Here is a 144,179-nt window from a genome sequence, read left to right as displayed (position 1 = left end):
AGTGTCACTTCGTGTTACCTCATTGTCCAGTTTCAGCATCATTTGCCTTCACAAATTTGATGGTATAATTTGAGCCGGAGGCAAAGTTTCTTACGTTATAGGGTGAACAATCAGCACTATTGCTTCTAAAAACTAGGCTACATTCCACCTCTGATTTACCAAAAGCAAGCACACCACATTTCACTGTAGACCAAAGCTAAGGGAGCAGCAATTTGGACAGAATAGATACAACCGAGAGAGTTTCCTGGTCCGAAACCTTGGTAAGGGTATGGTAGCTGTCTTCCTTTGGTCAACCTTACATCTATCCGAATCTGGATATAGCTTATTGGCCGTACCTTTGGAGCCGTTGCGCAGTTTCACTTCCACTAGAGTCGAAATGGAAGACGTTCGTAAGGGAATTACAAGTTTGGAAAGTGCTATAACACCCCTGAACCCCTTAAATGTTCTGAAAGACACTTAAATGGAGATAAAGGGTTGGTTCCCCCCTTCCTCACGCTTCGTGGCATCGAATCTAGCAGAATGTCGATTTCCTCTTGAGGTATTGTGCCCCTAGCAACCAGTAATTAGTTCTGCAGAACTTGCAGCGTGCGGAGGACATGTCCGATGGACGATATATCGTTAGATCTGGGTGGCTATGGCAAGAGAGTAACATTATCCTGTGGCTCTTCCAACTGCTGAAGAAATGGAAAAATGATTTTCTCGTCATCCACATAATCTCTGGGCGTTGATATGACCTCGGATAAGTTAAGGCACCCCATACCATAATCCCCACAGTTTGGTGCACATGACAATTCGACTTTGTCACGTCCTCCCGTCTCCGTCTGATCATTCCCACATAGCAGACCTATATACATTGCATATACCATGTACATTCCACGTGGGCTATTGTATATCCATAGAATGTGGAAAAGTATGTCGCAAATGTCCGATGTATGTGCATGGGATACCTATAAGTTTGGCAGACTTCACATAATACATAGTCAGGAATTTTCTTTCGAAATTGGTTTCTAGTCTATAACTTTTGATTGAGAAGTCTGATCGAAAAAGTACGAATTGATTTGGATTCTACGCACCCAAATTATTAAGAAAAAGTGTTTTCGTACTTCCGGGACTAAAGTAAGAACTTCACTCCTTTATGACAAGTACTGAAGTGTCACTTTTTGTCCCGCCGGGATTAAATTTAGACGAAAATCCCGGAAGGATGAAATTACTAACAAGGCAATTTCAGTAGGTTGTTCCACATTTTGTATGCCGCACTACTTCTTAAACGCATCGTACTGCTGCTCGTATAGTTTTTTGGATTTTGGTGGTATCAATTCTTTACCTACTTTGGCCGCTTTTTATCAATATCAAATAGACCTTTGTCACCCACCACCAAAATTATGAGACTAGCAATGACAGTTTCCAAATTATTTTTGTTACCATGGCATAGGGATTGTCATACCAACGCAACGTTCCTATGGTAACTTGTTAAGCAGCGATTTTTTGAAAAAACGCGTTCTCTAACTCCATACATATTTAAGTGTTTCGGTTTCGGAAGTACGAAAAATATCGTATATACCTTGCGACTGAAGTAGTGGTCTTAATCCCTCAGGTAAATTATAAACTTTACCTTCGGGATTAAAAGTTACTACTTCAGTCCCGCGGTATATAATATACTATTTTCTACAACTGTCAAAAAAACCTGTCATATTCTGACGAATTTCGAAGCGCGAAGTACTAGATTTTTAAACGGTTAATTAATAAGTAAGGTTGCCCTTGACAACGTGCGCGAAATCGTCAACAGTGAAAAAAAGTATTTCGCGCACGTGACAAAGTTGAACTTAAACAGTAAATTTAATTAACAATCGGTTCAGTTGTAGAAAAAATATTGTATATAACGCTAACGCGAAGTTATTTCGCGCATTTGACTGATATTTTAACTCGGCTTCGCCTCGTCAAAATACCTTCAGTCTCAATGCGCGAAATTGAACTTCGCGCTCTTGTTATATAAATAACTATTTTGTTGTATTTGAAGTTGGCGCTCAACGTACGTTATTGCGGTTGGCTAATGCTAGAAAGAGATTGGGGTAGTACGTTAAACGTTCATTTCAAAGGCCTGGATCTTTCGCGAAAAAATACATTGCCGTTTCCCTATGGTGCGTTCTACCTGGTACACACTGTATAAGTAGATACCTATGTATTAATGCAGGAGCTGCAATGGAAGGTTACAATCTTACAACATCAAAACGAAAGTTTGGAACAAGTTTCTTCGAGGCGGTCATAAGTTATGATTTTCTTTTTTGAGTAATGAAGTAAGAAAGTTGGAAATTAGGGTAGGATAACGTCAGCACAATCCTGAATTGGCACTCTAATTTGTTACCTGCATCGCCAATTGTACTCATTTTGCACTAGATTGTGCGCCAATCTCCAAATTTTGTGCGCTTCTCGTCCAACTTAATAGGAAGGTTGTACTTAGGGTATATAACACCATGATTCTCGTATCCACATGACACTAAAACCATAGTTTTGTGCTGATTTGTGTGCCAATACTCAGGTTTTCTGCGCCTTATGTTTCTGAGAAATTTAAAATTTCTACAAGCGGTGCTAACTCAACGTAGCATCCCTCATAATCGAAATGGCTGTGACCTTAGACCATATAGTACATGGACTGCTAATTGTAACGAAAATATGGTCAAGGACATCGCCTGGGTATGTGAGTTTCAGGCTAAACGAGTCTGTCCGAAGTTGTCCGATTAGACACGATTTGAGACTGTCAACCTATAAATTAACAAACGTCAATTAATTAATAGTCTATTATATATGCCAAAAAAGCAAACCTATCCATATTTGTGGACGTATAAAAGATAATCAAGAGTATTTAAAGCTTCCCGTACTACGCGGTTACTATAAAAGCTACTCTTTACGCGATCAGAGGTGTTCATACGACTTTAGTTTACCCTGAGATTCACATACCTATACGACTACAGTGCCCTCTATTCGTGACCACCCATTTTGTATTGAAAGCATAGGGCTAATAGCAGTCCATGTACTATATGGTCTAAGGCTGTGACCTATATGTCAATGTTTTGTGTCTATGCTGTCTTCTGCCGTTTTTCCGACCAAATTTGTGAAAAAGTGAAAACACTTCGCTCTACCACTGAATTTAATCAAAGAAATCCTGACATTAACTCAAAGACAGACACAATAAAAACATTGAACAAAAACATTTTTTATTCAATGATAAAATGTAGTCGTTCTTTGAAACTGCGTAGTACCACAGATGCAGAATTTGTTATTACGCAATTCAATTGATATTTAAGGTGTGATCTGGTGATTGAAAAACAAAAGTTGCATGGATTTCCGGTTAAACCGGAAGGAATGCCGGAAGTTTGAATATTCGATCAGATCGATGGTAACGTCACATGTAAAATTATATTTAACAAATTTTTCGTATCTCGCCAGATAAAAGAGATATTGAGGTGACCCTCTTATCTGAAACGCACTGTATAAGTGTATACTTACTTAGATATATTTATAATGAAATTGGGTGGGCTGTAAAAACCTATCTCAAAATGTATAAATTCCTTTGGGTTGTAATAAAAATATTTTAAAAGCCACAACTAGCTGGTAACTGGGTATAGGTACGTTAAAGTTTTCGACTCGATATTCTCTTGAGATTTACCTTCTTGACAAGAACATCTAGAAAGTTCGAAAGCAACATGCTGTCACACGTCACCCCATTTCACCGATCGTATTGAAAATAATAAACATTTAAAGGTTTTGTAATATTTTAAGTATTATGTACAGGTAGGTAGTTTTTTATCTATTGCGTAATGCCATTTCAAGTAGGTTGTCACTGTTTCTCTTTTGTATTAGGTGCGTATATTGTTCCACAGAAAATTTCATTTTCCAAACTCATATTCTCATATAGGTACACTACCTTATTAACAAGTAGAATCCCAAACCAAATCAACGCATTATTATTTCCTTCTCCTGTGTTAGAAAATGTCTAACTATAGCTTATAATTATAGCACGATTTTGTCGTCATTTAATAAAAGTAAATAATAAGCTAATGCGAAAACTTATGACACATTTTTATTCATTTTTTAGGACGTTTTAGTTTAAGCAATCTATCACTCACGCATACGGTATAGGTAACCACAAAATTTTACATTAGTATGAAAATTAAAATGTCCGTAATGCCATTGACGAATAACTTGTATCATCTTCGTATTATAGAACCATAAATCAAAATGACAGCCATTTTGTTGTTGACTTTGAACTAATTTAATTTAATTTCCAAATAAATAAGTATACAGTGCCTTTTGCCCTAGACGTAGGTATAATACACTTTTCGTGCAAATGGATATAGTTTTTAGGTTCAGTATTTTTTAGATCAGAGTTGGACTGGGTTACTGAGTCAACTGGGTCACCTGGGTCACTAAATTAAAGTGGGTCACTGGGTCACGTCATACTCTTTTCAGTTAGACCCAGTGACCCAGTTTGACCCAGTGACCCAGTTTGACCCAGTGACCCAACTTGACCCAGTTTGACCCAGTGACCCAGTTTGACCCAGCGACCCAATTTCACCCGGGGACCCAATTCGACCCAGTCACCTAGTTTGATCGAATAACGCAGTTAAGTCAGTGCCCTCGGTTCAAGTGTACAGATTATGAAATAAATGAAATGCTGGTTTGTTGAAAATAATACTCGATTGCTTGACAACTGCCATTTCTGTGATGTTTGCTTTAATACTGCCGTAAAAAACTTTCAATGTCCCGAATTGTATTAGAATAATGTTATTTCTTTGCTTCAGGGCTTACCAGTTTGCTTACAGGTGTTCATTCACATTTAATTTTTTTCTACTAGTTAGCTTAATCCAAATAAATCTTTTCTCTAAATACTTTCATTGACTACTTGACTACAAACTATAAACAAATGCATTTTATTTTTTTAGGTATTAGTTCTCTTGAATGAAATTGGGCTAAGTGCTTGTTGCCGAATATTATTGAGGAAGTTTTTTTTAAATTAAAAGTTACTTGAAATTGTTTTGGATGATACCTAACAATAATTTAATTACTGGGCCACCGGGTCAAGACGGGTCACTGAGTAAAGCTGGGTCAAGATGGGTCACTGGGTCAAGCTGGATCACCGGGTCAAACTGGGTCACCGGGTCAAGCTGGGTCACTGGGTCAAACTGGGTCACTGGGTCAAGCTGGGTCACCGGGTCAAGCTGGGTAACCGGGTCAACTGGGTCACCGGGTCACTGGGTCACCGGGTCACTGGGTCAGTAAACTAACTGGGTCACCGGGTCACTGGGTCACTCTATGCTTGACCCAGTCCAACTCTGTTTACCCAGTCCAACTCTGTTTTAGATGTATTCACAATGTGCCTAAACTTCATCAGCGTGTCCATCCGTCGGCTAGATACAGATCACATAGAAAACTGCATTTTAGTTTAATACTTGTTAACACAAGTTTTTAGCGCATTTCCACAAAAATAAAAAAAAAATGCGCTATTGTGGCCACTTTGTCCGTCCGTTCGTCCGTCCGTCCGTCCGTCCGTCCGCTAACTTTGCGACGCTACTAGTTTTTTATCTTAAGAGCTATTGTTCTACTTTTTTCGCTGTTTGGTTCGTTATGGTGTCGAGTCTTGTACCAAGGAAGGAATTTTTTCTGTACCGCTTACAAAAAAGTTATTGTAAAATTGTAAAAAAACAAAAAAACCGTTTTTTACATGTTCCATAATTTTACACTTTTGCCGTTTATTAACGATCCTAGAGATCGTTTATAATTTTGCATTGCTATCTGTCCCCTGCCGGTTGGTCTCTCCGTCTGTTCCTTTGTCTGTCTGTCCATCTATCTGTCCGTGTGAACGATAACTTTGTTTAGAAATGTTCGATCGCTTTTACATTTCCGTTAGTTATGAACTGAATTGCATGAAATTCAATATGGGCATAGATTTAGCCATATAATACGCAATGCCAAAAGTTGGATCGAATCGATTTAAAATTCACAGTGCCCTTTTCGCATCTCGACCATTTATAAACCGAATTGCAAACTTTTTTACTTATAAAAGTAATTGAATGAAATTTGATACATAGGCNTTTTACCCAAAATTGTCCTGAAACCTTCATTTTCATGCCTACTTTCTGTCAGGAAATTTTAGTTTCCATGGCGGAGGCAGAGCAGACTACCTACGTTTCCTGCCGCTTGTCACTTTACTGGCCGCACCTGTCACCTTACCGCCCGAAATTGAAATTGAAATTTTATATTAAAATATGATTTCGGATAAAATTAAAAAAATTTTAAAAAACTCGTCAGTAAATTGACATTTTTATCCTATACAAGGAGAAACTTACATTTTCTCGCCTGTGTGAGGACGCGAAAGAAGACAATTGCAGGCATGGAGCGAGAAAATTTAATTTTGCCGGCTAGGCGAGAAAAAAAATACGCCTTATGTAAGCTAGATGGCGCGGTTGTAATAAAATTTGACGGAAGTTATTTCTTTTTAATTAAATAAGAAACAAAAAATCGTTAACACTGATTTAATAATTAAATTTACCCTGTGTTCACTTTATTTTACTGAATTCAAGAATTCATTTAATTACCGCGTGCCTACCTATCCATGTTTCCTGAATTAGGTAGAACACTTTCCCAATATCACGTGACCAATTCAAACGTTTCAAACTTAAGTCATAATCTCCCATTTACTTTCAATAACGAGGATCTGTGCCAACACGTTTAACACCGAGATGTACTTTACACTGTAAGTAGAACACCGCTTATCCGCAATAAGTAGCATTTTAACATACGAAACTACCCCGAATTTAAAATGTGTTCAGTGTGACTGCAATTAATGAATAAATCTATTCATAATACACGTTTTTTTAACATACAAGATCATCAAGGATTTAAAGTGTGCCCATTGCGCTTTCGTCACCAAGCATAAATCCAGTCTTAAAAGTTAAAAGCATCTAACGTTTGACAAGACATGCATCCTGCCAAGGATTTAAAATGTAACCGGTGTGATTTTGTCCCTGAAAATATAGTCAATTTTAAAACACATTTGTTAATACACAAGACCAGTAATAATTTCAAATGCGCCTGGTATTAATTACAACCCCTTAAATCCCGTTACTTTCTAAGGAAATAATCACGCGCCAGTGAAATGCCGGGAATGTCAACTCTACTCTTGCATCTCTGTTGCACCGTGACTCCCTTCAGTGAGCTCCGCACCGTGACTCCCTTCGGTGAGCTCCGCACTGTGCAACCGCAAGCGCGCTAGAATTTGAATTTGCGTTGAACTGTATTATAAGGGAAAGGGGTAAATCTACGAGTAAAAAATATACTCGTGGGCCCACTTAGATTGCACCGTTTCGTAAATTTTTTTTCGCGTAGTCAGCAGGAAACGTGGAAATAAACAAAACAAACGCGTGCACGTTGACGCGTTAAAGCAAATCCAAATTCATGCGCTTGCGATCCGACGTTGTTGAGGGATTAATTTTAAATGTAAGTGTATAGGATAAAAAATATTGTGTGCACCACGGCACGAAAGTTGTTTTCCGGGCCTCAGGAAGTGGCCAGCCTCGGCTTCGCCTCGCCTGGCCATATCTTCCTTCGCCCCGGAAAACGACCACTTTCCCGCCTTGGTACACAAAGTACTATTTTAACCCAGGTGTCGAGTGGGCGCTTAAAGGGCTGTGTCTAGGGGAGAAAATGTTCCTAAATTGTTTCCCGAGAGCTTCATTTTTACATGCGACGACCAATTTTCCAAACTCAAAGTTTTTTCTTAACATAGGGAATAGTCAGGACTGGCGTAAAAGTAAAATCCATTCTAATAGTGGTATACGGTGGGGCATGCGGGGTCGTTCTGTTGAAATATATATTCCTGTTCTGAAATCCGATATTATTCCATGTGTGGTAAAACGGGTGGTAAACGTGTCTTTTTAAACGTCTAAATATTTGTTGGTATTACAATTCCGTCATTAAAATAAAATTTTCCTATTCCCTATGTAGGGTGTCGAAATTTAGATAGTTACCTTGATCGATAAAAAGTCATTTGCGGTGGAATTTCGGTAACAGTAGTTGTCTAGTATCTCGAATGATAGTTTCAAATCAGAAGGACGGTGCAGCTACAGATAAAGTGAAATTTGGCGTCTAAAGTTTTCCGTAAAATTACTGGCCGGAGAAACCGAGAAAAGACTGAGAAACTCAAAACCAAAAATCAAAACTCCAGCCAAAACCAACTAGACTCATGGCACGTGATAAATAAAACACAAGAAATGGGATTACAATTAAAAACAATCAAATTCTCTCTTTTAATAACACGAGATATCCCTAGGGTCTTTATTGATAACAAGGAAGGGAAAAGGGCTATTGAAAACCTTCCAGGATATCTACATTGTACAAGAATGTATATCAGCAAATGAGTACACTTGTTCACTCATTTCTTTTCTAAATTGCATGTAACAGTGTTACATTATAATAGGTCCTCAACCTGCACGACAACATTGGAGAATTTTATCTGCTTCAGGAATTTTGTTTCCTTCGTAATTCTAATTTTACCCCGATATTTAAAATATTGTGCCAATACAATTCTATATAAAATTCTATTTAAAGTAACCAAGGCGTCCAGGTCCAGGTAGCAAAATACCTCACTAACCCAAAGGGATTACAATTTCTTATTTGCTCTTTGACTTGAAAAAGATGAGTCCACTCAACATCTACTAATACAATCTGATCGACAATAATGCCTAAAAGTTATTAAATGGTTGAACATATTAAATCAAACATTTCCTTCTTCGTTTGCTATAGGTCCCTATATACCGAAATATGTTCCGTTCTTGTGATTTGGGCTAAGATATCATAGAAAAAAGTTACTAAAATTCAATGGATTGTTAAAATTAAGTCTTTAACTGATCACTTTCACAACTAATACTAGTTTCGCTTTATAATAGTCTTGACATAACCGTTTTGAAAATTTAAAATCTTGTTTGGTAACGAGATGATATTTTTATACCTAAATGGAACAAGCTTCAAATACCTACTGAAGAGAAAAATCCCAACTAGTCAAACTTCCTCCAGTTAAGTTCTATTAAAGCATACAGGAAATATGAAAATGATTTTCTAATTGAAATTGACAACAACGTACCGTAATAAATTAGGGGTTCCTTCTTTTTACACTTAACCTACTGTTGGAAAATATAAAGTGGTAACGTAGAAATTTTATTTAGAAACATCCTGTAGTAAGTTCCTCCATTAGATGTCGCCTGTTATAGTTCCCGTCTTTTGAAATTAAATCTCTTTTCAATCTCCCACCTGTTTGTGCTTCTCCTTATCCCTCTAAAAGTGTGATTGTCGAGACTTCCATAGATTAAGCCTTTACCTCACAGGGACCATAAACCAGAACCAGAACTTAATTCCTGTACCTCTTACCCACCAGCAACCAGGACCAGATTCCATACGAAGCATTATTACATCCCCTAGTAGAACACCCGAATTCTTTTTAAGTAATTTATTTCCGTTTTGTTTTGATTCACCGAGAGCATTTTATTTTAATTCTTTAATTTCTCGTCAGTTCAAAAAACAATTGTTTAACCTTTTATTTTACTCTTTAATTTGATTTCGTGTTACTGTTGATTATTCCTGTTCGTATTGTCTTTTATCTTTCAATCTGTTCATTCATCATTTCACTATACTTAGTAAGTAGTTATTCTAAAATAATTTTGTTTTCTTTCGCTGTTTTGCTCTGTGCAAATATTCTTTGTTTTGTCATGGTGTAGATGGAAGAGCAGCGTTTTGCTGAATCTATGCCATGAGGTTCTAAAAAAAATTTTTTTTTTTTCTTAGGAGGGGAAATGCATTTACGCACAAAGTGTGGGGCTCCCCCGAATATTGGGTATACCCACTAAAACCCCTCCTTAGGCGTCAGCTGCTGAGGCTATTGGCCTTTATTACGAGGTAAGTTAAAAATATTAGACTTTATTAAGGAGTCCTATTTCTTTAAAGAAGATTAGCGTATTTCTACACTTTTCACTTGTTAAGTTTGCCTCTACTGTTGCACAAACGTCGAGTCGCCTTCTTTGTTGTTCGTAGCGTGGGCACTGACACATTATGTGTTCTAACGACAGATCAACTTCACAGTTTTCACACTGGGGTCGGTTAGAGTTAGAAAGTAAATATTCATGTGTGATAGCAGTGTGTCCCAGTCGCAATCTGTATATCCTCACCAGGTCAATTCTTGTCGCACTTATTAAAAACATTGGTGCTAAATTCGGTTTAACCTTTCTCAGAGCAGTTTCTGAGTTTGCCCATTGTCTTTCCCAGTACTCCCACATTCTCCGTTTCACAAGGGTCTGGCGTGCTGTCTTTGACAGATGTAAGACCTCCCGGTCTGACAAATCAAGTTCTGCTATCGCTTCCCTGATGCCCAAAGGTCTGCACCTATCAAGACGCCCCCTTCTTACATTTTCAACAAATTCCTGGTGGTTCGGATGTTCCCTATTTATTAGAATTTTGTAGTAATAGTTAACCATCAGCTGCTTACGGCGAAAAGGAAGTGGTAGTATATTAGCCTCAACGTGTAGGGAATTAGTGGGGCTAGTTCGGAAGGCACCTAGGGCGTACCGTATGGCAAGATTTTGAATTCTGTCTAGTTTGCCTAACGTTGTATCACAGCATGTAGAATACGCGTACGACCCGTAGTCTATTCGTGACAATATCAGGGCTTTATATACGTCTTTTTTTTTGGAATAAATATGATTATTATTATTATTATATAAAAATCAGTTAAGGCACGATATATGAATAATTGTTGTATAATCTTTTTTTTGTAATTATTAATCTTAAATTGCACCTTTTTGTCACAATGATTGCACTCCACTAACCTCACTGCGTCAATTACTTTGTTTTTTAATATTTCTATGTAAATTTGCAACAATGATCGGCACCTACCGATAAGTAATAACTTGGTAGGACCGCATTATGTAGATATCTACAATAATAAATGAAATGAAATGAAATGAAATTATTATTATTATAATTTCCCAGACCTCTTAATTAGAGAGCTAGTTTTAGTTTACCGTCTTATTCGCCTGTGATACTGGTGTCGTGAAACTCCGGTAGCCTTGATTATAATCTGTACTTGTGATCTATAATTACAGCTAATTAACCGCCCGTTCAACCTCAACGCCACGTTCCGGTTCCGGAAATAAAACTACGAGAAAAAAATGTGCGTTTTGACGCCAGTCAATTCAACGGCGACAACCCGCGGCGGTGTCTCCAGAACCAGCACCGGCTCTGTTTCACGAAGGGATGCATCACATTGGGTACGTTCAGCCGACGCAAATGTTGACTAACACCGTAACGTGGTTGTAGCAAACGTCAAGATATGCCTGAATGGTTCTGTTAACACATGTTAGATTACGTCAAATTTGTGGTGCCAATTATTACCAACTGTTGATTTCCACCAGAAGTCATCATTCAGTGTTCAGGTAAGACGTCTCAACATACTCAACAGTTGTGTCGGCTGAACGTACCCATTTATAAAATTTGTTCTAATTTTTTACACTACTTAATATGATATAATTACAAATTATTGAAATCTAACAATTACAAAAATAAACAGAAATTGCATTACTTCTAATTTGTCTAATTACCTCGATGTTGCGTCGACCTCCATAGAGTTCATCTGGTTGAAAATCCCCCAGATCAGGGTTCGTATTGGTTGTTGTACCTGATAATGGAGTATCTTTTTGGTATATGTAGGGTAAATTTAGTTTAGTATTATTTCGGTCACAAAAACAATTTGATTTGCCGTCGCTAACGTCTATGTGCAAATGTACCCCACGTGAAGCCCACACAAAAATACAAATTCACCGAGTAATGAATGATAATGATAATGATAATGATAATGATAATGATAATTATAATGAATTGGTATAATTAACCAATGCTATCACAACTCGGGGTCGCCATTAAACCTATACTCGAGATCACCAATAGCATGAAGTGGTACGAAAATTTCCGTGGCCTTAATACAACCCAAACATTTTTTGAAGAAACTTGACGGAAATGATAAAATCATCAAATCTTATATGAACAAAATCTAATTGAATTTTCGTTCACGAACAATCGAAAAAGTGCTTAACTAAAATACGGTAACGGGCTTCCGTTACAATGGTCAGCACTGAACTAAAGAACGTGCCGCAATTGTGGAAGTGGGAAATCCATCAGAAAGTACAAAATATAGGTATAGGAACAACATTTTGTCATCCTAAATAGCTTCCCAGGGTCAGGGTCATCTTGAACTTTTGGCTATGGTATTAGTTACACTATTTACAGCTTGTGTGCCTATGTACAAAATTTAAAATAAATTCTGCTATTTTGTATTTAAAACGGGAAAGAATAAACAAAGCAGTTGCATTTAAATTTAATCGCTTGATAATAATTAGTTAATCTGTTAACGCAACAGGATCATCAATTAAATTAGCATGCAATCAACGTCCAAGAGCAGTGATTTAGCAACCGAGCTTGTAACTCGTTGAGTGATAAGTTATATTAATTTGACTGTAACATCATGACTGATTAATGAAATAATGAAGCTGTATGAACTTCGAATACTCGCCATCTAAAATATTCCACCATGAACGGTAGGTACCAACAATACTAAAACCCACAGAATGGGGTAACAATTCTAACGCAAATTTATTTACAACTGAGATTATAATCCCGTATCGCTTTGGAAGAGTGGCTTCCGGTGTTAATCTGCATGAAGTGTTGTCGTCTACGTCACGCTATGCTTACTTACTCCCGATGGCGGTTCTGCACGTTGTTTGCTTGGGGGTTCCCACCAATCAATCACTTGCGCCGTCAGTCCCATTAGCACGCTCACATACATTATAAGTCCCCATACTACCCCCTACACGCAGCTTCACATCTTTTCGTGCTCGTATACCTACCTAAAGCCTAAATCAAGCTTATTAATTTATCTTACTTCGCATGTAAATCTCCACTAAAATTAGCATCTTCAAAGGTATTGATAACGTCAATCGTACAAGCGGTGATTTGTTAAAGCCTAACGTGAACTGACAGAGGCACGTCATGTACACACGAACGAAGTTGCAGTAGGTAACTTGCGAATTTAGGTACATCGTTTGATTACCGGCATGTGGTAAACTCAATTTGATTTATACATGTGGCAGCTCGAATATGATGTAAAGGCAATAACCTTAGGTCAGTAATTTTTCGCCTATTTTACCAAGGATCAACATGTACTTATAATTAAACCGATGAAATACAGAATTTATTTCTAAACCCGATTTTTGCTCTGCCAAGTGACCAAGGTTTTGGCAGAATTGCTGGGACTTTTTAAGGCGAGTAACTTTAGCCATTTTCCATGTGTTGGTCAGTAGATACCTTCTACTCGAAATAGACTATTTGTTTACAAGGGAAAAAGTTCGCATACAGTGGGGAAAATATGCTAAAAATGTCTAATTCAAGTACCCATTGCAAAAACAAAACGAATCTTTAATTTAGCTTCAACTGATTTCATTTGTACGTTTGGTACTATGCGATCAAAAAAGAGTTGCTGTCGAGTGACCTTTGGAATTTTTGTTTACATGGGAAATCATATTTAACTTGAACTTCCAAAGGCGACTCGACGTTAATCCTTTTTTGATCGCCCGTTATAAGGTAGCCAAGACAGTTTTCATTTTTACCTTTCTGGGTCCTTTGGTACTTGAAAAAAATGCAATTTTGAGATTATTGCTAAACTCATTGTTGTAACAGTTCTTCAAAATACATAATCCGTGTATTATTTAAATTTTTTGCTCCTTGGGTTTTGCTATTCATAGAGTAGGCACGTGTATATTCGAGGTTGTGAAAATGGAAATCTGTATAGCACAATTTTTTGCTTAATTTTTGATCCTTTACTTGTGTTAATTTTGTGCTAGTTTTTTTGGTGCATTATACACTTGTTGGAATATCCATAATTTCCATTGCCAACCTCGAAGAATCTAGAGGGTAGGTATCTAAAAATGTATGGTATCTCAAAAGTATCAAAATAGATAATTCATTAGGGATCTTTGAAGAACCGCTGAGATTCTGTGAAAAACCTCTGAGAGAATCTGTTGAGAATCGATTTTATCTATACTTTCAGGGTCATTCTTAACGAGCGTCAGTTAAAATGATATGAAGAACCTTTGAAAATGAAACTAAACTGATAAGATTTAAGGGTTTTGGCACATGATGAATTGAACTAAAGTATTTTCAAGATGAAGCCACTTCCGCAAATACCAGAAGTAACCATCAAGTTTGTTATTTTAAATAGGGACCCCCTATTTTTTCTACATTTTCGGATTCTACGTCGAATTTGGAGTACAACGATACCCTTTGCTCCAAGTGCTTAGTCGATATTCAAGTTTTATGTTAAAAATTGAATTAGCAGGGGTAATTTTAAAAATTTATTATTCGAAAACGGTGAGAGATATTGCAACACAGTTTTCACTGCTTTATTAAGCAAAGATCGACTTTTCTTATGGTATGCGTAACTGCCTAAAAAAGTGAGACTACGTCACTTTTTCCAAGCTCTCAACTATTAAATTTTTAAATATCCGTTACACCATTTTTTCAAATGGCGCCCCTTGCTCCTCGGCAAGTAGTTCGCTCTTGCTCAGGAGTGTGCTGATTTTGGTCTTTCCTTGGCCAAACGATGCTGAAATGGTATCGCAACCAGTAAACGCGTGGGTGAATAGTACGGTCCCTGCACACATAAAAATAATTTCTTCGTTCAAGAAATTGGATAATCTAGGAAATATTTATTTATTTCAAAACTGTGTGCTCTTAATACAAGAATATCTTGTAAAAATTTAGAATTCTAACAGCTTAAAATAAGAAAATTATAATTTTGTACTATATGCTAAATTGAAAAATATATTCTTAAAAGAATATATCAAGTATTTGTGATAAAAACATTATTGTTTCAATCAAAACGAGTTGAATTTTCAGTTTCATGTAAAATATTTCATTAAAGTAAGTTAAATATGGTTGGGTTTGAAACAATTAAATACTCAAACCAAACAATCTGATTGTAAATAAAGTGTGTCTGATCAAGTTAAATCCGTATACTTCTTTCAAAACATGGTTTCTTCTATTAAGAGTTTGTTTTTATTTCGGTAAAATGCAATTCGGCCATTTATACATGCAACTGCAACTCGAATGACGCCATTAGCGCCCATTTACCATTAGGTAGCTATAAGCACGCGGTGTGTCCGGTCCTTTGTTTTAGTTTATCACATTATTATGGAAAGATTTATTGAGCAATGAGAGTGTGTGGACCTATTGTGCAAACGTTTGATAGTATATTAAGTATGGAGAACGGTAAGGGGATTTTTACCGTTCGAAGACAATTTGTTTGGAGGAGGAGCGAAGCGACGACTCCAATTATTGTCTGAGAACGGTAACCCTTAACGTTCGACGTGCTTATAACATTTTTTGCGCGATCGAAATTAACATTATCCAACCAATATAAATATGCACTAAGAAATTAACGAGCAGAATAAATCGAAATAATCGAAGTGGTATGGTGTACATCACTAGGTAACCAGTTTAAATGTCAAAAATTGAAATTAATAATTTTCATAAAAAATGTGCATGTGTCTGATGTAGTTTACTAGCTTTGCACTTCCTTTATGACTTTATGAGCGTCTTGCTATAGGAAACAACAGCACAAATTGTACGTTTAATGTACCTAACAATAATTAAGATTAAATGTAATGTAAGACTGTTGATTTTTAAAAAGCGTCGGTAAGTATTTTGCTGTTCTGGTTTTAGATCGGTAAGTAATTTGGGCGTCGTCGTAATCATAGCAACTGGTAAATTCTACGTACTGTCATTGGAAAACACCCATGGTAAATAGTCAGAAATGACCGATCGCGCAAAAAGGTAAGTTAGTTATATATTAGCAAGATTTTTTCAAATATGAATATCCGATCATAAAATACAGCATTGAAAAGTAATTTTGCAGGCAATGATATAGACATCACGAATTTGTATGACTTAACCGTCGAGACAATAACGGAATTAATTCCTAGTGTTGGAAAGAGGATCAAATTTTCCAAACATTTTTTCAATTCTTTAAACGGAGTTAGTACCTTACCTGACTTAATATTATGTACTTTAAAATTTCGTAATAAAGATGTGTAATTAAGTTAATTGTTTTAAGGGATGTGGTAGTACAGCATCAGCAGATAGTTTAAGTTTTACAACTAATAGCTGTGATTTCCCGGCAAATGTTAGTACCATTACAGAGAAAAATATAATTGAGACAGCTGTTGAGGAGTAAACGTAAGGAGATTTTTTAATTACCTACATTTAAGCAGAGTATGGCAAAATGCATTGAAAATAAAAAAAATTAAATTAAATTGACCAAAACATCACTTCCTCATACATTATCCAAATATAATTTTAAAAATTGGTCGCCCAAAATTAAATTTCTACAATTAGATATGAAGCAAAGCATCGCGATTTTAAGTCCACTATTTTGAGATGTCGAAGAAATATTCCTTACACTTTATCCATGAGTTAAGATTTTGTCATAGGTTAATATCTTGTAAAGGTCTGGTTGATACCATTGAAATTGGTCACTATACAGATGAATACATACAGTTGAACGGATTTGATACTGTTACATTTATTACAATTAATAGTATTAGATACCAAGTCAATCCAATATTACTTTACGAATGTGAAAACGATGTGCCTAAATTTTGTGAAATTACCCAAGTCTTAATTAATGACGATAAGTGTTGTAAATTCTTGTGTAGATTATTACGTACACATTCATTTAGCACGCATTACAGGGCATACACAGTTAATTACACAAATGAGCATAAACTCATTCCTTTAGAAGAACTTTTTTTCAAATATTCCTGCAACATTATTTCATGATATAGGGGAAGATGTTGATCAAAGGGATACTAACGAGTATTTCTTAAATATATATATGTAAGATATAATATACATGTATAATTTTTAAGAATATTACCCCATTATGTTGTTTTATGTTTATGTTTTATATATAATAAAAAAATTATTCAAAACACTTTGTTTCTATATTATAATCACCCTTAATCAGTAGCAAAATAAAAATTTATTTTTAAGAATTATCTTTGTTTAGGGGAGAGCAGTATAATTTTTCCTTCAAGAATATTACTATTTTGCTTTAATAATATTTTACTTCTTCTAAGAATTAGATATTTTTCATTCAGGAATAAAGTTGTTTGTTTTCAGTAAATACTTTTTGAATTTTAAGAAAATTGATATTTGTATTAAACTCAGGTAGTCTTTAATAAAGAATGTGATTTTCTTAAGTTGAATAATTGGTATATTTATTTCAAGTAATTTTAATTTTTTATTTAAACTTTTGATGCTTTTGAATTAACCTTTTTATATTTTTAATTCTAATATAACGCTTATCTTGTATCAAGATTATGAGCGTTTTAAAACAATATTTACTTTTATTTATTTCCAAAGTTCTCATTTATTTAAAACAAAGTATTATTGTTTGAACAGAACATTCACTATCAAGAAAATACTATATTAAATTGAAAACAATTGTTTGTTTGCTTATATACAAAAATAAGATTTGTTTAAATGGAAATTCTTTTGAAAATAAATTTTTATGTGTGTGGTGATCGGTGGGAGTCCTGGTGCTTGTAGGAGGTCGTAGAGTAGTGGTTTAGGTCCTAACAATATATAAAAAATCAGAACGACCGGACCTATTGCAAGCACGGATGCGCATCTTGATTGGACTATAGCTCTGAATCGCCAAAAGCAGAGATGGGGAGATTTTGGGGCAAGTGTGTCAAAATCTCTTTTCCGGCTAAACGGTTGAACCGATTTAAACCAAATTTGCTACACATATTTTTAGACATAAAAGGGTAGAATCGCGCATGCGCAGGTGGGGCGGGTGGTACCTGTGCTAGCCACAGCGAATTTCTTGAAATACTTTTTTGTTATTATATATTCCAGTTCGAACGTCCGTCGGGTCAGCTAGTAAATAATAATATTGAAGAATGAATAAAAATAATTGGTAATCGATTTCTTTTACACTAGACAGGGTAAACTGAAAGCATAATATAACACAAAAAGTATATCCCAAAATGTGCGTAAAGTTCTAATCTAAAAATTTTAATAACTCCAGGACCATAAGAACCCACGACAAGCAATAGCACAACATTTATTCATATCCAGGTATCAATTACGTTCCACAAACATTGCTATATTTCAGGTTTCGGAGTCCGCATTTTTGTTTCCCAAAAAATAGGGTGTAGATAGTTTTCGTATTTTATGTATTCCTTTATTATGTAATTTTTCTACTCGACAGTATACTCCTTTTCAAAAGCAAGAATATTTTTGTAGTACTTGAGAGGAAATATCCTTTAATCTTTATATTTTGTATGGAGATCTATTACACTTACTTTTATTGAGTCTAAAAACCTCTATACCGATACGAACTTCAAAACGAAGGAATATGGGAATGTTTTACTGTCGATTTTACCTTTCCCCAAAAGTATTTTCAAAAATTGACTATGGACACACCATAAAGCAAGGATATATGCATTTGTTTTGTAACCAACTGTTAGTTCGGGAAATTGATTTCGATCAATTATCTGTAACCGCAAAACATGCGAAGCGAAAAGGGAAAGAGGAAATGCGCGGTTCTTTTTGGCCTTACGAGAGAGCACTGTGAACTAATGAAACGTACATCGTTTAAATGGTACATGTAATTATTATTCGTGCTACTCATTTTATGAATGGACTACTTTTATTAAACAATGATATTATTACCGTTACAGAAATGTTGACACCAGAAAAATAAAAATAAAACAATTAAAATGTGTACGGTGCATCACCATGGCTAAATGCCGCTATCGTATGGAAGCTTGAAGAACTTGAGAGGTTCCACCCTGTATATGTACCCTACGATGATACACACATTTTTTTAAGCTGTCAATGCGGCAACATCTTGGTTTGAACTTTCGTACAGAGAGCATCGTGTAGCTTATTTTGTTGTTCACTGTGTTATTTATTTAATGCAGGGAGTAATCGTTTCATTTCTTTATAAGTTATTTGTATTTTACAATATTTTATATACTGCTGTGTTTATTTCGTCTGGCAGAAGGAAAATTTGGAAATCTTAATTAAGATCGATTAAGATGGACAAGAGCGGTCTCCTTTTTATGTAATTAACTTTCATAATTAAATTATTAATTTGTCGTTTGTCTATGTGACGGCACGGAAATTATTGTCATACGAGAAAGCAGTCAAGGTTGTTTTTGTTTACATTTTATTTTTATTTAACGTAGAATTTCCGGGAAATTTGTTTGCTTTTATCTGTTATCATTTTATCAATTGTAAATGCTTAATTTATTTGACAGGTGGATGTGATTTATCGCCTTTTCTGTGTAGTTAAAAGAGATGAATTTTTATTTTTCCTAGTATTTTAGTCTGATAAGAATTTGTTTAGTAAAATTATTCGACATCTATTATTTTGGTCTTTTAACGTAAGTTGAGGGCATATTTTCTGTTGTCAACTGTATATGATTGGTTGTTATAATTTTGATTTTCGGAAGAAGGGTTTTCGCCTTAAATAGGAAGTCGACAAGGAAAGAGGAGCCTTTTGCCACGTTCAGAGCGGAACTATGTTCCGTTTAACAATGGCTTTATGCCAAAGGTCCATTTTAATTATTCAAAATTTTGCAGTTCAGTTTGGAGTTTAAAGGTATTTGTTTTGATCCAATCTATCTGTTAAGTGTTAGAAGTTAACAGGTTAACTGAGATCAGAGTCGAATCTCTCCTTTGTACTGGGGAGAACTAAAAGTAAAGAGCTAGCTAGGGTTTTGTTTGGTGTTTGTGTACGGTCTTTCTGTCCTACGGACTAGTGCACACAGCAATACATATTTTTTTATAATCGTCCATCCTTGTTTTTGAAATTGAAATGCATTTTTTAAAATGGTCTTCTTTCACGAATTGCATTCATTTGCAGGTTGTGATACAGATCCATTGCCGTATGCCGTAGCAAAAGTGTATAAAACTGTGTACTTCTCTCGTTCATCTGAACTTTGAACTCGAGTTGAAAAACTCCACTTTCTTCTCTAGTTGTGCAAATACTATTTTCTGAAACTACTTTAGAAACAACTACAAATGTGATTGTCCTCTCTAGTGAAGAAGTAAAAAACAATTGCTGCATTAATCTTAATCGTGAAATTTATATTGAAACATACCTAGATTCCTATGGGCAAACTTCATTATTGCGTACGATAATTTTTCAATTTTGATTAAAGATTCAGAAAAAAGTATACAGAGTGGCCCAACGAGGAGTATACAGAGGGCTTTTAGGGTATTAAGTTTAGAAATTTCGAAAAATCCTCGAACACGTCAATTTTGTATTCGAGGGGGACAACTTTTGGAGTACAAATCACGAACCCAAGTCTTCACCCCTCTACGTAAGGAGCTTAACCCCTAAAATTTTAAATGAAATTCTATGGCAAATGGCACATTATTTGAAAGCCAATTTAATCGTGATTACTAATCTGCTTTGCTTTTTAAATTCTATTGATTCGTTTCGGAGATATTCGCATTTGAAATGGTTTTTTCTAAAAAAACCAAAACAAATGCGATCTAAGTCACCTTGTATTAAAAAAGGTTTAAATTGTGCAAAAAAGAACAAATAACTTTAAACAGACAAGATTTATTTCAATAAATGCTCGAATTGCCTTCCGCCTGCTTCCATGCAATAATAAAGATTTGCTTCAAAATGCTGCCGTACATGTTGCATGATTTCAGGGGTAATCGCTCGAAATTGTTGAGTTATTCGAGAAGGGAAGTGATAACAGATGGCGCTACCACAAAACAAAATGGGCGGTGTAAACGGGGTTAAATTGTGTTTTGTATGTATCGTGATATACCCCTTTCATATCCAGTGAAACACTGAGGCACACAACAATAATTCTTGCTCTTATTTTTTTTTTAAGAGGACGAATTTAACGTACATTCAGCCATAATGCTTATTATTTATCCCGTTTAGGTTAGTTACATATTTCTCCGCCACGTGTCGCGTCGATCTCTCCCCTTCTCGAATACCATAGTGTATTCTATTCTTACACTATGGTTATACGTGCTCGCAAGCCTTGTAATGTTCCGGGCGGAGTAGCATAAACTTTATTCTTTAAATATCCCCGCAAGAAGCAATCTAAAGGACTTAAATCAGGGGAAAAAACCATTTCAAATGCGAATATCTCCGAAACGAATCAATGGAATTTAAAAAGCAAAGCAGATTAGTAATCACGATTAAATTGGCTTTCAAATAATGTGCCATTTGCCATAGGATTCCATTTAAAATTTTAGGGGCCGTGATTTGTATTCCAAAAGTTGTCCCCCTCGAATACAAAATTGACGTGTTCGAGGATTTTTCGAAATTTATAAATTTAATACCCTAAAAGCTCTCTGTATACTTCTCGTTGGGCCACTCTGTATGTAAAACTTGAGAAGAAAGTGGAATTTTTCAACTAGAGTTCAAAGTTTGACACATGGGCGTCACAAGTTGTACAAGAACTTGAAATTCCAAAGGCCGGCTTTAGTTTGAAGGCTCTGTAGACAAAATAATAGTGAACATATTATAACATCAGAAATACAAATAAGTGGAGTCCCAGGTTTGATCCCTGAACAATAGAAGACGGTTGTGTAAACATGACGTACCTATAATCAACATCGTCAGGGATTCACTGAATCCAGAACTACTAGTCCAGTCATTTAACGCAAAAAAATAAGGCCAACCTCGGAATGAGAGAATAAGCTGTAAACTTCTGTAAACCTTTATTTTGTCATTCTGAAAGTTGTCTCAAAAGTTACATAAAATCTCGTGACCGCCTCTTAAGATATTCAAGGTCAAATAAGGTATCAAAAATCGTTCATTTGAAAGGGCATAGTTCATGGATTCCGTGCATACCGAAATTTTTTGTTTTGCGCATACGCAGTGTCAACAATTTGGTTTAACGCATGTGCAATGCTAACTTTTTTATCTATGAAAATATTTAAATGAAACTTTATGACTTTATATTTTATAATGACTTTTTAAACTTGTTAAATATAGTACGTAAAGGCTGAATAAAAACATTACTGCAATCTTTCACAAGGAATGACGGAATTTCAATATTGCCAGTGGGCTCCTTTTTTCAGCTTTCTAAGGCGTTTTTAATCATTTCCATTGTGATTAAGGGTAGATGAATGCAAGGAAGATTCTTTGACTTCATGTGTAGGGAGTATACGTATGGGAAGGTCGACGATATACCTGAGACCCTGAGACAATATGTTCTAACCAGCTCCTGTGAACTGGTAAGGGTTATGTGGTATCTGCTTACTCTCTACTTAAATATGAAATATAAGCGAAACTACATTGACCGTTCGATACGGTTATATTTTCCAAAATTCTGACAGTTTATTTTTCCATAACTACGTTAGAGACGAGCACCATTTAAGTTCTACATTAAACTAATATAGACGTTTATCTATTTTAAGTTTCAGGGTAGCATGAAACTTGATTGACAAAGTGTGTATTATTGTAGAATTTCTACACTAAAATCTATTTATTTATGGCTAATAAAGGATCTCGATTCAAACGGCATCTTTTCTTAAAACGGAGGTCGGCCATGGAATGAAATGAAATTAATTTGAAGAGGGATTTGACGAATAAATAGGAAAAGTGTCAGAATGCCTTGGATTTCCGTGTTCTATTAAGATGACATGCGTTTCTGTTCATGTACAAGCTGTCGCTTGTCTTTAGATGTGATTAATAACTGTTCTAATGGAAGTCGATGTTGAAATTATTTGATTTTAACCGATACATTCTAATCAGATGGCTAATACTGACATATTTCTAATACCGAGAATAAATATTTCTTGATGTTATTGAAACATCTTACGGAGAAAATATGACGTTACCATCCTAGACAGGTCGGCGGGTCGTGCGCTTACACTACAATTTTAGATTTTGATTAAATAAAGCTAATAATGACACAAACGTCAGTAGTCGGAGGGTGGGTGCTATACTGATGGGTGGCAGGGGGTGGCATGAAGTAGCCGGCTCTGACAAGCCATGATGGATCGGGCCGAGGCCACTGCTTGCTAAAACCTCACCACTTAGACTGTGACAATATTTCCGTCACCTAAAATCTGTGTATTTTAATAAAAAAAATCGTATGTCGCTATTTTGGTTGGATATGAAGTAAAACCCTCAAGATTGAGGACAAAACAGTCGATTAAAGTATAACTTGTAACAAATACTGAATTAAATAAAAATAACTGATGGTTAAATAAGTACAGAGCTTAAAGGTCACAAGTAGTTTTTCATTTAAAAGTTCGTATTTATCGGAAAATAGTGCTATGAAAGTACAGCAAAAACTTTCACATTCTATCATCGTGCCGAATTATCCGAATAGAAGTACGCTGTTTTTTTTCAATGGCTCAGTAGCGAATACCGCCTGAAATCCAGATAACAATACATGTTGCCTCGCTCTAGATCTGACTGACGTCTATGTTAACAGTGACATGTAAGGGAGGAAATTCAACTTACTTCTAAAATAACCTTCTATAAACAGAATTCTTTATCGCGCTTTATTTCATTTAATTCTTTAGGTGGATGCACAAAAACCGTTGTATATACGCCGACCACAACTCATTAATGAGAAATAGAAAAATATTTCATTACACAGTTTACTTCAAATTACCAATAAAATATCGTTCAGCCCGATTATAGAGAAATGTTTAAAATACTCGTACGTAAACCACAGATCTAAATTATTACAATCATTATTGTGATCATAAGTTGTAAATTACGTGGTTTGCGATTATAATCAGAATCACTTGTTCGGTTACATATACTTATTTAGTTTGTGGTGAGAACGCTAATCTGGTGGTACGCACTTTCATATACTTTAGGGGTTCCTTTACAGATCAAATGAAGATAACCTGGGTTGAGGTAAATTTTTCATCTGTGGTGGAGATGGGAATTTCCTCAGATCAGTTTCGAGCATTCTCATTGTACCTACTAATTTTACTTGAATGTAACACCCTGTATATGTTTTTAAATTTTTGAGTACGCAATATAGAGCTAGGTACATAATTTTATTCAGATTTCTAAACGCCAAAAATCTTTTTTTGGCGAAAAAACATGAGGGGATCTTCGAGGGGATAATATACAGGGTGTTTCGAAATGCGCACACGGACTATGGGATGGTGTTATACGACAAAAACTGAACAAAAAGTTCCTCTACCAGTTTTCCATCAGACCGGTATTTTTCGAGCTACCGCGGTTTTAAAAATCTCCGCCCCCCTACGCTGCGCTACTGGTTAAACTTAATAATAACACATTTTTAAAAACAAAAGAAGGTTCAAAATAAACTATAATTATGACGAGTACGTAATTACAACAGTTGTTCAAAATGTCCGCCGTCTGCTAGTAAACAAGCTTCAGCACGTCGAAAAAAAAAAGTGCCGGTGTGATCAAAAACTGATCTGAACTTATTCAGTTTTCGTTGTATTGCTAAACACCATTCCACAGTCCGTGTGCGCGAATTTTGAAACACCCTGTATGACAAAAATAACAATAACAAAGTATTTACTTTAATGAAAAATCTCTCCACAAGTTAATCAATAATCCTTGCTACTTTCTAAGGAAATTTTTGAATAAATGTAAGGATTTGTTCCAATTTACAACAAAATTGTCAGTTCAAAGTGAAAATAATGAGTCTCATTTACCTGATGCATCATCAATTTTTTGTTCTTTGTACCGAAACCGTGTGTTTGACTTACTTCTCAAGGAAATTAAATCATAAGTAACAAATTGTAATATAGCTGACAGGATCAATCCCAATCTAAAATAGAGAAGAAAATTGCTTGGCATCGCGTACGCAAAATTTGACACAAATAAATTAAACAAATATAGCAAACGATCTCCTGGGTATGTCTATAGGATGTGCAAAACCAAATTTTAAACCTGATTTTAGTTTTACTTTTATTTAAAGAGTATGTGTATGAAATTTCATTTAATTGCTTCCATGAATAAGAAAGTTGGCACTGCACATCCAACACAAAACCAAATTTGGAAAATGGCGCTACATTTGCTTTTATTCCAAGTGGCTATGTATCAAATTTCATTTGAATGCCTCTATAAATAAGAAAGTTGGCACTGCGCATGCGCAAATCCAAATTTTGAAACTGGCGTTAAATTTGATTTTATTCCAAGTGGCTATGTATCAAAAAATAAGAAATTCGGTCTGTAAATGGTCGAGATGCGCAAAGGGCACTGTGAATGCTGATCGATTAGGCTCAACTTACACGCATCACCCTGAAAGTTAGTAAGAGCTGTTAATGTTATGTCCAGAAGTAGTATTTTAAACATTATTCACCTCCTCTTGCAATATTGTTATACAGGGTGATTTATACAAAACTTCCATTTTTTAAGTAGAAGCCCTAATTATTATTGCAAATTTCATTTCCTTGGTCAAGTTTAGTGTGACACTATGATATCTAAAATGAATCGTTTAGCTGCAATTCGTCTTTTTTTCAAAAAGTAGATCCAGTAAAAATTTAATATCGCTGTTATCATAAAGCTTAGAAGGCCGTGCAGTGTTATCTACTAATCATGAAACAGTAGACATTTCGAGTGACGGCACGTCAGTTATTTTTCGCCATATTTAGGAAACGTTCAATAGGGTAAATTTTGTTTTTTTTTATGTTATATATTTAGGCATAACACCAGAATCGTTTTTATCCATTTCACCAACTGTATGCTAATAAGTGAGATCTTCGTCTAATATTTGACCTGAAAAAGTCCGATAGAATATCACATACAATCTCGTTTATTCGAAGAAGCATGAGAATAACTGTAGAGCCCAGTTGCTCTTGCTCAGTAGATATATGTACAAGTACATATACCTACACGTTGTGATGTATTTTTTGCGATTACAGTGGTACGTCGAGTCGTAAATTTGCATTAAAAGCAAAGAAAAAAAACTTTTAAATTTTAATAACGATACTATAATAACTGGTGAAACTGAAAGGTGTTTCTGTATTAAAATTAATGAAAACTTGTCTGAGGAATATAATGACGGAAAAGAGATTGACGACGTAACGGACACGCACGACTCGGCTCTGCGCAACTCGGCACCCGAATACTCTTTTTTCGGACGACTCAGCTCAGCCATAACTCGGCTTCAGGGCTACTCGGCACCTGCACTAGTCGGCTCTGGGATTACTCGGCTCGGCCTTGTTTGATACTTTTTCATTTCTCTGATTTTTAAAAATCCTTTAAACTTTTTGCCAATATGACTAATCAAGAAGACGCAAAGAAACAGTGTAGTAATACACTACCATTCTTCTGAACTTCGTTCTTTTGGTTTAACTGTGTTTTTAAAAGTCTTTTTTTAATTTAGTTTATTTTATTTATGTTATTTTATATTTGTTCCGTTATTCCAATAAATGACGATTATTATTATTATTAACTACTAGGTTTTTTTACTGCATCAAATGTAGGATTTTGATACCCTTCTAACAATACAAGCATGTCGGTACTTACCTTTCACATATTTTTTTTGTAATTCAACAATTTCTGCTATGGACAATTCTCACATATATTTATAGGTGCGGCACCATTAACTCTGTATCGATTTTACTTTTTTGTATTTACACTTACTCATTTTAAGAGAACTTTATTTAGGGAAAACTATAATTTCGCTAGTAGTAATTGTTATTTACTTTTTTTTAATAGTATAAACTTCATTTCAATGCCGCAACTCGCACAATGCACATTACTTTTAACTTTAAGCATAGTATAAAATTATACCAAGATAAAAAGAATTATTATATGATACTTTTTGTCGTGTAGATAACTTAATTTCCTAATGATAATTTTAAATTAATTTTTATTTTGTTTATGATTTTAAACAGTACTAATTCTTTCGGCAATCATTCTTATCTCGGTCAGTTTTAAATAGCCACCTTTGTAGGCTACAGTGAGATGGAAATACTCTGATTTATATGAACAAAAAAAATGTAATATTAAATGCTGGAATGGAATTAAAACTATTCACAAGATAAGTATAATTACCTATTTTAATAATACCTACAAGGAGTATTTGCCGCCAGGAAGTAGGTACACGTTAGAATAGATGGCATCAATTAGTTAATAATAAAATAGATGAATTATTAACTAATTGGTGCCGAAATCTAGTAGACTACTATTCTAACGTATAGTTATTTTAAAATAGCCGCACCATGGGATTCGCACCTTGTCGTGGTAGTGAGGCTTAGTAGTCACTATTTTCAGTGACCAAGCTTAGTATCCTAGACACTACGATTTTTACCCAAAACAGTTTAAATGCGTGAGGTACCAAATCCAGTTAATCGGATGCCGTATCATTCAAATGCTTCATGGAGTAAAGAAATTCCAAAGAATTCTCAACGATTGCTTATTATACCTACGTAATATAGGCATAGATCAAAATTCAAAGGATAGTCTTTGCTCGGTCTTTGCTATAAACTCAAGTGATCGTTTGCCTATTTATATCAGCGTGAGTACAAAAGGCGCCTCGCCGCACTTAAGTGCGCGACAGCCTTTATGATTATAATTTTCTTGCACATTAAAAACGAAATTTTGAAAAATTTTAAAACGACGTGCTACTATACACAAATTTGCTAGTTCATAGCATAGAGATAGACTAAACTTCATAGTTATTCTGCTACAATATATTACGCGACTGGGTATTACGGCCAGGTGGAATTCAGTAAAGTATTAGTATAATGACGGGGGGGGGGGGGGGGAGCTCTACGGTGCACACAAAAATATTTTTTGCATCATTTTAAAGTACTTATTGCTTTCTCGAAAATCAATTAGAATATAGTTTTTTTTTAATTGCAGCTGATAATTAAAAATAACAAAATATACATAATCCAAACGAGGCGCGTCGCCTATAATTGTGTTCCAGCACTTTCAAAATACGACAAAAAATGATAAATTCATTGGAAAACACTTAAATAAAAACAGAATTTTTTAATGAACAACCTAACATCAACCCAATGAGAGAACGTGTTAATAATTTATTAATAGTGCAAGAAACTAAATACAGCACATACTTATAAATTCCCAATGGTCATGATGATGGCATGGTACACATGACATCACAGGGAACATATTTCCATTGAATTTATAACTATTTATAGTTATAAATTCAATGATATTTCTACCGCACAAGCTACTATCTCTGCGTAGCTGTATTTAAGCTGCCATCTATGATAAGAAGTGGTGTAACGGGTGTATAGCACGAGTTCTACGTATGGTTAAATCATACAATATGTACTGTTGAAGGTAGATGGAACTACAATACGCCTGAAAAGGTTGCAGAAGCCCTTATTTCCTTCTTTTATGTAATTTTATTTATTGCCCCAGTAATATCGATTATCCGCTTTTAAGGAGTGATACCATTGCATAATAAATCTGTCAATGGTGTAATGCAATGTATGTACCTATAGTCTATACTTATAGAGGTGCATTTGATGCTGTAGTAACTTTGAATATACCTAATATTCAAAGGTAATAATAAAAGTCAATATGCGGTACGAATACAACGACGTATAATGCAAGCGTACCTAAGTGATGAGTTTAAAAGTATCACCATTGAATAATAAAATTATTCAATGATTACACGTTTGTTTGAAAAGTCCCGAGTTACTACCCTCAACAGCTGATAAACGTTTTTATATTACGTACAGGAATGGACTTTCATACCTATTTCAGTAAACTTTATCTGATAGATAAGCTCCTTTGTTTCCATAGAAATTAACTGGCAGATAAATTTATGCGGAAGATGAATGATTAGCCGTTATGCCGTTTTTGTGGAAAGGTTTCTGACACATAGCGAAATAGAAATCCTCATGTCTGCCAGTAATATCTCGTGGCTTAAGACTGACAGGGGCGGTCAACTATGTCAAATTTTAATCAAAATTCCGGCTTTCCGACTATATTTACCTATGGATGGCGCCTTCATTTTGAACCCGGGTTGAAGGTATAGTATTGTAGTTGGCAGTAGAAAAACGGCAAAATACGGCTTGTAACATTTTCAAGTTCAGCAGTGGCTGGAGAAATGACTCCCTCCAGAATAACGAAGTGAAAAAAGAGGTGACGAAGGAAACCTTCGCCCAGTAAGGAACACCGCTAGCCCCATTGTCGGAAGAGGGTACTCACAAAGGGCGATTGCAGGGCCGTTTTTAAGTTTTTCGGGGTCCTGGGCCATTCGTTCGTGGAGGCCCCCCTTACCCTCGATAAAAATATTTTTAAACAAAAACAGGTATTTTACAGATTTATTTACTTTACAAGTTATGCAGGTTAGACAGGTTTTTTTCGGACCTTTATAGTAACGCAAAGTTTTCGATGACATTGTTAAAATCAATTTCTTGGAGAATATCATTTTCAATACTCATCAGGGATAAATGTTTTAATCTCATCTGGCACACGGCACAATGTTTGCATTTTGTGACGAAAATGACCGGACTTTTATTTTATTGAACCATAAAGTCAATGTCTTACCCATGGGTAAAACCTCAGTGTAATACCCAGTTTAGGCTTTTTATCACTTATTAGGACTTTTGAACTTTCTAAATGGTAACCTTATACTATACACGATCTGCAGGATTTTAGAATTTCCGGTATCCCTTACTCTAAGCATTAATTTTGTTTAAATCTGCATTTACTTTAAGGCGGCAGATTTTGCACTAAAATTTTTTCATTCGCACAAACTTTTGGGGGCCCCTCAGGACTTCGGGGCCCTGGGCCCGGGCACTGGGCGATTGAGACGGCTGCAAGGAATATATCCATTGGCGATGTCAAAACAAAAACTATTTCGGTTTAAAAAAAAATGCGCTTTATCTGCACAAGAGTTGTGCACAATTTATACTTCTTTAGATCCTCTTTAGGTTTATGATAAATATCATTGTACGTACACGTACAACATTTCTTAATGTTTCATTTAATTACTTAACGTTTTCAACCTTTCTGGCCGTGAACAGTTAAGCATTGCCTTTCGGCATCCATATTTGATACTTACACATTCCTTGGTGCAACCATTGAATTTATAAATTCAAGGGTGCAATGACAAAAAATGTTTGCCGTATAACCTCTAGGGTTACTGGTTCTTCTGTAATAATTGGCACCAGGAAGGAATGCTTAATGTTTCCACCTCCAGTCTTGTGGATGGAGGTAATTTCCAAGTCATTGCTGCACTTGGTGGCTGGTGCGCTAGAAATTCCGCTTAGCTGCGTTGGTGCGATGGAGCTGATATGAAGCTTCGTGTTTGCCACTGACCTCGTAAATGACCGGAAGCGGTATAGCCTGAGGGAGGTCTGTTTTGATGGCGCCGCATACCATTTAAGGAAGCATAGCTTCCCAGGCCGTCGTGAGTTGAGGTGGGGTTGTAAAAGACAACTACCGCATCTGATTTCAGATACAGTTTTGAAAAGCCCACCTTGCTTCTCCTGAATGTTGCAGATGTTGTGTCGTAGCCGGTGGATGGATGTAGGTAAGAACAGGATGTGTCCAAATCCAAGGTGCTGCATCAACGATTACATGAGTTGCACACTTTCTGAGTACATTTGTCCAAAGTTAATAAGTGCATTAAATACTGCCTATTAAGATTACATTTGCCGTCTTATGATTAGTTATGAATGATCTTTGTATAAACTGAACTCTGGGAACTGCATCAACACATAGAAATACCAGGAATTACTAATTTTTACGCTATGATTTATGAATATCATCATGGAATAAGACTTACCTATGCAATCACACACAGTAGAGTTTCCACCCGTTCCTTTACAAAGAAAAAGGTTCATTTATTAGGTACGTATTTCAAACATTTTACGAGCATTTTGTTCGTGATAGTGCAATTAATTATTATCTTTGTATCTATATTCAAAGCTTTTTTTGAATGAATAACTTCACACTATATCACTATTTTTATTTTTAGGAAAACGGTCTCTACAATCGCATACAACGCTTACTCAATTTGGAAACTTTTTTGGGAAATCGAATCCTATATTTAAATGCAGTAACCTGTAACTAAAGTGTATTACTTACTGTCAACATAGAGTTTATAGACCTCTAACATCTGCCGAAATAATTGACTTCAATAATTTTCGTTAGATGGCGTTTGCCGTCGTTTGCCAAATTTTAGATTCAATAATTATTACCTATAGCATTACTTATTTCTCGAACATCCTTGAATAAAAACCGAGAACGTTAAAACCTTTAAAATTTGGAATTTAATTAAAATGAGTACATTTTCACCGGATCGCGTAAAAAAAGACTACTAATCTTGAAAATTTTTTTTCTGTCAAGCTAGCACAATTTATATCGTTATTCGTTGCTTTCTAGTTACGCAATCTTTACGCCACAAATTTCGTCGGCATGTTTACACTTTTACAGAAAATATTTCCTGTACGCTGCTTAATGTAAAACTTTTATCAGTAATCAGCTGACAAGGCGCCTTTAAGGGGTGTAGAAGGGACCAAAAGTGTGTTTGGGATGACTCACTCAACGTGCAGGGTAATTCATCACTGTCAGCCACCTTATTTCCAATATACCATTTTATGATTCTACTATGTATATTTTCCCGTTCGATCTGAACATTTCGATTTAGTATATTCCCAAAGTGTAATTGAAAGAAAGTTTTAATTAATTTTTTTTCTGAACGGAAACCATCTGAATGGGGAAATAGGTTAAAAAAACGCAAAATGTTAAAGATGTATATTTGCTAGAATAGCAATAATTGTGTTGCGTTGCTAACTGTACATTTTTTTAAATTAAATTTACCTTCGACTCAAAAGTATATACATCAACAGTAAATGTCTACTTAAAATTTACTAATTGTACATGCATTTACATTTATGATTACCTTCTGCTTAGTCGTGCAAGAAAATGTAACAGAAACGTAGTTTCAAAATTTAGTATATACATTCATGTGTCCATCAAACTGAACTAGTTTCGGTATGTACTCTTATGTACTTGTGGCTATGGTAAGTAGATAATATGCAGCGTCTTAAAAACTTGTAGTGTGAAAAATGGACACAGGATTAGTATACAAAGTAGCTGAACAGCGTTTTAACGAAGCTTAATTAGTAATTAATACTAATTTTAACGCGAACTTAACCAATTAGCCTTTATGTACTGTACATGGTTCAAAAATTGACGAAAGTTCAACAAAATAAATACTACATGGGTAGGAAGAACAGAAACAACTTTTTTGATGCAACCGATCAGGTAATTTCCATAAAATTTTATTTGTAGGAAAAGTTCTTGTATTTAGAGTTCTAAAAACTTCGATTAGTATGGCACGCCCTTTTAATACTATAATGTTATACGTTCATTTAACCATCTATAAATTGTTCTACCATCATATATGCTGTAACTGTTTTTCTGAATCATGTAAAGGATAAGGATTAAATTAGTGTAATTTGTTTTTTTTTGTCAAATATTATATTTTTGTAATTATAGAAGGCGAACTTGTTAAACATTTTGATATTAAACCGGCATTCCATAGAGTTTGAGAGTAGATTCAATAAATTAAAGCTACGGAGACGATCCTCCTATAAAACTATAAACACGATTTAATAATATAATAATAGTAGTAACAACATATAATAAAAAAATACGCATCAACAGATATTAAGTAAAAACTAAGTCGTCCATTGCACTGAATCAAATTTGATAATACTCAGGAGTAAAATCGTTAGCTAAATTACTTAAAAAATTAAAGTCCGACGAACTATTACTGTTTTCTCCGGTCGGAGGTACGTGGGTTTGGGGTGCTTCACCCGAATAGAATTGGTGAAACGAATTGTACGTGTCACTAGAATCAGTTTGAACACTTGCTGGAGGTGTCATAACCGCCGCGGTAAGGGAGGTCGCTACTGCCGCGTTGGAAAACGGCTCTGTGGGAATGTACGACGAGGACTCCGTGTGAGGAGCCAAGTGAGTGTTGTTGTACGTGTTGTTTTCGTAGTAATTAATTTTACTGGCGTATTCCGTTTGATTGTGGATCTTATGCATGCCTTGCATGTTCTCTCCCGGATAATAATTTGAGTCGTGTGCATGATTCATATGTCCAGAGTTTCCAATATTATTCGACGATTCGTTAGGGTATATTCCCGATGTGGGGTACGTATAGTGGTTGTAGCCGACGTGCTCGGCTTGGTAACCGTGGGAATAACCACTTTGATTGGCGACGTTGTGCTGAAAATTTTCGTTTGGTGCAAGATGTCTTTTGTTGTATCCGTAATAGTTCTGTTGGTTAGCATACGCGGATTGGTAGGAATGCCTACTCCGCCCTTGGTTTCTAAGGGATAACTCTTCCTTTGATTCCTCATGCGTCAAAGGGTTTGAATGAACTTGATTTCTGAAGTATGAGTGATTTTCACCAACTACCACCTGGTCGGGATTGTACATCTCACTAGACGCATAACCATGATGGTACTGCTGATGAGATTTTGACCTGCTGTCATTTCTGTACTCGACCTGAGTATTAAGCTGGTACTGGGTTGTGTAGTTATTCATTTGAGCACCAGCACCTCGTGCTGCAAATGGAGGTATAGAGTTAGCTACATTTTGAATTGTAACGGTTGCCGATGCTATTGCTGTGGCAGTAGTAGGTGAAGATCGTTGTAAATGTGGATATATGGAACTATTGTTAATTGGGCCAATTCCCAATCCGGAAGTATTTACTGTTGGAGGGTTCAGTGGAGGTACGCACTTGGATACAATTTTATTTGTTGTAATCGCATCGGATACATTTCCGATTGCGTTGGAATCCTTGTGATTGACGCTTGGCGACATTTTAGGAATGCCCACCTTTCGATCATGACCCACCGGAGAGTTTCGAAGATTTTCCGTCTTAATTGTAATAGACCCCGTATTGGATGGCTTTTTTGATATTCGAGGAGAACTACGAGAATTTATATCTTCGTTCGATTGGGAGTCCTCTTCACTATTGATTTTATCAAAAGATCCGGAACTAGCTATACTACTAGCTCCGTTACTATTATTATTACTAAAACTTGTGTTATTATTTGTTGCGCTAGGAGTATTATTATTGTTTCCTCTGGATGAATTTAAGTCAGGCATTTCATCGTGAGGACCGCAAACACCCGCCGGTGGCATTTCGCATCCCTGACAACTTTTTTTAGACATTTCGTCGCATAAGAGTTTATCAGAAGACATTTTTCCACTTTTTGCACCATCACTAGAAATGGAATCCTTGTCGTCTCCGTCGTCGTTTTGCTTACTTAACGTTTGCCTCTTGTGCTTCATTCGTCGATTTTGAAACCAGACCTTCACCTAAAAATTATAACGTCTATACTTCTTTCGCGACTAAATTGCGTGTTTTACCTGTCTTTCCGTAAGATCCAATGAAGCGGCTATTTCTATTCTTCTAGGTCTGCACAAGTATTTATTGAAATGGAACTCCTTTTCTAGTTCAAGCAGCTGTGTGTTAGTGTACGCCGTCCGCAATCGGCGAGGTAATCCATTTTCTGTAAAAAAATTAAATAAATTAGCTGTAAGCCGTTCGAGTAATATCTATAAAGTAGTTAATGTGCCACGTTTTATATTATGTAAATTTTCTGTGAATTCAGACATCAATGTTTCACATATAGAATTTCCGATAAATAGTGTTTGCTAACAAATAACACAACATCGACCGAGTGTTTTCTAAATCGAGTTATATTTCGTTATTTGACAAATGGAATCGTGGATTTTCTCATATCTGTCCAGTCACCCAGCTTGGCTATGATTTTGATATGAAAGTTAAGGAGATATGAAAGCGGGAAGGTTTATCCAGAAAGAATGATGCATTATAGAAGAAATACTTATATAGCATAGAATATACAATGAGCGTTTACGAAATTCTTTCATCCCAAATGTTGCTTTGAAAAATGTAATATCGATATTAACATTTTTTGACAATATTAGATTTACTTACATTGTTACATTAATACATTTTATTAAAAAAAAGAGCTTCTTTTTATCAATACAAGACACGCATCACGCTTTGTTCCTTTTCATTGGAAATTTATATAGAAAACGATTATATCGCAAACTTATATAGGTATGAAAGATTTTATGTTGAGCCATCGCATTTTACCATATGATATTTACGTTGACTTGGTAACTGTTAGATACTGATATGAAAGAAATTGTGATTCAGAGAAAAGTTTTGCTAGAGTTTGGATTTTCTCCCATTCAATGATTTTTGAGGCAATGAACAAGAATTTGAAGCTTGTAGGCAAACATTAAAAAGTATAAAAAATGAAAGTAGACAACATTCCCTACATTTTTCATATAGGTTTGATCTTTTTTTGGAAGAGAGTAGAGCAGAATTGAAATATTGAAAAATGTACAGGGTTCTGCATTTAAAAAACTGAAATTTTGGTCTGCCACGCCTTTATAACCCCAAATATTGTATTTTTCCCCTGATAAGCGACCGTTTCCAGACTTACCGGCCACCCTGTATACTTGATTACAATCTTTACAAGATATTTGGTACGTATATTCTCGATTTATGCTTCATATTTACGCGGTCTTCAGGATTACCTAAAAGTTTTTGTGTGTTACCATCTGAAGTATACTTTGTAAATGTACCTTGAAAAATATTTTGGATAACCCTCTAGAGTCTAGTCAATATATGAACGATAATTAGGAAATTTAATATATCTAACGAAAAATTGCATAATTTTTTTTGCTGGTTAAAGACAACCCCCATTACTTTTTAGATTTGAAGGCCATATCGTTTTGCGCATGTGCAGAGGTAACTTTCTTATTTAGAGAATATAGACGGATCTCCTTGAAATTTTTACAGTAGCACGTTTTAATAAAGGCAAATCGTTCGAATATATTTTAACATGTGAAAAGCCGCGTGCGTGCATGTGCAGAAATAACTCTTATTTGTGGACAGATTGTGGACTAACATTTTATCAGTAGCACCTTTCAATCAAAGCTAATCGATCCATTATATTAAACATGTGAAAAATGCGTGGGCGCATTCCCAGAACGCAGAAGTAACTTATTTGTGGACTGTTCTTTCTCAAATTTTAACAGAAAAACCTAGAATAAAAGCAAATCGATGGATTATATTGAACATGTCAAAAGTGGCGTGCGCACTAGTAAGTCATGTTTTTCCCAATACAATACCTCCCAACCAAGTTATTTTAAAAAACTGTTCGACAATTTTGTTCCTTAGGTGCAGTTGCGTAACTAGGTAGGTGCCAAAGGTGCCGCGGCACCGCGCTCTGAATGGGGGAGGGCGCGCCGGAGGCGCTGAAGCACCGAGGGCACTAAGTCGGGATGGGCAGTACGTGGTGTACCGTATAGGCCAGTCATAAAAGACAAGAACGGCAGTTAAATTCTAATACTTTGCTAAAGTCGACTACAGGGTGCACTGAAATATAATTAAAACTAAATTTACGCTCCTTTAAGATGAACCGAACATTGTTAAAAAGTAAAAAAAATTATCAAAGTCTTTGTGTGAGATGTAAGGGATTTCAGCGCATTTTGTGTGGCAGATCAGTACCAGTAACCACAATCAATAAGATTTTGCCGGGGGCCCCATATTACCTTTGTCGGTACCCACCTCCGACATCCCGTTCGCCCGGAATTCGCGTTTGAAGTTTTGACTCCACCGTTAGTAAGATCTTGTCGAGAGCTACCACACACCCGCTTCCGACGCCCCCACAGACGGCGGATGTATACACAGTTTGAATCAAAACACTTGTACCACGCTATCTTAAGTGCCTCAATATGAATGGCGACTGTGTTGAAAATAGCCTAAGAGTGTAGCTTCCAAATGTATATAATAAAAGTTGTTTATTACACTTTCTTAATTTTTTATTTCAAAACGTCTGTTACTTTCTGGATGGCCCTAGTAGTACAAAGTTACAGCGGTAGGAAAAGGCTACAGATTTAAAATAATAATGGGTTCGGGGATAGAATAGGCCCACTCTCGCCCTAGAGATCGTAAAAGGCGATCAATGGGCACTAAAGGTGACCAGTCCAACCACCTTTAGTATTTACCTACCCACTTTACTTTCCAACTTCCACGCCCATTTTCCCTACTTTCCTACATTATACACAACACGCAGGTGGATATTTGCTTACGCGAATATCTTGAAGAGTGACGCCTTCACGTGTTCCTAGTCACCCCATATTCTTATGAAAATGGAGTTTAAACAAAGCCTCGGAAAAATGCCGCTACCTGAGGAGCGTCAGGGCACGTCTGGAGCTATCGCTGGGCGTTGCAGCATGCGAGCCGATAGTGACGAGTTGGTGAACAGGCGGCCGCTCGTCGGGATACCCGAAACCTCTACAGCCGAAAGAAGACTACGAAGAGGACAACGACCACCTGAAGAGGACCGCCATGAAGAGACCTTTGTGCCTGCTTCTCAACCGCTTGTGGATGGGACCAGCGCAAAGGATACCTCCAAAAGACGTATGAAATGGGACGAAGGGATGAATCGCTTCATTTTCGGTACGTATCTGGAGATCACGAAGATGGAAACGGACAGGACAGCATACAGAGGTAAACTATATCACGCGTTCATTACACAATACCCACATTTAGCACACTTAACAGAACAACGCATTGCAGACCAACGTAGAGTTATTATTAAAAATACACTCCTTACATTAGACACACAGGAACAAATCAGGCACGAAATTGAAGCACTACTCAACACAAACAACACACTCATCGTACAAGATAATACACCCGTTCTAAACAACTCTGAAATACAGACATTTGCGACACCCCAGCAATCGATAGATACAAATAATCACATAAACCAAACACTCACATTCCTTCAAAAAGAATTTGACAATGCATTGTTAGAATTCTCAAACACTGACCCAACACAAAGAGCACGAATACCTAAACAAAGTCACACTACAAAATTACGCACACTCTCAAAAACACTAAATGATCACATTTTACCAAATTACATTAACGATAACACAAGCTTACATCAACTACACTTTGTTGTGTATTGCGGTGCGGTTGCAGTTTATAGATGTAACGGTTCAAGAATAACAACAAACAAAGAACACCACACAACAAAAAAACGCTCACCCCCGGCTTGGGAAAAACGCCTGATTAATCGCATCGATGACATCAGACGTGACTTGGGTCGAATTACACAATACATACAAGGAACTCGTTCTTCAAAATTAACACGACAAGTACAACACATAACTACAAAACTAAACAATCACACCACACGAGAACAAAATACAAACTATAACGAACATAGAGATACACTCACACAAAAACTATCTATATACACAAACCGTTTAAAACGCTATAGGGAAACTGCAGACAGAAAGTGCCATAACACACAATTTAAACATAACGAAAAACTATTTTACAGATCACTAACACAAAACAGCACTAATGAAAAACTCATTCCGCCATCTCTACACTCACTTCAGCAATACTGGTCTGACTTATGGACCAAAGACATTAAACACAATCCACACGCCCCGTGGATTACCACAGAAACCACACGCACTGAATACATTACTTCTATGAATAACACAAACATCACTACAACAGACATCATTCAAACAAATATTAATCACTTACATAACTGGAAAAGTCCAGGCATTGATAACATTCACAACTTTTGGTGGAAATATTTTACCTACACTCACTCTTACCTTGCGCAACAATTTACCGAACTTCTTAATTCACCAGATCGCACTCCTGCATTCTTTACACAAGGTATCACTTACATGCTCCCAAAAGACAACAATACACAAGACCCATCTAAATATAGACCAATTACATGCCTTCCTACAATATACAAAATCCTTACATCATGCATTACCAACAAAATATACCAACACTGTACTGATAACAACATTTTATACGAAGAACAAAAAGGGTGTACCAAGTGTTCCAGAGGCTGTAAAGAGCAACTCATTATAGACTCTGTAATACTTGAACAATCCAGACATAACAAACGAAACATACACACTGCATACATTGATTACAAAAAAGCATTCGATTCAGTACCACACTCTTGGTTACAACAAGTACTCTCAATATACAAAGTCAGCAACAATATTACACAATTCCTCAATTACATAATGTCATGTTGGAACACTACGTTAACACTTACACTAAACGACACAAAACTTATTACTGACCCAATACAAATTAAAAGAGGAATTTTTCAAGGCGATTCTTTAAGTCCGCTCTGGTTTTGTCTTGCTCTTAATCCACTTTCACATTTGTTAAACACTACTAACTTTGGGTACAATATTAAACACAACCACGAAATACATCACAACATTACACACCTGTTTTACATGGACGATCTGAAATTATACTCTTCCACAAGCATAAAACTTAATCACCTTCTACACATTACCGAAACATTCTCACGTGACATACAAATGGACTTTGGAATTGATAAATGTAAAACACAACACATCACAGCTGGTAAAAGACAACTTTTAGATTATGAGCTAGAACAGGGTAATTTAATAAATTCCATGGACGAGAATGAAACTTATAAGTATCTTGGTTTTCAGCAAAATACACATATTAAACATACGAGTATAAAACAAACACTTATCACACAATACCTACAAAGAGTACGCAGTATACTTAAAACAAAATTACACGGTAGAAATACAATCAAAGCTATTAACACTTATGCCATACCAGTGCTTACATACTCTTTCGGGATTATACGTTGGACAAATACAGATTTAGAACAAATACAGAGAAACACACGTACACTATTAACAAAACACCATATACATCACCCTCACTCCTCCACTATACGACTTTACCTTCCTCGTTCGGAAGGAGGTAGAGGACTTACAGATATAAAACTATTACACCAAACACAAATACACAATTTGCGACAATACTTTTATAACAAAACAGATACTTCAGTCCTACACAAAACAGTAACATATGCAGACAAATCTTACACGCCACTTAACCTACACGAAACTAATATACTCCCACCTCCATCCAAACTTACATACATCACAAATAACATACAGACATGGAACCAAAAGCCGTTGCATGGACGATTTCCACAAGAGGTTAGTCAAGATTGTGTTGATTCTATAGCAACGCACACTTGGTTGTCTGAATGTGATATCTTCCCGGAGACTGAGGGTTTCATGTTAGCAATACAAGACCAGGTCATTAATACACGCAACTATAAAAAACACATACATAAAGACAAAACAGTGACAAACGATTCTTGTCGACTCTGTTCACAAACATCAGAAACAATCCAACATATAATATCGGCATGCACACGACTTGCACAAACTGAATACAAACATCGACACGATCAGGTAGCTAAAATCATACATCAAAAATTAGCACTGAAACACAATCTCATAACAGATACGACACCATACTACAAATACACGCCACAGATCATACTTGAAAACAACACACACAAATTATATTGGGACAGGACACTACTCACAGACAAAACTATCCACAATAATAGACCAGATATTACACTTATAGATAAAACGCAAAAATCCATTTGTATTATAGACATTGCCATACCCAACACTAACAACTTAACTAAAACACATGCAGAAAAACACCGCAAATACACCGATATAGCTATCGAGCGTAAGACGCAATGGAGAATGAAATCTACTGTTATAGTTTCCATTATTCTTAGTGCTACCGGAGTTATACCAAAGACAATACACCACAATTTACAACTATTAGGTTTGGACAAAAACACATACAAACATTTACAAAAAGCAGTCATTATCAACACATGCCATATTGTTCGTAAATTTCTAAACATAACACAAGATACTACATACAGAAATGATCCACAACGTATACATGTAAACAACAGCACTCCCTCACAACACGGTACACAACATACTGTAATATCTCCACCTCTAACCCAAACAAACACACAAATACAACTTACCGAACAAACAAGTACAACAAATGATACAACATACACTACAATCAGAGATTCACCTCTGAAGCAAACCACATTATCACAACCCATTAGTATTCAACCCAAACGCAAAAGCCTAAACAGCACTTTAGACTCACAACATGACACACAACATACTGTAATATCTCCACCCTTAACTCAACCAACCACACAAACACAACTTCCTGAACAAACAAACGCAATAAATACAAGTAACGCAACACGCACTACAAAGACGCCCTCACCCAATAAAGTTACACGGCCTAGCACAGCTAAAAAACACAATACTCTTTCTTCTCAGAAACACACCACGTTATCACAAACACAACCCACTCGTACTCAACCCAAACGCAACAACCTTAACAGCACTACAGGCTCACAAAATACTGTAATGTCTCCACCAATAACCCAAGCAACCACACAAATACAACCTCAAGAACAAAGAAACACCATAAATACAAGTAACGCAACATGCACTACAAAGACAGGTCCATCCAATAAAGTTACACGCCCTAGCACAGTTAAAAAACACAATACTTCTACTTCTCAGAAACAACCCACTCGTATACAACCGAAGCGCAAAAACCTCAAAAGCACCACAGGCTCACAAAATACTGCAATATTTCCACCAAAAACCCAAGCAACCTCACAAATACGACCTCAGGAACAAAGAAACACCATAAATACAATTAAAAAACACAAAACTCCTTCTTCACAGAAACACACCACGTTATCACAACCCACTAGTATTCAACCCAAACGCAAAGCCAAAGAAACACTTACACAATAAACTCCATTTAATAAAATTACAGGAATTATTATAATGATTTTGTTTTGTTTTGTTTTGTTTTCCTCTTTCCTGATAGCGTTGGCTATTGTGCCCATCAATAGGTATGTTGGTAAGTACGAATTACATACTATCCCTAGATGTCCAATGTACGTGTGTGATTTTTTTTTTTTTTTAAGGACCCTACATAACTTCATCAGACACAGACACTAATCGTTACTTGATTTTAATCCGTGCGATTAGTTAACCAGGCTAGACCTGAGTTCTCACAAGAAACACCGACCATAATAATAATCACACCACAACACGGTACACAACATACTGTAATATCTCCACCTCTAACCCAAACAAACACACAAATACAACTTACCGAACAAACAAGTACAACAAATGATACAACATATACTACAATCAGAGATTCACCTCTGAAGCAAACCACATTATCACGACCCATTAGTATTCAACCCAAACGCAAAAACCTAAACAGCACTTTAGACTCACAACATGACACACAATATACTGTAATATCTCCACCCTTAACTCAACCAACCACACAAACACAACTTCCTGAACAAACAAACGCAATAAATACAAGTAACGCAACTTGCACTACAAAGACAGGTCCACCCAATAAAGTTACACGTCCTAGCACAGTTAAAAAACACAATACTCCTTCTTCTCAGAAACAAACCACTCGTATTCAACCGAAGCGCAAAAATCTAAACAGCACTACTAGCTCACAAAATACTGTAATATCTCCACCAAAAACCCAAGCAACCTCACAAATACAACCTCAAGAACAAAGAAACACCATAAATACAAGTAACGCAACATGCACTACAAAGACAGGTCCACCCAATAAAGTTATTCGCCTTAGCACAGTTAAAAAACACATAACTCCTTCTTCACAGAAACAAACCACTCGTATTCAACCGACGCGCAAAAATCTAAACAGCACTACTAGCTCACAAAATACTGTAATATCTCCACCAAAAACCCAAGCACCCTCACAAATACAACCTCAAGAACAAACACCATAAATACAAGTAAGGCCTTTTTCCTGATAGCGTTGGCTATTGTGCCCATCAATAGCTATGTTGGTAAGTATGAATTACATACTATCTCTAGATTTCCACTGTGAGTGTGTGAAGTTTTAATTTATTTATTTTATTTTTATTTTTTATTTTTCTTTAGAACCCTACATAACTTCACCAGACACAGACACAGACACTAATCGTTACTTGATTTTAATCCGTGTGATTAGTTAACCAGGCTAGACTTGAGTTCTCACAAGATACACCGACCATAATAATAATAATACTTTGTTGATGAAGGACTCCATTTTTAGTTTGAGTGATTATTAATAATAACGGCCGTTAGAAAATAAACAATTTTGAGTCTCAATTAATTTTCATCACATATTAATAATACTTTATTTGTGATCTATACAATAGTCTGTATTAGTGTAACCAGCATTTGCACGCAATCATTTCTACGACTTGTGCCCCATGCCATAGTTAAATTTGATTTTGACGCCAGAATTGGAAACACAATAAATAAATGTATTTCTATTCTTCATTCAGTGAAAGATTTCGTTATTCAAAGCATCTTTCTAAAATTTAAGTATGCAAAATTTGTGTGTAAATTCAAAAGGGTGCAGTGCTGTTAAAATTTCGTGTAAAGTTTCTCTCAAAAATGTACCGTGTTTTATTAATTAGAGCGCAATGGTAACTGATTAGGCTGGTAGGGCGCCAAAACCTGATCCGGCACCGCTTCGAAAAATACCTAGTTACGCCACTGCTTAGGTGTGGTGTCACATATGCGTTTTTACCGCTATTTTTTTACATACGGCCATGTAACACCCTGTATATTACAATTTTTATGGAGAGATTTGGTGTTATTTCTCCGAAGCTTCGTAAGCACCCCATTAGGAACTATGGATCATCACAATTTTAATAAATTACTAAATGGTGTCGGGTATATGGAATTTTAAGAAAGGGCAAAACTTGTGCAAGTTTCCATTTTGTGAGAAAAAAGCCATCTCAAGACACGAATGTACAATTTGCAGTTGATAGGATACTAAAAAAGGGATAACAAATTTTAATCACAGTTATCCCATCCCTCGCGTTAGGGTTTGGTTTTAGATTTAAAGTGTTCGTAATTGTTTTTAACAATTTGTCACGTGTGTTTATGAACCCAGTAATTTTTTTGATTCTGTTGTTAATTTGGGCAAGCCTAACGGTTTTTTGTAAAATAAAAATTTTTCAAAGTTGTTTTAACTAGTTTTTGTGGCCGTTTGATCTCGTGTCAGTGACGAATAGATAGGTGACAGTCTCATTTATTTTGATAAGTAGTAGCCCTGAAATTCTGCGTGACATTTCAACATTTTGTACTTTTGTGTGCGTCATACTATTATACACCAGACACGCTGCGGCTGGTGACTTGACTTTTTCACTAAGTTTTTTAAGCGACGTCCCCGCTCTTTGTTGGTGAGGTACATTTGTGTAGTAAAAAAATATGAATATGTATTTTATAATCAACATATTTCGACCTGCTCTTCTTTGTGCCCGCTGCTATAATTGCATAATTAATCTTCATATTTAAATATGAACAAAACGTCTTTTAGGGCCGTGATGCCTTTGATTCATGATTGATTATAACAATTTATTAAATTGAATAGGTACGTGTTTCTTTGGCGGTTGTTTAAATAAAATTGTGTTGTGCGGTTTAGTATCGGTGTTGTTTGTTTCGCGTCTCTTTATAGCTAGACGGGAGAATAATAAGCTCCGATTAGCATGTGTGCAGTTAGAGTTCATTTTAACTTTATTTTATACTATTTTCTGTTATATACACAACAGATGTCCTCCCGTTTAAGTGAAACCATACAACACACAGCCTTTGTGACCAATCAGAATGAATGTTTTAGTCGGTTGAGTATGCGTGTCACGTAAAAAAACAAACATAGCCAAAGACACTTTCGACTCCTTTCGTATTTACGATTAATTGCGTTACTATTACGTTCACGTTTGAATTACACCGAATTACACCTTCTACAAAAGGTCCCCCATGTTTGCCGGAATTCACATATACAACTTGCTCCCGGAAAAACTGAAGGCCTGCAAGTCCCTGGGTATATTTCGTAGGGAAATAAAAAAAAAGTTTAATACGCAACTGCTTCTACACCATTGACGAATATGTGGATGGATGTAGAAAATGCTTTAACTACTGTGATTTACCTGTGTGATATGTGATTTTCTTTTTATATTTTATGTATGTATTTTATTTCCTCGTTAACGCCTCCTATGTACGTATGTGTGCCAAAGGAATGAGTAAAATCAATCAATCACTCAATCAATCACTGATATGATAAGATGCAAAGATTTCTTAGGGCCGGTTTTTTTGTGTAAGTTAAACTGTCAGATAAGTGTAATTGAGACAAGGAAAACGGACCCTTATAACGTTATATTTTTATAATATAATATATAATAATGTGACTGTAAAATTGCCATTCAAAAGTATAGACTTTATTTCCACCTGCTTTGAAAAAGTTTATTCCCATAGATGTAAGTAAATAGTACAAAAAGGATGTATTTCTAGTCCAGTCAAATTATCATATCTTGCCTCAGATGTGTCATTTCTATTTTTATTTTAAAGTGTTAGGTCCCTGATGGTTAGGTCTAATAGTTTTGGAGATACAGCGTTTCAAAAATTCGTTTATTATTGTTTTAATCAAATTTGCCTTTTTTTCGCATAAAAACCTCATGAACATTTTTATAATTTTGTTCGTTTGGGGGGACTTTGTGGTGAGGAGTCTCCATAAATCCTCAGCCTCACAGAAAGAGCCAGAATGTTGATATCCTCTGGATCCCCAGCTTCTCCCATGATAAGAAAGTTGTTATCTTCTTCTTCTTCTTCAGCAAGATCCACTACCTGTTGCATGGATTGCATTCAAAAGGGCAAAAGCAGAAAGCTTACTCACAACACTATGGTTTGAATGATCACTGAATAAGGCATCGTATAAAAATATATATTTTTCCACTAAAAGACAAAAATCAATTTTTAATTTGCTTTCATTATTCGCAATTTTTAGCACTTTTTCAACAACAAGTTTATTACGACTCACGACTTACGATAATTCATCCTGCATATTTTGTGATTATGTACTTTCTGCGAAGAAAAAACGCAAATTTTGATAAAACTTGTAAAACTAATAAATTTACCAATAGTTGAAGCGCCGCGCTGTATCTCGGAAACTATTAGACTTGCGGAGATCGTTAAGGGCTTAAATTGTCAGAAATGTTATCTAGATATGACAATAGTTGCATTAAAATCGGTCCTTCAGGAGTAAAACTTATAAAAACCAAAAAATGGTAAGAAAAATGACATATTTTCAAGTGCTGTGTCGCTCGCACAGGTCTTTCAATGTCGAAAACTTGGATTTTTCACATCCATATTGATCCTAACAATTTAAAAGAAAAATTAGAGATGACATATATTTGATGCACGGAATGCCCATTTTTTGGTCTAATTTGACTGTACTAGGCGAAATTTGTAGTCTGTTCGGCCGCGATTTTCGTGCTCGTAAACTTATTTTGACGGGAGTAGTTCAATAGACAAAGCAACTGCTTCAAATGTAAACTATTTCACAAGTGACTTATAATCCAGTTAAATTGTATTTTTACCAGGAAAGTTGTGGGGTAGTTTTGATTTCTTTGATTCTACAGGGTGTCCCTAAAAGGTCTGTACAACGCGCTACCAGGGGTTCTTGGTATCAAAATAGGACGATTTAACCCAACTTACCTCTATCCAAAAGTGCTTCGGTAAGGCGCTATCTACCGCCAAAGATTTTTTAAAAAATCGTTATTTTTATTTTATCGGAAAATGGTTTTGCCGATTAAAATGAAATTCGGGATGTGAATGTCTAATGTAAAAAGGGTCTTTGTGATATCATCGTTTTGATTGTAGTTGCTATGTAGGTGGTAAAATACTGACCATCCACATCTGAAGAGGTCTAAAACTTTTTAACTACTATTTTGACGGTTCTGAATTTTTAGACACTGATAGACAGTTTACTTGCAAGCATTTTTGGTCTCTTGATGAATATCGCTATCTGTGATGGTTTACGATAAAAAAAAAATTTTAGGCATGATGAATGGCATGCACCATACATGCGATTGTTCCTCAAAAAATCAGAAGATGGCTGTTAAACCTTAGAGTGGCGTAACGTTTGTTTGTTGTTTCTTAAACTTTAACAATTTACGTTTTGCTTGAAGACTTAAAACTTTAAAAAATAACGTACCAATGTTGCAAAGGGCACAGTTTAATTTATTACGCCGTATAATGCTTTGTATGCGTGAAAATGGTGGTCACTTTGAACATTTAGTACGTTTAAATTAATACATTACATTGACTTACTCTGTTGTGTTCGTTTTATTCTACATTACTTGCTTGCACTACGGTTTCATAGCCTACTTCTTGCTTGCACTTATGGTTTTTGAGGAACAATCGCATGTATGGTGCATGCCATTCATCATGCCTAAATTTTTTTTTTTTCGTAAACCATCACAGATAGCGATATTCATCAAGAGACAAAAAATGCTTGCAAGTAAACTGTCTATCAGTGTCTAAAAATTCAGAGCCGTCAAAATAGTAGTTAAAAAGTTTTAGACCTCTTCAGATGTGGATGGTCAGTATTTTACCACCTACATAGCAACTACAATCAAAACGATGATATCACAAAGACCCTTTTTACATTAGACATTCACATCCCGACTTTCATTTTAATCGGCAAAACCATTTTCCGATAAAATAAAAATAACGATTTGTTTTTTGAATCTTTGGCGGTAGATAGCGCCTTAACGAAGCACTTTTGGATAGAGGTAAGTAGGGTTAAATCGTCCTATTTTGATACCAAGAACCCCTGGTAGCGCGTTGTACAGACCTTTTAGGGACACCCTGTATATGTTTTTTGGGGTGCTGAATCCGAATCTGAGGTTTGCTAACAAAATTTCATGACGCAACATTGAAAAAAATACAAAAGAAGTTGAAAAAGATATTTTTTTGGCAGTGTTGTGCTTACAACTTGAAAACTATCAACTTTTCGAAAATAATCTTCCTATTCAAAATTAAAGTACATAAAATTTCCTACAGACCCCACTATTTAGTTTTTTTCCTCGATAAACCGTTCGGGCTCAAGCGCCAGTTGAAAATTGGCGTATTTCGGCTATCTCCACAAAACATAGTTTTTTCGCACTAAAACCCTAAATTAATATTAAGCGTTGTCAATAAGTGAATTCCTTGCATTTACCGACTATTATTTGAATTTCATATGTAAGGGTGGTTTTTTCTCATGTTTATAACATTCAAGGTGTTTATTGTAGTCCAGAATTGTATGAAAAGTTAATTTCTAACGAACAACACTATATCATATTATTATATTATTTATAATATATAATACTTATACTGTGCCATCTAAAACTATTCCCACTCTCTTCCGAACCAGATAAAGAAATCACAAAACCCTACCTTAGCATGTTTGGATAATTATTGTTGAATTTGGGAAATTGGCGCTGTGGTCATTATTAATTCAAAAAATTCAAATGGCAAAAGGGGGTATATTGATTTCCTATTCAACGGCATTATCCCTCTTGCTCCGGTGTTCTGAAGAATCACGTACTCCTCGGAGTGGGGTAACGCAATTACCCCAGCTTAAATTTGTCTGCTAACAACTGAACCCGATTTATTTCTTTTCTGTTTACATGTTAACCAGCGACAAAAAGCGAGTTCATGATTTTGGACTTTCCGTCCGTCCATCTGTGTAACTTTGTGAGGGTGTGTATGTATGTGAATGGGAGGAGGGTCTCCAGACTGCAAAAGCAGGTACACGGTGACGTATTGGGCCTTGGCTCATCTGTGAAGGAGTGGGAGAGTTTTATACCAGACGGAACAGTTATAAAATCTTTTGAGGAGACCGGTAGACAATGAAAAGTACGGATTTATCTTTGCACAGAATAATAATAAAATAATAATAAAAGATGGGCATTTGCGGATACAGCTGAAATACCCCAATTTTCAACTGGCGCCCGAACCCGAACGGTTTATCGAGGAAAAAACTAAATAGTGGGGTCTGTAGGAAATTTCATGTACTTTCATTTTGAATAGGAAGGTTATTTTCGAAAAGTTGATAGTTTTCAAGTTGTAAGCACAAAACTGATGCGGATTCAGCACCCCAAAAAACATATAGAATCAAAGAAATCAAAACTACCCCACAACTTTCCCGCTAGATGCCCGTTTGAGCACAAATGGCCTGTATTATTAGCATATCATCCGCAGTAACTAGTAAAAATTAAATCGATGTCGCTCATCGAACACTACTCATCGTAAATGATCTTTTGAATCCAAATTCGACTCTCTCGTAATTTAGATTACGTATTGGTTCATTGCTTTTTAGCGAATTTTTGCAAATTTATTTGTAAAAAGTAGCTTTTAATCTCACTTTGACTGGCTGGCTGGCTGGCTGGCAGCAAATGTGAGTGTTCTACTCTTGTAGAAAGGCAACGGGTGTACGTGTATCTACAGGGCCGTGAAATTTGTCAACCTTAGGGACATGGCTACATGATGTGGGGTTGGCGACATCTGGGCGGCATCCTCGAGCGTAGTATACTAACGTGAAGGTTTTTCAGTTTTTTCCTATCTTCTACTACAGTTTTGGTCCGATTCTTTTGAAATTGGTGTCGTCGGAAAGATGTTGTAAACGCGCACAACTCCTGCGTGGCGGAATTTTGTTTTTTGTCATAGGGGCGAAATTAACGATCTTTTGCGAGGCGCGCGCGCGTCTTCGAGAAGTAGTCAACTTCGGGCGCCTTTTACCTTCCGTTGCGAACTCACGCGGTTTAACGTTTCGCAAATCTCGAATCGCTGTCTCTCTTTCTCGTGTCGCCAATAGAAGTGAATTGCGAGTGAACGGGACGTGGGAAGTGGGTACCGTCAAAGGGAATGTGGTAGCCCCCGACACGATCTTCCTGATAGTGGAGTAAAATCTTCAATCGCGAATTGCAGGTGAACGGGACGCCGGAAGTGGGTACCGTCAAAGGGAATGTGGTAGCCCCCGACACGATCTTCCTGATAGTGGAGTAAAATATTCAATCGCGAATTGCAGGTGAACGGGACGTCGGAAGTGGGTACCGTCAAAGGGAATGTGGTAGCCCCCGACACGATCTTACTGATGGTGGACAAAACTTTAAAAGCGAATTGCGGGTGCACGCGGAAAGTGGGAAACGGTTAGTGAATGTAGTATCCTTCGACAAGATCTGTTATTGATGGTTGAGTCGAAAGTGGCTAATAGAATACTGATCTGCCACACAAAAATGCGCTGAAGTCCCTTCGATTTCAAACGAGGTCTTTGATAATTTTTTTCTTGATCTAGATCGGACTAAAGCAAAATTTGCCGTGTCCTTCTTGAACCGTAACTGTTATTGAACTATATTAGGGAGGCATCCTATAAGCGTTCGTTCTTTTTACTGAATCAAATGTTAATTAAATGCTCACTTTTATCCACTTTTAACAATTTCTAAGCTATTTTCCAGAGATACACTCTGGAAAAGTAACAATTCAAAGAAATATTTGCAGTCGAAACATAGAGCACTGTACCAACTTCGGATTTTCTTCCACCTCTACGACCTGGGATTTTGTCCATGAAATTCTATTTTCGTATGATTTCCTTCTAACAGGTTTTATAAGGTTTCACGCTCGAAAGTGGTTTAAGCCAACAAGACTGCCAAGTCGGCATCTTTCCCTGGTAATATGCTTATTATTAAGTAGCACGAGTATTTTGAGCAGATACTTTAGTAAAAACGGCAAAAAGTCTCAACGCCCGATCGCTCGTTCTCAAAAATTTTTGAAATGTAAAGCTCAAATTTGGTTCACAGATAAGCCATGAAGTGATTAACCTAGTGGTTAACTTTTGAGCTTTTAACATTAAAACCCCTTAGGTTAAACACATACTTGCTCTGCTTCCCTGTCTGGATCTTTTGTTTTGTATTGTGCGCTGGTTTAATTCACAAATTATAATAAAAAATAAAATAATATTTTAGCAACACTGATTTGAATTGTAGGTTGTTTGAGGCACACTAGCTCTAGACAAAATCATCCACCTACTCGAATTTACACCACGGACAGTCGGAGAACCAATGGGAAAGGAGTAACGCGGTATTAAACAAAATAAATCATAATTCATTTTAATTTTGAAATGGTGATCAATTTTTACTCTTTAGTTAAGAAATTCCAATGCCTCCTTGTTTTTTTAATATACAGGGTGAGTTTTTCTTTTCATTTTAAGCATTAGGATCTTGGAAACCATAATATATACAGATTCGGTTAAATGAGGAAAGAGTTGTCGTTTTAAGAGCTTATTTAAGAGCTGCTTTTGTTTTTTGAAAAAATCCACAGTTTACTAGATATGAGCGAAAAACAGATTTAATGATTTTTCATTTAACTGTTATAGAATAGTTATTATTATAAATAAGCAAAATGACACGAATAAAAGTTTTAGATATTTTAATGCATTATGAATACTAATTTCCTTCTACATTTTACAGTTTTTGAGTTATAATACAAACTTTAATTTTTTTTAATGATAGTCATGTTGGCTTTGACATTTTTAAAAAGGACAAGTTTTTCTTTATAACGATATAAGGGTTGCTAAATGTACTTTAATAAATAAACGCGCTGCAGGATTTTTCATATTATTGAGAGTTTGCCGCATGGAAAACAATATCTAGTGAGATAAGTACCTAATAGTGTAACTGTGGTACATTTAAGCAAGGCTGCACATTTCACACCCGACATATTATTCGGATTTTTCTAGTAATTTATTAAGAAAGAAACCAGGAATAAGTCGTTTCACAGCAAATTCTTCAATCTTTGGTAAATAGAAAAAATACATTAATCAGTGTACGTTAACAGTTGATAGTTTACTAACGTGGAATAATAAATCATACCATTGACGCTCATTGACTGTAACAAGTAACAATACACTGTAAAGCGTTTATTCGCATTCGCTTATGCAATTACTATGATTGTCAGCATTATTTACACATTTCTTGCGCAAAGTTTTACATTCAGTTCAATGCTCTATTATCAAACATTAAAGTATACTTAACAGGAAATGTTTCACTCTATATTATAGATTTAAGGGGTGCGTTCCAATATTTGATGTATACTAACTGTAGGTTTGGTATATTTATATATTTTTTCTTTGTTCCCGAGAACGAAACGTCGCGTGAATATAAAAGTAAAAGCCTAACAAGTTCACCCGATACGATTAATCGTTAAGGCTGTGACTTCCACCCCCTTTCAAAATTACAGATGGGGTTCAACGCAGAGATCCAACGTACTCGTGGAAAACATATGGTGTTAATATTATAGTAAAAGAAGTATCCTATAATTTCGAAAAAGTTCGAGTTTTGTTTTAGAGGAGCAAAGGTTGTTCAAACATACAATTTCATGCATGTACTCTACGACCTGTGTTATTAAAAACACGCACGCAGTGTACACTTTCTAAATATAAATAATAAAAGCTTTAAGAAATGGATCTACAAACACTATCCGTAAAATATCGCGTGCATAAGCTACGAAATTAAAGTTTGATCACAGTAACCGTGGAAAATCCGATATTGGAAATAAGCTACATTTTTTATGTGTAACGTGACTAGGTACCTTTCCCAATTGGCACACAAAAAAGCTTTGACGCATTTCCTACAAAACGTAGGTAAATATAAATACCTTAAAATAAGTATCTTTAAAACGCCGTTACCTGTCTTTCAAAGATGTCCCGGCTTCAGGAAAACAACAGTTTTAATTTTGACGGCCCGACTTGCCGAATGATGAGGAAGTAGCTATCGAAAAACATTCTTTTTGCGCGCTTTCAAATATACGTGGTACGAATAGAAACAGATCTCCTAAAAAAATGCAGAAACATTAACTCACCAAATTTACACGCTAGCCGGAAAGACGTCATGAGCGACCTTTGGGATATTAAGAACTGCATTACATTAGTAATGTATAAATGCCCACCTTTTGAAATGCTGTAAATATAACGTGCCTAACATACTTACATCGAAATCTGATAAGAGATAGTTAGTTACAAATGACTTTAATGTACCATTGTGGTAATTCGCTGCTAACGGTTGAACGATTACTTCCTGATCATCCTTTCAGCTGATCTGAATAACAATAGTAAAAATGTATAATATGTGTATGTAGTGACAGTTGCAATTACTATCCTTGTTCGTCTGCCCGTCCGTGTGCGCTATAACTCTTTTTAAATGTGGCCGATATTGTTGAAATTTGGTACACGGGTACTTTGGACATTGAAGACGAACGCTGTTGAGGAGGCTGTTTCAACAGAAACAAAGGTTATAGGACTTCGAGTGAATCGGGAGCAGGAAAAACTGAGGGCTCAATATAATAGAAATCAACATATTTCATTCCCTAGGTCACGTATCGAGTTCGGACTAGATTATTCCCTTAGATGTCTAACAATTCAATATAACTCTTCTCTGTGGTCTAGGTCAAAAATTTTAGAGCAAAATATACAAGATATTCAATTCTTTTTCTGAGTCCACGTGGATTTTTATCAACACATGTCAAAATTGTAAATCTTGCACCGAGATCGTTAGGAAAAAGACCAAGAGCATTATATCAATGACCAAGACATGAATTTGTAGCATTTTTGGCGACCACATAGATTTTCATTAAAACATGTCAAAATCGTTGTTCGTGCACCAAGATCGTTGGGGAAGAGACAAAGAGCATTATCTCCAGGGGCGGACTGGTCCGGGGGGGCGGGTGGCGATTGCCACTTGGCCTGTAGGTCATATTGGCCCGTTGGAAATGTATAAGTATGTGCTGTTTCTTGCGCTATTAATAAATTACTAACAGATTTCTCTCATTGGGGTTGATGTTAGGTTGTTCATTAAAAAATTCTGTTTTTATTCAAGTGTTTTACAATGAATTTATCATTTTTTCTCGTATTTTGAAAGTGCTGAAAGAATTATAGGCGACTCGCCACGTTTGTATATTTTGTTACTTTTAATTATCAGCTGCAATTAAAAAAAACTATATTCTAATTGAGGAATACTTTAAAATGTAGCAAAAAATGTTTTTGAGAGCGTACCGTAAATTCAGTCATATTTGATTCGTAGAAGTGCAGTGAATTTCACCTAGGTCGCCCAAACTATTCTGTCATCCTCAAGTCGAAACAATGGAACTAATTGTTCGTTTGATGTATGCGTCCAAAGGAGAAATGTGATTTAGTTTTAGATTAGTTCGACATTACTTATACAATATTTACCATACATTTCTTAGCGCTGACAGTTGCAAAGAAGATGGAGAGATTTCATCACCTTTAAGAATTTTTAAATTTTATAATTATTCATAAAAAAGGGTAAAATGCAAATAAAGCAAACTCGTAGGATTATGTTATTTATTGATTTAAAATTTGTGTTGGAGGAAAATGATAAAAATGATAAAATGTAACATTTAGCCGTTTGCTCACCAACGGATTGACATTCTAAAAAGGTATCAAAAAGATTGAGGTGAAGAGGAGCAGTTTTTAATTGGCATAAGGTCAAGTTTGCATTTGAAAATCAATATCATACAATATCAGCTGAAGCACTATTTGGTGAAAAATAAAGGACTAAAACTTTAATTCCGCAGGCAAAGTTTTCCTCTTCTACATCACAAGAGCGAGTTCATCATAGCGAAAAGCTTCAAGAGAACAATAGCAAATTTGTAATCCTGAAATAAATCAATTTAAATTTCAAACATGATTTAGGTGTGGAAGAAAACTTTCCACTTTTACTGAAACAGTTAGCACTAAAAGATAGGTATAACAACTAACAAAAATTTAATAATTAACAAAAAAAAAAAAATTTAAGCGTTTTTTGTAAGGGTGTTAAAACAAGTATAAATTGTGCACAACTCTTGTGCAGATAAAGCGCATTTTTTACCCAAAATAGATTTGGTTCTGACATCACCAATGAATACATTTCTTCCAGACGTCTTTGTGAGTACCCTCTTCCGACAATCCGTTCTTGAGGTATAAGGGAATATACCCGATCACGATAAGACGTCGAGGAGGAGGGCTATGGCTGGTAGAGATTAATTCCTTTCGTTGAGACCTTTAATTACAATACAATGAAAGATAAATTAATTTTTAACCCCCCCCCCCCTCCAAGCCCCGTCGCTCACTGATCTCGAAAAAGAGTCGCACGGGAAATTTATAGTTTTGTACAAACGAATTTATTTCGATCAGACTTTTCATTAGAATACCATGAAGGGTAGAACATGTGTTTACCCCCCCCCCCCATTTTCTAAAGTTTCTACAGTTTAACTTGGCACCACCAAAGCATGCGTATGCAAAATCTGAGACCAATTGGTTGTCGTATGTAAAAGTTATGCACGTTTTACTTTCAAAAACAGCATCTCAGGAAATAATGCGTGGGGGGGGGGGGCTTATAAACAGCCAAATTTAATGGCCGTCTGGCACACCTTCAAGGTATATCCTACCTACTGCAAACAATTCCAGGACTCTAGGACTATTCCCCTAGAAGTAGTTCAAAACAGAGGTGGGTCCGGACGGACGGACGAAACGTAAACAATAGCATATTTTTTTTAATTCTTAAAGAATGCGCTAAAAATCCGTATTGTCTTTTTATTGTTTCACAAGTTTTGCAGTTAAAACAAGTGGGACGAGATTTTTCTGTTTTTCGAATCTAGTAGGCACGAGTGGAAATAATATTTATTTATGGCTCCGAACATCGATCATCTTTTAGACCAGCTAAAACGTTTAATCCAGGGAGAAATGTAAGCCATGCCTACGTCCAAGATTTGGCCGCTAAATTCGAAGAAACGGGATCTGTTATCAGTAAGATTGCTTAATGAAGCAGCTCAGGTTAAAGTTCTCGGCCAATTTGCCATAAATCCCTCAATGTCAACTCGTCGGGCAGCTGATGAAGAGACGGAGACAGGCCTAACCCATGAAACAGTTAGGCGGGTATTGGAACTTCACCACTTTCAAATATCATCCCTATAAAATGAAGATACTTCAAGAACTTGGGGATGATGACCCAGATAGACGAATTGAGTTTTGTGAAACAATGATCAACAAAATTATAGCTGAACCACAACTACAACAATTGGGCACAAGCGTGCTGAGGGCAAGAGAGGCATACTAAATAAAATGAAAATAAATATAAAAACTAGTAAGAAACATTTGTTTTAGTGGCACCCTGTATATTAGCAAAAACCCATCTTTTTCTCCGCCAGCTATTAGTGTATGGAAGATATAAAATGGCAAAGGAAAAGGTGTTGTGCATCTTGTGAGAGTGTTATCAAGAACTAATACAAATTGAATTTTTAGCGCATTTTTGCACATTTATTTGTAAAAAGTAGCTTTTAATATCACTTTGGCTGGCTGGCTGGCTGGCAGCAAATGTGGGCGTTTTTTCCTATCTTCTACTACAGTTTTGGTCCGATTCTTTTCAAATTGGTGTCGTCGGAAAGATGTTGTAAACGCGCACAACTCCTGCGTGGCGGGATTTTGTTTTTTGTCCTAGGGGCGAAATTAACGACCTTTTGCTAGGCGCGCGCGCGCGTCTTCGAGAAGTAGTCAACTTCGGGCGCCTTTTACCTTCCGTTGCGAACTCACGCGGTTTAACGTTTCGTAAATCTCGAATCGCTGTCTCTCTTTCTCGTGCCGCCAATAGAAGTGAATTGCGAGTGAACGGGACGTCGGAAGTGGCTACCGTCAAAGGGAATGTGGTAGCCTGCGACACGATCTTACTGATGGTGTAGTCAAGTCTTCAAACCGCGACGCCAAAGGGAATGTGGTAGCCCCCGACACGATCTTCCTGATAGTGGAGTCAAATCTTCAATCGCGAATTGCGGCTGAACGGGACGTCGGAAGTGGGTACCGTCAAAGAGAATGTGGTAGTCCGCGACACGATCTTACTGATGGTGGAATCAAATCTCCAAACGAGAATTGCGGGTGAACGGGACGTCGGAAGGGGGTATCGTCAAAGGGAATGTGGTAGCCCCCGACACGATCTTACTGATGGTGGAGTCAAAACTTTAAAAGCGAATTGCGGGTGCACGCGGAAAGTGGGAAGCGGTTAGTGAATGTAGTAGCCTTTGACAAGATCTGTTATTGATGGTTGAGTCGAAAGTGGCTAATAGAATACTGATCAGCCACACAAAAATGCGTTGAAGTCCCTTCGATCTCACACGAGGACTTTGATAATTTTTAAAGATTCAGAAAGGAAATCACTGGCACCGCGGAAAATTGAAACCGCATTAAAGCATCGTTCCAGTGGCGTACAGTCGCAATAAGCGTAATCTTTACATCAAAAGTCTAGGCTGTGTTCGCTTTATTAAAATATATACATAATATAACTGTATTTTTGAAGCAAAATACATTCTTCAATATATACAAACCAAAAACAATTCCAAAATAAATTTCGAAATTTAAATAGTACAAGTTGTATATTTTTACATTTTTAGCGCATTTTTGATTCTCAGAAAGGAGCTTATAGTTTCACTAACTTTCGGGTTTTCGGCACTATATTCGTACTATCGTGTTATCCCTGCATCACTACCGTTTGGTTTCAGGGAGTTTTATTGTAGGTTTTTAAATGTCGCAACACTTTAAAAGGGCATAGCAATGCAATGTCAAAACTTGTTGTGCATTATACAGTGTGTCCCAGATCGGGTGGGATTGCATGGGTAACTTTGTTATTATTAAGGATAGAGAATTGGTTAAATGGGCAATGTTTTGCAGTTTTAGATGCTTATTTAAAATTTCCTTTTGGAAATTCAAAATGTCGCATAGGTTCGACGTAAATTCAAAAAAACTAAAATTGGTCATTTCCTTGAATGTCTTATATCATCGAAAGTATAAGAGATATAAAAAAAAGTTTTATATAAAAGTTACTGTCTTTGATACGTTTAATTTAGAATTGATGTCAACAAAAAAATTCAAGATGGCTACTTTTGAGGAACATTTACCAATTTCCTAAAGTTAAATAGGCGCCATATGTGATTTTTAGATTACTTGATAGATTTTTTAATTCTCTTTTCAACGAGCCATCATAATATAAGATTGAAAATAAGATACCAGTTATATCAACGGTTTTTATATTTTAATTAAGTAGGCTGTGATGAATTAAAAAAAAAGAAAACAAAATCTATTCGAGGCAACAAAACAATGAAAATAATTACATCAGATGTTTAAAAAAATCTGGGACGCACTCATGAGAGGGGGGGTTTGGGCATTACAACTCCCTCCAAAATTTTATATAAGCATTAGGTCTAGAAAAATTTGATTTTTATAACATCGCTTATTGACTTATTATCCATACTTACATACCTACAAATGGTGGTATAACTACAAACTATCTCCTCGAAAAAAGTCATGCCATTATCCAGTTAAAGACATTTCAAGACACTTCGCTTTATTTTACACAATGTATTACCATTGATGCATTGTCCCAGGTCACATTTTGTAGGTGGTTTATCCGCAAGAATATCGAAACTAACAGTTTTACCAGTCCGAGTATATGGACAGATGAATCTTATTTTTGTAACTGCGAAGTGTTCAAAATCGACATTATGAACACTACTCGTCACAGGAAAACCTACATGTTGTAGTTTCACGCCGAAATCAAGTAATATATTTTTAAATTAATGCATTTTATGGCATAATGGGAAGTCATGTAATTGGACCGGTAATCTTCGTAGGATCTGTAACTGCTCACCATTATTTACAAATTCTCCAATAAACTTCCTTAAAGGATTTTTCTCGACAACGTATGTTTCGAAGGAAGGGTTAGTTTATGCTACCTACCAACAAACTGGCCGCTCAGGACACAATTCACGAATTATGTACAGTACATTAAATTATAAAAGTAAGTACTTAATTAAAAAATAAAAGTACAGTGGAAGTAGCTACCACTACAATAATAATCATCAATGGCAACACGTTGCCTAAAAACATCTGGTGTAATTATTTTCATTGTTTGGTTGCCTCGAATAGATTTTGTTTTGTTTTTAGCGCATTTTTGCAAATTTATTTGTAAAAAGTAGCTTTTAATCTCACTTTGGCTGGCTGGCTGGCTGGCTGGCTGGCTGGCTGGCTGGCTGGCTGGCTGGCTGGCTGGCTGGCTGGCTGGCTGGCAGCAAATGTGGGCGCGTAGAAGAACTCTTGTAGAAAGGCAACGGGTGTACGTGTATCTACAGGGCCGTGAAATTTGTCAACCTTAGGGACATGGCTACATGATGTGGGGTTGGCGACATCTGGGCGTCATCCTCGAGCGTAGTATACTAACGTGAAGGTTTTTCAGTTTTTTCCTATCTTCTACTACAGTTTTGGTCCGATTCTTTTGAAATTGGTGTCGTCGGAAAGATGTTGTAAACGCGCACAACTCCTGCGTGGCGGAATTTTGTTTTTTGTCATAGGGGCGAAATTAACGACCTTTTGCGAGGCGCGCGCGCGCGTCTTCGAGAAGTAATCAGGCGCCTTTTACCTTCCGTTGCGAACTCACGCGGTTTAACGTTTCGTGAATCTCGAATCGCTGTCTCTCTTTCTCGTGTCGCCAATAGAAGTGAATTGCGAGTGAACGGGACGTCGGAAGTGGGTACCGTAAAAGAGAATGTGGTAGCCCGCGACACGATCTCACTGATGGTGGAGTCAAATCTTCAATCGCGAATTGCGGGTGAACGGGACGTCGGAAGGGGGTACCGCCAAAGGAAATGTGGTAGCCCCCGACACGATCTTCCTGATGGTGGAGTCAAATCTTCAAACGCGAATTGCTGGTGAACGGGACGTCGGAAGGAGGTACCGTCAAAGGGAATGTGGTAGCCCCCGACACGATCTTCCTGATGGTGGAGTCAAATCTTCAAACGCGAATTGCGGGTGAACGGGACGTCGGAAGGGGTACCGTCAAAGGGAATGTGGTAGCCCCCGACACGATCTTACTGATGGTGGAGTCAAATCTTTAAAAGCGAATTGCGGGTGCACGAGGAAAGTGGGAAGCGGTTAGTGAATGTAGTAGCCTTCGACAAGATCTGTTATTGATGGTTGAGTCGAAAGTGGCTAATAGAATACTGATCTGCCACACAAAAATGCGCTGAAGTCCCTTCGATCTCAAACGAGGACTTTGATAATTTTTTTTATTCGTCGCAGACTACTTGATTAAAATACAAAAACCGTTAATATAACTGGTATCTTATTTTCAATCTTATGTTATAATAGCTCGTTGAAAAGAGAATTTAAAAATCTATCAAGTAATCTAAAAATCCAATATGGCGCCCATTTAACTTTAGGAAGTTGGTAAATGTTCCTCAAAAGTGGCCATCTTGAATTTTTTATTGACATCAATTCTAAGTTAAGCGTATCAAAGACAGTAACTTTTATATAAAAGTTTTTGTTATATCTCTTATACTTTCGATGATATAAGACATTCAAGGAAATGACCAATTTTAGTTTTTTTGAATTTACGTCGAACCTATGCGACATTTTGGATTTTCATAAGGAAATTTTAAATAAGCATCCAAAACTGCAAAACATTGCCCATTTAACCAATTCTCTATCTTTAATAATAACAAAGTTACCCATGCAATCCCACCCGATTTGGAACACACTGTATACTGTTTCAAATTTGTCACACATTTACGAGATATAATAAATATATCCTATTTATGATATATTTTGCAAGCAACGATTTTACAATGTCTGTGGAAATAACTGGTTCAAACGTGAATAAATTACCAATTTAGTCGACTATTGTACCTACTTCAATTAGTCGATCGTCCAAGAAATCTCTTAATGCTCATTGCAGGTTTAATATACCTACTTATTATACATTCGCTCAACACATAATGAAGTACATAAGGTAACACAATTATTTTTTATCCTATAAAAGGAGAAACTTACATTTTCTCGCCTGTGTGAGGACGCGAAAGAAGACAATTGCACGCATGGAGCGAGAAAATTCAATTTTGTCGGCTAGGCGAGAAAAAAAATACGCCTTATGTAAGCTAGATGGCGCGGTTGTAATAAAATGTCAAAGAAGTTATTTCTTTTTAATTAAATAAGAAACATAAAATCGCCAACACTGATTTAATAATTAAATTTACCCTATGTTCACTTTATTTTACTGAATTCAAGAATTTATTTAATTACCGCGAACCTATACCTATCAATGTTTCGTGAATTTGAATACTTTCCCAATATCACGTGACCAATTCAAACGTTTCAAACTCAAGTCATAATCTCTTATCTCCCATTTACTTTCAATAACGATCATCTGTATCAATACATTTAACACCAAGATGTACTTTGCACTGTAAGTAGAACACCGCTTATCCGCAATAAGTAGCATTTTAACATACGAGACTACCCCAAAGTTAAAATGTGTCCAGTGTGACTGTAAGGAATGAATAAATCTATTTATAAAACACATTTTTTTAAAATACAAGATCATCAAGGATTTAAAGTGTGCCCATTGCGCGTTCGTCACCAAGCATAAATCCAGTCTTAAAAGTATCTAACATTTGACAAGACATGGATCCTGCCAAGGATTTAAAATGTAACCGGTGTGATTTTGTCCCTGAAAACACACATTCAATTTTAAAACACATTTGTTAAAACACAAGACCAGTAATAATTTCAAATGCGCCTGGTATTAATTACAACCCCTTAAATCCCGTTATTTTCTAAGGAAATAATCACGCGCCAGTGAAATGCCGGAAATGTCAACTCAGTTCGCACATGATCGGTATTCTCCACTTGCACCTCTGCTCTGTTGCACCGTGACTCCCTTCGGTGACTCGGCACTGTGTAATCGCAAGCGCGCTAGAATTTGAATTTGCGTTGAACTGTATTACAAGGGAAAGAGGTAAATCTACGAGTAAAAATATACTCGTGGGCCCACTTAGATTGCACCGTTTCGTAAAATTTTTTTTATTATACCTGAATCACAATCTCCGTTTTAAACACTCAAATGCGTGCGAAAAAAGGCCTTTAAAACACACGTGCTTTAAAGTTGCTAAGTAACGATACTTCAAGTATGACTTTTGAAACTGTCATCTGGATGAAATAAAAAATCCTCTTAGGTCGCTTTCTGTAAATGCAGAACATTTCTTTGGCTGTTGTACTTATCCTTTGGTTGAATCTTTCACAAACGCGCGTAATTTAGGGTATGCTTCCAAATCTGTTCCACTTTTTAATCGCAGCATTGCTTTAAAGTTTTGAATGAATGCACCAAAAGATAGAAGATTTAAATACCTTTGACATTTCCTTCATATATGCCAGCATTATCGATGCATTTAAGACTTTATTCGTAAGTAACTTCTTATTCATCCATGGAAACAACTTTTCATATGCTTGATAATTAATAGGCTTTACTGGATTGAGATTTTACACCTACCAACGTTAATTAGATTTTACAACAAGCGATTTAATGGACGGTGTATTATCTTTTTCAACATAAATCGTTTTATTCACAAAGACGACGATTTTTATAAGCGAACGTCAAGTGACATTTCCATGGCAATCGTGAAATTACGAACACCCAGCCCACTTAATTAGACATGTATTCGAGTATAACGTCAATATGATTTCATTGTATTTCCTATTTTTAAATTATACTGCAGGTATAATAAAAAATACAATAAGATACACGTGTATAATTGGTCTTTAAAGCACTTGCAACGTTAAAGGCACTCCGCTTTGCGTCGTGCCCTTAAACTCGTTGCGCGTGCTTTAAAGACTTGATTATACACTTGTATCTTAATATACTATTTCGCGTAGTCAGCAGGCAACGTGGAAATAAACAAAACAAACGCGTGCACGTTGACGCGTTAAAGCAAATCCAAATTCAAGCGCTTGCGGTCGGACGTTGTTGAGGGATTAATTTTAAATGTAAGTGTATAGGATAAAAAATATTGTGTGCACCACGGCACGAAAGTTGTTTTCCGGGCCTCAGGAAGTATCTTCCTTCGCCCCGGAAAACAACCACTTTCCCGCCTTGGTACACAAAGTACTATTTTTCTATTTCGGTGTCACAATGATGATTTTGTACAACTGTTTTCGGCCGAAAACTGTTGTACAAAGACAGTGATTATAGTCGTTTTTTTTGGTAACTCATCTGCATCTCTTAAGTTACTAGTTAGTACAAGTAGGTACAATACTTCCATGTTTGAACTTCAAAATGTCAGTCTTACTACGCTGCCAACCTAAAACTTAACGGCATAAAAAGTGTTCCCAACATAAAACATGTTAGTTCTAATGTTCCCTATACTTTCTGATAATGATTTTTTTAATTAAATTAAAGCACCGAAATAGAAAATAGTATATTAAGATACAAGTGTATAATCAAGTCTTTAAAGCACGCGCAACGAGTTTAAGGGCACGACGCGGAGCGGAGTGCCTTTAACGTTGCAAGTGCTTTAAAGACCAATTATACACGTGTATCTTATAGTATTTTTTATTATACCTGCAGTATAATTTAAAAATAGGAAATACAATGAAGTCATATTGCCGTTATACTCGAATACATGTCTAATTAAGTGGGCTGGGTGTTCGTCATTTCACGATAGCCATGGAAATGTCACTTGACGTTTGCTTACAAAAATCATCGTCTTTGTGAATTAAACGATTTCCGTTGAAAAAGATAATACACCGCCCATTAAATTGATTGTTGTAAAATCTAAACAAACGTTGGTAGGTGTAAAATCCAACTCCAGTAAAGCCTATTACAAAGAATATGAAAAGTAGTTTCCATGGATGAATAGGAAAGTTACTTACGAATACAGTCTTAAATGCGTCGATAATGCTGGCATATATGAAGGAAATGTCAAAGGTATTTAAATCTTCTATATTTTGGTGCATTCATTCAAAACTTTAAAGCAATACTGCGATTAAAAAGTGGAACAGATTTGGAAGCATGCCCTAAATTACGCGCGTTTGTGAAAGCTTCAACCAAAGGATAGATACAAAAGCCAAAGAAATGTTCTGCATTTACAGAAAGCGACCTAAGAGGAGTTTTTATTTCATCCAGATGACAGTTTCAAAAGTCATACTTGAAGTATCGTTACTTAGCAACTTTAAAGCAAGTGTGTTTTAAAGGCCCTTTTTCGCACGCATTTGAGTGTTTAAAACTCGTGCCACAAGATAGTCGTATTACACTAGGTCGCATTGTAACACTTGTCTTTCAATATACTATTGTAAGTTACTAATACCTGTATTTGATGGAGTTATCACTATATGTGCTCCCATATTAAGCAATGTGCTGCATGAGATTATTTACCTACTTACAATAAAATTATACAAATGCCGGGTTTACTGGTTTTGAATCGGTTTTGAAATTGATTTGATTTCATATGCGAATTCCATGGCGTGTTATGAGGCTTAATGAAATTAATAGAACTAATCAATACCTACCACAAACCACAATTCCGACCGGATAAACTTAGATGACGATTAACATTGCGAATGAGAAATGCTGGTAGTCTGACTTACAGGTTTAAATGCCCCCTTTCTTATAATCCATTCTTATTCTATTCTTATAAGATGAGGAATGAAAGTAGTCTTTATATTAAATCTATGCCAAAGATACGTTTCATAATGCGAGTCTCTACGGATATTCTCGATCCAAACACAATTTGAATTGTTACAAATGGCTGAGAAGTTTTAGTGTACATACCTCAAAACTCAAAATAGGCGAGTTTGTTATACAGGTACAAAAAGTCTGCCACATCGAAATGTATGAAATTCGATAATATGAAATCCAATTTCAGTAAATTGTATATTTGCGATATCTTTCAAGTTGGAGATGAGTTAGTTAAAATGGTTTTAAAAACCGTTTAAAATTTGAATTGAATTTCACCCTCCTCGGGAAAGTACGTATCTCCATTTAATTTTGATACCGTGCATTAAAACCGTAAACGAGAATAAAAATATTCCAATACATAGCCGAGTTGGGGTTTTGAACGCTGAATACTAAGGGGTGGCGCGCACAAAACTTTTTGATTGACAGCTCCGTCTGTCCAATCACGAGGCCGGAATACTGATGAGAAATACGTCAATCACATAATACTACCCTGTCAAAGATAGAACCTTCTCCCTTTAAGGGTCTAACATCAATGCGAAGCTTGCGAAGTAGTAATATTTATTCCCAAGTTTTTAGAAATGGAAGGTTTAAGTTTCCTAACTTGTCACTCACAATTAGCGTCGTTCTAAACAAAGGCTTTCCTGGAGAATCGTCGTTTTTAGCCACAAAAATGTAAACCCCAATTGAAATATGTTAAATGTAATTCAGGTTGGTAGGTTATATGAAGTAAAAATTTAGTTAAATGTTATCGTAGTGGAGTGGGATCTGCTAGAGATTTATTCGGAGGTGGGGGAGCTGCAGCGATATTTAACTTGGTGGCTCGTTGCGGCGGATTTTAATCTACATGCACAGGGTTTTTACCCTCGGTTCTCCCTCACAAAACTCCGCCAAAGACTGTACGATAAAAACATCTTGTAGCTTAAGATTTACTTCTTCAGGCACATATTCAAATTATCAAGAAATTTGTTTTCCTTATTTGGAATCTCTAATGTTCTCCAACTTCTAAAGTTCTTTTGGCTTTGAAATGAATGCGTTTTTAGATAATTTATCACTTCAATTTAACCGTACTATTTAAATTTTTTGTAATTGCGGATATCGATAATTATCCGAGGGGATGAAAGTGTCCACTGTCGTTTAATGGCTCCCATCGCTGACTAATCGGTATCAGGCCGTAAACTTGGGCTACGAGAAGAATCGTAAGTGACATTAGGTGTTCCAAATACATACCGAGAGGCTATCCGTCCGATTTTATTAAGCTTACAAATGCTTTCAGAAAGTAAGGGTATAAATATAATAATTTAACGAATAAATGAAAGTAAGATAAATTATCGTCCCGTTAATATCGGAACATTAATAGAGCATTATAAATTTAACGACAGTAAACTTTTATCAATTTACAACCCTAACATTTTGCCGTTAATTGTTCCATACAAATTCGCAGACTCTCAATTATTTCTGATATCAAGCAACCCATCTCGTATTATATAAGTTACGGTTGGCAAAAAGGAAATATATCCATTCTGCTTGTTTTTGCTTCCGCTTATCCTTGCGTCTACTCGGGCTAAGGGTTGCTGAGCGGTCAGTGGTCATTCTATTAACATGTATAATCTAGATGGCCGTTCTTGCAAGATCCGGGTTCGGGTGCGTTACTTCACACTATTATGCCTTCACTTATCTGATATACCGCAATGAATAAAGCTAAAACAATTGGATGAAAAGACTAAACATTTTATTTCTTTAATTTTATATACCTAGTGATTTTTAATTTAGTTTATTTAATTCCATTACACTAATTTCGTCAAGTATAATCTCATGGAATTATTTGAAGTTGGCATTTTACAATAACTTTACGTTTTTACATTACTGAGGAAGATGCATTGTGAGAGAATAGGTACAAACTTATCAAGTGCTACTGTCACATTTCGTTTGAAAATCAGGTCATTTTTGCTTATTTAAAGAAACGTTCTGTTTGCACTGATTGTTATGAATTTAAAGATTGAAGTTATTTCATTAGTTGCATTTGTTAATAATCAAATTTGCACGGTATTAATAAATAGATGTTTAGGTATAATACGTTCATATTGTTAGTTACTACAGTTCCCTGTAGAACTGATGCATACAGGGTGACAATTTGAAAACTTACCACCCCCCATATCTTAGTAAATAAACGAGATATTTAAAAAAATCAAAATCCGTTTCGGTAATTCGGAGGGGGAATCACAATAACATAGTTGGCGACGCACCCCCTCCAACCCCATGGAAAATCGTATTTAACTTGGACTTCCAAAGCCGACTCGACAGCAACTCATTTTTGATCGCCAGTTATAATCTATTCTCAAACTCTTGTCGAACCTTTCCTATGTTGGTTTTGCAATATTTCGACATTTTTGAATTATTCTCTCTCTTAGTTCGTCTAATGTTCGCCGGTTGCGTTTTAAATACGACAGATTTCAAATGTATCATATTAGTTTATTTTTTGATTTGCACGATAATTACTAACCTAAATGTAATGCTATTTGGTATGGTTGGAAAGCATTTTTTCAGAGCTTTCCAACGACGTATCACACATGGGGGGTCACTATTTAAGATTTAAAAGTTGGGGTGGCTGGGGCGCAGGGGGTTGGAGGGGGTGCGTCGCCAACTATGTCATTGTGATTCCCCCTCCAAATTACCGAAACGGATTTTGATTTTTTTAAATATCTCGTTTATTTACTAAGATAGGGGGGGTGGTAAGTTTTCAAATTGTCACCCTGTATGTCTTACAATTACGGAATCTTGAAACATGGGAATCTGGGAATCGTAATAGACTATCATTGGGCATTTTGCAATCGACTAACGATCTATAAACTATTGTTGCAGACTCAGACCCTCTATTCTAGTAATTCGGTCTTCATGCTTTAAAATTGTATTCTAAACATTCCAACAGTTCATAGAGGTTTTTCCCATGAACAGCATCAACTTATAAAAGAGTGTACAATTTTTACACATTTTTTTAAAGATAACACTGAAAATACTGTTTGTAGTATCAGAGATAAAAGCTAAGTCAAATATGTAGAAAAAATCATACGTAGGTATATGGACTTATTTTTATTACACTGTTTGTGTTACTAACATAATAAAAAATGATTTCCCTTTACTGGAAGGGCATTTAAGATTACACGGTTGGCACGCCGAGTGATATTTTCGTGAGACTACGACCTAAATTTTAAAACAAAGGTGAAAATCTACCTTCATCCCGAGCTTCATCCTTTCTGTAGAACACCCAGAATGGTGTGTTCTTTGTTTGATACGTGTATAGGTACGCAAAAAATTAATAAGTGTTTTAAAAATAATTAATCGATATTATTTTGTATTATTGTGTACATCAGGTGTTTCCTCTTTTTCCTGATGGGCGCAAAATCAATCTTCCAAGAGCGACAGTTTTGGTGCCATATGAAGAGATAGGCTTTCAAAATCGATATTTATACCTTAATTTGGTGTGAAAAAGTGAACGCATTGCTTCCTATTGTTCCTCTAAGGGACTCGATCGAATGATATCAAACTTGGCGGGCCATAGCAAAGCAATAGAGGTATATATTTTTGCACCTGATATTTGGATTTCAATTTCACCAAGATATGTCAAAATATTAATTTGTGCCCTCTTCTCAGTTCACTCGAAGAAACGCTTTTAGAAACCTGTATGTGTTTCTAAATCCACAAATGTAGGCGAATTTTATCCTAATTCATTAGTGTATTACTAATGTGTATACCTAAAATTGTGTTCAAAACAAACAACTAATAAAAGATCGAATTGGTTTCAATTATTTTAAAGTAAACACCATATTAATACAACGAAATTTTTTTTCTAATATAAGAATGATAGATGACACTGAGACTGAGACTACAAAACGGAACCAACGCAACTTCCGCGATCAGCGTCCTCTCTAACCCTATCGAGCCCCGATTTTTATCTACTTTACTTTGCCGGTTCTGCAAAAGGGAACCGACGCACTTCTAAATGCTAAATGATGTTGGTTGCGATCACAAAATTTCACGTACGGTAGCCGTAATAAACTGGATCAGGATTCAGGTGTTTTGTTTGTATTAACATAGGTATATACATAAAAAACCTAAAAACATGCATCACTTTTGCAAACGCTTCCAAAACCTACAATACCTTTACGATATCCAAAAAGAGCGTTACGCTGAGAAATGCCATACTAAAAGAGATACTGCCGTAAACGGTTTGATAAAGCCGAAAACCACCTTTGAGCAGAAAATTATATCCTCAAATATAAGAAAAATGTTGTCGCTTCTAAAACAACTTTTTATGGCGAATCCTATGAAAATTATTAGAATCGCTCGGGCTTTCAAGCTATACTTTTCTACTGGGCTCTTGGACTATAACGTTATTAGTCCAGTCAATAGAGAAAAGTTTAGTCAAAAATTTGGTGTCCAAGAGGTTATGACTGATTCTTATGTATTTTTTGGCGTAGATTCCGAATTTTTAATCTCCCACCAACCTTAGGGGGTGGGAACCCCCCCAAAAATGCAAAAAACCCCAAAATTTCGGCCCAAAATTCAGAATTTTGGAAAAATCTCGCTAAATTTAGATTTTTGGCCCAAAGTACCTTAGTTCAAAATTAAAGTACACAAAATTTGCAGGAAAAGTGATATATACACTTTTGGTCTAGGACCAACGGGGGCGGAGATAAGAGGGGGGTCAAAAAAGGGTACTTTGTTGGAAAACGTGAAAAAAACTGAATTTCTCTGAATAACTCTCTAAATGTTGGTTTTAGAGAAAAAACTCAAAGGACCAAAATGAAAGTAGACGAAAAATTACTTCGGAAAGTGCACGTGTGCGGAGCCGATGAAGGGGGGGAGGAGGGGGAGGGGGCGAGCGCAAAACCTCTCTTCCTGGCGCCGCGCGACGGCACTGGCATAAGGCGCTATACGCGCAGTTTCGGGTATCTCTGGCGGCCTCGGTCCCGGTCATAACGGATGCTTCTTTGTCCTTATTTTAGAAAGGGGCCTCTGGCTTCCCCCTCCCTCTTGTTGGTCGTTTGTATGCTTTTTGTGTCCTCTGGAAACCAGTTCAAGATCCCTCTTCAGTGCGTCTGTGTAGTCGCGTCGTGCGCATCACGCTATATTGCTCCCTGCTTATTTACTATTTTTCGGTTAAAAGTTTGTTGTTTTTACCGAAATTTTCTGTAATATCGTGCTCGCGCGCCTGTGCGTTTTGAGTTTGTTCGCTTGCATATACTCTCGAGGGGAGAGAGTGGAACTAGTTTTAACCTTCATGGTACTCTAATGAAAGGTCTCAACGCAAGGAATTAATTTCTACCAACCATAGCCCTCCTCCTCGACCTCTTATCGTGATCGGGTATATTACCTTATACCTCAAGAACGGATTGTCGGAAGAGGGTACTATCAAAGGGCGATTGAAACGTCTGCAAGAAATATATCCATTGGTGATGTCCATACAAAAGCTATTTCGGTTAAAAAAAATGCGCTTTATCTGCACAGGAGTTGTGCACAATTTATACTTGTTTATTTAGTGCTCGAGTTACAATTTTTGGGGGAGATTGTAGTATTTGTCTGAAATTCTGATTTGCATGGCGGACAGCAAGAAACGTTACTTTCGCACTTTTTTAGGCCATCTTTAAATAAAAACTCAACCTCTACTGGCTCAGGCGAAAAATTGTAAATAAGCACGGAGCAATATAGCGTGATGCGCACGACGCGACAACACAGACGCACTGAAGAAGGATCTTGAACTGGTTTCCAGAGGACACAAAAAGCATACAAACGACCAACAAGAGGGAGGGGGAAGCCAGAGGCCCCTTTCTAAAATAAGGACAAAGAAGCATCCGTTATGACCGGGACCGAGGCCACCAGAGATACCCGAAACTGCGCGTATAGCGCCTTATGCCAGTGCCGTCGCGCGGCGCCAGGAAGAGAGGTTTTGCGCTCGCCCCCTCCCCCTCCTCCCCCCCTTCATCGGCTCCGCACACGTGCACTTTCCGAAGTAATTTTTCGTCTACTTTCATTTTGGTCCTTTGAGTTTTTTCTCTAAAACCAACATTTAGCGAGTTATTCAGAGAAATTCCGTTTTTTTCACGTTTTCCAACAAAGTACCCTTTTTTGACCCCCCTCTTATCTCCGCCCCCGTTGGTCCTAGACCAAAAGTGTATATATCACTTTTCCTGCAAATTTTGTGTACTTTAATTTTGAACTAAGGTACTTTGGGCCAAAAATCTAAATTTAGCGAGATTTTTCCAAAATTCTGAATTTTGGGCCGAAATTTTGGGGTTTTTTGCATTTTTGGAGGGGTTCCCACCCCCTAAGGTTGGTGGGAGATTAAAAATTCGGAATCTACGCCAAAAAATACATAAGAATCAGTCATAACCTCTTGGACACCAAATTTTTGACTAAACTCCCCTATTTAGGTCTCTATTGACTGGACTATATACCATACGAGCGATAAAGCGGCAGCCAAAGAAATATTGTAGTTCAATAGATCCCCAAAACGGAAGTCCAGAATCGACTATTAATCAAAATTCTATTGTTATTCAAAGATAGTAAAATACTTCAACACTGTTGCCAAACGAGAATTTTAATGGACATATTAAACCATTGTCGTTACATGTAGTCAAAAATACTACAAATACCCAACCGCACGCCAATGGCAACCAAAATCATTCATGCAACAATAATCATCCCTTACCATAACCTTAGTAATTTAAACAAAATTATATGACTAGTATTTAAATAAACCGTTAATTTACTTTTACTTCCAGGAAAAAAACTTTATTGACATGAGTTAAAAAACTGGAACTTAATTTAGTGTATTTTAAACCATAGATCATCATTGTGGAATTGCGACTTAAAGGCTAAAATTATAATGTACCTACATCAAAAATAATATTATGAAACAAAAATATAAGCATAAAGAATAACACGGTACCAACCAAAATGATGTGAATGATATTACTCGAATGAATATCTGATCAAAATGTAACGTAATGTGAGGGCATAAATGAGTCTCAAGCAGGGTCTCAACGTAACATGTATTTATGCATGAACAAAATTAACTAAAGTGTACTAATATATCCTTTAAAATATTATGATTAGTCTCACATGAATTACAAATATTGTTGAAATGATTACACAGATAAACCACCACTTGCAACGAAGGATGTCCCGCGTAAGGTAAAGCCGAGGATATAGCCGGCTAGCCGCTAGACGGCGTGAAATGAAGGGAATCTGATGACACATCACGAATTGATAGATCCTTTCTGTTGAACATCGAGTCAGTAGACACTTTGGGTCGACTGTTAGTTAAGTGATTACGTCAGATATCAATTGTTGAGAACAGTGCTGATCACTGAGTCTGATGAACCTACGATGAAATCAAGTGAAAGATCTAGAGACGTTGAATACTTTTTTTTTATATTATGAAGGAAATTGCTAGAAGAGGTCACAGAGAATGAAGCACTGTTCCAGTACGTAATAGATGGAATTGCGGACGACGAAAGAAATAAGGTAATTCATGTGCGGATCGAATCGGTATGAGGAATTCAAGAAAAAATTGGAAGTGTATTCCGAAGTTCAAAATCCGCGGGGAACAAGTGTTTTAACCGCAACGAATTTGGGCACAAAGCAAGAAAGTGTAAACAAAAGGCGACGAAAAACGGTGTACATGTGCGTAATTCGAAAAATAGTAATAGGATTAGGTTTAACGAAGCAAAAAACGTTTACTACAAATATTCACTCATCGACAATAAAACAGTAGAAGCTTTTGCCGACTTCAGAGAAAACGTAGTGACTATGATGCAAAAAGTTGCAGAATAACTAGTAGAAACCAAGTGAAGTTGTGCTGCATAGATTTGGACATGGTCGCGTTGCACCACTTTGGGAAAATGAACGATACTGTTGGAAATAGATGGATTAGCAATCGAGACGGGTCTTCATAGTTCTAAATGATTCGCAAGAGGATGACATGAGTCCTTGATCAACCTAATATCCGTGTGATCAAAGCCTAAACTGCTTATACTACAAATCAAGAAAATGAATGAACACACGTCCGTAAAAAGTAAAGGGTTTACCAATAGGGACGATAGGATTTTAAACGTTTAAGGCGGCTATGTTGGATGCCAAACATTTGACATATGCTGTCAGTTGTCATCAGTAAGGCTTGCCATTTCATCATGAACAAGTTCACGTTGCCTCAACGCTTGGAAATTATCCAACAACATGCCACACAGCGAACGCTACAATGGACTTATTGCGTCAACAGTTTGGTGAATCGTTGATTTCTCAAAATGGCCCCCACATTTGGCCGCCAAGATCATGCGATTTAACACCATTGGACTTCTTTTTGTGGGGCTATGTGAAGTCAAAGGTTTATGCGAATAAACCCAAGACTCTTGACGAGCTCGAGGGCAACATTCGAGCGACCATAGCTGCCATTCCACCCGATATGATCCACCGAGTCATCGAAAATTGGTCCGATCGGATGAGCCAGTGCAAAAAGAGCCGCGGTGGCCATTTGAACGATATTTTGTTTAAATCATAAATGGCATGAAATACAGCATCTAATAAAACCAATCAAACCTAAATTTGACCAAATTGACTGTGTTTTATTTCAATTTAAAATCCTATCGCTCTTATTGGTAAACCCGTTACATGGTTGCAACTATGGCACAAATCATCAATAAATAAAAGCAATAGTGTGGAGCCTCAGTTTGAGACCTGCGGAATGTTTGATGACACAGTATACGACACTAATTTATTAATTTCTGTAATAGCATGCGATATCCGGTCGGACGGCTTGGCAAAATCAGAATGTTGGGTGAGTCTTTCCATACAACATTACGACCAGGTTGATTTGATGAAATATACCTTGTTACAAAAAGGGTAAATCGCTTAACTCGGCTAGGCACTTGGTTTCCATATGGATATTACAAATTATTTCGTATGTAAACCATTTAGGAAATCTGCATTTCGTACAAAAGAACATAAAAATGATCACAAGTAAATTCAACGTGGTCACGCGCTTTTACTAATGTCGCATTAAAGTAAAAAATGATGCACAGCTTGGATAACAAAATCTAATGTTGTTTGATATGCCGTCCAACTCGTATTTACGATAGCTATTCAACTGAATGTAAATATGTTCCAATTAAAACAGAAACGTTGAACACTAATAATTACTATAATTTGAGCCATATTGTAATTGCCGGCGTAATTTAAAGAATAATATCACGTTATAAGCATGAGAATGAAGGTTAGGCACTACAAGATAGAAACAACATATACACACATTTTGGGTGTTCACAGCAACTACGGGTTACTAGTATGGGATTGGTCAAATCATGAATCATTGAATCAAGTTAGAAGGCTCGCTACGAAAATTAAGTGAGAAATTGTATTGCAAATTTTTGAGTCTCTTGTATAATTGCATAACAAGTACATTACACAATAAATACATTGTAGTACTTAATAAAACGTAAGGCATTTAACCAAAGTATATACTTCAAATTGCACATAACACCTGAATTAGCGATTATCTACACGACACCATAAAGGTATATCAACATGTGACAACAACAGCAGGAAACTAGGAAGGTTACCACGATTATCAAAAATCGAGAAGTACAAATAATTGCAGCGTAATTAATAGTTAGCTCCCGTACACTTTCGAGTTATTTAGTTTTTATATAGTCAGTACCTAAGGCTATAAGCATTCAGCTCCCACAGTGCTTACCATTTTACAGTTCTATGTATTAAATTGGCGAATAATTGAAATCGAAAGGGTTTGGTTAAATTTTCTTAGTTACCGAGTGCACAAAACGACTTTATAAATTATTTATGCAATAAACCTATTTGCGAGGTACCAGGTAGATTTAGTGGGTATTTACAGAGTATTAAATATGAATACGACAACCGAATAGAAACACGTGTTCCGGCAGATCCGTTTAAAGCTCCGAGGTTCGGAGTTATGGTGCTATAAATTCCCGCCAGAGCGGTGCTGTCAACGCAACCACCCGCTCTACTCTACTAACCACTGCTAACAACTCCCAAATTGCTACTTAAATATATCATTCTAGCTGATCTTTAGTTTAACATTTTTAAAGTTCCTACATATATGTCCTATATGAAAATTTTTATTGCGTACGAAGCGAAGGACACTGGCTAACTGCCCCATTTATCATTTACGTTAAATTGGCAATCAAGGGATGTTTTTACGCTCTTGTAAGTGGATGTAATTCTTAATGTAAAACTTTGCACTTACGTAGTATGATGAATGATATTAACCATACCTTTAAATAGATGAATCACACGACTCACGAGGGTAAAACGATTCAGTACATTAATATAACGGGCGATCAGAAATAAGTTGCTGTCGAGTGGAGTTCAATTTCCCATGTAACCAAAAATTCCAAAGGTGAGTCTACATCAACTCATTTTTGATTACATAGTACCTACATTAATTTATTTAGCACATGGATATACTATACCGTATATGCCATGTGCAAGTGCAAAGAAGTATCTCGGAAACGGTCAAATTTACAAGTTTGTGTTTAGAGGGATCTTACGCGATTTCATTTTAGATGCTTGCAAGGGTTCCGTCGTAAAATCCCTGGCCCTTTATCTTTAACCACAGATTAAAATACTCCTTTAACTTTTGTTGATCGTCTTTTTGGCATCTTGCTAATGAAATGTGAATCTGTAGAGATATTGTGTAGAGATACTTTTTCAAAATTTCTAATTGGATCTAGAATTTGTCATCGAAATAACCCTTGCAAATGCGAATTTTAGCTGACTTGATTTTTAATATACGAATGTTGCAATTACTATTACTATTCCGAATGTAACTATATATTTGGACCAAATAAAATACTACTAGAAAGTTAGGTATTTGGCATATTATTTGTGTTTCTGATATTACTATTCTTACAAAATTAATACTAGGTAACTACGAATATTTAATAATAATAATGGCCTTTATTCACATTCCGTTCAAAAAAACACAACTAAAATAATATATAAACATGTACAAAGAAAAGAAAAATCGAATTTATGAACCGCAGTGAATGGGCGAAGTTCAGATTAAAATATCTGCTCTTACACTTTACCCACAACACATATATACATTTATTTATGATGGCGAATGAGAATCCTAAGTTATAAAATTTAAAAAGACAAAAAAAAATTCACTTCTGTAGCGTACAAGTATAAAAAAAAAGAAAAAAAAAATAAAATAAAAAAAATATAAAAAAAATAGACCAATATAAGTAATCACATTTTAATTAATTAACACATACATTGACTCTCAAATAACCACTTTTTTGTTTTTATTTTGAATGCCAACAAAGATACATTTTTGAAAGAGTCCGGTAGAACGTTGTAGTGTTTCGCTATGTAGTAGGAGAAGCATTTTTCAAATGAGGTATATTTATGTAATGGAGTAGTTAGAAGTCCTTTATTCCGAATGTTAATATTATGCACGTCCGTACGGTATCTCACTTTATTATAAGTACTGAGGTGATTGTATTAATAACACTCGATGTGAGAATAACACTCGATGTGAGAAACATAAAAAGTGTAGCAACCGACGGTTAGCCATATTAAGCCAATTCAGTTCTTTAAGTTTGAGGGAAACGTGGTCATACTTTCTCAAGCCAAAAATATACCGTATACATGCGTTTTGTACACGTTGAATTCTATTCCTGTCTGCGACATCCAAACAAGGTCCATACACACAGTCAGCATAATTAAAATGTGATAACACTAGTGCATTTACTAGTCGGACTCTAGTGTCAAAATTAAAATTATACCGATGTCTGTATAAAACATTGAGTTTGCTAAATGCTCGTTGAATACATATAGTTATGTGCTTTTTAAAACGTAATTCATTATCCATAACCAACCCTAAATTTCTGTTTTCAGCCTTTACAGGAATTGTTTGATTATTAATATTAATAACTAGCTGTTGCAAAACGGAACTTCGGTGGTGGGCTTTACCAAATAACAGTGCTACTGATTTTAAAGGGTTAATTAGCAAAGAGTATTTTTTTGATGTTTCAAATAACGTGTTCAGATCATCAGTAAGCGTTTGTACCGCTAGGTCTACATCAGGTGGAGAAAATGATATGTATACATGAGTATCATCCGCGTATGAGTGATATTTACTATTTTGAATTTCACTGAGAAGATTCGCGGTGTAAATAATATAAAAAAGCGGACCTAATATCGAACCTTGTGGTACGCCTGAATAGATTTTTCTTGCCGTAGATAACAGGGTTCCGATTTTGACCCTCTGGGATCTGTTTGTTAAGAAACTTCTGACCAAATCCAGCGCTTCTTTACCAAATCCGAAAAAATGTAGAATTGCAAGTAACATTTCATGGTCTAGCATATCAAATGCTTTCGAATAATCGAGAAGCACATTTATTGTGAGCATGTCTTTGTCGGTTGCTGTAATAATATCGTCGACTATGTTGGACAGAGTAGTAGAACAGCTATAACCGGCCCTAAAGTCAGACTGCGTGTTAGGCAGAATATTTCGTTTACAAATATAGTCTTTTATCTGCTTTTCCATAGCTCTCTCCAGTAACTTAGACAATACAGGTAAAATGCTAATAGGCCTAAGGTCAGATAAATTCTGTACGTTGCTACATTTCGGAAGAGGTAGGACGTGCGCCCTTTTCCAAGTATTTGGAAAATAGCTACTCTCCAAACAGCAGTTTATGACATGCAGTAAGTAAGGCAATAGGAACGGTAAGCAAATTGCAACCATTGAAATGCTTATTTCATCGGCACCAACGGACCGCGTGGTAATTGTGGCCAATATTTGAGCAATCTCTGCCTCGTTAATTAGTGTGAAGGTAAATGGTTCAGATTCTGGAGACTTAGTATTTGCTATATAGAAGTTTAACAACTCGAAATCAGGAAGAATTTTATTTTGGGTAATTACATCAGAAAAATAGTTATTTATTATCTCGGGATCATTAAATTGGGAGGGTAAGTCATCGTTTTTCTTCTTTGAGAAAAGGTGAAAATTCCTCATTGTTTTCCACAAATTATTTTTATTGATTGAAGTATACTCGTTAAAAAATTTTCGTTTGGATGTCCTAATGGCGTTAGTTACTAAGTTTCGTAGCTTCTTATATTTGTTCCACTCAAGGATATTTGTTGTACTAGCGAATTTGGACAAACTCTTATCTCTTAGGCGAATGAGTTGTTTGATATCATCTGTCAACCATGGAGCTTTGGGTTTTGTAAGTCGAGCATGCCTCACCGGAGCAAAAGTGTTAAAGAGATGCAATAGATTACTATTTAAAAAATTAATTTTGTCGTCGATATTATGCAAATTATAAATACGATACCAAGGCAAATTTTGTAATTGAATATTAAATTCCAAACGGTTAAAACGTCGAAAATCACGGTAAGATTTATATGCGCACTTCTTATTTTCACAGTGGTAATTTAGAGTACACCATACAAGTGAGTGATCCGATATTGCATGCATAGGCAACACACCATGCTCCTTCAAGAGTTCAGGGTTTGAGAGGATAATTACATCAATAACTGTGGCTGATTTTTCGGTTACCCTAGTGGGCTCTGTAACAATTTGGCTGAGACCGTATGTGTGCAGTAAATTTAAAAATCTTACCGATGAAGTGTTATGCTGATCTATTAGGTTAATGTTGAGGTCGCCGACCCAAATTAGATGATCGCAGACAGGAACGATAGAGCTGAAGGTTTCCTCTAACGAGTTACAGAACTCATCAAAAAAATTTAATTATCATGTTTTGAATACGATCAGTGATTATTCAATGGTACGATCAAACCTGATAGTCCAAACCTTTAGCAATAGGTTAGTATACTTGCGAAACAGTGAAAATAAAAATATTGGTCCTCGTTTCGCTAATGTTGGCATACCGCAAGGTTCAGTACTAAGCCCTATACTTTTCAATATTTACACTAAGGACTTACACAACATCAAAATACCCCGAACTAATTTCAAAGTCGTTCAATATGCAGACGATGTGTGTATTTATACAGAAAAACACAAGTACGATGAATTAACGCAGACACTCGATGTTTATATTCACTCAAATATATCTTTGGCACTTTCAAAATGGGTTTGAAATTTCAATAAACAAGTTGGCCATTGTAATATTTACTAGACAATTAGGTGTATTCTTTTTACATTATAAGTGAGGAAATCGACTAACTTAACTAAGACAAACTGAGCTGCATTTATCTGAGTCAATAGTTCGCTAAAAATAATATCTTTTTGGGTACAAGCAAGAAAACATAACCTTAAAATGTTTGTTGATGAGTGATAATTAATTCTTTGTCTTTTTTAAATGTTAATAGTCACATCACAACTAACTGAAAATAATGAACGAATGAAAAAGTATGTTAAAAAATTGCCACCATTTACAATATCTAAACGTTTAGCAACAATTTTTCGATGAAGACTCTTCAGATTTAGAATGGTTCAGCGATTCGTCTTCAGGAAACGTGGATTTTAATTTCTTTATTGATGAATATAGAAAAAAGCATGTACGTGTACAAAACTATGTGAACATTGTGGACATATATAGTCACGAACAATTTAGACGGCATTTTCGGTTAAGCCGAACAACTGCAGAGCTATGTATGTAAGAATTTATTTGTTTGACAAATCACTGAATAATTATTTTGTAGGTGACTTGGAAAATGCAAATGTTTTACCAACACACACATATGGTAGGGAAAAAGTATGCACACGAAAGGCGTTTTATATGAGCGTTTGGTACCTTGCAAATGAAGAGACATATCGACAAATCAGTGACCGTTTTGATGTATCGGAAAGTGCCGCATGGCTGATCATAAGAAACGTAGTCGACTATTTGGTGACCAAAAGCAACACCGTTATTAAATGGCCTACTGAAGAGGAAGCAATGATTATTGAGCAAGAATTTTCAGAAAAACAGGCATAAGAGGGATCACTGGTGCAATCGATGGATCACATATTTTGATCAATAAGCCAAGGGCAAATCAACATGCTTACTGTAATCGAAAAGGCACCCACAGTATTATAATGCAAGGTGCGGTGGACAGTAGAAAACGTTTTATAAATGTATTTTGCAGCGAGTCGGGTAGTTTACACGATGCACGTGTTTTTAAAAGATCACCACTTTATCATCGTGTCATGAATAACGAACTGCAATTGAAAGACCGTTTTTTGTTAGGGGGTTCCGCATATCCGACCACTTTGAACTGGTTAATAACGCCATATAAAGACAATGGAGGTTTGTCTCGACAGCAGCGTAACGTTTAATTACAAACATTCCTCTACAAGGGTTATAGTGGAAAATGCCTTCGGCTTATTGAAAGGGAGGTTTAGAAGACTCCGGTATTTTGAACACAAACATATAACATTTATCGTAAAATGTGTCATTGCTGCCTCCACACTGCACAATATATGCATAGATTCTGGAGATCCATTTGATGATATTGACCAATATTCTGAAACAGATACAGAAGGGATTGAAGAAAATGTTGATGTCGAACCCGAACAGGTTATCGAAGGAAATCCGGTAGATGGGACTACACGCAGAGAACAAATTTGTAGAGCACTAAGAGACTAATTCTCAATGTTATTATTATTAATAGGAACGTTGAACAACTGTATAAAATATAACTTAAGTTTAAGCTAACAGTAACACCCTAAGATTAAAAAACTAAAATATAAATGCTGTACATAAAAGTGGTATCTTTTCATCAAAATAACATAAGTAATGAATAATGATCAAGGCTGTATACGTAAATAAACTTATTTGTTGTTGCTGGGTGGTCCAGTAATTCCTGCAATCTTTTCTAAAGCGATCACTTTTCTTTCATCTAATAATAGCTTTTTTTCTAGTAGTGCCAGTTTCCTTTCCTCCACTGCCCGTTTCTCGTCAATTTTTGATTGGAGACTTCTTACTTCTTCGCGAAGCTTCATTAAAGTGGTTTTTTGTTTTCTTTGAGGGTTTTTTTTCTGTTCACCTATATCCGTACCATTTTTATTATGGTCGTCCTCGATGTTACCCTCACTTGCTTCTTCTGCAGGAATTAAAGAACCAGACGGGGATTGTATAGGAGTTTCGATGCTTTCGGATGTGTCGATAGAGTGAGGAGAAGAAATACTGGGCCCATTGCCCACAATTTCCTCTAATTCATTAAAGAATAGGAAACGAGTCGGACACCTTCCTGTTTTCCCCTTCATGTCTTTATAATTCTTATACGTTTTTAGTAAATTTTGCCATTTTTTTTGCACGCTTCCGGGGTAACTTCAATTTGTTGGCTTATCAAATCATTGCTGATGTTTGACCATACATGCTTTCGGTGTTTCACATGATGTAAATGATCCTTATTTATAGGCTTCCACGCTCCCTATCAGAGCACGCGTTTCCTCGTAGGACCAGGTTTTTCTTTTGGCGTTTTCTTCCGCACTTCTCCCTGCACTGTCATTTGGTGCTGAATCTTCCGGAATCTATAAATAAGTACCCAAAAAATAGATGACTGCAGAACTAATAGTATATGTACATACATTTTGTGGTGTGTTTTTGCCATTATCGGAAGCGTCCTCATTGTACATTGACTTGTCGGGCCCGAAAACATCATACACAATGTTTTCTTCAATGTACACAAATGCTCCATCTACGCAAATTGATTAAAGATATAGATAATAAAAATTAATTATGGCTTACCTGCAATGCGTTGCGTTAAAATTTCCCCATTATCATTTTTTATATAACAACTATTTTGATCATACACTGCATTGAATGAATGGGTACTAAAGTTTATTGTTGACATTTTTACACAATTATAACCTCAAACTTAAAATTCCAATCCGGCTCAATTTAAAACTCTACCTAACAGCAAGCTCAGTTGGGGTAAAGGGGGAGGTAAAATGACTTAGTTCGTCTCAGTTGTTGACAGCTAAAAAGAATAACTTTTCTCAATTAGTAACTGAGATAAGCTGAGACGCTCACTTAAAAGTGGTAAAAAGAATACAGCTATAGACTACCCAACAATAACACTATTGCCTTGTCAAAAGGAGATTTTAAAACACACAAGCAAATAAAATATTTGGGAATGATACTTGACGAAAAGCTTTCATGGAAATTTCATATAGAACACTTGCTCAACAGAACACCTTTTTAGGATAAACGTTCTACCAAATAGTGCATGCGAGCATTGCGGAATGGTTGGAAGTCGAGACTACATCTTCTTTGAGTGCAAAAAATTTGAAAAGCAGCAAAAACAGTTGGGTCAGCAGTTGGTAGCAAGAAAAATATCGGGTCCGTACAATGTTATGTCAATTCTTGCATATAATAACAAAAACGCTTTTTCATGTTTAATAGAATTTTTAGCAGATGGAAATATAACTTGTAAATTAAAAAAAAAAAAACTATACATAACGAAGCTGGTTGAATGATCACTGGTCCAAGCCAAAAAAAGAAAAAAAACCCTGCCTATAGTATTTCAGTAGGTACTGTACTTGCATATTAGTGGTGCATTGTATAAGGTATAAAACAGGTAATTAACCTGCATACCCCCCCCCCTCAAATTAGTACGTACAGCGTATGAACGAACTAACTATGAACACATCAGCCCAAACTTTGGCGAATTAGCCGTTGGCGTTGATGCGCAGCTTTGGATATTCTTTAACTTTCCGCTCTGAGGAACGAATTATTGTGCACCAACACACCCACACCCACACAGCACGCTGTTTACGAATTGATTTCTAACACACAATCTCCCATACACTATTCGTGAACTACCCGCGAATCGTGCGTCGCGCATCACGGATCGCGAATTCATGCATAGTCTGTAGCTGGCTTTAAGGCTTAAGACACCGTCCTTAGTAAAGGTTAATATTATTAAAGGCTTTTAATATTATTATTATTTTTAGTACTATACAGAGTGGTTCAAATTCGCGGCCCACCATTGGGATCTCGGTAACGGTGAGAGATACAGTGTAGGTTAAATAGTGGAAAAGCAACTTCTTTTTGTGACTAAAAAAACGCATTGGAAATTTTTGAGAGATGTTTCAAAAGTTTTTTTGTATGTTCTTTCGTAATTTTAATGGTACACATTACAGTTAGAGTTCCAAAAAAAAACAGACCAAAATACAAAAATACTTTTGGTATAGCCAAATACCCAAGGCTGTTTCAACTTTTCAAAAAATTGTAATGCAGATCGAATTCATATATACAGGGTCATTCTTGACGAGCGTCAGTTAGAAAGATATGGAGAAACTTTGAAAATGAAACTGAACTGATAAGTCCTTTAAGGGTTTTGGCACATGATGAATTGAACGAAAATATTTTCAAGATAAAATACCGGAAGTAGCCATCAACTTTGTTATTTTAAATAGGTACCCCCTATTTATCGTACATTTTCGGATTCTACGTCGAATTTGGAGTACAACGATACCTAGTTGAGCCTTTGCTGCCTTATTAAGGGAAATAAAATGTTAAACAACTTTCATATAGAAAAACTTTGTATACAGTCGATATTTACCGAGATATATACTATATTCCAATGGCCACCCTGTATATTTTCTACGATGAAAATGTTTCAGTGCCGATGATCTCCAGTTTTAAAGCCCTTAATTGGGTGTTTTACTAGCTCTAAGACTATACTTTTTACTTGTGCAATCGTAAAAGTTCTTTCGGTGCATATATTGCTGCCTAACGTTAAGTTTTCAGGTTCAGCCCTTATACTTTTGAATGTTAATTTACAACCCTTATTCATTTCACATTGAACCACCATCTTATTCGAATACGCGTTATTTCAAGTTGCTACTGTCCCTTTGGGTTTTAATAGGTTAAGTAAATATCCATTGATCGTAAGTGGCTCATAGTCTCTTCTCAATACTCTTCACCATCTTATCATCTTATATAGAATACCTGATGATGACCTCCGGTTGAAACATGTAGTGTCTTTATACCCAATAACTATGGGAACGGTTTAGAGATCTTTTGATCCTTTCATAATCAATATCTCATTTCGAGCACATAATGGACTTCAACATACCTAATGAAAATCGAAGTAACTCGGAATAATGTTTCCTTAGCCGACAAAAGCAGGAACTTTTTGCTTTTTTCTAAAACTTCGGTCAGTAGGACTCCCGCGTTTCCTTTCCACTTACCTATTATTAGTATAACACAGACATACTAAACGTCTGCAAATAATTTTTGAAATGACGTATGGCATTTGAAGATGTAGATGATACTGTAACTTATCATTTGGTCGTTTAGTGAGAGGAAAAGTAGTGTACATAACTTTCTAAAAAGTGACCGAACACACTTTCAGTGTGGCATTTATATACTTTACTCGTATGATCTGCATCGCCCTCAACACTCGTTACTATAGGTATCACACTATGGCTGCAATCGCGCATTTGTTCTTACTTTTTATTAATATATTATTGAGAAGGAGAACTTCTTTTAGTAAAGGAAGAATTTTTTAGACTGTTGAAACCGAGATATCCTAAAGGGAAGAACAATTTCTGCGACCCCATCTTCAGTCACATTCATTCTGGGTCTTGAAATCAGAGAATAAAATGTATAGAAAATCATGTGGTAGAGTTTGAATTAATAACTGATTGGTCGACCTATACAGTTGACGATTAGTTGTTTAGAGATTGACTGAAAATTTGCATACTTTGCCAAAAGTTGCGAAGGTAGGAGCGATATTTAGTATAGTATTCACAACCAGTATTATTGAAATTAATATTGTAGGTAGGTATAAAACTGATTTCTTTTAGATTCATAGGAGTACAGACAATTAAGTTGTCTGTGATAGTAGTTAGGAATAGAATAGGATGGGGTGGTTTTTGAATTATGTAAAACAAAGTCTTCACACTAACATGGTATCGTTTGTAATACACAAAAGGGATCTTATTGGACATTGCCCTTGCAGGTGGAATAATAAAAATTAAACATTTTTGCCGGATTTATTTGAGAAATGAGAAATTAGGTAAGACGTTCTGAATAATTTCACGATTGTATTCATAAACGGTCGGACATCTTGCAACACTGTTATACAAGAGATGCGACTTCTAAGAAATACCTACTTTTTTGTGTTCACTGTTGCGTATTATGCTTGCTTGCGTGACCAACATCATGATGAAGTTTTCAGCAAATCTCGTCGTATCGTGAAGCCATTTAAAGAAATATAATTACATATAATAATCAAACATCAAAAGCCCGCATGCATAAAACATTCTGCTTTACAAAGAATTGGAATCGCAAAAACTCTAATAGCGCAGATGCCAATTACATAACAATAAAAAAACATTTATATTGGAAAAATTGCGAAGCATAAAGAAAACCAAATTATTTTTTGTAACAATTAATTGAACCGTTTTGGTATGCCCAAGCTCATTGTGTTGGTACCGTTGTTAAAGGTGCCTGAACTTTTGTTACAGGTAAGTGTGTGTACGTAACAAAAATAGAAAATCGACAAGCAACATTTGTCTATTTGATATTGATTTCATGCAAATAGATATGTACTACCAATGAACTATAACATGTTTGACGCATTTTATGTTATTAGTGACGAGGTTCAACGACTATTGTGTTTGTTATGTTTACAACCATGAAGGTCTTACATTGAGTGTGTAAACGATTTTTGTACGAGTATATTACTTATGTTACTACAATTTGAACAACTAAATTTAGTAAGTGTAAACGACGCCACTGGTCATTTGTTTTCGGCATTTGGCGGCTAACTTCACACGGGCGTATATTACTACTTAAAATTGGTTAAAAATGATTGTACTAAAGTTTGATTTAGTTCTCTCACAACGAACTTGCTTCTAACGTTTGTTGTGCTGAAATAGAATGCTAGGAAGTCAAAATGTATGACAATATGTACGCGTGGGGTATGCAAAGGATAAGGGAATTTTGGTGTATTATAATTTTAATACAGCTGTTCAGAAATCAAACGAATGGGCAGTGATTTTGAAGTGATTCTGTAGAGTACCTAGTCTACAATCAATGGGAATGTAGAACACGTTTGAAATTCAGTAGTAACGCTATACTGGCACATATCGGACATAACAATAAGGTATTCCCTTACAAAAGCTACTTATCCATAATTTAAAACTTAAGAACATCAGGCAGGTGCTTAAAAAAAGTGCCAATATCGTTATGAATTAAGGCTGATTCTCACTATACATAACGTTTCCATACCATATCCATTCCATAACCATTCCGTAAATTATTATAGGCTACGAAATTGACCTTTAAGTGATATGTGCGTAAGACATTCAGTCGCGCGCTAATACACATTCGCTTTCGATATGTGAACGGAAAGGAGAATGTGTATGCGCGCGGCTAAATGTCTTACGCACATATCACTTAAAGGTCAATTTCATAGGTATAATAATTTACGGAATGGGTATGGAAAGGTTATGGTATGGAAACGTTATGTACAGTGAGAATCAGTCTTTAATCTCGCACGCTGTCAATTGACGGTGTGCCTGAGGTTAGCACGATACATATTGGAAGCACTAACGTAATGTTATGTGCCAATCGTTTCCACTTATTTTGTCTTCGATTCTTCATATCTTGTTCAGAACAGGGTACCCGCTTCCGGTGACAATTTCTATAGCCCCTCTGGAAAATACTAAAAAAATGTTATGTGCTAATCCTTTGTGCTTAGCTTGTGCTTGATTGTACATAAAAAGGTAATGCAGCACGTCTACCACATTTTGAGATATAGTTTTTGGAAGAGTGATGACCGCTTTATAGGCGGACTTTGTCCATATTTCTAAGCCATTAAATTTACCGTGAGACAAGTTTCCACGGGGGCGAATATTTCGATGGAGAGTTCCTACAACCTTTGGTGGTATTATACGTCACTCCCAGCACGCCGACCGATTTCTTAATTGTATTAAGATTAAGCAGATTTTTACCACATTTCCTGAGATGCAGTACTTAATAGAAGGGTATTAAGAGTCTATCACACAACACCAACGCCTATCGCCTTATTCTGGTGACAACGTCCGGCAGCTCATGTGAGTCTAGTCACATCACAAGGTCCATTACTAAGCGTGATCAAAAGATCCACTCTGGAGACAATCACCAAGCCTAGTGGTCATATTAGACGTCCACGTCTTGGTCTTCTGGTTACAACGTCATCCGAAAGAGGTCTTAGAGCAAAATTGGACACAATAACTGTCACCGTGTTTCTAAAATATGTTTGATCACCAGGGGCGTGCGTATTTTGTTGAAGAATTGGAAAATAGTAGAATTCGGAGTGGTCATATTAGACGTCCACGTCTTGGTCTTCTGGTTACAACGTCATCCGAAAGAGGTCTTAGAGCAAAATTGGACACAATAACTGTCACCGTGTTTCTAAAATATGTTTGATCACCAGGGGCGTGCGTATTTTGTTGAAGAATTGGAAAATAGTAGAATTCGGAATTATGAAGGTTCCTTCGCGATGACTTGGTGGAACTCTTGGAGAATGTCCCTGTTGCCGCTCGACAACAAATGCTTTTGCAATACGATGGAGCTCCTGCAAATGACAGCCGTCCCGTTCGAGAATATGTTTATATGAAACGTTTCCGCCAAGATTGCCAGACCTCACTCCTTTGATTTCTTCCTCAGGGGATATATCAGAATAAGGGCTACAGGACGGTAGCAACTACTGCCGAGAACATGCAGAAGAGAATTCATGCGGTTTGCCGCGATGTATCACCTAAAGTCCTCAGGTCAGTGTCTAGGGTCTGCGGGTCCAGGTTGCGGTTATTCCACCAACGAAAACGTCGTCCTTTCGAACATATATTTTAAGTTGATAGATTCGCTAACCCCTTTGTTTATCATTTTTATTTTTTGTAGTTGTAAATTTACCCATCACTTTTTTTAGTAAACATGTTAACCATATTATTTTAAATTTAAAAAAATGGCACACTTAGGTTCTAAAAAGCGCGTTTTCTACAAATTGGCGTTTCAACTTATTTTTCTATGAAATGTTCTTATGGAATGTCTGGTTTTGTTTGTATCAGTGGAAATTTTTGGCTATCCAGAGCTAAGCATTACGCGGACCACTCTGTAATTAAGCGCAAGCCTGTTTAAAATTGACTATCAGATACAGCTAAAGTGAACATGAAATAATGTTCGTGAAGTCCGGTCATTAAAAGCACTAAATGCGGTATATGATCACATCGTTAGTGCTTCGTTAGTGCGTCTTAGTGCTTTATAACTTGCATCAGCACTACCGGTCGTTTCCGAGAAATCGACTCCCCCCCCCCTTGTGCGTTGCTGACTTTCTACCCTCGTTGAAAGCAAACGGTCGGACCCATACAGTCAGTGTTTTATTAGTTCTTAATGCTCAGTAACCGTCAACAGTATAACCGATTTCCGACAAATCATTTCAACTTCATTATTGAGTCAGAACTATCAATATTATAGGATCCATGCCGATTGCTAAGTTTAATACAGGCTGTTAGTGAATAAGTGCAAACTTTAAGGGGTAATTACCCATGAAAAAATACAGTTTGCTATATAACTCTTGTCCACAAATGCTTTGTTTTCTGAGATGCGGGGGTGTTTTTCTTCTTTTTCCTATGGAACGTCGTTTTTATGCAAAATTATTCTTAATTGCTTGTCAACAAATGCGCAATAAATACCTCTTAAAACCAACCAAATTTGATTTGTCTAGGTATCTCGACCGGTTTCAGAACAATAAGTAAATAGTCAGTTGTTAGAAAAACACCCCATATCTCAGAAAACGAAGGGGACAAAAGTTATATAGCAAACTGTCATTATTTTTTCATGCAGAATCACCCCCTATAGTTTGTCGCGCTTAGTCATTAACAACATGTAGGTATATTTAGAATCGTCGAAAACACTAACGATTAGCACTAGATCGGTCGTTAGTGCTTTCAACGAGGGTAGGAAGTCAACACTGCACAAGAAGGGGTCGATTTCTCGAAAACGGACGGTCGTGCTGATACAGTTATGAAGCACTAAAAGGCACTAACGATAATGACTTGTCCGGTGGTTGGTGCTTTCAACGAGGGTAGGAAGTCAACACTGCACAAGAAGGGGTCGATTTCTCGGAAACGGTCCGTCGTGCTGATGCAAGTTATGAAGCACTAAGAGGCACTAACGAAGCACTAACAATTTGATCATGTACCGTCGTTAGACCTTTTAATGACCGTGCTAACTTCACAGACCTCATGAAATACTGCCCTTAGCTATTAAATACTGAGATGAAGATCGGCGATTTCCAACGATTCAAATTTAAATGCTGGCGCTCATATTGGAGCCATCTCTGTTTACTTCTGTACATGTGCACTTTACGACACACTCATTTACAGTTAATTGAGTCAATTGGGTAAAAAATTATTCAAAGGGAAATAGAAAACAAGTATGAAATGAAGTATGTATCGGCTATAAACGCACATGCATGAACTTGTTAACAGCGAAGTGACGGGTGACATTAACTAAACTTTTTACGAGGTATTCAAGTCAAGTCGGTTTATTTTTATTACTTTAGAACTACTACAGTTAATGAGCGTTTATTTTAGACGTAGCGAAAAATTAAATTATACGGTATTTTGAGATGCACATTTTAAATGTTTCTTATATGAAACTATAAATCTGCATACAAAAGCTCGAGCGAAACTGAATGATAAATTAGGTCGAGTGGGTGGAACATCACTCTGGGAGACGCATTCGGATGGCTTGACAACTGATAAGTGAGTCGCGGGGTAAGCGGCCGTGACTTGAGGATGCGAGATCAGACTTCGCAAAAACTGACATCTGACATCGCATCTCATGCTTAGTTTTTCTTCGCACTTTTCTAGTCAGAAACATCAATGATGTTGGTAGAAGGTTTTTTTTTGTTAAGGGGCGGAAAAGTCCGGTTGCGTATAAAGTTTCCACTACGATGAAGTATCTAGAAATAAAAGTCTCTGTATCTCAGCTTCCGATGGAATATCCCAAATTTTAGACGCAAACGCGGAACGGAAGAGCGATTAGTTAGATTTCGTGAGTTATAACTCAAAACTTTTCTTGCAAATTTTGTAAATCCACCTCATTATTCCATATGCTTCGTGTAGACTAAATTTAGGCGTTGATTCCGATACTGAGGATGTACGTTTACAGTCTACACTGCATTGTATGTATAGGTATCACTTCTACCGCCAACTGTGAGGAAAAAAAAGTTCTTCATAATATCATTATCTAGTTATATAGTGTGGTTTCCTACCCTGTAAATACTACCACTTCTAGGTCGACCCCGAGGTCGACCCCTTTCCTTTATTAGTTATAATTTTACCTCGATTTCTCATCCAGAACTATTAAGATGCTAGCCGTCGTCGTTCAGCTAATCCGTTAATTGTTGTAGCTGCAACACGGGTGGCTCGGGTTCGATTCCCGGTAGATGAAAAGTTATTTTATATATTATGTAGCATTTCTACATTTTGATCGTCGATGTAGGATGTCTCACGCGCTCGTAGGGGCTGGTATTTCTAGTTATTTCATATAACGATATTTTTCGTACTAAGTAATAGATACGCACTTTGTAGCAAAATTTTTGTAACCCGTGTTAGTTATTTGGGCATGTGCATTGGTCTTTAGGCATTTTGCATGATACTATATAGTCTCTGATTAGCGATTACGCAATAAAGGTAAAGGATTAAATGGCGTTTGCATTTACTGGTTTGTGTATTTCGTATAATACTATTCAGGCTATCTGAGATACTGATCTAAATATTTTTGTGTTCAAGACCTCATACGGAGTTTAAATAGGCAATTTGGACCATTCCAATACTACCTATATCTATTTTTGGACAGGCACAATTTTGGAATTTTGAGTGTTTACATTTTTTGCTTACATCTTGAAGGTGTGTGTCAGATGGCTTTCAAATTTTTCTGTTTTAAGGGAACTCCTGCCTATGAATTATTTCGTGAGATGCTTTTTCGGAAGTAAAATGTGTTAACTTTTACATGCGATGACTATTTGTATCAGATTTTGCGAGAGATTTTGCATAAACAAGTAGGTATGCCTCTAATTGTGTCAACTTAGTTTCACTGCAATATATTGTTGTGTAAACAACGTTATTTAGCCTGAAATAATACCGAAGATAATAACGAGTCATCCTGATGCACAAATGTTTTAATTCAATTTAAATATGGAGGATTTCATTACAAATAAGCACACAATTGGTGTTTGGCCAAAGGGGGCAGCTACTTGCGTGCAGGGTAACTATAATATAATGGACTTGTGCCACTATATTTCAGGTTTTTCTTGATCATTTTTGGGTATGTGATACGAAATAAATTTTGGTGTCATTGTCAAACAATTAATTGTGTTTCTCTCTGGGTCTTCGATTTATCTCAGGTGTTAAATACAATTTGTGTAAAGGAATTTTCGGAAGTTGGTTGAGGCTATTAATTTTGAGCTATGACTAGTACTTTTGATTTGTAGCGGATGGCGGAGGTGTACGAGGAGAGATCATGAAAATTATGTTTCAATTTTTTATTTATTTGTGCCAGCTGGACAGGTGCTTTGTGGGTGGTGTAGTTGACCACACGCCATTTCGCATGGCAATATATTGGTGTTTTCACTGTAAATAAACTTTAATGTCTAAATTTAAGTAAATTTTTGTCGGTCGGAAGCTCGGAATGTGGAAGAATGCAACAGCATTATATTTGTAAGTTCGTGGCAATGCGTTGCGGTGAGGGAATGGTTGTCATCCTTGCATTACACACGATCCCTTAGGCATTTTCTTCGGGCAAGTAATTTTGAGACGAGGCCTCTTCGGGCAAAATTCAAGCGGTATTGTCCTCGTCACTACAAAACACCGTGGAGCAATTTTGGACGTACAATACCTTTCATCTTAACTAATCCGGAGGATTAACTTGCATAGTCCCCTTTCCAGAAATCCAGTTTTAGAAAACCTTCAGATTGCCAAGAAAAAGCGATTCAAAAAATTCAGTGTCATACTTTGCTGTGATAAGGTGCTTATTGTGAACCAACCGCACTATAGCATTATGCGGGTCACAGTAATTAGGCGCATGCTTGTTGAGGGCCCAGAACAAGAGAGGGATAATAAATAAATAAATAAATGCATTCGTCAGCCGGACCTGTCAATTGATTTATTTATGTCTAATTAAGCGGATTGTCAGTTACATGGTATGATCACAATTAAACTTCCATTGCCAACTATGAATTAACTGGTCGTTGCGATAAGGAGTCTTATTATTAGGCAAAATTTAATTAACGCACGTGTTCTTCCGCTGATTAGAGAATGCAGTTGTTACGAAGAATTTAGCGCTTCATGTGGACAAGTGGGGAAGTTTGGCGCGTTCCGTCGTGGCTGGAATTTATCTAATCTAATTGTAATTGGTGATTGATTTGAAATTTGAAATCATTTGGTTTTTTCTTAAATACTGGAGAAAACGAGAAGACAGGGCTTTTGCTTTGCTCCTTTTTGCAACGGTTTTAGAGCGTGTACATTTTTTTACGATAAATTTTCGGACAGTCGGCCTGTGTATGTGAAAATGTAATTTGTCAGTATTGTGCAAAAGAAGTTAAGCAATCTTATTAAAAGATTTAAGTTATTACATCGACAAGTGAGTAAAAGTTCGTCAGAAGATTTTGAAACGTGTTATCCGTCATTGGAAAAAGTTAGCGCGTGTGTGAGTCGACCAAGTAAGTTGCATAGTGAAGCCTTTCTACAAGGTTCTTTTTTCATTAAAAGTTAAGTATTCTACTGTCCGGAAAGCCACCAAATTTGTTCATCAAATTCATATAGCCAGATTTTGTCATCAAGAAGAAGTGAAGTGCCTAAAGCGTTCAGCGTTTGTGTGTCCCCTTTAGTGTTCTTAATGATCGCTAATTTGTTACGACCAGGCTAATTGGATAATTTAATAAATGTAAGTAATTAAGATTTCTTTATTGAATTGTTTGTCGAGCGCCTAGGTGCGGTGTATGTGTAAAAAACAGACTCTAAAAACCTCTCATTCTTTCAGCATCTTGTTTAATTTAATTCTTCATGTTTTGCGAAATAAATGTTGTTCTTTGCTATTTAAACTGTGTGTTTAATCACTCCCAAACTGCAACCCAAATAGAATTTTCGTGTCAGAATGTATGAGGGCGCAATTTTGGTGGCCCGTCTCGGGCACCAGCAGTAACTTCTCCGCCACTGCATTGCACATAGCAATACATTAGATAAACTATGTTTGTTTTAAAAATGCCGCCTACTAAATATCTTGCCATAAGTTGTTTCATGAATACAACGGTACTATTACTATTTGAAAATATTAAAACTAAGTATTAATTGGAAATTAGCAAACTATAAACACAAAAAAAATGTCATTTAAATTGTATAAATAAAATGAGTAATAAACATCCTCTTTCATCAATCATATAAATTCGAAGATTTAAAAATGATGGCGAAAAATTACATCACGTTTTTTTTATTTAACTAATACAGAAATTCCTGCTGTTACATTTAAGATGATTGTTGAATTAAAATTATATTATAGTTTAATTAAGATGTTTGTTGTTAATTCCAATTCTTCGCTATAGTCTCGGTTGTAGCTGTATACTAAAATCAACCGAACGTAGTTCCTGAAACACTCGACTTTTAGAAAGCATTTTTATTCAAGAAGCATTTTAAATGATTTGTAAATGTTATCCATATGATTGTCGAAATAAAATTTTTACGCTCAGGAATTAATATGATTGTTGAATTAAAATGTTTGTTGATCATTTTAATTCTCTATTTAAAATGAATAATTTTTTATGTTTATTGAACAAAATCGTTATATTAATTGAAATATTTGTTTCAATTAAATTAAATTATTTGTTATTACTTGTGTGTTGAAATATATTGTCGAATGCACTCCATTCACACAATTTAATTCATGCAATATTTGTATTAAATGACATAAATCTAATATGTAAGATAAAAACAACAAATCTAAAAAGTAGACATACGATTGATTGTTATAAAAATGATATACATTGTAAAATTTTGGAATAATAAACATTTCAATATAATATAAAACACACCTAAAGACGAATAGTGGTACAGATGCACCCAAGAGTTCTGTTATAATTGATTTTAATACTTGTACAATAATAATTCCAATCAATTATTAACTTCTAATCTAATGTGCCGTTGTGATTTACGATATAAGAATTATTATTGCTTATAATTGTATTGATTCGCATTTTATATAGATATATGTATTATAAAGAGCTCCTACGATAAGAGCTTAAAGTAGACTTTGAAGCACGCTTCGATTTACTTTAATATCACTTTGTCATCTAAGCGTAACGCTGTGAACATAGATGTTTTACTGGGAGATGATGATATTATTAATAGTGGTGTCTAGTTGTGTGTTATGTGCAAGTCATTCTTAGTTGTTAGCTCCCGTTGTTTCATTGATCGATCTGCCGACATCCTGTGTCATCGCGCTTCATCTATCAGATAATATTCTGCCACGAGCTTCCCAGTCTAAAGGCAAAGGCACACGAAATGTAAAATCACGCTGGAAAACATCACGACTGCGATTAATTTAATATATACGTACGAGTGTCACGACAAAATGAAAAATAATTTCGACGATATTAACATGATTAGAGTATCAACTCCTGTTGCTAATTGAAAGATTATATTTTTATTTGACCGGTAGTAGTAAAAACAAATAAATCATTTTTTGTGTCTAAACCCTACTAAGCTGCATTACACGCGTGAGCTTCAAGATCCAGGATGACTCTGCAAGTATGGACCCTCTCGAGGATAATGAATTGATCCGCATGAACCCTGCAGTGACCATAGCTTCTCTAACAGCTATCACCTTTGTGTTTCACGTTTAGCGGCGCGACGTTTAACCAGATTCGAAAGCGTTTGGTCTTGTTAGATCTTACGATATAAAAAAAATTCTGTGAAAAGTTAAGCGTAATAGAGGTTGATGTAGCATAACTTTTTATTGGCGCACTGACATTTAGTAAATAATTTATGCTTCTAAAAATATTATAGCTAATTACCCATCACTTAATTTTTACATATTCTTTACTATGAATATACAGGATCAGAGGACTTGCACTTTACTACCCCAGCGAAGTAGGGTGAGAAAGAGGCGCTGTAACCTCAAGGCAAATATACGAAATGCGACCCTAGCAAGCAAAGAGACCGTTTTTATAACGATTCTTCCGAGGAATTATGAATAAACAGTGGGAACTTAATGACTTGTGCTGATTATGGAAACGGCAATAATTTCAGCGCAGTGTTCCGTTAAGAAACTGGAATGTCATTTTTATGTTTCGTGGAAGGTGAGTTAAAATCAAAGTTTTGCAATACGATATAGTTAAAAAACAAAATTGTAATCCTTTTTCAGTTAATGAACAACAAAAGCAGATTACCTACCGTTGTTTGTTTCAGTTTGAGAATGGCAAAGAGATGATTATTGCTTTAGTTACAAGAAGTTTCTTGCGCGCCCATTATTTGTGTAACCCATATTGAACTATCATGTAACTTAAACACTAACTGATCGAAAATGTCACGCAGCTATAACTTAACAAAGATATGTTAACACATCGACCATCAGCGCAAAAATTAGGTCAGTCAGATGATATTAATTAACACACAATCTATTTACAACACACTCGTACTTAATAGCGTGTTGACATAATTTCCATTAAAAGAAAATCGTAATTGATTTGATTTGCAGGAACGACTGACTACGTGAATGTGTTGTATACCTTTTAGCTTGAGTAATTGTTGTAATTGAATAAAATTATTATGAATTAGTTTTAAAAGTGTTCAAAACAAGCATGGTAATAATCACAATTCCGCTAATTTAATTGTGATTATCATGCACGTATTGCCATTGCGATCATAAATCCCTTGACGAGACATATAGGTGTACAAAGGGGTTCACATACATTACAGGGAATTTTTCTTAAATGTATACCAAGTTATCATAAAGTAACGGATATAGTTTAAATTATTATGTGTTTTTAACAAAATAACAACAGAATGTGAAATGAAATCGATTTCTTAAATAATAGGAATTCTTATGTCCACTAGTGGTTAACGTAAATGTTCGATATGTCGTGCATTTTGCTGATTACCAACCGTTGCCCCAAATTGTACACAGCGATATTTAGCATAATAATTCTATAAGTTGCGATGATTACGTTTGACAACTGTATCAGTACTCAGTAGTTGACATAACAACTCTTTTGTTATTCATTGATACAGAAAATCCAATTATTAAGGCAAGTAGATTCCATTTACTTTAAAGTTAAGCTGAATTTATAGTTTCGTACCCGCAACGCCGTACCGTAACGTTTGGAATTAAACCCTACTTATTGCGCATGAACATTTATACGTTGCGTTAGAACGGTTACGATACGTAGGAAATGCCCAAATCTTATTTCTTACGGTAAATCGTGCTAACGCGTTTGTCTTCGGCAGTACTCGGATAATTCAAACAGTTGAGTTTAGCCGGACGTGCGTTTTGTTTATTTAATTATTGACATACATACATTAACATACAAGAATTGCTGAAGTGAAAAGAAGTAGTTCGTCCATTTCAAACAATATTAAAAGAAAGACAATTTGAATTTTGAAATGCGCGTTACTCTTACTGACAGATGACATACAATGACAGAATTCGTTACGCGCTAATGCGCAAGCTCATCACTTGCCACTACGGTAACTATAAATCGTATTATTTTCGTTAACGTAAGATTTTACGGTTCCGTTCTTAGGTTCTTACGGTTACGGAACTATAAATCCGGCATTATATTAAGACTTAAAGTATACCTCTTACTTTATGATAATGGCCATGGAATCATGATACTAGTATGCGATCAACAATGAGTTTCTGTCGAGTCACCTTTGGAATTTTGTTCACATAGCAAATCGTACTTAACTTGAACTTCCAAAGGCAACACGACACGACTTTTTGATGGTCCGTTAGTATTTTGGCATGGAACAGATGACTGTAGGCAACCAACATTACACGCGACAAACTGGAGCTGTTTTTATAGTTCTTAAACTGTTACCACCCTGTGCAAAAAAAAATAATTTGCTGCTAATAATAATAATGCCTATTATAGCTATCTATCTATTCCATGCGTTTGATTCGGGTTTTTAAGTATACATAGCGCATATGTACAGTTTTATTTCTTGTACAACTTGTTAATAACAATGTAATTGTGTAAATTAGCACACTATAAAAACTGTTCGAAGTGATCGCCACCACTGTTAATACAGGCATCCACTCGTTTCTTCATGTTTTCGAAGACGGCGTGTAACTGCTGTTGCGTGATATTCTGAACAGCAGCTTCTATAGCTGCTCGTAATTCGGCAATCGTGTGCAAACGGTTTCGATATATCACGTTTTTCAGGTGACTAAATAAAAAGTAGTCCAAGGGAGTTAAGTGATCTTGGAGGCCAGAGGTTCCTTCCGATCATTCGATCATCAAAGTACTCCTGTACGAATTGTATTGTCGCGGCAGCTGTATGTGCACTTGCGTTGTCATGTTGGAAAAAACCTTCTTGCAATTCATCATCGTGAAGTTGATCGATGAACACTTGCAACATCCCACGATAACGTTCCGCATTAACAGTGTCGTTGAAGAAAATCGGTCCCAAAATCCGCCTCCTCGACATCGCTATCCTCACGCCTACTTTAAGAGGATGAAGTGGAGCTTCCTGATAGATATGTAGATTTTCTGCACTCCAAGTACGATAGTTTTGCGAATTCACATAGCCACTTAAATGAAACCATGCTTCGTCAGAAAAATAAGTCTTGTCCAATATGTTGTTATCTCGTAAATTTGCATTAAACCAATTGCAATAATTTACACGGGTTTGCTAGTCTGGACGATGTAGTTCTTGTAACACAGTTACTTTGTAAGGGTAAAAGTGCAATTTTCTCCGGACAATAGTGTGACACGTTCCGTATGAGAAGCCTGTTTGTTGGGCCAATTGTCGCAACGGCTTTTTGGGACTTTGTTCTAGCCGAGCACGAACATCTTCTACAACCTCCTCATTGGCAATCACTGGGCGGCCAGGTGACTTCCCAGAAGCAACACTCCCGCTCAAGTACACGATGAACATTTCGACGTATATTGTTGTAATCTTCATTATTGTCCGGATAAGTTTCTCGAAACTCTTGTAAACACAAACGGATCGAGTACACCCAAACTCCATTTTCGTCTTTAGTCCCATTACGGAAATAGGACTGCAAAAACATCTTATTTTCTTCTAACGTAAAAGGCATGCCAGAGAACACCTATTACACGCTACAATAAAAAAAACGTTTATTTACAATTCAAAAAGTCATTTACCCACCTTGTAAATATTCGAAAGAAACTGGTAGTCTTGAAAAAGGCTGTTTTGGAAAGGGAGAAAGTAATAGGAAGAGAAGAGTGTGCAGGAAAATACGTAAACGAGCGAAAGGAGGATTGAATTATAGGTTATGTTTATTGTTTAGTATTGGTACACATATACCAGGCTGCGGCAAATGATTACTAATGTGATATTTTATAAGAGCGGCGCAGCATATGATTATTGATCTCCCTGTATCCTGGAAGTCGCTAGCATCTTACGAAAAACAGAGATTGTAGATCGGGATCAAGTGTTCTGTGACCAGCAATCTTTCCTGGCGGGAGTTATACAGGGTGACAATTTGAAAACTTACCACTCCCCATATTTTAGTAAATAAACGAGATATTTAAAAAAATCAAAATCCGTTTCGGTAATTCGGAAGGGGAATTACAATGACATAATTGGCGACGCACCCCCTCCAACCCCCTGCGCCCCAGCCACTCCAACTTTTAAATCTTAAATAGTGACCCCCCATGTGTGATACGTCGTTAGAAAGCTCTGAAAAAATGCTTTCCAACCATACCAAATAGCATTACATTTAGGTTAGTAATTATCGTGCAAATCAAAAAATAAACATGGAAAATCGTATTTAATTTGAACTTCCAAAGCCGACTCGACAGCAACTCATCGCCAGTTATAATTATAATTATAATTACATAATTACATTTAGGTTAGTAATTATCGTGCAAATCAAAAAATAAACTAATATGATACATTTGAAATCTGTCGTATTTAAAACGCAACCGGCGACCATAGACGCACTAAGACAGAGAATGATTCAAGAATGTCGAAATATTGCAAAACCAACATTGGAAAGGTTCGACAAGAGTTTGAGAATAGATTATAACTGGCGATCAAAAATGAGTTGCTGTCGAGTCGGCTTTGGAAGTAAATACGATTTTCCATGTTTATTTTTTGATTTGCACGATAATTACTGACCTAAATGTAATGCTATTTGGTATGGTTGGAAAGCATTTTTTCAGAGCTTTCCAACGACGTATCACACATGGGGGGTCACTATTTAAGATTTAAAAGTTGGGGTGGCTGGGGCGCAGGGGGTGTGAGGGGGTGCGTCTCCAACTATGTCATTGTGATTCCCCCTCCGAATTACCGAAACGGATTTTGATTTTTTTAAATATCTCGTTTATTTACCAAGATATGGGGGGTGGTAAGTTTTCAAATTGTCACCCTGTATATAGATGCCTTTAGTAAAAGCAAAGTTGTCAATTTAAAAGGATACATTGGGAAATTGTACAAAATTTGAGCTTTATACGCCATAGGGTTTTAAGTTATCGTGCAAACGGGTGGACGGGCGGAGGCCTCAACACAAACACAACCCATTAACGTTTGTTTTCCTTATTTGAAAATTAACATTCTATTTTGTTTTAAAGAGCCGTTACACACCAATCGGAAGTAATGAAGATTTCTTAATTGGAAAGGGTTCATCGAATATAGTAGATGAGCGGCTATCACCAAGGAAGCCTCTATGAGTGAACAAGAGGCAGCCTCGTTTGAACCCTCTGAACACCATTCAACTTGTTTTGATTGGGTCTGGTGAGCCTAATGCGACCGTCTCGCCGATATTCTTAAATTTAAGCGATAATAAAATCCCGTTAATTGAGAATGCGTATGGAAAACGCACTTTTTGGGCCAAATTCCACTGACCAGCAAACAAATCAACATGAGAATAAACGGGTTTTGTCCCATCAATCTTCAAAGTCCAACCCAAATAACAGCCATCGAGAGATTGTTCCATCCTTGTGGGTTTAAGTATACCGTCCTTATGAACACATCTCCTTTCAACCCCAATTTGACGAGAAAAAGGTTAACAGTAAGAATACCAAATCATCCACATCCAAGAAAAAATTATAAATAAAGATTAGTCGCATTTATGTATTTTGTCACGACGTTGAGGAAATCTCAGGCGAAAGACCACGGGGAAACCCCGAGGTCAAAATCCAAGGCCACGACCTTGAGAAAACTCGAGGTCAACGACCCCGAGACCAAAGTCGAAGACTAGTAAAATTAAACTCGAAAATGCTTGGAAGTTATAAATCGTATTTCAGATCTCTTCATAAAACCTAAAAAACTTTTTTACTAACATATAAAGCCAACCTCGAAAATGCGGGGAAGTTCCTCGGCAACTTCTATAACATATTTTCCAAATATTTTCCTAAGATTTAAGATCAACTTTTTTTTAGTAAACAAAATTTTTTTTCAGGCTGTCGTTCACAAAATGAAACGCCTAAATTTTTTTTACTAAAAAATTGTCATGTGTAAATGAGCTTTAGACATTTTTTTAAAATAAAAAGTTAAACTCAAATTTTTTTATGTATTGCTCTATTGGAATTATAAGCTCTTAATTAAAAGGCTGGATGCGTTGAAAATCTTATAATTATAAATAATTTTCTCTAGGTAAGTAATCGATTTCGAACAGGAGATTCGGGGGATGATTGGTATCATGGTGCGGTGTGTATCGGATCGGATTTATGGCTCAGTGGTAGAGCATTGGGTTATAAATCCGGAGGTCGGGTGTTCGAACCTGGGTTGACGTGAATTTTTCAGCTGTGCATCTTAGACCAGTTCCGAGCATTCTACCGGCTACTCCGAATTAGATTTTCCTGCAGTTTTCCTAATTCGTAAGGTAAATACCGGAGTAGTATAGCTATAGACCAACTTAAGACCTTCTGCAGAGGCACCTCTAAATAGCATTATGCGGGTCACTCTGTAATTGGGCACATGCCTGTTGAGGGCCCAAAACAAGAGAGGGATAATAATAAATAAATAATAATAAATAAATAATAAAATGTGTGTGGTTTGAGGTTATAACCTAGAGAAAATTATTTAGAATTATAAGATTTTCAACGCAACAAGCCTTTTAATTAAACTCAAATATGCTTGCAAGTTCTTGCGAAATTCTGGGGCAATGACCCCGACCACCATGGGGAAAACCCGTGCTCAAAGTCCAAGACCAGGAACGCGGGAAAACCCGAGGTGAACAAACCTGAGACCAAAGTCTAATGCCGTGACCTTGAGGAAAAATCAAAGTTCACAATTTGATTTTCCCGGGTTAACTTGTTTTCGAATGAGGAATAGCATTTTAATTTCAGTTAGTTTGCGGCTGTCCCAGCGTGGGCGCGCGTAGGCGCGTATTATTACTAACCGTTTTAACAGCTTCACCATCATGTTTCTCTTAAAGTTACGCGTTAGTGATAACTGTACATCTCTGTTTCCACGTCTAAAATTTGAAAAAGTAACAATTTTGAAACATGAACTACGATAACGTTATATGTAAATAACGCTATTTTAGGTTACTTGATTGCTTGCTTTATCCTTTTCTTTGTAAAAATTTGAAATGCATAACTTGTCTTTTATTAAGAATAGCTTAGGTTTTTTTGCAATACAGAATCTTTCTCTCATTATCTTGTTTACTTATTACACACTTTCGTTTTGTTTTATACGCACTCATCTCACAGAAGGCCAAAACTCAAAATCATATCCTTGATCCAGCATCACATGGTCTTGCCATGAATTTGGACCAATGTTCAAGGCCACGACCTGGGAAAAACTCAGAGCAATGGCCTTAGGAAATTCCAAGGCAATGACCTTGAGAAATCCCTGGGCAAATCCCAGTTCCACGGCCTTGGGAAATGCCGGGGCAATGCCTGGGTCATGACTTTGGGGAAGTCCTTGCCACGTCACCAAATCCAAGATGGCGGAAGGTGCATCTGTTCTACTAGCACCTTCTTTCATAAAGTAAATGTGTTATTGAAATAAATTTGAGATGATTTTTATGTGTATGATGTTTTCTATTCGGGTTTAGTAGATTGTTGGTATCTGTAAATTATTTTTTTGCTTGGTAGTTGGCGCCCATTTAATTACTTGTTGCATTGCTAAAAAACTAGATGACTGTTTTATGTAGTTTTATTTATGTTGACCCGATATCTAGTTCCAAAATATTGTCGTTAAATGTAGTTGGTAGGTAGGTATACAAGGGATTGCACTTTGTGAAAAGGTGTGTTAATCACCATTAAGTACCCTCCAACTAACCCATTTACATCTTCGCATACCTCATATAGGACAATTTTGATCAGAAAAATCATGCTCGGTGTTTCCCCAATTAATAAATTACGCCCTACATCTTACAGTCCGGAAGAACTACCAGCTGTTCAAAACATAACGCCACATTTGGTCGATAGTCTTGAAATTGTCTATTGCAAATTATTTACTTCCTTCATATTCTCGGATGATGTTTTTGTATTGATAGCTACTTTTTCTAGTTTGTGTAACGCTAATGTGTTTCACGTTAATTTGCACTGCACGTATAGTTGCATCCGTTCTTATTTTTTCAGTTTCAAAACCCACAAACTGTTCTTCTCCACAAATCTGTCCGATTGTTGACAGAAAATGTGCCTTACGCATGATCTATAATTCAGAGTACTCTTTCGGGAATTACTTTACAAATATCAGACGAGACGATGTTACAAATAAAATCATTTGGAATAATATAAACGACAATCCGACAAGTTTTTGTGCTCGATAATGGCGTTACTAAAGACGCCACTATGTTTAAGTAAAGCTAATAGCGGCAATTTCGATGAGATAATTTACGTAAGTGTACGGAACTTCTAATGTGTTATTGATTACTAAGACCACGCCGTAATAAAAGGCGGTTTTCAACTTCCGGTCTTCATTTCTATTATGTGGGAATTGAAAATTCGCTAAACTATTTCAGGTAAGGCGTCGCTGATTATTATTGTAGCATTAATAATATTGTGACTCGCTACATTTGAAGATTTCACACGTTGTTGTTTTCGGAACGAATATCCATTACATAATTAGATTGTGCAAAATTTGATGGTATTTGAAGAAGTGCTAGGAAGTTGATTAATGAGTGTTTAAATTGGAGCTAGTCCAACAATGGCGGTGCATGTCTACACCTGCAGTGCAACAAAGCAAATATTTTTATACCGTCACACAGTTTATCTGAATATAACAAACAATGCCTAGGTGCATAATGTGTGACAATGATTAATTATTTAATTGAAGACGTCTTGCAACTTACAACTTATATTTCCAGAAGTTGAGCAGGAATAGACTTGACAAATGTGAAAATGTTGGCAAAATGAGAAATTATTAAATGAAATTATTACACTTGCGATTTGAACCATTTCAGAGCAATCAGAAGTGGGCGCAGATAAAAAGACTATTTTTGATTGACACGTAAATGCTCTCTTTCATTTGATCACTAACCTCATGTTGATTGCAATGGCGAAGTAGAGGCTTTGAATTAGAATTTACCTCAGCATAGTTGATCTCAGATGCTTAGTATGCCAAACAGCTTTCATGGTGTCCTCAACTTTAGCTAACCTGAAAACGTAAAAGGGTTATGCAACCACTATTCGACATGACGTTCCTTAGAAAATCTTGTAATTCACTGTATATAGTTACCCTTCAACGTTCAGATGACGAAATCGTGTACTCGGACTTGAAGGGGGGGGATCGCCAAGCAAAGACAGTGTAGACCAACTATGGAGTAGACTTTGTTATACCATGGAGTAGACGCATTTTGCCGATAATTACGTAAATTAATTCAGGCTGCGGTCCATTTGTTTTAGTACCAAATTGTGAATAGTAAAGTAGTAAAATTACGAGAGCTGCATTAACCCTTATATTTTCTGGCTATTATTAGAATTATGTGTCTCACAGACACTGGCATATAGTATTCACGAAAAAGGGCTGAAACCAATTGAAATGTATTTCGTTGCCTTTATATATATTATTAGGTATTTGTTCAAAACTTTATTGGTTATGCTAATTTATTTAAAGTAAAACTTCAAAACACAAACGTAAAAAAAACTATGTTATGGAAAAGAATACCTAGAACAGGCCAGTTCACAGGTTTTTACAGCACGTATTGCATTTTTTTTAGAATTGAAGGCATATTAGTTTTTGGAACTTGATGCATTGGGACTAATACATATAGGGGGAAAGGTACTGCGCAAATGATCATTTACATGTCTTGTATTGTAGGTAAGCAAACAACATATGATAGGTGTCTGCTATAGACACATACTTCTGGTTAAGGGTTAATAGAGACGCAGAAAAATAAGTGTAATAAGCGTTTTCTATAAATAAGTAGGTACCTATAAATTCAATCAGAAATAGGGAGGCCCAGACAGGGGTCGCGTTTCAATACATCGCACGAAATACTGAACTAATTGTAGAAATATTGAGAATTGAGTTTTACCATAAATTGAAACTTTCCATTTGTTAATAGTCGCCAACACAAATGCAGCGTAAGCTCCAACTTCCGGCGTGTTGTTTTTGCCCTTTGTTTGCGTGTCATGAATGCAGGGCTGAATTCCTAGGTACGAAGATTGAGGGTTTTCCAGAATTCTAACATGCAACAGAACTGCTAATGGGTAATCGGAAGGAAGGTGCGAGATTCCAAATCAGACCGGTCCACAGGCGGTGACAAACCGGCACCTGTAATTCGACTCAAGGACGGTAAGGTACAGACTTGTTGTTTATTTTTGCCTCTTATTCGGGTTATAAGTGAATAAACAGAATAATTAAAAATTTCGTACATATTCGTGAAAAAAATTTTCATTTAATGATTGGAATGTGTTTAGTTAATTTCATTACATTATTTACTATGGTGGGTTTGATTATCTGGTCAGCGGGGATATTTTTTGAGCTTAATTTATGAAGTAGGTTTTTGTTCCTTTTAAAGTGATTGTACGAATTTGTTTTCATCATCATAAAGGCATTTATTTGGAATAATCGTGGTTATTTTTATGACATTTAGAATTTCTTGACAACGGGAAGACACGCCAATATGGATGTTGCGTAATCTCTTAAAATATACTGAATATTTAAGTTTCTGAATACTCCGCTAATAAGCTAGAAGTAGTATTTACAAATTTTTGTCTGTGAAATTTTAATGTTAATAAGATTATGAGTAAACAAAAAAATTTACTGAATGCTTTTCTATTCTTACCCCATTTTTTATCTGCGTGAGCTTGGGAAGTAACGTGCGAAAGGTAGGTCCCAACGTAGTACGATTAAAGAGGAAGACGAAGAAAATTGCACGAAGAATTTCATCAATAGAACCACGAACCCGAAGATCTTTCCAGTAATTATAACTCCTCCTATTCCTTACTCGCTATAGAATATACCATTAGTTACGTACCACATATACGAGTGTAATATTCTTCCTCTGAATATTCGCCCATAAACAAACTCTGTGATTGCCGATCCCAAGCATGGATTACAAAATAAGAGAGTGATAGGTAAGAGGTGATATAAGACCTTATAAAGAATATTGGTTCACCTGGCCTGGGCCATGTAGGTACTCATCCTTGACTTATAGGAGCAGACAGTTAATCCTTTGAGTAGTTTGCGTGACAAATGAACATTAATACAATGTCAATAGACTATTCTATGTTGAGAAGTATTACTTTTCAGGGCGGCAATCCCTGATGAAAAGTAACTTCTTGGTCAAATAAAAGATGCTATTTTTTCTTCAAACTTCCGCAAATTTTCCCAAAACATTTATTTTAATGATAAGTTTTTAAGTGATATTGATAGCGTTCGTTCAAATTCAACACCATTGTCAAGTAGGTAATTATACCTATATATACTATGTTTATTTTATAGCAAATGTTAAATTGACATTTTAATAGATTTGAATAAGTAGGCTAAGCCGTTCTTTAACCGTAAGGATAGATAAAGTGATCACTTTAACCGTAAGGGTAGATAAAGTGAAACAGATGACTGCGCATTCTATTGACATCTGTAATTCTTATTTCAAATACACGGTAGAAATGACGTTCAGAACATATGACAATTCTGGTTCTATGGAAACGATCGTGACGGCAGGACCTAAGCTTGCTCTCTAAATTAAATTTAGAATTATCAGAAGCTTTACAATGATTTATATGGCTTCTGTTATAAGTTATAAGTTTTACATTATACACGACAATAAAGGGAAACTAACCATCTCGTGAAAGTCTTTCACTCAATAGTTAAAATACCCCTTTATCGTCTTGTATAATAAATAATAGGCTCTAAGCCTAAATAGGTTATAATTTAATATAATATAATAAAAAAGTTGTACAATAATTACATGTAGAATTAAAAAATGCATTCAAATAAAAGGAGCTCTATTTAAAAAATGTACTTTTTAGCACTGTACTTTATGGACGCGTATTGAAAATATTTTTAAAATGTGACGAATATTCAACCATATCATAATCCAAGAGCACTCTACCGAAAAATCTTATCTTAAAGGCATTAAATTACTCCGCGCAATCGTTGACTTCCTGTACAAAAGATCATCCGCAATAAACAGTAAAAGAGACATAAATAGCAGGATTAATTTAGTGAAACAACCCACATACAAGAGGAATTAGTTACTGTGGCAGGAAACTAAGTCTGGAGCGCATGAAAAATCTGACCAAGAAAACACAACGGTCAACGAAAAAGAAAATAGGCACCATAAATTATACCTATGGGCACATAAAGCTGATATCCTCAAAGATGCCCAAAACGCGTTATAGATTGGAACCTTCCAGGAAACAAAAAAATCCCCTTCGGCTCGGCCCATCAGGTGTAGGTAGATTTCTTTGTGATTATTTAACATATAAGTGTGCGCCATTTTGATCCAATATGGCGGAATTAGCTGATTGACAAACTTGCCGAGATATTTATGAGTTACACCAACCCTTAAAGTTTGATTGAAATCGGTTCATAATTACGAAAGTGACATATACCTATGAACCTATGAACATATAAACCTATAAATTAACCATAAAAACCATTACGCGAGAGACTTGCAATCTCAAAAACTCAACTCAAATGGATTTCTGCTGAAACACCCCACTAATACATATTCAGGAAAACTCACCCACAAGGAAAACTGCGTTCAAGAAAGCACACTTTTCAAATATATGCAATGTACTCAATTCCTGTAATTTCCCACGGTCAACAAATCCTGAAATGATTGCGAGATAGTACCTATAGCGCGTTCGCACCTCTAGATTCAGTATGGGGTCTTATGGACTAATTGCCTCTCTTACTAGTTTGCGTCATTCTTCGTTAATACTATGCTTATTTCTAACCGCATTGATGTCAAATTGACATATGATTAAATGGAAGTATTAAAACAAAACATAATCTCCTTGTGCTGTGATTGTCACGTTTGGCAAGCATGTACTGTACGTCCATAAGCACCATACTGGGTTTGGAGGTGCGAACTCGCTAGAGTATAATTGAGTGTGTAAAAGAAGAATTATATGCCTTATCGGCAGAAAAGCTGTGTAAATAATTTGCATGGTCTCACTGACGCCAAAATTACTAACTTTTAAAGCAAATTGTGATTGTACCATCATACTACTTTGTTTTAGTCATTTTGCCATATCTATCTACATTATGAATGTGGTTTGGTAGTTAAATCCAATCTACATCACTCTTTTTCTTCCACCCTCATGTAAAGCCATTTTCACAGTGGATGAAGGTAACGTAATTTTACACATTATTCTACCTCCACTCAAAAAAAACGAAAGCACTCCAACAATCAAAATTCCTATTTCATCAGGATCCATATTGAATTAAATTGGTGTGTCATACTGTACTTCCAAATTGAATCTAATGCTGTGTTTGAAAGAAGTTATATGCAGACGTGAATGTTACCCCTAATTTTAAACAGTGGATTATATTATAACAAAGGGAAGAGGATTTGGATGAATTCATTTATTTACCTAGGTTACATTTAACTATAAAATTGTACGAGTATCTGAACATCTAAGGTCAATTACCTTACACCATCAAGATAAAGAGTAGAATTTAATATACAGTGAGTTTTTTTTAAATGCAAACATAGGAGTTTGCATGCAATGTAATTTCCCTATGTTTGATTTTTAAAAAAACACATCAATCTATGAGGTGTGCGCGGTTCACATTCCCAAATCGAGCAACTTGTGTGACTATGAACAGCAACTCTATAGTCTTTATGATCAAGAGCACTCGGTAAGATTTTTTTAAAGAAGCCGTGCGAGGCCATAGCAACTATAGGATACATTTTTCTTAAACTTACGATAACTTGACCTCACAGGCCACGCACCGACATCACAACTCATTGTGAACCAACCTTCAATTATTTGTAGGTCTTGTGCACCTGGTATTATACTAATTTGATCTATTCAATACATAAATGAAGAAAATAAGAAAATAAATACCGAAAACAATTACAATAAATGTTCGAAGTGTCCTCCTTGACATTCTAAGCAATAACCTAACCGATTTCGTAATTAAATTGGACGGCGGTATTTTTAAAAATGTGACAGCTGTCAATTGTATCTACTACTCATTTGAACTACTCAACAGATTGATGTGTTTTTTTTTAAATCGAACATAGGGAAATTACATTGCATGCATACTCCTATGTTCGCATTTAAAAAAAATTCACTGTATGTAGATTGTAGGTAGCTTTTATGGACACCATATTAAAATGTAAAATGTCTTTATGTTTTCATTATTTATACTTATACGAGTGAAAACGATAAAAGAAGTTGCCATAAATCACAGAAATGGGATAAGTCGAAATTACGGTTATGAAATTGAAAAATGTATTATGAATATATAAAGCCATATAACGTTGTGGATATAGTTCTTTATTTCTTAAGGGCCGTGATTTTAAAATCCATCTTCCATTGTTCAAAAGAAGAATTCAATATTGGTCATTGTACAGCAGTAATTTTATAATTTTGATTATTTTTTAAACCCATTATTACTGTTTATTACTATTTTGCACATATGAATTAATCTAAAGTTGAATTTTAGATATCTCAAAGAAATGTTATAGCTGCGCGCAGACACTTTAACTAAAACTATATTTATATACAAAATTCTCATTACCGGTTTCGAAGGTCATTGAAAAATACGCTTTAACTATTGGCGCGAGTGGGTCGTTTCATTTCTAGTGCAAAAAGGAGAAAAACGCATGTTTTAAATCGAAATAGCTTAGTATGAGTTTATTAATGTTAAGCTTTTTGGTAGATTATTATTATACCAATGTTAATTTACAAATTGGCTGACGATTGAAGGACTTTCGGTATAAGAAGTCAGTCCTCAGTCAAGTGCCAACGGCCTCTTGAAGAGGGTGGATAAGCGTGAACCCACCACTAAAGATACTAGAATTTCTCAAAAATAAGCAGTTTTTCTAAACGTCTACTATGAAGCCCGCTCTTGTGAATTGTTCTGTATTCATTTGCCGCAAGGTATATGTGCACCAATACCGAACATAACCTATTATTCTTATTACCATTCACTAATAACTTAGTCAATGTTATTACTTTCGCCCTACAACCGTGGTACAAGAACTCATCGTTGGTTATCCTTAAATATATTTTATTACCGTAATGGCGCTAGCTTTAATTCAAGTGGCGCAATTGAGCTCATAACCAGATGTATCAAGTGACACAAATACCGGTAGCAAAATGCGTTATGGGGGATTCCGTTCTCTTGGCCCCCCCCCTCCCCCCAAACATATTTAAGGATAACCAAAAAACAATAATTCAGCGCATACCTGAGAGTACAATTTCGTATGAAAAGATGTAAAAAAAAAGTAACTTTTAAAAACGTTAAGTTGGCCCCCCCACTTTTTGAAAATTTGTCACGGCTTAACCGTAATGGCGCTAGCTTTAATTCAAGTGGCGCAATTGAGCGCATAACCAAATGTATCAGGTGACCTAGTTACAAGGGACAAAATACATACTGGGGGGGCTACGTTCACTTGGCCCCCCCCCAAATGTTTTTTCGGATTTCTAAAAAACGATAATGGCGCAAGAGTTACTATCGGTGGCGCATAGGAGCGCATAACGAGCGCATTCATTTCAAAATAATACGACTATCAAATCTCTCAGTGGGGGGGCCAAGTTAACGGACCCAAGTCTAAATACGTTTTTTTAGAGAAAAAAGTGATGCATCTGTCCATACGATTACTTATAATTTTCCGTTTTTCAAAACCGTAGAAAACCAGAAAAGAAAAATTTACATTTTTATAAATCAGTGATAGTCCAGGAAATAGAGACTGAAAATGGACCATTTCCTGCAAAACGAGAAGTAGTTTCAATTTTGTTTGCAGGTCATGAAAGAATTTGGTTGGCTTTTTAGTTTTTTAATCATATTTTTTTCTACGTTCATTTTACAAAAAAAATATTGTTATCAGAAATTGTAGGAAGGGGGGGGGGGGGAGGGTGAAACTAAACTGAAGTGAGACAATTGTCAAAAGTATATTAGAAAGCGCTACAATCTCACAGTGATTCAAATATCCTCACTAGCAAGGGTTGTAAGATTCATTATTATGCATCCCCTTAGGTAAAGGTGCAGAGTAGAGGAATTTATACCACAATAAATTCAAGATATTTTCTGATAAAACTCTTAATTATATAGATACAGTATGAAATTTGGTTAAAACATCTACATAGAAATTTTAGAATTCTTAAAAATATAACCAACTTTCAAGCGCTATATCTTTTTTAATAAACAAAAAAGTAGTGTATATCCAAGTTGTGTAGAATTTTATGGTTTATAATTTCTGATAACAATATTTTTTTCTAAAGTGAACCATTAAAAAGACATGATTGAAAAACTAAGAAACCAACCAAATTTCAGGGGTTTTGGGGTTGGTACGGGGAAATCACAAGGGGTGGGAGGTCGAAAACTTAGATTTTTAACCACCAGATGACTGTCTATGACATGCAAAAGAAATAGGAACTACTTCTCATTTTGCAAGTAAAAAAACCCTCTATTCCCTGGACTATGATGCTTTGGAATCTTTTAACAAAGTACAAGCGCATCGCATCTAAGTTATCGTTGTTTGACGTCGCACGATTTTCATATAATTCTGTTTCCACTAACCGACGGAAGAAAAAGCGTCTATGGGGTAATGATTTTTTAGAGAATGTAATGCTGCATCTGCATCAGATACTATTTGTTTATCATCTTCCGGAACCAGAGTATATAATCGCGGAAAAAGAAATTGATTTCAGAAAGAATTGTTTTTAAACTTATATTAGGATTTTCCGCTACTGCAGCCAAAACGTTGAATGTATTTTCGTTTTCCTGATGGTTTTGACGGACATTTTGAACGTTATTGCACGATTGAATTTATAACTATCATTGCACTTGCAGTTATTTCACACGGTGCCTGTTCTTTCAAACTTCCGCACAATTCTGTCTATAGGTACCGTAGTACCTACAGCTTGGAATCGGCCGAATGGGGTAATTCACACTACATAAAGACGTTACTTGGCGGGCATAAAACAACTTTATCATTATAACATGATAAACAATTTTATGATTAACTAGTTTTCTAGGTAATTCCAGGGCATATCTATCTTCAGCTATAATCCGACATCGAATAGGGAATAAAGTATCTTGAGCTCTCGAAACAGTTGCGCAGATACTTTTTTACAGCTTTATAACCTGTAAGGATTAGGAATGAATGACAAATCATTAAATTTATTGAAAAAAAATGTAAATAATCTTTTTTACCTATAGGGAATTTAGTAAACTATATTTTTCATCTAAACTATTCCTTCGTATCAGTAATAGTTTTCGAGATATGGGCAAAAAACTGAAAAAGTGTACGATTTTTCTAAGATGGCGGCTCGAGTGCAACAGATTTTGACAGGGACTTTTAGTATGTTCATTGTTCAATATAGAAAGTTCCAATAAATGCGTATACCAAAATTCAGATTTTTACCGATTAATGTTTTTATTTGTCCAAAATTGCGCTAATTTGACTGGACTAGAAACCGTTTACCTATACACCATTGCCGAATTACGAGCAGGTATAGAAACTGTCGTTCGAAACGTTACGCAACAGCAGTTACAATGCCATCTTCGAAAACATGAAGAAAATAGTGGATCCCTAAACAGTTGTTATAGTGTGCATGTAATTTGCCCAATTACTTGAATATTAACGAGTTGTAAAAGAAATGAAGTCATTGCAGTTTTTGTATTAATTTGGTATTCGGGTAGTTTCACATAATTTGAAAAATCACAAGGTGGTTAAATCGTTGATTCAGGTTAAGTATGGCCAAACGTCAAAAGTTTAACTTGTTTTGAATTTTAAGGTTATGATTTAGTATTGGTGCACTATCACCCCCGTTGCGGCAAATGATTACTAAATTCATACTTCATTGAAGCGGCGCAGCAACTCATTATTGATCGCATTGTACATACATATTTCTGAGTCAATTCATCTCAAGTCAATACACCCATTGTTTTACACTACGCGGTATGGTTCCCGCAATAAAATACTGTAGATATTTTCTCCAGTAAGATGGTGTTAAAACAAATTTCTTTGCGTTATTGATTAACATTGCATAACAACGTCTTAATTACTATAACGAATGAAGGCAAAAAACGCGCTAAGGTAATCAGTCTAGTTTGCACAAAAATGTGCCAGTCATGTACAGTAACAAATTGCGCCAAAGAACTTTTACCTTCAGACCACCTACTATCCTTTGTCCATTTCCATATGTTATAGTAAATTTCAATGGGGAAACTGTCGATCATTAAGCTTCCATTCATATTTTTGTCAGACTTATTTACGGAATTTCATTCATCTATTTTTTAGATCGCCATGGACTTCTCCATTCACACCGATTCAAATTTTGATCGTCAATATGCGTGTACGTTACAAGAGAGATTATAGTCTGCCATATTTTTCAATGAATGTGAACTGCTATATGCAACTCATACAGACCACGGAAATGAGATACAATGTCAAATGTCCAGCTTTTGTGTAATAACATCGTCACTGTCGGAGACAGTTCATTTCTAATATAAATGAGGTGGAACGAAGGCCAAGGAATTCTTATTCTAACGTGGAGTCGTACAAAAAACTTTGAAAAATGATTTGGTCGTAATCCCAAACATACATTATAAACATTTTTTCAACCGAAAATTAATCTCGATCATTCTTTAGTCGCACTGCGTAACTTATTGCTTCGTTCCCGCGCTGTGAAAAACAAAATTGAACCACACTAAAAGAACCAAATAATAATAATTACGCCGTTTAAAATTCTAAGCTCGACGTAAATCTGTTACTCAAAAATTCAGACAATTTTGTTCTCTTTCCAAGCGGCAACAGCGTTGATGTGCGTGAAATGTAAAGGGTGCTGGGGTTTCTGTGGGTGATGTGGGATTTGTCCCTTGTTCCGTTAATTAATCTACGGCCGTCATAAATCAATCTGTAACCGCAAGGTGACGCGTCATCATATCGACATCATTGACTTGCCCTGTGCTATGTTTTTTAGAAAGCTGCAGATGTTCGAATTTATTAATTACAAAACACGATAAAATTTTGCATAAAACTAGCGTCGCACTCATGTTTGAATATTGATTAACAGCAATTGTAAGAGAATTAACGCTAATGTTCTAATTTAGGTAGACCGACAACGTCCGTTTTGGGTCCTAACTCTTAACGGCACTGAATATGATGTTGTTAGTGCATTCAACTAGTAATAATCGCACGTAAAACTCAATTCGTAAATACACGAATTACCTGCACTTGCGGATGGCAGGTACAAAAGAATCAATTAGAATGAAAATATGGAAGGGGGGTGTTTATTATAGGTACACATAATGCGACAGCTATTAGACACTAATCTTGGAAAAATGTACTTTTGAAAAAAGAATAACAAATCCAACAACGTTTTACGTGCAGACATAATTGCACATCTATACACATAATCGATTAAATAAATACACTATACCTATACAAGATGAGTTTTTTTCCGAAGGTTAAGGTAAGAAACTCAGAAATTACTAGAGATACAGAAAGACGGTTACGACTTCATGTAAATTCGCTTTTTGGGAAACATGCATGGGTAAAACTGCTTTTTTCGTTATTTCCTTTAGTGCGCCTGCCTTTATTATCATCGACTTTAGAAAAAGAATTACACTGGAAAAAGTTGTAGTAATTACGTTATAATCAAAAGGAAAACATAACCAAATATTTCCTTGACGCTACAATTTTTAGACCCTATTTAGTTAGCCATGCACTGTTTTCAAAAATCAAAATGGGCATACACTTCTTTCCCATTTACTTAATAACCTAACTGTCTCTCGTCTCCTCCTGTTTCTGAAATCCCTATACTAAACATCCGTGATGTACCTATAGGTACGATATAGGTATCAATAGCGCGCACAGTACGTTATAAATTTCATGTCTTAAGGAATAAGGATAAACAATGCGGTATGTCTAAAGCGAGAATGCCAGCTTGATCAATACCCTAACAGGCGCTTTCGGAAGTGTGGTTCAGGTAAATTACTTGAATAGGCTGTGAAGTATTGACAAGAGTAGGAACAGGGACAGCCAAGTGTCATGCGTTACCACACAACTCTGTCACCTACATCAAAGTCAAGCTGATGGATTCGGTTAATGTGAAGCATTCAGTACATATTCTACGAATACTTTCATTACAAAAATAAATTAAAGTTCCCCTTATAGCCTGGTCAAAGTACACAAAATATCCGTAAAATTCAGCAAAAAGTAAAAACCTTTTGGAAATTCAAATTTAGGTAGTTAAAAGGATTGTGCTTAATATGAGAAAATCTTTACCAATTTAGGTAAGCAATTTTCTGGAAGAACTTTGGTCGAAAGTTTTGTTATTTGTTTTTTCACTCTAATTGTTTAAATAATCAAAATACAGAAAAATGTTCAAATCAAAAATGATAGTCAATGCATTTACCTACAAATTATGTCTGAAAAATTTTCTGATATCTTCATTAGTTTTTGAAATTTTCCTAAAAGTATTTTTAAACATCATCAATTTTCAAGTTTTTAATTTTAAGATAGTAAGTAAATAAACAATGACACGTAGAAACGTAGACTTTTCATTTATTAATCATATCGAAATCAATCAGTATCATTCGTCTTCCGAGCTCAAATATAACTCAATATCATTTTCATCTTCACTAAAGTTATCCTCAAAATGTGAACCTTGAGTGTCTTGATTATCACCATTTATAGTTATTTGATCGTCGAAGTCAAATCGGACTAGTTCACATCCCGTCCCCATCTTTTTACAACATGCCGGCATTAAGATTTCAGACGCGTGCCATTATTGTACTTATCCGAGGTGTGATGCCCTGCACATGATATTTCACTGTCCGCAAACTAAAGGATTGTGGAGACTCATTCGACACCTGATTAAAAAAAAGTTCAACATCCAAAAATGGTCACAGACGACATATTTTTCCGCGGAATAAAGGAGAAAGACCAGAGCGACATACTGACAATCAAAGACATGCAAGATGACAAACGGTCTCAAAATTTCAGAAGTATTTTCATCGAAAAATTAAAAAGCAAAAATAATAACATAAAGCCTTAACCTACCTGAAAACCATCAACTTGTTCGGCAGACTGTGAGCAAGACATCATGTACCTACCAATATGAATTATGTTTAACTGATCATTAACTCTACTGTACTCACCATCATGCACAATGTTCATAATGTTATCTTTTTTACCACATCATATTGCATATTAACTAGTGTACCGACGTATTGTACTTACCAAGCCAGAGCACCAATAATCGAAGTAATTGAGGGGCTCCTAAATATATTAAAAAAAAAGGTTTACTAGTTACATCACTAATAAAATAAAAGCGGCTTATCTGGTGCTACATAAATTATATTTGAATAAAGATATTTTAAACTTAAAATTTTACTTTGCGAGTCCCTGGTCCCTGCTTCCTCCCGCGAATATTTATTGTCTTGGCATTATACTTAAACCATTACTTTCTTATTTAGTTGGTTTTTAATTGCTAAAAATGTTAATTCAAAAGTGCAAAATAAGCGAACGAAATTCAAATTTGCGGAACGCATCACTATTGGACGAATGAAAGTGACGTCAAATGCCACGCGATCGCATTTATTATGTCAATATTCATACTTAGTCCAGTCAAATTACGGTTTGGGCAGATTGGGATGGGTGTTGTCATTTCACTCAACGGAATCAAGTGTATTATATGTAAAAAGATCCACTGAATCCGAAAATTATAGTCCCCCTAGCCGAAAAGTCCCGGAATATATTGTTATGTATAAATAAAAAACAAAGAAAAAATGGTAAAATGTCGTTTCTTTTCGCATTTGACTTCAATTATCTCGTTAACTATTGACCTAAGAGGAAAAATGAAGAGAAATGATTTGTTTAGAATTGAATTTTCTATGAGATACAGTTTGTATTGAACGTTCATTTTCAATTGTTATTGTTTTTAATGGAAAAATATAAAAAAGCAATCCCGAAGATTATCAATTGGTTATTACTATGTAGAATTCATCCGATCTTTTTGAAAATCCGTATTTAGTCACTTCTTTTGATAACAAAACAATATTACAAACCCGATCACCGTAGATTTTCTAGTTATTGCATAATTAAATAAATAATAGTAATCGAGAAAATTTTTTGTGAAAAACTGTGGTCGTTCTTGGACAAATTTAAACTTATTTCAAAATGTCAACACGGCTTTCGTCCCAACTACTCAACAGCCAGTGCAAACTTCGAGTATATCCAATATTTATATCGCGAGCTAGATAAACACTTGGTAGTGGTTTCTTTGCAATTTGATCTGACAAGTGCGTTCGACAGTGTAAACCCTAGTTTCGTCTGCAAAAAACTTGATGTTTATGGCATAAGAGGGAATATAAATTCGTGGATTCACTCATATCTCACACGTAGGAAGTTACGAGTAGCAACAAATGGCCAATTTTATCAGACCCCTACAAGCTGGACAACGGTACTCCCCAGGGCAGTGTTCTCGGACCGCTCATTTTCCTTCTATTTATCAACGACCTTCCACAATACATCGATGACGCCAAGACCTTTATGTATGCCGACAACACTACGGTGACGGTTAGTGGGGGCAACTACCAAGAGGTAACCATGAAAGTCGAGAGAGTTTTACTGCAATTTGACAAGTGGTGCGCAAATAACCATTTAAAAATCAATTATGCAAAATCGTCTTTTATAGAACTACTATGCGATCAAAAATGAGTTGCTGTCGAGTCACCTTTGGAATTTTTGTTTGCATGGGAAATCGTACTTAATTTGAACTTCCAAAGGCGACTCGACAGCAACTCATTTTTGATCGCCCGTTATATTCCACACGGACAGAACAGCAAATATTTACATTCAAAATAAAAAATAATGAAATTCCTAGAGTGCACACTACTTCATTTCTAGGAGTAGCAGTGAACTCTAATCTATCATGGTCCGAACATGTGTCAACAGTGTGCAACAAACTAAACAGTGCGTTTTTCTTAATCATGAATTTAAGAAATACATTAAAGGTCGAAGCGCTCCTAAACGTTTACTATGCATTACTAGTGTACTCCGTTATTAATTTTATTATTATATAATTGTGTGGGGTAACTCGTGTCATGCCAGTCGGGTATTCATCTTACAAATACGAGTGCTCCGCCTCATATTTGGGCTAAAGTATAATGAAAGTTGTCGTAGTGTGTTTCGTGAGAATGGGAAATTGACATTTTTTTCCATCTATGTGTACAATTGTCTGGTACATATATATAAGCATCGACAAAAGTTTATAATCCGTAGTGACATCCACAGCTACAATACGAGGGAAAAATAGTATATTAAGATACAAGTGTATAATCAAGTCTTTAAAGCACGCGCAACGAGTTTAAGGGCACGACGCAAAGCGGAGTGCCTTTAACGTTGCAAGTGCTTTAAAGACCAATTATACACGTGTATCTTATAGTATTTTTTATTATACCTGCAGTATAATTTAAAAATAGGAAATACAATGAAGTCATATTGACGTTATACTCGAATACATGTCTAATTAAGTGGGCTGGGTGTTCGTAATTTCACGATTGCCATGGAAATGTCACTTGACGTTTGCTTATAAAAATCATCGTCTTGGTGAATTAAACGATAACCATTGAAAAAGATAATACACCGTCCATTAAATCGGTTGTTGTAAAATCTAAACAAACGTTGGTAGGTGTAAAATCCAACTCCAGTAAAGCCTATTATAAAGAATATGAAAAGTTGTTTCCATAGATGAATAGGAAGTTACTTACGAATACAGTCTTAAATTAATCGATAATGCTGGCATATATGAAGGAAATGTCAAAGGTATTTAAATCTTCTATATTTTGGTGCATTCATTCAAAGCTTCAAAGCAATGCTGCGATTAAAAAGTGGAACAGATTTGGAAGCATACCCTAAATTACACGCGTTTGTGAAAGCTTCAACCAAAGGATAGGTACAAAAGCCAAAGAAATGTTCTGCATTTACAGAAAGCGACCTAAGAAGATTTTTTATGGCCTGAAATATAACAAGGAAGGTAACTTCTATAATAGGCCCTTGGCGCTCTGATTAATAAAAATCATACATTTTGGTCAAATAGAAGCATTACAAAGTTCACGCTTTAAAGAATCGTTCTATGCGACCCGATTTGCAAAATCATTTTTGGTTGTGTCGAACACAAGTCCGAAGTCAAAATCTGATTTTTCGTGAACTCGGATTTAGGCGTATTTTAAATGTAGGTCTTTCCGAGAGCTTTTCATTCTCCTATATACTATAGATTTACATTTTTTGTGGTATTTTGGAAATTATTCCATTTATTAACTAAGAAAATTCTTCGGATTTTGAAAAAATTGCACAGTCCGTCGATTTGCAAGAATCAACAGCACAATTGTTGAAAAAGGTTGTTTTAGGGTTCACTAACCATAAAAAAATTGATAACGCTCTGAGAGTCGTCCTCTTGAAACTGCAACACTTTATCGGGAATATTTCTAATACCTAGTGTTTTTGCACTTTGGTACAAGACAATACCTATAAAATGGTTTTTTAACTTTTTCCATGGTCTGAATAGCTATTACAACTGAAAATCCGTATAAATAACTCAACACTAAACGTAAACAAGACGTACTGGTCGTGGCTTGTGACGTCATCTTAATTTAAATTAATTTAAACCGTTACAGCAACCTTACTTATTAATTAACCGTTTAAAACTCTAGTACTTCGTCCTTCGAAATTCGTCAGAAAATGACAGGTTTTTTTCACAATTTTAGAAAAATGTTATTTCAGTAGAGTTTCATTCGAGGTTCCATTACAATCAATAAGCATTACTCCAAGTATCATAATATCGACTTAAACTCTTATTTTTTTGCTATTTGCAACATTTTCAATTAATTACATGCAAAATTAGATGCCACACTAGCAGGCGGGGGACATTTTTTGACCCAAAGAACCAAAATTCCAATGAGTACCTATAACTTTTGTGTGAAAAGTGATTATAAAAAACTCTCGACAATTTTGTTCCTTATGCACACAACAAATTTCGTGTTTCGTTGTCCGACTGAACTGAAAATAAACTCACCCTGTAATTTTTTAATAAATAGGTACGTTTGTCAGGGCTACGATGAAGGACTGTGTGATCAGCCAATTTCAGGCCCAGTGGTAACATGCTAGTTAGTGGACAGACTGTCCAGAGGCTTTTTAACAGAAAATTTCTTCTAACCTTCTAACACTGAATAGAAGACAGATTAGGAGATCACGGGTGTAGGTTCTGTTCTGTGGCGAGGTAGATGAAACTACGGAGCACATTGCATTACATGAACGAGATACATCCCAATAACATCATTTTTTTAAATTTCCCATCCCATAATACAGATCCTAGTAAATGAATCATGTAGGCTAATTACTACTGAACTTAATTAAATTGGATTAATTGGGTATGGGGAAATGCAGCTACCCATATGGTTCACTGCATTGAAATAATTCCATAAAAAACTGTAAAAGCAAGCAAATCTAATTTTGCAAGAATTGATATAATTTGCAAACTAGGTAATTTAGTTATTTTATGAAAGGAGTGATTATATTACACTCGAATTTTAATCGATTTTCCTTTTTGAATACCCAAATAACCGCTTTCTTTAAAGGAGAGAGTATAAGCCTAAAATGTAGACCTGGTGATTTTAACCGCTGCACATATTAAACAAGTTAAAAAGTAATCGTAAACGATTTACATAAAGCGCATTTCCACTTGCATTCATTTCCCATTTGTAAGATGCAACTTCTGATAAAATCGTAAAAATCCGGCCACAAATATGAAAGATAGCGTTGCACATGGGCAATCCATTTTTGACGTGTTACTTCAATTTCAGTTTATGAGAAGAATTTCATTTCAATGCTTTTCTAAATAAGAAAGTTGGAACTGCGCATGCGCAAACCTAAATTTTAAAACTAATGTTAGATTTTCCTTTGTTCCAAGCGCCCAAGTATCAAATTTCACTTAAATGGTGCCCTAGATAAAAAAGTTGGCACTGCGCATGCGCAAAAGAAAATTTTGAGACTGGCGCTCGATGATCCTTTATTCCAAGTGCCTATGTATCAAATTTCATTTAAATTCTTCCATAAATAAAAAAGTTGGCACTGCGCATGCGCAAAGCCAAATTTTGAAATTGGCGGTTGATTTTCCTTTATCCCAAGTGCCTATGTATCAAATTTCGTGTAAATTCTTCCGCAAATAAAAAAGTTGGCACTGCGCATGCGCAAAACCAAATTTAGATAAGAACTAGTAGTGTCGCAAAACGAGCGGACGGACGGACGGACGGACAGCCGGACGGACGGACAGCCGGACGGACGGACGGACGGACAAAGTGGCCACAATAGCGCATTTTTTTTTTATTTTTGTGGAAATGCGCTAAAAAGTCGCGGTAAGAATCGCGATACATAATTTATGTGAGCGAATTGTGTAAAAAAAGTTAGATCGATATGATTGATCCCATTCGAATGACAAGAAGAATAAGATAAAGAAGAATTTCATATTTTACCGTGTAGCTCCGCGCAGGTGCCAATTTTTACATAATTTCCTTCAAAATATGATCCAAAAATGCGAGGAAAACGCACAAATTTACGCTATTGTAGCAACAAAAAATCACGACTGTAACTGTACGTATTCAACGTACCTGTAATTATATTCGCCTGCTCTTGAACAACCTGTTTCTCAGTAAAATTATATTAGTAATTAGAACAATTTACCTGTGTGACAATTCAAAAAATTGCTACATTGTTTTAAATGTACTGGTTGTTACGTGGGAGAGGATACAAGAGGATACGACAAATTTAAATGCGGTTTATTCAAAATTTCATTCGTGTGCAGAACACAGTACAATGATTTTTCATTCTAAAATCGCCACGCCGCACTGTAATTTATGTTTCAATTGCATTATGGCGGTCACATAATTAAAACGCAAGGTCTCTTTTTCAGCTACTTTTACAAACAAAAATTGTTCCCAAAAAAGCGCGGGAAAACGATTAAAATTTAATCGTCTTTTAATGGTTCGTTAAATAGTCTATTTTCTTGAGGTTTTGCAAAAAGAAACTCTACAATATCATTGTTTAACTAATGTACCCACCTAACCTTATTTTACATAAATAAGTGGCATATTATTTAGACGAAATGTACAAGCGAATCGTCAACAATCTGAAGCAGTGCTTCAAAGTAGAGAATCGCTTACTATCTGCTTGAGTTATTCGGCACTGTGCAAAGGTGTGACAAGGTGTAATTACTGTAAATACGTAATAAAACACACATGGACCAACTAAATATACCAGTATTCTTTCGATTCTAACAAACCGACTGAATTGAAGTCTCATAAACGATCTTATATGGATCAAATGAAAGTCAAATGATTTCTATTATGCAATAAAGATTATTGCAGTTCAAAATGCCCGTAACTGAAAAACCATAAAATGGATATCTATTAAGATGCTAGACGTCGTCGTCGTCGTCGTCGTCGTCGTCGTCGATCGTCTAAAACGGGTAAGGATGTGGATCCAAATGAAAATTGATGGTGGCACCAATCAGATGTGGACTACAATTGAGACCAAAGACAACTCGATTGTACTGGTAATATTCACCTCTCGACAGATATTATCCACCAGAGAAACTTCTTGAATTACTTGTCTTCTTCACGTATACTTGTCATTTAGATTGCCTTCCTAATATCTGACGATACTCCCACCGTGTTTCCTTGAAACCTCAGCATGATGGAAGGAACTAAATGCATCAGTCCCATTCTTTCAAACTTGTTTTTTATCGAACATGAAATTATGCGTCGAAAACTGGCCGCACGCGATTCTTAAGCACAGTACGATGGGGTAGGAAATGCCCAATATTTTCTTCGGACATCTCCGTGATGAGTCCCTTTTACCACACACTGAACACTGCATCGTAGTCATTCCACTCATTTTCTTGTTGGAGCTTTAGTGAAACCGATTCTTATCGTACTTTTCGAGTGGCCACAACTTTCCTCAAAGACTATATTTGTGAGAAACTCTTCTTCAATTTTTACAGCATTTCTTTGTTGCGCCGGCGCTGCTCCAGTAGTTATATAACTCTGTTGACTTCCGGTGTCTCTAATTATCCGAACAGACACTGCTTTCCCGGTTTCATCAACGATATTAACTTTCAAAGTATATAATAGGATGCTGGGAGTGCATCGATGGTTCACATTTTGTTGTAATTTCTCTCACACTATGACATTCTCTTCCTTCGATGACCTCTGCTTATTGATGGGTGAGCACATAATTTGATAATAACTGCGGTTACATGACTCACATCAGACTTTCTTCTTTCATTTCTTGGAGGGATGACCAATCTTCAAACACTGAAGCAAGCATTTTTTTTCAATTGTTACATTCTGCTTAGGTACCTTCATAGGTTATATTTTTCGCTTTCCAGTATTTGACAAAGTCTATTATGTAGCTATATTTTGGGATCCAAACTTTTTTTCGTAATCTCAGTGGTTACTGATATGAATGGAAAAACGTGTTTGCGATGCGGCCATTCCGTTTTCTGTCCGTAGCATTTAACGCACCATCGAAATTATGTTTCTCCAAGGTTATGCAAACGGATTCAGACTACTTCCACACTTTTGCATCAACAAGGACCACACGGATGTCCATTTGACAGGGGACTATAACAACCAAGCAAACAAGCCTCGCTAAAACGTTGTCTCTCACAAATTGGACCAGAGGTGTTTTACTTCTAGCGATAAAACCAAATCGAAAAAATCACGCATCTACACAAATTTCTAAAAGGAAAAACAAATACTAAAATACAAATTCAAACAAAACCATCATACTAAATTTACTTTAAAAATTAAAACATTTAACATACAGGGTGCCCCAAACTTACTGAAGGCGCTGAAACCAAAATAACGTTCGCGTGCTGTAGTTTCCACAGCAATATAAGAAGCTATTCCTTTTGTTCTCGGGCAGGATTCTGTCAAAGTGGGTCATTGACGAGTCAGCAATTGACCGCGCAGGGTTTCAAGCGGATAATTGATCGTTAGTCATTTTTCTTGAGTGGTTTGCAATATTGCATACACAATTATTTGGTGTTCAAATTGCAAAACAGTAACAGTAACAAAATAACAGATCTAGTCAAATGATAACTATGCAGTTCCTGGATGGTTTTTAATACAACTATCCTTCCTATCAAAATAGATGCCGTAAAACAAAGGAACCAACACGGCCTGTACTTTCAGATATAGGAATGATTCCTATTTGGTTTGGTAATAAATGCATGTAGGGATAAATCCAAGTAGACGATTCGAGACCGAAATAAATTTTAGATTTAAGCTATTTACGCAATATTCCAAAAAAAATATTAAGTCGATCTTTTTCGCATGCATCAAGCTATTTATAAAGATTTATAAAGAACTTTTTACATAACTATCTATTTTAATAATTATAAACTAAGGGTAATTTTTAAAATAGGTAGTCAAAATAAGTTTCGTGGTCGTATAAGATCTAAAGAAAGTATTAAATCTCTTATGGAATAAGTAGTTCATGATCAATTCCGAAAAAAATCCTTATAAACAAAGATTCCTCTAATTTAAAAAATGCTCAAAAAATGTTTAATATTTTGGTTAATGCACTACAAAAGCGATGAGTGAAGGTTTACTCAACGGCAAAAGCCATCGATTGCGCACTACAAAATTATTTCAAGTCATGGTTCGACAACTACATGGAAATTATGTTTTGATAATTGCAGGTTTTTCTATAAAAAACAATAATTTATAAATAACAGTAAAAAAATAAAAAAATGTATATATAAAATCCTTGTGAAGTGTTAATTCAAATGCATGATTTACGTGCAATTAGAAGTGTAGAACATGAAAAATAACAGTTTAAAATAATCCGCGCCTGACACAAATAGCTACAATTTGTGGAATAAATACTGTAATTTTGAATATTATTTTCCGAATACTAGAAATAAAAATGGGTATTAGATAACCTGTGTTTATAATTCTTATAAACTTTACATCTCATAATTTAACGTTCAATGACGTACAACCCGTAATTCGTGCAAATAATTATGCGTTTACATTACCAACTATTATTTTCTCGTTGTTATGTTATTCCAACGTGATTGGTCCATTGTACACACGTATAATTATCTTAAATTTGTCCATATAACAAAGTATTTCGATTTTTCAAACAATTGCACATGGAGTAATAATCGAATGATTGCGTATAAAATTGCTTTTTATATCAGAATATAATTTTTTAAGTGTATGTATATAAATTATACATGAGGCATACGTTACATTAAACTAAGCACCCTAAATGATTTGTATAGGTTCTTGTATTCAATATCGTCTGGCTTAGTATCCGAAAGGTAATTTGCAACTGGATTATTTTTGGGAGGCCCTTGTACGGTAATGAGAAAGATAGGCGAGATATGGAAACAACGACAACCAATGACTAGTTGGAAAAGGGATTGCAGAAGAGTTATCTCTAATTTGAGACGGATTTAGTGTCCTACGAATCCTCTAAATTGGATCCTGTTCCCATGTGCACCAGATTTGTTTTCTAAAATGTGGCAGATACATTTTTGCTCGATCGAAGTTTAAATACTTTAAACGTTTTTCGTAAACGGCTTACTTCCGTAAATTCAATTTAGGGTTTTTTCATGGAAATTGAGACGCAAAGCGATTAATTAAAGTAAAACACAATATTAGCTCTGGGTGACGAATTGGATAGCGATAGAGCATTATGGTATGCAAATGTATTGATCGCAGTAAATTAAATGAAATTGTTCTTATTCATCCACAGAGTGTTGCGAAAGTATATCATATATGTCTGAAGGTAGGTATATGGTTTTAGGTGCAACTTGATCATTACAGTATAAATATGTGCAGCATGTGAGAAATATGTTGCAAAAATAGTTGCCTGTGGTATGCGGTAAGGTAAATTCTTGTTGGTCTTAACTTATTGTGCCATGAACAACATAAAACTACGTAAGGTCCAGGCAAACATACAGCTCCCTAATCATCATGAGAACTGTAACGCTTCATATCTTCGGTAACTTGTTACAAACGGTCACGTACATATATCATCAGTATAAGTAAGCACTGCATGTAACATGTAAATGTTGTTTGATTGTATAGCTGTAGTTAGCGTACTATTATAAAAATAGTCATTTCCACTATGCAAATGGTATTCGATAACAATCAAAAGATGCATTGTTATAAAGTGAAAAACCAACGGCTTAATGACAATTTAATAAACATTTGCCACAATTAATCGCTACTCGTTGTGTATAATCTCAATGATAAGTTTGTATGTAGTCAAGTTTGTGCAATTTTTTGACTTGGACAAGAGGTGGACAGAGGAGCTATTGATCGGCTATTGATCTCGTATTCGGTCTCTTATTGCTAAATGTCGCATATGGCAGCCTTGTACACAATTTGTTCGTTTTCGTTCCCCAGTTCCCATTCTACGATTCTACAAGGAGCAGATTGGTTCATCAAGCTAACAGGTCACTTAACGATAACATCCTTCACAGAACTCGGAAGGTTTCTATAAAGTAAATGATTCGGACGAGTGGAAGGATCGAGGCAGCCTTAGGCCCGGGCGGATCCGAGAGGAAACCCTTAGATCCGATCCCGTCCTCGCAAGACGGGATATGATTCGGGCTGTCTAACTAAGACCAACGAGTTACAAAGTCACTCTCCCGGATAGGGAGCAGTGGCTGAACTCAGATTGCCCGTTCCTCAAACCTGAGGGGCTCGTGTGGTTACAAACGGTATATATGGTAATCGACCGAGAGCTATCATCAGCATAGCACCGTGTTTCAGACATAGATGTTAGTCATCATGACCTGTGCACAGGCGAGAATCTCCATAAACTGTAGAGGTTACTATAATAAGCATATTATCTACACTGTGACCAAGATGAGGATGTTTATCTATCATGTGGATCTCCGAAACCGTAGAAGATAAAACGATGGTCAAATAAGGGAACATGCACAATTAAAGAGTTATTAGCATGCTTTAAAGAAACCCAGAAAATTCCGATTACTTCCGAAGAAAAACCGAAATTTTCCGATTTCGTTTTTTGTTTTTGTCTGATGTTATTTGAACAGATACAAAAAAATAAAACAAGTAAAAACATGGTCACTCGCGACCGACGAAAGCGCATTTTCCCCGGAGAAAATCAGTAATAACTCGGAAAGGAAATGACTAATCCAAAAAATTTTTTGTCGTTCTGGTCTCGGGGCTGTGCTACACATTATAAGAAAGAAACCACAACGAAAAAGCTTAAACTGGAGGACTAGTATTGGTAGAGACGGACAGACGGACAAAGTGCGGACAATAGCGTTCATTTTCCTTTTGGAAAATGCGCTAAAAACGCTTTATATCATTGCCACTTTTTGAACTCTTACAAGACACCGTTCAGAGATTTTCAATACAACGTTTCGTGTCGGGAAAATCATCATCAACTTTAGTTTTTTATGACCAGAAAAAAAATCAATACTGTATTAAGTAGCATATCTTATTATAAATACAACGATGTAACGGACACAAAAAAAAGTTGGCAAATGTGTAGTCTCAACAGGACCTACCTATCGGACAAATCTTCTATTTTCCAGGAAATTTGCCCGATAGGTATTTTCGCACGATTAGAGCGGTTTTTCTGGCATATCTTCGGAAGTAATCGGAATCGGATAGACTTCCTGATTTTTGGCACAGAGTATACGTATGCAGACAGGTTCCGATCGTTTACGGAGAAGTCTAGGTAGATTAGATGAGTCTAATGGGGTTAGCTGGACCTGGGTGCCAGCGCACTGCGGAATAGGGGGCAACGAAAGGGCGGACGAACTGGCTGATGAAGGCAGTGGTGGGGTCTTCGTCGAGTCAGAGCCTACCCTAGGAATTGCTCTCTCCGTTATCAAGACCAAGATTAAAGGCCGAGGCAATTCAGTCAATTCCAGGCGGCTCAATGGCAACAAATAACCGGACTCAGGCACTCCAGGGCCTTTTTAACAGCGCACCTTGGCAAATCTGGGTCTTCTAAGCTTCTAAAACTGAATAGAAACCAGATTAGGTAGATCACCGGGGTCTTTACGAGGCTTGTAGGAGAGCCCACGTGGAGGTTCTGTGGCGAGGGAGATGATGCCCTGATCAGAGACAGACATTAGCTCCTTAGCGATAGCTATCTGGAACTATGGAGGGTAAAGCAACTTGTGCTAAACACGGCCCTATCTTTTACAATCTGTCCGTTGAAAGATTTTAAATGTTTTAGGGCAAGCATGATGGGCAACCAACGCCCGCCAATAAGTTTTGTCCGGCCCCCTAATATAATTCATAGTTAATACTTCATACGGCCCGCCAAGTTATATTAAAAATTCGAATTAATTAATTAATTATGATCATGTTACACGTGCAGCATCTAGTGGACGCGATCGTTTGAAAACCTCTTTGAAGTTCAAGTTTCACAGATATCGCCAGATAATTTCCAGAATTTTCGTCGCGATATATAACGCGTGGGGAAATAAAACGACACGTGTTTTGAGATTCAGCAACATTTTTAAGCCATATATTGCAACAAATCTTAAGAGCATCGATGAAAATTTGGATACAAGCTGAATATGCGGATTTATTATCCAAATCTGGTAACTTTGTAAGCAAAATCGTGTCAATTTTCAAGGGTACTTATTGTTTTTTTTTAAATGATTTTTACGAAAGCAAAAAATTGGTCAACACCAAAAAGAGTTCTTTAAACATACTTTTATTTGGATTTTCAACTTTGGCCCGTGGCTCATATGAAAAATGTTATTTTGGCTCCTTGGAAGAAAAAGGTTGCCCATGCCTGTTTTAGAGGACCTACAGAACGTGCCAACGTACAGTGGGGTATTTGATTTAATTAGCTGGCCAAAATGTCAATTTACCAAAGTTAAAAAATTACGTGAAATTGATTCAGATGCAGATTTACGCAAGGGAGACCGTTACATGCCAAAGAAAGCGTCGCTTCGAACCAATAATGGGCATTAGTTTCTGAGTTGCGAAGTGAGATAATCGTATGCGATTATTAGGTATAGCTGAGGATCTATATAGGATAATTAGCGCAAAAATTTGAAGAGCTTCTTCAATTACAGGAACTTATCCAGTGTTAGAGGTTTGTAATTCCATATTTCATCAAACATTCTGAAAGGGTAACTACTAAATATTTACAATAATATTAGCACCACGTTTCCTAGCACACCAAACTTGTTACAACATGTTTATTTTTTGGGGATTATTATTCTGTTAAGTCATTAATTACTCTATATATCAAATAGGTAATAAATACGTCTTGTGTGTATATTTATAAAAGGCTAATAGCAAGTAGCTAATGAAATTAAATTTAATTTTATTCACAATAGGTATTTTGGTCAGCTATTAAGCTCCGGTATTTAATCTTAATCAGCTTTGACAAATCGAATGAATGTGCGAATCCACAGGTTTCGGTTGTATCTGTATAGCTTCAACGCATAACAAGACTAAACATCGCAACGGGACCAGGGTCTACCCAGCGGGAAACGCTCATACCAGCAGGGAGGCACGTTAACACGCGGCGTCCCGACGGCATGAGTTATGGCCCGTGCTCGACATCCGACACTCCATTTACAGATCATTCCGGCAAGCCACTACCCGCCTGGTCACTTCATCTTCCGCCACAACGTAAGTAAGTACATCGTTAATGCCTGTCAATTGCCTCCAGTTAAACGTCTTGATAACAAACGATTTGTTAACTCAGTGTAATGCCTTATTTATGGGATTTCGCGTTTCACGCTCGCCAGTCCATTTTGAAGGTAGCCGAAAATATTTGGCACAAGCCATAAAAAAATTGTGTGTATTTTTGACGGATGCGAAAGAAGTTTACGTTGTGCGTTTTCAAAAGCATCAAACAAAGCTGCGTGCGGATTTGTCAACGCCCACAAGAGCATCGCATGTCAAATAGCAGTATATTCTTAATGCTCCCTTGTAATGTAATGCCGTTACAAATTACAAGCAAACCATCAATACTATCTTAAAATAATAGTTTGAAAAGTTCGGGGAAATTATTTATGCCAGCACGTTATATTCGACGCGTTTCTTTACGCTTTTTATATACATGTATGACTTAAAATACTTCAAGTATAAGATCGTCAGAATGTCAAAAAAGAACACTTAGAACTTTTTATTATTTTCCTTGTAGTGCTATTAGTCCAAAAACATACTTGCGTGAGGGGTAATTAGAAATTCAGGCTTATTTTATTTGGTCCAACGCGTACGTACCAACTACCAAATACCTATTCATACACCTTATACCTTGCTCCGACACAATTCGTTTAGAGGAAAGTTCATTCACCGAATATGAAAAAAAAATATAATACGACTGACAACTAAAAGGTTGGCGGAAGCTTTTTATTTTTTCAAAAGTATCCACATTCAAAATTGTATTACACCTATTTACAATATCTGTTTGTGTATTACTATTATTGAGTGGTGCGAAGAAAATCAATTTAAATGTGAGAGAACGTTACCAACTTAGGTTGTTAGTATTAACAGAGGTATAAACCGTAGTTTGTGTAAATAGAGCAACGTTTACTATAATAACATTTCAATTGTTAACGCGAATGATATATGAATTTAAAATGGATAATAGCCACACATATTTACAACCGACACTATACTAATTATGTGAATCATTCGATCATCCCATGTATAAAGAGGGTTTAGCACGATTGCATCATAGTAAATGCTGAATCTTTTTTGGTTGGGTACTGAAATTACTGAATTACTATTTAGGATTTTTGATTAAAAAATGTTGGACTGAAATTATTATAGCTAACGCACCATTATCGTATCGAGATAGTAACGGTGGTTGGATATAGGGATCTGTTTCCATGAAGGAGTTCAGGGAATCGCTCTTGTGGGCGTATGATGTGGTTTATCTAAAAAACAAAGTAGTGACGTGTATCTGACCAATTACGCTCCTATTATGCTATCGGCTGGGAGTTGATTACAAAAATTTTATACTAAAACAGAAAAATGAAGAAAATGAAGTAAAAATGACTATCCCTGACCACAACACAAAAAAACAAATATCAATATAACAAAAAGGCAACAAACAAGCATTTTATACGAGGGTTGTCCAGAAAGTAGCTGATGTTTTGAAATAAAAATTTTTAAACTTTTAAAGAAAATCTTTTATTATATACTTTTGGGAGTTACACCCTTGAGCACAAGTTTATTGGATTCGAACACCCCGCTGTGAAATTGGTATTTACAACTTCCTAAACGGGTGCCAACAAAAAGTGGTACCTACTAAATGGCAAATAATCTACAGCATTACATTTGACAAAAGGTGCTCCCCAGGGTGAACTTAGGGTCTACTTCTGTATAAGATTTTTTCCTTCCAGATTTTATCAACATTAAGGCATTGTAAATACCATTTTTATACTGACGATACACTTCTAGTTCAATATCAAAGACATAGACATTGCTGGTTCTAACGTTAATGAAGACCTTGTACGCGTGCTACGAAGCTCAACAGCACATTCACTTAAAAAAATGCCGATAAATCGTCTGTAAGTAATTGTGTTCGAAAAGGATAAACTGAGAGATGCAGCCTAGGTAGACCAAGGATTCAAATCGGAGATCAAATTATCCCAAATGTGTAAACAGCATCGGTTTCTACACTGATGACAAACTTAGGTTAAAAAAGCATGTCGATCATCTGATTGCCAAGGTGTACGGTCATTTGCGCTTCTTGTACAGCAGCCGTCGTATTGTTTACACCAAACACAAGCTATACTATGTGATGCGCTGCTTTTGTCACATTTCTCTGACGTCTACGGACCATGTCGGTTAACTACAGATCGTCATAGCATTCAAGCAAAATCTTGCTTACGTTTTGTGTTTGGCATAGGAACATATGAACGGACTTAGCACACACTACCTATGGGTAGGATGGTTTAATATGAATGAAAGGCGGCAGTTACAATCCTTGTGCTTTTAACACAGAATTATCAATGGTACTCCTTTATATAATAGGATAAGTTTTATAACTGATATTCTCCACCTAAATTTGCGATATCGAGGTGTCTGGCCTATTACATTTCTCTCCACGTCAGCTTGAGCTTATATTGAACTAGAACAATTCACTTTTATAACGACGAATTCAACTCTTTTAGAAGACAATTCATCACACAATTACATAATCAAAACATTCTTCTACGGCAACTTTACAACCACCAAGACTGACTGTTACCAAAAAAGCATTCGTTAAGGCTGACTGCCAAACACCAATGTTTAAAGCCTACTACGCCTATTTAACGACTCTTTCCTTCTATCACTTACCGATGCTGCTTTTATATCATTTTTTCAATATTAGTCAAATTGCTACAAAAGAAGGCCTGCTCCCCCTCTCGTATTAAATTACTGCCAGTCTTTGATAACCTAAACACTTGTGTTTAGTGTTTACTATCGGCGAGCACCTGTTTATCGTTTACATAGCGATAACAAACTCCTCAAACTTGTAAATATTTTTGTTAACAAAAAAAACAAGTAATATATCGGAAAACGTACCTACTTACTTAAGTTATGGGATCGTTACACGAAATTCGCGGATAGTATGTTACAAAGTTTCGTTAATTTGTACGACTAACCGCATTGTTATGTTCGCAAAATGGTACATCAAAAACGTGTTGTAAATCAATAATGTGGAAGTAGAAAAATATAAGAAAATCTTTTCAGGGCATTGGTTGTGCGATCATTGCAGAATATTATTATTAGAAAAACTAAATAAATGGAATTTGAAAACAAAAAATGTCGATTGAAGTAAAATGTATGGAAAATATGCAATACAGATAATTACACCGAGAGCAGTGCAAATATAACTCGCATATGGATACATGATGCGTCAAGTCATTCATAATCATTTGATTAATGAGTTTAGTGCAGTTCGTGTTTCTTATTTTCTTGTGACGTGAGTGGCGGTATTGGATCAAAGCAAGAAATATTAGCATGTATGCGGCTATAAACCTTTTATTAGAATTCCAGCGTTACTATAATATAGTATAAGGAAATTATAGTTTAATATTGTTATTAAAATGCAAGTTTTACAAGTTCTTGGCATCATACAAGTACAGTCTAAATATTCCCAATCTTTGATTATTAAGTCTTTATTCAAAGTTCGCAACCTGACCATATGGTACACTGGGTGATCCAAAAGGACTGCAGACAGTTTGAATTTGGCGCTTAAAATTTTAGTGTTTTCTACTTAAGGCGTTGGCGGTCATGGTTTTCCCCTAATACACAAATCACAGTAACAACAATCCATTGGCGTCAATTTTTGTACGTGTGTTTTTATTTCCTTTGCCTCTACACTATACCACGAACCTTGGATTTTAAAGACCTCCTGCAAGTGTAACATTTTGCAAAGGTATGCAGTAAAAGAAAACACTTTCTAAGGATTATATACCTAACCTCAGTTTTTAGTTAGAATTGAGAGTGACTTTTACCCCTGAACATGATGCTTTTATATTATTGGTGCTCTATCGTAGCGCAACATGTTTAGAAGATGGTACATGGTCATATTCCACTAGGTCCTGCTTTCAGAAATTTAACGAAGAATATCCTGACCGCCACTTCATTTATAAAAACCTTGTTAGTCATAAGAACCGAATTATCGAACGTTTTGAGAATAAGAAGTGTATTTGGAAGGCCAAACCAACAGGTCGTTCATCAATTTGAAGTGTGGAAGCGATCGAAGATATACGACAACGTATGGAGCAGAACTGCAGAATCCTAAGAAATCAATTTCCAAACTATCGAATCAGGCTGCTAAGTGTACCTAATTTAATATAGAAACGATAACATCTTTCTTTGCGACCGTTCAATTATAGAACAGAACTATCTTGGATCTTGGTGTGAAAAAGCTCGTAATTTTGTGGAATACCTGGGAAAACGCATTACCAATATTTAAGGATAAGTATTGCCATACAACGTGGCAACGCGGCCAACTACGATCCCCATGGAAGAAATTTATTATTTATATGAATGTTTAATTTGTTTAAATAATCGTTTTTTCGGCAGACAAGGATATTTTCAGCAAGATGGTACAGCAAACGTCACTCTTCAGTACCTACAATACTCTTACGATGATGGTTTACCTAAGCAGCAGAGGTTTATGGCCTTCCCGTTCGCCAGATTTAACCCCGCTAGATTTTTTCCCCATTAAAGAATAACATTTTTTGAAATCGCTTGCATAGTGCATACTCTTGAAGAACTTTAAAATACGATCGTAGAAGAGGTAATGAACATCACACCGGCAATGTTAGAACGTGTATTAGAATTAAATTCAGCGGTCGCGCCCAGTTTTAGGACATCAGTGGTCGCGCGCGGACTATCAGTCCGCATTAGGAAAATACACATTTTAGTACGTTTATTCAAAAAATTTCTTTTCTTTTGTTTCTTTGTTGGTAATCACTTCTCTCGTCACTGCTATTAGCAAATAGAAAAGATTTGGTTGATTAAAGTATTTATTATTACAATTTAAACAATATTCTCCCAATTTGCAGTTTCAAAACAAGTGTCACAAGTTATTGTACCATGTACTAAACCTACATAGGCATAGCATTTTTTTTTGTAATATCGTGTAGGTCTGTTCGTTTTTCAATCACACATTGAATTGTTCGTTTTTGTACGACCGCATTCTTATTTCTTTAGCCATAATCGAACAATAACGCCAGTGGTCACTGCGGACTCACTAACAAATAATCGAACCTAATGAGTTCAGCGTTTGCGAGCCTACTAAGTACATAATTTCCGAAAGGTAGACAACGCGGCGTGGCTACAAAGGGGGTAGGTCGCGTACAATTCCACTCCAAATTTGCGCGCGGACTCACCGATGGATGACCGAACTGGTTTTTATCAATTTTCTCAACCAATTTATAAAATTGGTAAAATGCTCTCAAGAAAAGAAGTGCCTCGTAATCCAGACAAACACGATAGCCACATTTCTCCTCAGTCCATAAAATTATGCAAAACTAATGGAATAATATTATTGTCACTACCACCACACGGTCTTTGGTCCTTTTAAACAATTCTACAACGAACAGGCCGATGTGTGGATGGTAAATAATCCAGGCCGAACAATACCTTTGCGAGATAATCCCATCAAATCTTATAAAACGATTTCTAGCAACAGGAATCTATCCCTTTAATGCACTCATACTATGCGATAAAAATGAGTTGCTGTCGAGTCACCTTTGGAATTTTTGTTTCCATGGGAATCGTACTTAACTTGAACTTCCAAAGGCGACTCGACAACAACTCATTTTTGATCGCCCGTTATTTATTGAGACAGAATTTTTAAGCGCAGAAGTAAGTAACTGTTCCTGAACAGATTCGTCATTACAAACCACAGAAGCACCGAGAACCCATGCTGACCCAAGTACATCCCAAGGATCCCAAGATGTCGTGCTTTCAAATGAACTCAATATGTTAGCGAGAACAAAATTGAGGGCAACAATTCATTAACTCAGTTTCTGAGTCCAGAACAAATCCGACCTCACTCTATAGCACCACCAAGAAAGAAAAAGGGAGGCAGAAAACCAGGAAAATCCAGAGTTTTGACTGATACACCAAAAAACTTGCTGTAGAAGAAGAATTTCAAAACAAACAAAATAAAAAGCTGGCGAAGAATAATGCTGACCAGGTAAAAAGGACTATATTAACTAAAATTTAAAACCAGATGCCGACAAAGATAGAATTGAGAAAATATAAAAGAGAAGGCTTGAAAAAGAAATATGTGTGACCAAGGACAGTTCCGATAGTGAAGAAATGAAAATGGAAGGTGAAAAATATGAAGATCTGACCTGCATTTCATTATATTATTTTCCAAACTACACGAACACTGGATTCAACGCCAACAGTGTTCTAACTGGTCCCATACAGAATGTGCAGGTGCTAGTGGAGCAGCTAAAATATGCATTTGTGACATATGAGTTACACGAACTTTGTTATGTTATTTTTTGTTATATGTCTCAACGCTCCCTATATGGAGTATCTATCCTCCCACATATGGGGAGGCTCGAGACATTTTACACATTTTTAAAAAGTTTGGTTTGTTTATTGTTACCTACATGTTTAAGTTAAAAACATTTGATTTGATTTGGTTTTTCAAAATGGAAAAATTGTAATGAATACGGATATTATCTGTACTAACCTTGGAGAAGTCGTTGCAGTGTTGTGAATAGAAAAATTGAAACTAATGAGTGGTTCTCCAATTTCATTTTGATGTTTACGAAGAATGCATAAAATGCTATAAAATATGTACACTTGCACACCTTACTCCTTATAACGATAGCTAAAAAGTACCGAAAAATAGCAACACTAAGTATTCCTCTCATGGAGCACAAATGGTTCTTCCACGTGTAATATTGCCGCAAACAAGAGGTTTTAAAGTTCCCTCTAAAAATAATGAATTTGAGCTACTCCAAGCAAATAGTAGTCTTATGAGCCCATGAGTTAACAGTTAATACATACGGTCGAGGGAAATAAGGAATTTAGTTGTGAGTGCAGTCAAAGTAATGTTGATGATGTTGAAATGTTCCCAAGGACGATTCCCGTCATGCTTTTGTTTATGCTGAACCTACCAAAGCTTAATTTATTTTATCAAGTAGGGAGGTATTTGAATCCTATTGAACTAATTTAAGAGTTAATTTGTGTATTTTTATTATAATCACAGATATTTAAGATGATTGGTTTCTAAACATCCTTAAAACTACAGTTAATGGATCAAAAAACTTTAACCTTTTTTTTCCAAAATAAAGGTCAATATGTGTAAGATAATGTATGGAAGAAAAGTTCTATGTTTAGATTAAATATTAATCGAAATATTTTGTATAGTTAGTCAGTTTTAACAACCGATCATTTTGTGACTATATAATAGTGAAGGTAACAGATTTTGAAAAATTTTTCAAGGCGTTATTTAGTGGCTTCATTCTTGTACATTTCAAGAACAGTCTAAGTAGGTGTAACATTTCTTCCAAATACCGAAATTTTTTGACTCTGTTGAGTTGGTTGATACCTACGTGTAGATTCAATCTATAATATGTTCCACCTAGAAAGAGACTTTGGTAGCTCCCGCAATTACGTGAATGCAATAGAAACTTCAAAACTTGCAAATTAAGAAAACAAAGGTATATAATTATGCAAATTACTGTACATTTATTTAAATATTGATATGGGTAGGGATAGTTAACGCAAACACTACTAACAAGATGAACAGATTGGATGTGTCATTGCGCGTATAATACCAATAAATTCAGTACTATCTATTTATTATATGGTTTGAATGCATTTGTATTGTGTGGTACCTATACCGTTATTATACTATTAATATAACTATAAAATGATAATAAATAAATGAATAATTAATCAATTATTATTATTATAAATAGCAATTATTATCATTGTTCATTTGGCAAGTTTGATATATATTTCTTTATGGTATGGTCTTTTAATATAAGGTAGATATAGTGCCTTCTTCTCTTGGGTTCCATTTCATTGAAAACCGGAACAAATTTCTTAATATTTTCTCTTAAAAAAAGAATAAATTCGCTTGCCCAAAATACTTTTAATTATCACCAAGGAGATATTAATTTCGATATTAATAAGTACACTAACATAACTACTAAGGTATTTAATAGACAATAACAAAATCATCGTGACTATTCAACGATAAAGCGAAAACCGCGAGTAATGTCAACGGCTCTTGTAATCACCATGCATGCAGTCTAAACAAATGACTCATTCAATACACTATCAATCAATTTCTAATAATCGCAGTTTTAGTTGATTTAACGGTAGTTAATGCCTATGCCGGTAGCACAGATTAATCGAATATCAATGATACAAAGCTAATAATCTCCGACAAAACTTTAAAACTCCAATAGTAGTTTGCCAAGACTTCCTCACCACATTCGTCCATTACAATTGACTCTGATGATTTCAAAGCAACAATTCAACAGTGATTAATATACAAACGATTGCATTCTTGGTGTGTCATATTGCGAATCATTTACTATTAAACAGTTCTTGGATACAATCATGAAAAACGATGATTAACGCGTTAACATTTTTTAATAACAATTGAATAAATTATATTCGTCTTTTTTCTCATCAAAAAAATCAGAATAACTGTTTCTATATCCCTTTATTCCAAGATAGATGTTTATAATGTAAATACGAGAATTGAAATGATTAATGGTTAGTTCAGCGGTGTGACTTAAAATGTAAGCTTGCCTAATGTATATATTTTTCGTAAGTATACACTAGTGTGTATACGACAATTTCCTAGTGGAACGAATGTGAACATATACATTGATAGTCCCTGGTTAATGGTAGGTAGTGCAAAGGTTTTACAAAGGATTTCTGTCTTTGGTAAGTTCACGATCGCATAATTCGGCAAATGTTTAACTTTTTTGAGACCTTACAGAGTGGACAAAGAATGACTTACCCTGCTGACTGTTTTTTCTAGTGGTCTTCTTCTCTTTCATCCAAGGGTATTCAGGCACATTTACACCGGGAGAACCCAATCCGTGCGTAACGTCCATGGAATATGGTCCACTGGGCGGCGTATGCTGCGGACTTAGTGGCGTTCCGTGGGTCATCTCTCCAGAAAGATGGGGCAAAGCGGTCATAAACTCCGCCATAGACGGTTGGCTGTTAATGAACCCTGTCTCGTTACATCCTTCGAGTGGAAGCCCAGCGTGCGTCGCCCCCGAGGCAGCGGAGACGGCGGCTAACCAAAAGCCGCCGGTCCCGGATCCCTCGGGGGTAGCAGGTCGCGTCTTCACCGCCACGTATTCACCTTCCTCCAGGTGTCCAGCCGGCATCCGATGAGGATGTTTAATTCGCATTGATAAACTTGCACCTCTTTAATTTATCCGCACTAGTCACTAGGAACCATCACTTCATACGTCGGATACGTCACTAGAAACCAACTTAAATCACCGCGCAATGTAATTAAATTTTAAGGCAAAACACTTCTTCGCTAAATAATAGAGCTGAAGGTCGCGTTGATCACATTGCAGGTAACCCGCAAGAGGGTAAAGTTACGCGTGAGGCCGCGAAAATTTACCAATCCTTCGTGAAACCAGAAATAGGAAACGATTGTTACGTGTATGTTCATAGTTACTGTTTAGTGACGGTTGTTTTTGTTTCTTTTCCCATTCAGGAGGATGATGGCCGGTCACGTGAGAATTTAACGAGCCAATGACAAGCGTGCGTTCTAACCCTCTCTGAAGAGGCGGTGGGCAGGCACGGATTTCGAAGGCGGGTTTCTGTTTGCGTGACGAGTTGTGGGCAATTATATACAACAAAAATTTTTGTAAAGGACAAAAAATTGTAGTTGCATCTAAGAAAATTTTAAGGTTAACTTTTTTTTATACCCGTAAGCTATTACGCGTATAACAATTAAACTTCCAAAATATGCGAAAGGTAAATGTCTAGCAAAAAACAGATTATGTAATCGCGCAAGGAGTTCAAACTGTAGAGGTGTTGTATCGCTCAAATCGTACTCGCAGAACGTTTCGAGACGCATGCAGGAGTTGCATGCACCGCGTGGATGACGATGCGCTGTTAAATACCAAAGGACAGCGACGAAAGCGTCGAGACGACTATTGACGACGCGCGCCACTTGTGCGATTGGAGGGGTGCAAGTATCCCTTATCGCTTAATATTGGTTTAAATTTAATTTTTATTTCACATTTCAATTTCATATCTTTATATACCTATACAAACAAATACTAAAAATATGCTGATCGAAAAAATTCCTTTATAATTACCTATCCAATAGTAATAATTTGGATTACCTACCTAAGCTTTTGGCGTATATCAACACGGAAAAACAAATTAATTGCCGAAATAGGCAGTCTGTTATGACCACATTGAAAACACATACCTACCCACTTATTGCCATAATTAGCACACAATCATAAATTTTATTTTTGCAAACAAATTCATGAAGGTTAACTTGATTAGGTAGGTCGTTACCTACTCTACAGGACATGACATCACCATTTTATACTGAAGAAGTTCAAAAATGCTAGTATGTACCTACTGCAGAGACGAATCAGGAGTAGGACCTCATCTTTGTCAATACAAGCACTGAAATTTAGGGACGTATGTACTTTTAAAGGAATTGAAGCGGAAGTGCGTATGCTTACTCGGAGATTAGATATTAGATAAAGATGCTAATGCACCTTTGTTCTAATCAGCGTATGTAGAACCTTTAACTGGAAGTTCAGAAACAAACCCAATGTAGGGAGGTCATATCAATTTTTCAAAACCTCTACTAGCATCCCTTTTTTTACACACATTACCTATCTATATTTATTCCGTTAATCTTTCAATATTGCACTTTAAACTTTCACGTTTCAGACAGTAAACAACGATTAGAATTCGTACTAGGTATATGCAGAAGTGTACGAATTAATTACCAACGAAGTAAAAGTATGCACACAGTTTTAGCACAGAAGTCAAAATACACTAGATAACATAACGGCACATTGTCAATTAAAGAGCGTACCAAGAATAAATCTTGAGCTTTCGAGAAAATGTGTTAAGATACAAAATACAACCATGTGTCTTGAGACGGCCACCGCACTGTCCAAGTAAGTATGTAAAGTGCTTGGTGTGGCGAGTGAAGGGCTAAAGGGTTGACTCATTTCCTGACCAGAACTTGATTAATGATGCCTAATAACAAGGCCGGGGGCACTACTCAGATTATGGATGTTCAAACCGTATTAGTATCTACTTGAAGGGGATACTGCTTTTGACGGTTTTCATTATAAGTCTGTATATACATAATTTTTTATGTTAAACATCGACGTCGGATTTTTACATAATTAATGGGGATTGGGAAAAATTTTAATTTCATTTCTTGTACTTTTGATAGAAGATTATTTGACATTCAAATTAACCTTAAGAAATAACGACTGTTTCTATTCCAAGATTAAAAAAACTTAACGAGCTTACCTCCATTACTTTTAAAAATGTAAGGTACGGGTACCTACGTATTTCCACTACGTCTTTGACTACGACATATTAATAAGTAAGCTCGCGTTTTAATTAATAACCAGAATTAATGTATATAGAAGCAAAACATGAACACATTAATATGCTCTCATTTATAACATGTGTTGATTGTTAAGACTCAATCTGACATATAGCTAGGTGAGGTTATTTAAAGCGGGGTTTACACTTAGACCATACAGTACGCTACTAATTGCAACTAAAATATGGTCAGGACATCGTCTAGGGCATAATATGCGAGTATCACGGTAAAACGAGTCTGTCCGAACTTGTCCGATGAGACACGATTTGAGACTGTCAACCTTTAAATTAACAAACGACTATTACATGCCAGTAGAATAAGCCATCATTTCAGACGAATCGGATTTAAATTCTACAAAAGATTTATTGTTTTAATGGCTGTATTTGTTGACTATCCTACGTTTTCCCCCTCGGCGGGGTTGTGAATCATGGAGGGTAAAACGTACCTATAAATAAGGGTATTTTTAAGGTTTTACGGTAATATCTTGTAAAAGACCCACAATATCGAAAACTTAGCCCTATTAAAAGTTTTACGGCACTAAATTCTGCATTAAATGAGACCGATCGATATTATTTGGATCACCCGTTCCCATACTCGAAGTTGAACAAATGTTACATATCTTAGAAAACCTAGCTTTTGTCCTTGCGACTTCGTACGCGTATAAACATTACCCTCTGTCTTAATTCTGTTTTTTCTCGTTCCCGTGGGAATTTTGGGAAGTTCTTTCGGAGCTAGTTTCGGAGTATACCTTAACCCCTTCAAAGAAACCCTCGTTTTAAATGTTTAGACGTAAAATCCCGTTTTTCCCGTTTACGTAGGAATTTTGGGAAATCCTTTTTTAGTAGTGCTCCCCCCTTTGTTATGTCTATCGGCACAGGAGTCATCAGAGATGACTCTATCAACTGCCATAGGGTCTTTGAAATTGGCAATTATTCAATGATCGCCCTGATGGTTAATCAAACATTTGACAAAGTCAAGTTTGTCCGCAAAAATAGAGTAAAAAATGACATTTATTTATTTATTTATTTACATTAAGGATTCAAATCTCAGGTGAACAATGAGGGTGAACCAAAGTGCGACAAGTGTGGTGTTTGATGGTTACCCGGAAACAGAATTTTTGAACAAGTGATAATTATCATTCACAATAACAAAATTTATAGTTAAAAGTATGAAGAAAAGGGGAAAAAATAGATATAGTCCAGTCAAATTAGCGCAATTTTGGACAAATAAACACATTAATCGGTAAAGATCTGAATTTTGGTATACACGTGTATTGAGGCTTTCTATTGTACATACGAAAAGCCCCTGTCAAAATCTGTTGCGCTCGAGCCCCCATCTTGGAAAAACGGTGCACTTTGTCAGATTTTTGCCCATATATCTCGGCAACTATTATTGATACGAAGAAATAGTTTAGATGAAAAGTATAGTTTACTAAATTCCCTACAAAAAAGTATACCTATTAACTTTTTTTTGTTTTTCCAATAAGTAGGTACTTTCGCTGTAGGTAATCTCACGTTGAATACGTCAGAACGCGATTAGGGCCCGTTTCTTAGTTGTACATTAAAAAAAAAATTGAAAAGAAGTAGGGGGAGAATATTATCACGGGAAAAAAAAAGTTAGTATTGTTTGTTTCCGAAATACCGGGTATAAAATTTTGTCGAATCACTTGCATTTTTATTTTTTCTTATTTAACTGGATATAGTAGAAAAGTACACAAATTTTACAGACGTCGACGTTTGATTGTCGTTAGGCCATTCGGCTCCTCAAAGTTTGTTATTTCCGATACGAAGTCCGTCTCGTCATCACTCGGCTTCTCAAAGTCTGTAATTTACATCGCCCCATATATGCAGTCATGCAGTCCAGGTCTTGGTCGTCAATTGTATCTGGTTGGAGGGAGTTGGTACAGGAGTTTCTCTTGCAGTATAGGCACAAACCATTGAGCCCTTAATTCCAGCCTTCCACAACCACATGCACACCCCTTGTTGCATTTGCAAAAAAATGTGGAAAGAAGAGACTGTGGACCTGATTCCTTGGGAGGTTGAAACTGGGTCAAAACCAAACTTTGAAGCTTGCCATCCCCAGAGAATTAGATGTATCTGGTTTTCTAACCACATTTGTATTGGAAGGTAAGTTCTAAAGCAATGTTGCGGGCTGCTTGGGATGTTGGTGGTAGGGATGCCAGGTTGAGTTTGGATTTTACGAGGGCTTTGGAAAACAGGTAAAACCTCAATTTACTTAAAGTATCTCTTGAGCCATGGTCACCACCATTGCTTCAGTGGCGGCGCTCAGCCGATGATTTCTGTACTGATAGACATAACAAAATTAGAGAAAGGATCATGGGATTGAAACCACTCAATAATCTTCTGAAGGTCTCCAAAGCCGAAACTACTACTGGACGTAGAAAACTGAAAATTGGCATGTAGGTTCATTGGGGATTGGAGGGGGAGCACTAAGAAATTCTTACGAGAACGGGGAAACGAGATTTGAAGGTGTTAGGTAGACTCCGAAAGCACTTCCCGAAATTCACACGGGCAATGTTTATGAGCGCACGAAATCGCGAGGACAAAGGCTAGTTTTTTATAGATATATAACATTTCTTCAAATTCGATTAGCACTGGTATGGGAACAGGGGGTCCAAATGAAATGGGGTCGGGCTTCATTCAATGCAGAATGCAATGCCCCAAACCTTTTAATGGAGCTATATTTTCAATATTGTGAGTCTTTTACAAGATATAACTGTAAAACCGCAAAAATACACTTTTTGTATGTACACTGTTAGCTCCCACCACTTAAGCACACCGTGGGTGTAGGATAATCATATTGGATAACAAATGAAGCCATTAAAAGTGTAAAACCTTTTGTAGGATTTAAATCCGATTTGGATTTTAATCCTACTGGCCTATTCATTAATCGCCTAGATATTCCAAAAAAGCTGATTTTTACGCCATTCGAATAGTGTTAACACGACTTTAGTTTACCTTGAGATTCACATACCGACCACTACGGTGCCAGTGGCGGATTCAGCAGGGGAAAATTTGCCCCTCCGACAAGTCCAGAAAGGCTTTGTGAAAAGACAAAAAACATCATTTTAAATGAAATGCTAGAGGTAGACAATTTCATTTGCAGTGTTTCCATCACATTCCCCGCTTTATATCTTTCTGAAGATGTGCACTACCATTGAATAAGTAACGTGAGGCAGCATACACCCTGTTATAAGAGCTACTAAATCACCCACAAGCAACCGCCCAGTTACTTCAATTAAACACAATATCTACTAATAAAATTTTTTATACTAAATGATTGCACTTTTTCTAGGGCACGTCCAACATACGCTACTATGAAAAATCTCGATTCAATTTTATTAATTTGAGATTATAAGCAGCGTTACCTACATCAACATTTCCATGGAATTATATTACAAATTTTTATTTAAACACCTGCCATAACCCTGGTACCAATAGAAAAATTAGCATGGGAACTCTTATCTAGGTCGTAATTTGCTTGATTGAACACAACATGGAACAGGTGAAACAAGTGCAAGTATTCGGCATAAATTCAACAATAACGATGTAAGAGAGAGAAGCACATAAGGCTTGTAAACAAAGTACCGTCGACCAGCTATCTATTGAACAAAATTTAATGTAAGTAAAGTTTTAACACACAACCGCGCAATATCAAAAAAGGAAAATAAATATGGGATGGGTTTGTCGATCAGTCTGCCCCTTTGTTCCT

At 36.0% G+C, this 144,179-nt stretch overlaps 1 protein-coding gene across 1 annotated transcript; it reads right to left on the bottom strand.

Moving 5' to 3' along the window:
• Positions 1–32,345: 32,345 nt before the first annotated feature.
• Positions 32,346–138,654, bottom strand: LOC116182637 (homeotic protein proboscipedia). The gene is made up of 3 exons (XM_031503178.1): positions 137,847–138,654; positions 34,478–34,620; positions 32,346–34,426 (listed from the first exon to the last, which is right to left on the bottom strand). Exons 1-3 carry the CDS (start codon positions 138,247–138,249, stop codon positions 32,792–32,794), a joined length of 2,181 nt encoding a protein of 726 aa, XP_031359038.1. The 5' UTR covers positions 138,250–138,654; the 3' UTR covers positions 32,346–32,791.
• Between the last annotated feature and the right edge of the window lie 5,525 nt (positions 138,655–144,179).

Source organism: Photinus pyralis, unplaced genomic scaffold, assembly GCF_008802855.1.
Source record: "Photinus pyralis isolate 1611_PpyrPB1 unplaced genomic scaffold, Ppyr1.3 Ppyr1.4_unclustered_Scaffold6493, whole genome shotgun sequence".
NCBI classification, from domain to species: Eukaryota; Metazoa; Arthropoda; class Insecta; order Coleoptera; family Lampyridae; genus Photinus; species Photinus pyralis.
Note: the sequence above shows the minus strand (reverse complement) of the source record. Positions and strands in the feature narration are given on the sequence as shown.

Excerpts from the sequence above, each read along its gene's own strand:
- LOC116182637 (XM_031503178.1), bottom strand. The coding sequence starts at position 138,249 with ATGCGAATTAAACATCCTCATCGGATGCCGGCTGGACACCTGGAGGAA. Across the intron at positions 34,621-137,846 it reads TAGAAAAAACAGTCAGCAGG|AAAATGGATTACCTCGCCGA; the intron begins GTAAGTCATTCT and ends ATTTTTTTACAG. Across the intron at positions 34,427-34,477 it reads TGGATCTTACGGAAAGACAG|GTGAAGGTCTGGTTTCAAAA; the intron begins GTAAAACACGCA and ends TATAATTTTTAG.